Source organism: Mixophyes fleayi, chromosome 1 (assembly GCF_038048845.1).
Source record: "Mixophyes fleayi isolate aMixFle1 chromosome 1, aMixFle1.hap1, whole genome shotgun sequence".
NCBI lineage: Eukaryota > Metazoa > Chordata > Amphibia > Anura > Limnodynastidae > Mixophyes > Mixophyes fleayi.
Window position 1 is genome coordinate 31,577,155 of NC_134402.1, and position 144,179 is coordinate 31,721,333.

The 144,179-nt window shown below is 40.5% G+C and overlaps 2 protein-coding genes and 1 long non-coding RNA gene across 5 annotated transcripts; 1 reads left to right on the forward strand and 2 right to left on the reverse strand.

Annotated features, from left to right (window-relative positions):
* Positions 1 to 11,738: 11,738 nt before the first annotated feature.
* Positions 11,739 to 30,008, reverse strand: LOC142121392 (uncharacterized). Its single transcript, XR_012683942.1, has 3 exons — positions 29,802 to 30,008; positions 18,096 to 18,230; positions 11,739 to 12,430 (listed from the first exon to the last, which is right to left on the reverse strand). It is a non-coding gene; the product is annotated as an uncharacterized LOC142121392 (long non-coding RNA).
* On the forward strand, positions 29,811 to 88,760 carry NSD2 (nuclear receptor binding SET domain protein 2). 3 transcript variants are annotated; one of them, XM_075194188.1, is made up of 24 exons: positions 29,811 to 30,341; positions 31,731 to 31,809; positions 51,683 to 52,269; positions 61,765 to 61,924; positions 64,216 to 64,382; positions 64,758 to 65,210; positions 65,932 to 66,076; positions 67,407 to 67,484; positions 68,540 to 68,640; positions 70,819 to 70,894; positions 71,841 to 71,962; positions 73,156 to 73,236; positions 73,326 to 73,449; positions 73,722 to 73,919; positions 74,909 to 75,088; positions 75,473 to 75,629; positions 76,218 to 76,423; positions 76,513 to 76,616; positions 76,694 to 76,963; positions 79,007 to 79,123; positions 83,937 to 84,078; positions 84,715 to 84,821; positions 85,698 to 85,908; positions 86,454 to 88,760. In XM_075194188.1, the coding sequence occupies exons 3-24, from the start codon at positions 51,742 to 51,744 to the stop codon at positions 86,696 to 86,698; spliced, it is 3,972 nt and encodes a 1,323-aa protein (XP_075050289.1). In that variant the 5' UTR covers positions 29,811 to 30,341; positions 31,731 to 31,809; positions 51,683 to 51,741; the 3' UTR covers positions 86,699 to 88,760. The 3 variants fall into 3 exon arrangements, with proteins under 3 accessions (XP_075050289.1, XP_075050288.1, XP_075050290.1); XM_075194187.1 differs by lacking the exons at positions 29,811 to 30,341; positions 31,731 to 31,809 and adding an exon at positions 38,538 to 38,796; XM_075194189.1 differs by lacking the exons at positions 29,811 to 30,341; positions 31,731 to 31,809; positions 84,715 to 84,821; positions 85,698 to 85,908; positions 86,454 to 88,760 and adding an exon at positions 38,540 to 38,796 and having other exon boundaries at positions 83,923 to 84,072.
* Positions 88,761 to 94,767: 6,007 nt separating this feature from the next.
* On the reverse strand, positions 94,768 to 124,364 carry LOC142121503 (uncharacterized). The gene is made up of 9 exons (XM_075194194.1): positions 124,111 to 124,364; positions 123,043 to 123,168; positions 106,140 to 106,275; positions 105,462 to 105,550; positions 99,361 to 99,424; positions 98,600 to 98,688; positions 97,760 to 97,872; positions 96,438 to 96,594; positions 94,768 to 96,358 (listed from the first exon to the last, which is right to left on the reverse strand). Exons 1-9 carry the CDS (start codon positions 124,157 to 124,159, stop codon positions 96,192 to 96,194), a joined length of 990 nt encoding a protein of 329 aa, XP_075050295.1. The 5' UTR covers positions 124,160 to 124,364; the 3' UTR covers positions 94,768 to 96,191.
* Between the last annotated feature and the right edge of the window lie 19,815 nt (positions 124,365 to 144,179).

Below are 144,179 nucleotides of genomic sequence, written 5' to 3' on the forward strand. Positions count from 1 at the left end.
ACGCCCTCTGCATGTGCTGGAAGGATCACCCACAGTCCAGTTACAGATTTGGCTAATAAAGGTGTGAATGTTGTACACTGGGAGGAGGATATTGATGTAGCTGGCGCTGAGGAGGATGTTGATGATTATGATGCAGACAGATACCAAATTGCCTTTCTCAATTTCTATTTATATTCTAGATTATATAACGGCTGAAAAGTTTTCTGTTTTACTCCTAGTGGAGAGGGGATCTGATGCAGACAGATACCAAACTGCCTTTGTCCATTTCTTTGTATATTTGAATTTCTAGTTCTACAGTCTATGCAGGCTGCTTTATTTATATTCAACTACAAGTGTAGGGCGGGGGGGGGGGGGGCATAGATAGGCACCAAAGTAACGTGGTCCATTTAATTTCACTTTCTAGCTCCACAGTCTGTGCAGCCTGCTTTTTTTTATCTTCAAAGTATTTATATTTACAAGCCTTGCAATCTAAATTAACTAGAGGTAGTGACGTGGTAGAACTCCAAAAGGCAGTTTGGAAACCCCTGTACAAACTGGCTCTATTTTTTAACTGAGGTGTCCCCCCTCCAGTGTGTACTCGGAAAGAGTTTTTAGTGCAGCGGGGAACCTGGTCAGTGAGCGGCGAAGGAGGTTGCTTCCTCACAACGTTGAAAAAATGATATTTATAAAAATGAATAATCAATTCCTCAATCAAGTACAGCACTGCCCTCCAGACAGTACAGAGGGACTGTGGTTGTGGAGTCCAGCGGGGACGAATTGATAATGTGTGAGGAGGAGGAAGTACACACTGTAGGGGGAAAGGAATCAGAGGTTGAGGATGAGGACGACATCTTTCCTCAGTAGAGCCTGTTTAGTTTGTACAGGGAGAGATGAATTGTTTTATTGGTGTGGGGGCCCAAACAAACCAATCATTTCAGCCACAGTTGTTTGGTAGCTCTGTCGCTGAAATGATTGGTTTGTTAAAGTGTGCATGTCCTATTTCAACAACATAAGGGTGGGTGTGAGGGCCCAAGGACAATTCCATCTTGCAACTTTTTTTTTTGCATTATATGACCAATCAACAGTCGTTTGCCATGTTCAAAAAGTAAAACCAAATTTAAACAAATTCAAGAAATTAAACCAAAAGTAAAATGCCCTGTCATAATTTAAAACAAGAGGTATTGACGTGCTCTAAAACTACTGTATTGTTGTTTATATTTTATAAACACTACACTTGAAAGCTTGAGTCTTTCAATAAAAAAGTAAATGTCCATTGCACGAATATTTGCAACAGGGACAATTTTAGGGTTAGGAAAGTCAACTAATAACACTTCGACGCTGTCTGTCTTTATAAACACTACACTTGGAAGTTGGAGGCGGTATTGTGGCCCCGGCACCAAATTTACTACCGGGGCCACTCCACTGTGCAGTCCATATTTAGGTGTATCAGATATTAAACAACAGTGACAGTTGATGCCCAATTTTTTAATTATATTGTGGCCTCGGTACCAAATTGTGTACCGGGGCCACCACACTACGCAGTCCATACCCTTTTTTGGTGGAATTCTGACCCGTGGAGGGTTTTTTAATTATATTGTGGCCTCGGTACCAAATTGTGTACCGGGGCCACCACACTACGCAGTCCATACCCTTTTTTGGTGGAATTCTGACCCGTGGAGGGTTTTTTTATATATATTGTGGCCTCGGTACCAAATTGTGTACCGGGGCCACCACACTACGCAGTCAAGATAGATAGATGTGTATCATAGATAAAGTACATTCAGTGGTGTGGGGCAAATTGAAAAATATTCAAAATGCACTGACATTATCAAAAACAAGAGGTTTTCACACGCTGAAACTCCAACATGTATATGATGGAGAGGATGGAGGAGCAGCCGTATGTGCAGTGTAATGCAGACCTGTTGAAGGTTTTTTATATATTTTATTGTGGTGCCCAGTGCCCACTACTCTACGCAGTCCAGATACTATTTTTGGGTGTAATTCTGACCTGTTGAAGGTTTTCTATATATTATATTGTGGTGGCCAGTGGCCAGTCCTCTATGCAGTCCAGATACTATTTTTGGGTGTAATTCTGACCTGTTGAAGGTTTTCTATATATTTTTTATTGTGGTGCCCAGTGCCCACTACTCTACGCAGTCCAGATACTATTTTTGGGTGTAATTCTGACCTGTTGAAGGTTTTCTATATATTATATTGTGGTGGCCAGTGGCCAGTCCTCTATGCAGTCCAGATACTATTTTTGGGTGTAATTCTGACCTGTTGAAGGTTTTCTATATATTTTTTATTGTGGTGCCCAGTGCCCACTACTCTTCGCAGTCCAGGTACATTTATTGGTGTGAATCATACAAGTTCAGGGTTTTTAATATATATTGTGGTGACCCACTCCTCTACGCAGTCCAGGTACATTTATTGGTGCGAATCATACAAGTTCAGGGTTTTTAATATATATTGTGGTGACCCACTCCTCTACGCAGTCCAGGTACATTTATTGGTGCGAATCATACAAGTTCAGGGTTTTTAATATATATTGTGGTGACCCACTCCTCTACGCAGTCCAGGTACATTTATTGGTGCGAATCATACAAGTTGATGGTTTTCTTATTATATATATTGTGGTGACCCACTCCTCTACGCAGTCCAGGTACATTTATTGGTGCGAATCATACAAGTTGATGGTTTTCTTATTATATATATTGTGGTGACCCACTCCTCTACGCAGTCCAGGTACATTTATTGGTGCGAATCATACAAGTTGATGGTTTTCTTATTATATATATTGTGGTGACCCACTCCTCTACGCAGTCCAGAAAGATACCTCGTTGCAACGTTTTGGACTAATAACTATATTGTGAGGTGTTCAGAATACACTGTAAATTAGTGGAAATGCTTGTTATTGAATGTTATTGAGGTTAATAATAGCGTAGGAGTGAAAATAAGCCCAAAAACTTGATTTTTAAACTTTTTATGTTTTTTTTAAAAAAAATCCGAATCCAAAACCTTAAATCCGAACCGAGACCTTTCGTCAAGTGTTTTGCGAGACAAATCCGAACCCCAAAAATAATGAAAATCCGGATCCAAAACACGAGACCTCAAAAGTCGCCGGTGCACATCCCTACTTCAAAGTAGAAGATTGTCGAGTCTGTTCTATTCTGCTAATAAGTGGCTTCAGCTGGGAATGCATACAGCTGCCAGATTCTGTAGATTGAAATTCTAGAGCACTTCCCTAACAGACTTTCGTCATTTTTTGTGTTATGGGTGTCAAGTCCCGTTCTAGCTCACTTACACTGCGGTTGGTTCACAAGTCTCACTTGCTCTGAGATCATTGCCTCTGTGCAATGAGCCACAGATTCAGTTAATACCTGCTGCATCCTTTTCATCCCATCTGTGTAAACCAGTATCAGAGAATGGTCTAATGACCTGCTGCTAATAATTATTTGCCGGCAATTGAGGCTTATTTCAGGCCTATATCAGCAGCTTCTTGGGTACAACAAATTGGCAGTTTATTGAGCTTCACTGCTTGAACCAGCATTTCGGATCATTTTGTTAACTGTGTTTGATCTTCGACTCTCGGAAGAGTACCCTTTCATGCTTTGACCTCTGCTTCTAAGGCTACTACCCTTACTGGCTTTGACCACCGGCTCTTGGATGAATATCTTCTCTGGCTTTGACCCCTGACTCACTGACTACTACCTTCTCTGGCTCTGGATTCCAGAGTCTTCTCTTTCTGTATGTTCCTGCTACTGGAATCCAACAACCCAATATTTCCATATATAAATACTAAAAACCTGACAAAATAAACTGGCCACAAAAATGTATTCTATAGAGGCCAATATCCTGGAACCTTCATTAACTCAAATTATACAACAGATGTAGACGCAGGTTAATCTGATGCCAGATAACTTGGATGATCTTCGGCCAACTAGTTTTGGAACAGTTCCTGCAGTGCCTCTGCCAGTGGGATCTCCTATTCAAATAAAACTGAAGGCTGAACCCCAAATGGTTATATCGGAAACGTTTGGGGGTGAGCATGGACAATTTATGGCTCAATTGTCATGATCGTACTTGGAGATGCCGCTGACTGGTATTGACTCTACTAGACAGGAAGGCGCGGAGTCTAACGTAACATATTCACCAGGGACCCCCGCAAGGGGGTATGGGCTTGGCTGTGTGGGGTACGCAGGTTGCGTCCCTTCAAGCTATTTAACAGTGTAGCGGGAGATAGCAGGAATAGTCGTACGGTCCGGGTAGTAGCCAAACGATAGCGCAGTACACAAGGGAGATCCAGAGGAAAGGTCGGGAGGCATGCCAAAGGTCAGAATCCGAGAAATGAAGAAACCAAATCGCTGGACAAAGAATGGTCAAGAACAAGCCAGGAGTCAAACACCAAAGGACACTAAATATGGGAGCAGGATACAAGCGCTGGAGAAAGGTGAAACCAATACTCTGGCACCAGGGGAGGAAAAGGATGAGCCTTATATAGTAGGGCACTGGCCCTGATAGGTAGCCTGCAGCGGTCAGGTGCTCCTGACCACCGATATAGCGGTGCAGAGGCACCCCATTGCCTAGCAACGGCACGCTGCTACTGTGCATGTGCGCCTAGCGGAACCCAGAAGTACGTCCAACGGGGGTCCGTCGGAGAACCCAGGTGTCCGTTCCCAGCATGGTGCGGGAGAGGCGCCTGACATCAATGCTGTCTGCTATTGATTATGAAGCCATTCCAAAGATTTGCTTAAGGTGTGTATGATGCTCACCTTGCTAAGCGGAAATACACCTAGCTTGTGAAACTCCCTATCAAGAACAAGGGGATTCTATATAGGTAGTTTCTCAAGCTAGGTGTATCGTTGCTTATGAAGGTGAATATCACCCCCACCTTTAGCTTTATGCAAGCTATTGCAGCAGCCTTCAATGACTCTCAATGTAGTGGCATCATTTTCTTTTTTTCTCTATGTCACGATAGGGTTAAGTGGCAAAGACTTCACACCAAAGTAGCACTTACTCGGCTTCCTTCAGCCCACCCTATGTACCTGGGAACACACTTTTCACATCCAGTAAAATAACACTTAGGGCTAGATTTACTAAGCTGCGGGTTTGAAAAAGTGGGGATGTTGCCTATAGCAACCAATCAGATTCTAGCTTTCATTTATTTAGTACCTTCTACAAAATGACAGCTAGAATCTGATTGGTTGCTATAGGCAACATCCCCACTTTTTCAAACCCGCAGCTTAGTAAATCTAGCCCTTAGTTTTATTAACATAAAGCACACCAGCAGTAAATATAGCATAACTAGGAATAGTTTAAATATACCAAGAGCAAATATAGCACTTTCAATAAAGGGTTAACAATGTTATACGGCAGTGAATGTAACAATAACGCAGAAGGCACTATACCAAACATGGGTATCTACTTCGGGCTCAATCCTATGTTGCAGATTCTTTTCTCCTGCTGTTGCCACCACGGCAAGAGTCCTGCTTCACTATCACCCTGCTGTTGGGGGACACAGAGATTCACAAGACCTGCAAGGATCTCCAAAGGAAGGTAGAAGACGAGCTAATTAATTCAGTCCTTCAGTAGTGCTATGACCTTCAGTTGGCCAGCGGGAGCCACTACCTCCATCAGTCCTGACATTCAGCTCACGGACGTCTGGTCTTCAGGCACCACCTTTTCTCCATCCTTTGGTCCCCATCCTTCAGGGCAGTATGTTCTTCTTACACAATTGGATAATCCCATCTACTGGAGCTGTATTATGAGTCAGGCACTGCCCATCTCCATCTCTGACGTCCTACCTCAGGTGGCCCCATGATGTCTGTAGGTAGTATGTTTCTACAAAGGATCTCAAAAGGAGTCTAATCCCTGCAGAGGAAATTAACTATGGCATTCTCCTTGGATTAACCCTGGGAACATGGCTCAGGCACTGCCCATCATTGTGTTAGAACGCCTGACAGCTGCGGCTCCATGCTGTTTACAGATTCTAGGTTCAAAGAAAGTAACTCCTGAAAGGAGCCTAATTTCTACTGATGAAGTTAGCAAAGTTATTGTTCCTGGTTTAACTCATTCGTTGATTGTCTGCAGATGATTGTTCTGTAGCTGATCGTCACTCCCAACAGACTTTAGAGACTCTTCTGGGAACATATCCTACCACTATCACCTGGAGTATGAGCTAACACTTAGTGTACCTATGGAGCAAACTGCACTAGACTTCATCTCAGCAGGATTGTTTTTCCCCAGGGTGGCTATTGCTCTTTTGCAGACCTGGTACCATTGCAAACATAAAACATGGTTAAAATATACATTATACAAAATGCATACATTGGGATCCACATTACCAGCAATATCTCAAGGAGAGCGAGACCCAGCACAATTATTATTTATTGACCAAGTCAGTATTCACCTTTACTGCACCTTGGAGGTGTGGGGAACAAAAGGGCTAAAAAGTAAATAATCACAGTCCAAACTTTGAGACATGAAGTGCAGCAATGGTGGTATCAAATTAACCCCTCATTTGGAAGATGATGATACCAGGAACACAGTAAAAAATGATGGTACCAGAAACACATTGGAAGATGATGAGCCCAGGGGCACACTGGAAGATGATGAGCCCAGAAGCACACTGGAAGATGATGAGCACAGGGGCACACTGGAAGATGATGAGCCCAGGAGCACACTGGAAGATGATGAGCCCAGGAGCACACTGGAAGATGATGAGCACAGGGGCACACTGGAAGATGATGAGCACAGGGGCACACTGGAAGATGATGAGCCCAGGAGCACACTGGAAGATGATGAGCCCAGGAGCACACTGGAAGATGATGAGCCCAGGAGCACACTGGAAGATGATGAGCCCAGGAGCACACTGAAAGATGATGAGCCCAGGAGCACACTTAAAGATGATGAGCCCAGGGGCACACTGGAAGATGATGAGCCCAGGGGCACACTGGAAAATGATGAGCCCAGGGGCACACTGGAAAATGATGATCCCAGGGGCACACTGGAAGATGATGAGCCCAGGGGCACACCGGAAGATGATGAGCCCAGGGCACACCGGAAGATGATGAGCCCAGGGGCACACCGGAAGATGATCCCGGAAACACATACACATTGGAAGATGATCCCGGAAACACATTGGAAGATGATCCCGGAAACACAATGGAAGATGATGGTCCCATGAACAGAGTGGAGTATGATGTTCTAAAAACTTGGAGGTTAATTGGCGGCTATCAAATTGATAGTGTGTATTAAGGAATTTAGACTGTAAGCTCTATTGGGGCAGGGACAGATGTGAGGGAGTTCTCTGTTTAGTGCTGCAGAATTAGTGGCCCTATATAAATAGCTGATGATGATCCCAGGAACACCTTGAAAGATGATGATCCCAGGAACACACTGGAAGATGATGATACCATGTATGTTCTCCCCGTGTTTGCGTGGGTTTCCTCCGGGTGCTCCGGTTTCCTCCCACACTCCAATAACATACTGGTAGGTTAATTGGCTGCTAACAAATTGACCCTAGTCTGTGTGTGTTAGGGAATTTAGACTATAAGCCCCAATGGGGCAGGGACTAATGTGAGTGAGTTCTCTGTACAGCACTGCGGAATTAGTGGCGCTATATAAATAAATGGTAATAAAAATCATACCAGCAACATAATGGAAGATGCTAGAGTGATAACAGGAAAGCACTAGAACAAGAGTCAAATAGGGTAGCAAGAGCTATCTTGACATGAAGATCTTGTACCATATTGCAAACACAATTGCTTTAAATAGCCCAGGGAAAATGAGAGGCAGAAAGTCAGCAGCCAGTGAGTTCATAAATAGCCGTCGTACGTCCGGAGAGCGACATGGCAGCTGCCAGGACGCAGAGAGATCAGTGGCGCCGGAGAAGGACCAGCATGTCAGCTCCACCAGGGAGAGCAGGGACCGAACACAGGTCCCTGGTTAGTAGACTGGAAGGTCCAGCGTGTGACCCTTCCAATCCTCTAAAAATGTACTTTTTTTCACAAGAAAGTTTGGAATCAAGAATTTGTCAAAATTAAAACTCGTCATCAAGATTGTGGGATAAGAGGACACAGGTGAGAAATGATTGATAAGCAGAGGCTTCAGCAAAGAAACATGGAATGAATTGTGAATGTGTAAAAAAGCATCTTCAACCTAAAGGCCACCGGATTGATGACTTGAAGAATTTGGAATGGACCAATGTACATAGGAGTTTCTAGGTCCTGATACAACCACTCAGTTTCACTATTTGACTGGGGATATTAGGCTGTGAAACACATTGAGGCTGATGTGCAAAATTTTACACAAGAACCTAACTAATTGCACCCAACTGTCTGACACAATTTCTTGAGGACATCCGTGAAGTCAAATTATTTCCTCAATGAATAACACAGCCAGATTAGAGGCAAAAAGGTAAATCAATCAATGGAATGAAGTGAAAAACAGTCTACCACTACCGATACAGTGTTATATTTTTGCATAAAAGAAAATAGGTAATAAAATCCAAGACAATATGCGACACAGGAATAGCTTGGGAGTGTAGTGGACCCAAGGGTGCTTGCCCGTTAACTTTATGTTGTGCACAGGTTGAGCAGGCAGAAGAAAATAATGTTACATCCTGAAGTAGGGTCAGCCACCAATAGTCCAGATAAATGGGCTCCAGAGTTTGTGGAGAACAAGCGCTTCTAGAGAAGTGAGGGGAGTGGGCCTATTGTAATAGCTTTCTTCAGAGCTTGTGAAGAGAAAAAGGTTTTGCCATGGGCGGAGTGGTCGAAGGAACTGTTGAAGTGGAAAAAGGACATTTAGGATCTACTATGGGATGATTCTCCAGAACCTCAGAATGTAGGTTATTTTCAAAAGAATGAGATTGTGAGGATTCACAACACTAGCTCCAGATGGCAACTGGCAGAAAAACAGTTCACATTGACAACACCTTCTCTCAATTCCTGTAATCAGCACTCTAAAAACAATGATCTAGATATCTACCTCATGGACTACTAACACAGCTTTCTTTACTCTGCAATCAACCCTTCAGTGAAATGGTTGAATCAATTAGAACAATTTGTCTCACCTGTTTATAGCCTATATTCCCTCAGTTCTACCAAACCTTTACAGGAGCAAAGTTTTGTTTTGGATTTCTATGCTTGTGCTTTGAAGACTTGTTTTGTTTGGCTGTACACCATGACTCTACCTTTTCCAATATTACAATACTCTGCTTCGTCCCCCACTAATTCTTCCTTCTAAAATTTCTTGACTTTGGCTTCATCCATCACTATTTTACCTTCTACAATCCTTTGATTCAGTTTGCACCTCACTAGGTTTTTGCCAGGGACCCCACAAGGAAGTATGGTTTTTGCTGTAAGCGACACACAGGTAGTGGCCCTCCATGCATGTACCAGGTTTAATCGGCAGGTAGGTATAATCAAGGAAAGGAGTCTCTATCCAGAGATGCCAGAACTGTGGCAAAATGAGACATGTATATACTGGATAGAAGATACCAGAAATACACCGGGCAGGTGAAGATACCAGGAACACACTGATAGAAGATAATACTAGGAATAAACTGGATAGATTACGATACCAGAAATACACTGGAAGATGATGATACCATAAACACACTGGAAGATTCTGGAGCAATACCAGGAACACACTAGGACAGGAGCCAAATAGTACTAAGAGCTATCTTGACATGAAGATGAGACACCATATGCAGACACAGATTTAAATTGCCTAAGGGGGATGAGGGGGAGCCAGCAGCCAGTGTAAGGAGGACTGAGTTCATATATAACAGGTGTGCATGACTGTGAACAATCAGCTGCACCGGGGAAGGAACTGTCTAATGGTGTAGCCAAGTAGAGCAGGGAACGTTTGCTGGATCCTGGTAAGCACACAAAATTATAGAATCGGGAATAAAGAACTTCTTACTATGAAAGTCGCTTTCAAAGAATGGTCACACTTGTTGGAAGTAGCTTGAGTTCCCTTAATGGTCTTCAGAGACCACAAAAATTTTGAATATCTCAAGGTACTAAGAGACTGAATTCTTATCAGGTATGATGGACTGTGTTCTTTGCCTGCTTTCTGTCATGAATCAGGGTCTTAACCCTGTTTACGTCACTCGGCGGTATATCACTGTGCATCGCTCTCCTGTCACAATGCAGCATTCTAAATCCTGGGACAAAGCGTGACTTCATCCTGCTTATTCTGACTTCATCCATCAATTAGCTTCCTTTGCACATTATAAAAGTCACCTCCTACAGATAGCTAATTGCTAGTGCAATACATTCCTAGTTCCTGGTTCCAGCTTACCACTGTTGCTGTTTGTTTGCTGCTTCAATCTACCTGCTGCTGTACAGGCTTCCGTTATAAGTCATAAACTCTTCATGTGAATTTAGCTTCATTCTGCCTGCTGCTGTACAGATTTCAGCCATTAACTCTTTGTGTGAATTCAACGTCATTCTGCCAGCTGTAATATAAGCTATGCTATTAACCCCTCATTTGTATTCAGATTCATTCTATCTGCTGCTGTACAGATTCCAGCTGTCATCCCTAGTGTGGATCCAGCTCTCTTCAGCCTATTCCTGTCTTCTACTGACTATCTGGGGTAGTAGGTTGTTGTTCTGCGTCATCCACTTTCCGGAGCCATCTCTGTGTCTCAGAGTACCGACTTCCAGTTCCAGGCCTACCTCAGGTTCTGAGTTGTCCAGAGCCAGTTCCAGGCTTATTCTGTTCAGGAGGTTTCCACCCCTGTATATTCACTGCCTGAGTCTGAGTCTTCCCAGTCCCAGTTGTGGTTTTATATTCGTCTGAATTTCTGTGTTCTTGGAGGTACCGAGTCTCCAGTCGTGTGTTCAGGTCCTCCTTGTTCCCATGTCTATGTTCCAGTCCATCAGGTCCAGATTCCAGCCGATTATTTCTGTACGGAGTCCAATCCAGCATTCCGCCTAACACCCGGTACACAGGAATAGAGTAACCTCTATGAGCAAGACATTTATCCGGCCTCCCAGTTTCCACTACATTCCTGCCACAGCAAGTCCCAAGGGTCCCAAGATGGATCTCAGAAACCCTATTGCCGTGACACTTTCAGATTCATGTTACATGCCTGCCTGGATCTTGCACTACAAAGGCAGAATAAAAATCCTCAAATTCTTCCAGCAAGGTCATTACTGCTTCTACAAAGTAAGAAATTCACGTCAATTAGGACTAGGAGACCACACCTGTATGGAGCCTTTATAGGTATGGCTTGCCACAAAAAACTTTGGGATAGCCTATGCACAAGGTAGCAGATTGCTATAATGGTGATATTCAGATTGTTTCCACTTGAAATTTAATTGCCAAATTCCATGCAAAAAAATGCAGTGTTCCATGTGTCCTGTACATCAATCCCTTAATCCTCCACCACCTATTCAAGTTCAGTTTCATCTGGAGTATATTGTGGAGGACAACCTTGACTTCCGTAACTTCAAAGGCCAGCTCCAATATCTTCATTTATATAGCGTCACCAAGTCCCCAGCGCTGTACAGAGAATATTTGTCACATCAGTCCCTTCCCCATTGGAGCTTACAGTCCCTAACATTTTCCTAACCCAATTCCCTAACACACACAGACTAGTGTTAATTTTGTCAGCAGCCAATTAACCTACGTTTGTGGATTATCTGGTCAAGTGGAAAGACTACGCACAGTGGAAGCAGCCATTTTATGGGCAGAGACAATATCATTTCATTAATAGGAATAAACATACAACATAATGTCTTCACTTTAGTAGTTTATTTTAGCAGCTTTCAACTGCAGGAACATACAGGAACGTATGCTCTATTAGTATGGGTAATTAGCATGGGCGATGAGCCTATGCAGCTAGGGCACTCTCGACTCTTGTCCGAGGAACGTCAGAGACGGATCAGGAACCATCTTTACATTAATTGTGGCGAAACTGGTTACATTGTTTCTTGCTGTCCCAAAAGTCTGGGAAACACCAAACCCTAACTCGCTCTGGGGAGGTTAGGTTGGTCATCTAAATCCTCTTCAAATAAAACAAGAATCTACCTTTCCTTCATGTTTCGTTATCCTGGTCCTTGGAGCAAATCTCCTTATCCGCCTTAGTGGATTTAGGTTCTGCAGGAAACCTTGTGTCCGCTGCTCTGATTCAACAATCGGCAGTCCCAAAATCTACCCTGCCTATGCCTCTCTCTATCCTTCCAAAAATGGAAGGCAAATTTCCCAATCCGTCACCACGACTGTTCATCTCTCTTTGCAAATTGGAGCTTTACACACTGAGCAGATATGCTTCTTTGTTCATCCACAAGCCTCCAATCTCATCATTCTAGGATTCCCGTGACTCCAGAAACATTCTCCTCAACTGGATTGATCTCATTCTCAAATCCTAGCCTGGGGTCCTGACTGGCAGTCTCGTTGCCTTGCTCAGGTTAAACCTGTCTGTTCTGTATTCTTTCTGGAAGTCAGATAATTGGATATGGTCATTTCAAATTAATATCTATCAATTAGATTGTCTATGTCTGAAATTATGCGAATAGCACGCTACGGCATGGAGGAGCGTAATCAACCACAACACGTGCAAACACTTATATACACGCATTTATACAAACACATACACTTGTAATTAGCTCATATTAAAATTAGTTGCAACACATAGTTATTTGTAATGAAATGTAGCAGAGTTTATGTTGAATTATTATAATATTATGTACACGTTAGTGAGATCTAAGGTTCAGGTCACAGGAAACATATCATGTCTGGTATCATTCTAATCCCCTATTTACCTGCAAACGTCCGGTTCAATCGCCTAAAGGATCACACCTTGCGTATGCTAGATATGGAGTATAGGGAATAAATGATCATGAATGGTATTGCGTGTGTAATGTAAATGGACCACTTTGAACTAGTTTTTGGCGGGAAGATCAGTATGCATCTCCTGGAGAGCTGACCCCCACCCTTTGAGGGCATCGTTTGAAGTGGCCAATGACCTGCATTACACTGGACCTTCCTGAAGCTTGAACCTATGGAAACATGCCAAATCATCTGTATTGTTTTCACTGTATCACTGACTGTATATAAGCAGGGGTTCTGGGACCAGCAGACAGTCTCTTTGACCACAGACTTCAGGACTGAATGACTCTATTCTATTCCATTCTATTGGTGACAGAACTATTTGATCGCATCAAGGGTGCCGAGATCTTTTCTAAGTTGGAATTACGAGTGGACTACAATTTAATTTGAATTCGCAGAGAAGATGAGTGGAAAATGGGCTTTAATACGAAAGATGGTCATTACAAATATCTCGTTATGCCCTTCGGGCTATGTAATGCTCCAGCAGTATTTCAGAGCTTTGTTAATGAAATATTTCGGGACCTCCTCTATACCTGTGTGGTCGTTTACCTTGATGACATATTAATATTCTCCCAAGATGTCGGTACCCATAGTCGTCAAGTATCTGAAGTATTTTCCAGGTTACTAAGAAATCATCTATTCTGCAAACTGGAAGATTTTCCTTGAGTTTCCTCAGATGCCTTTCCTGGGGTGCATAGTTTATGGCTCTGGTCTCTAAATAGACCCTGAGAAAGTACGGACCATCCTTGAATGGCCTCAACCTTCTGGACTCAAACCCACTCAATGATTTTAGGGTTTACTAATTATTATATACAATTTGTGGGTGGCTATTCCACTTTGGTTGCTCCCATTGTGGCTCTTACCAGGAAGGGAGCCAATTCCAAATTTTGGCCCCCAGACGCTCTTGAAGCCTCAATCAACTGAAAATAGCCTTTCTTCCGCCCCAGTCTTTCGACAACCAGAATCTAACTTGCCGTTTTTTCTAGAAGTTGACACTTCAAATATAAGTACTGGTGCAGTCCTGTCTCAGAAATCCTCATCTGCTAAGTGTCACGATCTGCCTCCGTCTGCTTTGCAACATCTCCCTTTAGAATGCTGCTTGACTTCTGCAGCCCGTTTGTTTTGAACTGTTAGTCTTGCCATGTTTGTGTTCCTGAATGCAGTATCTCCATGCCACCAGAGGTGCTGCTCTTTCACTATGGACATTTTTACTCACTAGTAGGAGTTAATCTCTGCTCCTCGTTAATGGAACACCTGTGTCTGTCAGTATTTATGTCTGTTATTTCCCATGTACCATGCTGGTTATTGTTGCTGCTACATGTTCCTTGTTGTGCTCCTGGTGCACCTGTTCTCGGGGATTTCTACTAACTACCTATTCACTTGCATCAGCCTTGTTCCTGTTACCTTCAGCATCTCCTTGCAATCCATGTGCTATATCTACACCATCCGGATTGTACCTTGCTGCATTTTCTGGAAACGTATCTGCTATATTGTGTATTTCACCATATTCTGGGCTCCGTAGCTGTGATTTTTTTTGCATTGAAATGTGACACTAAGAAGTTACATCCATGTGCTTATTTTTATCGCAAATTTCTCCCCGCGGAGAAGAACTATACAATTAGCGAGAAGGAATTACTAGCTATTAAGTTAGCCCTGTTTGAGTGGAGGTACCTTTTGGAGGGATCAAGACATCCTGTTATGACTTTCACAGATCATAAGAATTTGTTGTATCTTAAAAAGGCCCAATGTCTAAATCCTTGCCAAGCTTGATGGTCTCTTTTTTTCCTTCTCTCTCTTCCTTTCTAACAAGATTCTGAGGAGATTGTTGACCATCCTATTCTGGATCCCAAGTGTTTACCATCCACCTCTTTGATGGCAATCTCCACACCACCTCCAGGTAAAACCTTCGTACCTTTAAACCTTCGCAAAATACTTTTCCTGTGGCTTCACGCCTCCCACTTTTCAGGTCACATTGGAGTCCTTAAGACCACCGAAATCATCTCAAGTAGTTATTGGTGGCCTACTCCCCGCTCTGATGTCAGACAATTTGTAACTGCTTGAAGTACCTGTGCTCAACATAAGATGCCACATCAATCTCCTGGTGTCTTGCTTTGTCCATTACCATTTCCAACCAGGGCTTGGTTCCACATATCTATGGATTTTGTCAAGGACTTACCTCCTAGTAATAAGTTCAACACAATATGGGTAATTGTGGACCATTTCTCAAAAATGGCCCATTTTGTCCCTCTCACCAGACTATCGTCTGCTCTGGGTCCTGGCTCAGTTGTTTATCAAAGAAATATTCCGTCTCCATGGGTTCCCCACCGAGATTGTCTCCGACTGAGAAGTTCAGTTTACTTCCAGGTTCTGGCGTGCTATATGCAAACTCTGCAATATTCAACTCAACTTTTCTTCCTCATATCATCCACAGTCGAATGGTCAAACAGAGAAAGTCAATCAAGACTTGGAAACTTTTATCAGACTATATGCCGCTAGTTCTTTAGACAATTAATCGGACCTGCTTCCCTGGCAGAGTTTGCTCACAACAATTTGTTCCATGAAACCACCTCTGCTACTCCCTTTTTTGTGGTCTATGAGTTCCATCCAGTGTTCCCTAAATTCTCTTCCCTTCCTCCCACCCAAGTTCCTGACGTTGATAATCTGGCATGAGACTTCTCTTGTATTTGGTCCAAACCATAAAGTGCCTCAAGAAATCATCAGCCCGGTATAAGAGGTTTGCGGATAGGAAAAGGCAAGCAGTTCCTCCTGTGAAGATAGGAGACAGTGTGGTTATTTACCAAAAATATCCACTTAAAGATGCCCTGCATGAAGTTCGCTCCTCGTTTTATTGGACCATTCAAGATTTTACAGGTCATCAATCCTGTCTCCGTCAGGCTGAAGCTTCCTACTGCATTTCGAATCTCCAACATGTTCCATATTTCCCTTCTCACACCGCTAGTCATTAACCGTTTCTCCCTATCTTCCTTTTCCTCCACTCATCCAGAGACTCTTCAAGGAGAACAGTTTGAAATCAACCAAATCTTGGATTCTAAGAATTCTAGAAGTGGAATTAAGTATCTGGTAGATTGTAGTGGTTTAAGCCCAGAGGAACGATCCTGGGTCAAAGCATCTGATGTCAATGCTCTTAATGTTGTAAAGAAATTTAATTCCAAATGTCCAAATAAACCTATATGTTCAGTGCCCACCTTTAAAAAGGGGAGTACTATTATACGCCAGGCCCGCCGATTCTGCAGTGGGGTTCCAGCTTACCTGGCCAGACTTGCTCCTTGCTGGTCTCTGGAGTGTAGCACCGCGGTTCCTGGTTGACGCCATCTTGAAATCGGGTCTGCGCATGCGCAGACACGTCTTTTGAAGCCTTCCATCCACGTCCATTGGTAGACGACCCCCAGTGGCCACAGTATTTAATGCAGCCTTCATACATATACCTACTAAAATATTTTTCTGCAACCGCCTGCACTTTTAGATTTTGGAGACAGAAACAGTATATCAAGGGGTGGAAATGGCGATAACCCTGTCTGGACTATTTGCATGGGCAATACAAATACTACCGAGACCTGTTCTGTTAATGCTATCTCAGGATGGCATTAACAGAAAGAGAGAACTGAAAAAAATTTTGATTAAATTATTTTAAATCTTTTGTTTTAAAATGAAAGGTGTTTCTGTCCCACCCCACAATTTTGCAATTTTAAGCATATACATTTTTGTTATAATAGCGGTGAAAGCGAAAGCTGAGCTTCCAGCTCAAAGCATGCCGAGTAGAGCAGAATGAGGGCTCTGGAGCTATAAGTTAAGCCTATTGCTCTAAATATTTTCTGCAATGGTGATAAACTATTACATTGGACTATAAGGGGGGAAATTCAATTGCCAGCGATGTGGCGCTTTGATATCACTCCGCACACATTACCAGCAATTATGGTAGAAATCTCCGCTCATTTTTTACTCGTCTATGGGGTGGGAGGAAAAATGAGCAGAGATTTCTGTCAAATCTCTGCCGCAAAGTGTTTTACGGACGTTCAGAAACACTTCAAGGCAAATTAAATTTTCCCCTATGCATGCTAGAATGGTGAAAAGGAGACATAAGAGAACTGCACTGTGGGCCTGACGCTGAGTTAAAAAGCAAAGCAAAAAAATAAGGAGTGACTTTGTTCCTGGACAAACCATGTTACAATCATCATCATCATTTATTTATATAGCGCCACTGATTCCGCAACGCTGTACAGAGAACTCATTTTACAATCCAAGGGGTGTGAATTAATTTTGTTTTTTTTTGCACTCAAGGAAAAGATTGGCAGCTTTTTTCATGTAGCGCACAAATACTTGAGAGCATTATTTTTACACTGAAATTTAAAGTTGATCTAGGAAATTCCCTATCACAAATATAAATTTCTGCTCACATTTTAAATTTACCTCCTTCTCTAAAGTAACATGGTTTTGCCAAGGTGCAAATTTACTCCTTTTTTTTTTACTTTGCTCCTAACTCAGGCCCAGTGTCTACATTTTTTGACATAAAGGCTTGGCTGTGGGCACTTAAGCGGCCAAAGGGGGGTATTCAATTGTTAGCGAGACGGGTGAAAATCCCGCGCTCTAAAAATATTACCGTTTATACGGTAATTACTCGCTGAATTTCAGCTCGCTGAGCTGCGAGCTGAAATCCAGCGAGTAAATTACCGTATTAACGGTATTTACGTGCAAATTACCGTATTAACGGTAATATTTTTTCGAGCGCGGGATTTTCACTCGTCTCGCTAACAATTGAATACCCCCCAAAGAATTTTCCCTGAGAACCACTATGTAGACAACCTCCATTACTCACTGCATTGTTATAGTTTTTGTTGTACTTCCTTATAAATAGGTTTTACATAGTTTAAGTGCAGATTTTCCCGACAGGAAAAATTATGAAAAATGGTTTTCTCATTGTTGAGATTGTCTACTATAAGGGCTTGATCACACTTGCATTTGCTATGCAATTATTTTTTATATACAGAAGATTAAGTAAACAAAATAATAAAAAAACAGATACATTTTTTAATTAGTGTTTATGTGGATTTCATGCAGATTTCTATTCTCTATGGGAGAAGACTTTAATGTTTCTGCATCAAATATGCTTGACGGAAAAGGTCCAACTGACTGTAATTTGCTTTACCTTTGATAAGTTTTTTCCCCCACAGACAGACTGCATAACATATGTGTGAATGAGTGATAAATAAATTGTTTGGGATTCTATGGTTTGGTACCATCCCCCACCTTACTATTATGTACAGCTGACCCACTGATCTTTGTGCTTCTGCTCAATTCTTCTTAAAGACAAAGCACAGCGGGAGGTAGTGGAGCCTTGGAATGGAAGGACATGAACAGGAGGGTTTCTTTCATAGAGTAAAATGGTACTTGGAAATAAAAAAAAAAAGACTTACAAATGATGCATTGCAATGTACAGTGTATCTTTGTCATGTCTAGGGAAATTCTAGGTCCACATCAACCCACTATATTTAAACATGATAGGGAGTATGAACTTGACTGAATTGTTCAATAGATAAAAACATCTAGAAAATGTATACATAGACAGCACTTTTACATCACAAAACAGTTTTGTCCAGTCTAGTGCAAATTAGGCTAATGACAACAATAATTGATGTGATTACAGAAGCAGAACATATCTCCTATTTTGATATATTAAGTAAGTAACCTGATTACACCATTATTTCATAACTTGGTACAAACAGCAGAAAGTTACAAATTACAACTAAATTACATCAGTGATTTATGGGGGGTATTCAATTGACGGCATGATCGCAGTAAATCCCGCTACGGTAATAATGCGCGAGAAAACCGTTAATACGGTAATTTACTCGCTGAATTTCAGCTCGCGGCTTAGGGAGCTGCAAGCTGAAATTCAGCGAGATATTACTGTATTAACGGTAATATTTTTGGAGCGTGGGATTTTCAGCAATCCCGCCGTCAATTGAATATGCCCCGTAGAGTGTGGCGGAAGGGGTTAAAGATTAAAGTGCCATAAATTCAGTACTTTGTTACCAGAAGGTCACACAGAAAAAAATACACCCTTTCCAACTTTCCTAGACACTTGTGTTTTTTAAACCATTTCAAGGTTAGCAGAGTATACACTATATGGACAAAAGTATTTGGCCACACCTGTTAATTATTGAATTGAGGTGTTTCAATCTGACCCATTGCCAGAGGTGTATAAAATCAAGCACATATGCATGCAGTCTCCATTTTTAAATATTTGTGATACAAAATGGGTCATCATGAAGAGCTCAGTGACTTCAAACGTGCTACTGTGATAGGATGCCACCTTTGCAATAAGACAGTTCCTGGAATTCCATCCCTGCTGGATATTCCACGCTCAACTGTAAGTGATATTATTAGAAAGTGGAAGCGTTTAGGAACAGCAGCAACTCAGCCACAAAGCGGAAGTCCACGTAAAATCAGAGCGTAATCAACGACTGCTAAGGCGCATGAAAGTCGCCAACGCTCTCCTAATTCCATAGCTGAAGAGTTCCAAACGTCCACTGGCATTAATGTAAGCACCAAAACTGTGCGGCGGACGCTTAATGGAATGTTTCCATGGCAGAGCAGCTGCATGCAAGCCTCACATCACCAATGTCAAGAGTCGGATGGAGTGGTGTAAAGCACACCAACACTGGACTGTGGAGTAGTGGAAACGTGTTGTGTGGAGTGACGAATCACACTCCTGTTTGGCAGCCAGATGGGCGAGTCTGGGTTTGGTGGATGAAGAGGAGAACATTACCTGCCTGACTGCATTATGCCAACTGCGACATTTGGTGGAAGAGGGATAATGGTGTGGGGCTGTTTTTCAGGGTTTGGCTTAGGCCCCTTATCTCCAGTGAAGTGCAATTTTAATGCTTCAGCATACCAAGCAATTTTGGACAATGCTGTGCTTCTAACTTTGTGGCAACAGTTTGGGGAAGGCCCTTTTCTATCCAACATGACTGTGCCCCAGTGCACAAAGCAAGGACTACAAAAGTATGTTTTGATGAGTTTGGTGTTGAAAAACTTGACTGGCCCGCACAGAGCCCTGACCGCAACCCCATCGAACACCGTTGGTATGAACTGGAACGAAGATTACGAGCCAGACCTTCTCGTCCAACATCAGTGCCTGACCTCACAAATGCTCTACAGAATGAATAGCCACAAATTCCCACAGAAACACTCCAATTTGTGGAAAGCCTTCAAAGAAGAGTGGAAGCTGTTATCGCTGCAAAAGAGGGACTAAATCCATATAAGAGTATATGTATTTGAATACAATGTCATTACAGTCCCTGTTGGTCGGTGTAATGGTCAAGAGTCCGAAATTTTTTGTCCGTATAGTGTACATTGTATATAATTACTATAGGGGGCATTTATGATAGTAACGTGGAAATGAATTGCAATAATGGCACCCAGTAGAGGGTCATACCTATAAAGCAGGATTTGCAGGAAGTTTTAGTTTCCTGAGCTGCCTGCTCTCGGCACAAAATCGAAAAGGAGATGGGGATTGTTGGTGGGACAACAGTATGACAATGAGGAAAGGTAATAGGGCCCTTCTTGGCTATACCTGAATTGTATGCTATAAGTGTGTCCATAATGCTGGAGTGATGAGATTGTACATTTTAAATTGTTATTATACAGGTATAGTTCTAACATTTTAACCATAAACTAAGCAATAACACTACTTTTTTTTTTTACATATATTTTTATTGCGTTTATCTGAATATTACATAGCATTCTAAAATCCTTTTACTAATAGGGCACTTGACCTACCCACTCCAGACCTTGCATAGTGCAAGCACAGGGAGTTATTTGGGTGTCTTTTATTTAAATAGTTAGTACAACTAAATTTCTGCTGCACTGTGTTTTCACAGTATGTGTGTGCATCTGATTGTATAAGTGTCCCCTATGTGTAATGGGCATTTACTGGTGTGTATAATATTCCCAGTGTAATCTGCATATTTATTGTTGTCACTATACAATATTTACAAGGTACCACAACTTTTAGGCTAGGTACACATTGAAGAATTTTCCTACCGACCCGTTATCTCAAACAATTGTACCTACGACTGAAGGTCCGATCAGTCTAGTGATTCATGTATACACATCGACACTATTTACCTTCAGATCTGTGCTCTTCATCTGGTCCTCTAGTCTTCAGAGAATGACAGTACAATATTCATTCATTCTTGTCACATTGTCACACTGATTAAAACGGCTTGTTATAGCTATACATATGTCTTAACGAAATTCGTTAGCTTCTACTACTCTGAAATTAAACATTCTGTCTCAGAACGAACAAATGAATTATTCCTTCTACAGCACTCTACATTTATTCCTGGGTTCTTTTTGAAGGGTGTTTGGGGTCCTAGTCCTCCTGGAAGACCCATGACCTTTGATGGAGACCCAGCTTTCTGACACTAGGTACAAAATTGCGTTCCACAATAGCCCGGTAATCTCCAAATTTCATGATGCCATGCATACGTTTAAGGCACCTAGTGAAAGATGCAGCACAGCAATCCCAAAATGTCACTGAAATTCCTCCATGTTTAAATTGAAAATTTAATTTTGCCTTCTGTAAACACAGGGATGGTGTTAGGTGTGTTTTGGCAAACTCCAGTTAGGATTTATGTCTCTCTCTCAGCAAATTGACACTCCTGGGCCTACTACCATGTAAACTCCTTTAATTGAATTGGCGACAGTTGATACTGTTGTACCTTATGTCTGAAGATCAGCTTGAATCTGTTTACAGCTGACCGAGGTGGTTTCACCACTATTATAACAATCCAATGCAGCAATCTTCGATCCAAGTTTTCTCTTGCAACTACACGGATGTCGGCTACAGTGCCATGGTCCCAAAACTTCCTAATAACATTACATACAGTGAAAATGGGAACATCAAGTTCTCTGGAGATTGACTTGTAATCTTGAAATTGTTCATGCTTGGCTATAATGTTCTGTATAATGTTCCTCAGACTATTCTCTGGGTGTCACAACTACTGGTTACAGTCATAAGCTTGTAGAACAGGTGGTAGAGGTCTTCGCCTTTAGCAGCCGACTTTCCCGTAGAGCTTGATGTGCTCACAGGTACTCAGATGCCCCCAGGTCTTATGCTCTGCATAGTACAAGCTTATGGTTTAAACTGTAGTGCGGCATGGAAATGGCAGCACGAGGCAAACAAAGTCAGGGACAGGCCAAAGTCAAAGGGCACGGGCAGTCAGCGAAGTGGGGTCCAGGCAAAGGGTCAGCTCCGACAGAAAGACAGGATATCTGAGTCACAGGCAGTAGTGTCAGGGTCACCAGCAGAGAATCACAATCCAATAAACAAGACAAAGGTCATACACAGAAAGGTCAATCCAGAGGTACAGCAGTACAGAAACACAAAACAATCAGCAGGTCAGCAGCCAGGAAACTGAACGCTATTAATGGTAAGGAGGCTAAGCCCTCCCTGCCTTAAATACAGATAATGACCAATCAGGAGCAAGAGCCATAAACGGACAATGAGCACCAGCTGATATGTGTAAACTGTGCATGCACCCGAGCAACAGCTTGCCGGGTCACAGCGCTAACTACATAAATTACTGGCACTCACGCAAGGCTGTGTTTGCCTGCCAGGACGCGTCAGTTGCTGAGAAAGCGGATCGGGTAGAGGCGGAAGTGACGTCGGGACGAGGGGCAGTGAGAAGAAACGAGCCGCGGCTCGCGACACTGGGTTTTTATCTTTACTCCATGCTTATCGTACAACACACAGTGACACAAAACAGGAGAATGAGTCAATTTCTCTATTCAAGATCGTTTAATGAGTGATTTTTATATTGCAGGCTCCTGTAACTCAACACAGATGAAAGAGAATACTCTTCTTGAAATCTACTTCTAACTACGTCTTAAAAGTGCCAATAATTTTTACCGCAACATTTAATGATTTCTGTGAGGAGTAAGCTTCTTTTTTTCACTGCAAACCAAAGAAATACATACCAATACAATACAGGTTTCTAAAAGAAGTGGTGCTCAGACAGTAAAAAAATCCAATGCATGCAACAAGCATGTTGTTCATAAAAGAGACTGTTTATTAAAGGATGAAAAGCCTTACTTACAATAGGGCTTTTTCTTACTTTGACTTATACAGGAAGAATTACTGCTGCCATAATACTGCTATCGTCACAAGGTAATCCCTGTTGGTGGTAAGATTTGCTGGCTCTTTCCAGGGATAGATTCCCTATATCTTTGCATGGGAAAGCCTATTTAAGTATTGTAGCCATACTTGTATCACTGTAGTACCTTATCTGTTATTACCATCTCACAAGTTACACATAACTCATCTATTTGTAAACTCTCGCCTTAAGAAACATGTACAGCACATGGGAGAAGCCCCTTGATTACCAGTAGATAACTATGAGAAAGATCTTTGAAGTTGAAAGTATTATTAAATTGCCGAGTACTAGAGGAAATGAGTAGTTTTACCACAGGAAAACCGAAATGGCCAATCTGAATCTCTTGGGCTTCATATCACCTCTGGAAAATAATCACCTACATTGTCTGAAAGTATATGCAAATCTATAATGGACTCAGTCAAACTTAATGAATGCTAATTCTGTAAATTAAGAAAGCAGCTGCTGCCTTTTAGAAGACTGTTGTAAAAAAGTTCTGTAGGAAGTATGCTTTTTAAATGAGCAAACTTTGTTTCTTGCAGCATTCACGGTCGTTAGAACTTGTTATTTAGTACAATATATTGCAGGGAATATAATAGAACACACTTGGAGTGCTCTGTTAAAAGCGAGATTAAAGTATAAAATGTTGTATTTTTCTTAAACCGTTGTTTTTCTAATGTCCGTTTATATAGGGCACTTGCGACAGTAAATTTAAGATATGCTATACAACTGCTGATGTAATGAAACTGTGTAGTTTCTATGCTTTAACAAATGTAAATATTGGCCTTTATATGTGAGGAAAGTATTATTTACTCCCATTATTTGTAACATTTTTTTTTTCCATTTCCCCATACCTGACACATTACATTATAGGTGACCTTTGTCACCAACTGGTGCCATTTTTCATGACTCGCCTGAGGACATGAAGTCAGCAGGATGATGTTGAAAGAGGCTTATGATGACATTGCCTGTAATGTGTTAGGGCCTAAAGTGGACTGTAATTGAGGAATCCGACAGAAGGAATCTCTACCTTGAAGTACCATGTTGGAGTACATTTCTTAGAACAGCTCAGTTGTTTTAAGGGACTTTAAATTAAAGCTGCCTTCTATTAAAGATTTACTAATAACATTTACTATATCTTTCAAGAGCTCCCTCAAGACTCACCTTTTCACGATTGCCTACCAATCAAAATCCAAAACAGTTCCTTCTCCCACTCCAGCTGTCCCATCAACTAATCATCATCAGCAGTTATTTTTATAGCACCACTAATTCTGCAGCGCTGTACAGAGAACTCACCCACATCATTCCCTGCCTCATTGGAAGTTAGTCGAAATTCCCTCAAATTGAAAGGATTTTATCACAGATTACTAGGAGTCTACCCTTTATTTAACTCTTTACAAGTCTCCTCAAATTAGAGATGTAAGGGGTGCAAGCAAACGACAACTGAGAACAGCATACTAAAATAAAAAAACTAGAAAAGTTGTATCTAAATAGGTGCACTTGAACTCCTATAAGCAATGGATTGTAGTCAATCGGGTACCATATATAAGATTTATTAAAACATAACTTATATTCATAAATAAAAAAGGGTAATAAAATTAGCGAAATGTCAAAGGTGAATATAGTGAAATTAAAATAACGCTGTAAGCACTATCTGTCCAAGATGATAATCAACTAGCAGGTAAATAGATCTATGTGAGTGAAGCCAATTTGGGGTACCTATATAATAGTAGGTCCCAAGCAGCAATCTGTCAGTGATGCAAACTAATCATGCGCATAAAGGTAGCCAGCTAACAGTTTCTCTATGTCAAATAGAAACTGAGAAATCCACAGTATACCTAAATATAAATGCAGGCAGATCTCTCCCTAAATGAACACATATGTCAGACAGTTGATGATTATCTGCTAGTTGATTATCATCTTGGACAGATAGTGCTTACAGCGTTATTTTAATTTCACTATATTCACCTTTGACATTTCGCTAATTTTATTACCCTTTTTTATTTATGAATAAAAGTTATGTTTTAATAAATCTTATATATGGTACCAGATTGACTACAATCCATTGCTTATAGGAGTTCAAGTGCACCTATTTAGATACAACTTTTCTAGTTTTTTTATTTTGGTCTAAATTCCCTAACATACACATACACACACACTATGGTCAATTTTGAGAGCAGCCAATTAATCTACTAATATGTTTTTGCACTGTGGGAGGAAACCGGAGCACCTGGAGGAAACCCACGCAAACACAGAGAGAACATACAAACTCCAAACAGATAAGGCCATGGTCGGGAATTGACCTCATGACTCCAGTGCTTTGAGGCAGAAGTGCTAACTACTATGTCACCTTCCACCCCTATTGTTTCTATTTGCTACCTGCCCCATCCTAAACAACTCCCTCCTCTCACTCCACCTATTTCTTCTATTCCCTTCGTCCCATCCCTATCATCTAGATTTGCTTCTCTGTCCCTCTCCCAAGCTTGGCTACCTCCTCGTCCTATATGTAAGGTTTCCTTTGTTCTAGTTCTGCCTTCTAATGTAACTGATTCCTCTATTGTCTCTTCTTGTATTGCTTTTTACTGAATGTATAGTCTCTCTTGCTTATTTGTATATTGTTCTGTTTATATTTAGGTGATTGTGCGGATTCTGTGGCACCTCATCAACTATAATGATATATATAAGTTTTAGAAAATTATGAGATAAAGCGATTGCGGTGAAGAAGACGTTTTCCTGTGCAAGGACTTCTTTTCAGTTAACCTATTGAATGACATGGCAGTCACTTTTTTTCCCTTCAAGATTTAAATCACACGGCCTCATATTGCTAGACATCTGTCTGTGACTGTGACATAACGTCAACCACTGAGCTATGAGAAAAATACATAAGCTGCAGTGCTGTGTAACCAATAACAGCGCTAAGATTGTTTCCTGGTTAGTTCCAGGGCCCATCTGTTGTGTAGCAAACTGAGGACTTGGAAGTACCCTGAGCATTGTATTATATGGAGGCATTATACAGCAAGCAGGATGCATTTTTATTAAAATGAATTCAACTATGGTCAGAGAATTTTTTTTATTATCATTCTTCGTGTCCGCTCATTTGTTTGTCCTAGTTTTAAAGTGGATAAAGGGTAGAGCAAATTGTAGCCAATCAAATTTTAAGAAAGCTCACAGCACTAGAGCAATGTTTCTCAAACCCAGTCCTCAGGTAACCCTAACAGTGCATGTTTTCCAGGTGACAAAGGAAATAATTGTACCACCTGTGGATCTGTTAAAATGTGTCAGTCAGTAGTGAATATACCTGTGCTAAAGCAAGGAGATATGAAAAACATGCACTGTTAGGGGTCCTGAGGAACAGATTTAAAAAGCACTGCATTAGAGTACTTGCAGGAGCCAAAGGACTAAGAAGTTGGAGGATCAAGTTACTCCAGTGTTAGGCTGCTGGCCCTGATCACCAACCCACAGAACTAGATGATGGAGATCTTCGCCTATAGCAACCGCCTTTCCCTTAGGAGTTTGACATGCTCACTGGTACTCTGATGCCCCACAGGACTTAGCTCCGAGTGTAGTGTGGGTTGGTAATACAGGACAACAGCGGCGGTCCAGGAGACTGGTAGAAGGCGGCGGTTAATCAAAACAATAGCCAAGGGTCACAGGCAAGCAGGGTAATTGATAAACACGCCAGAGGTCGGGGTCACAGGCATGGTAGCAAGGTCCAAGGTACATGCAAGAAGTGTCAGGGTCACGAGCAAAACAGGCAGAGTCCAATAATCCAAGCAGGGGTCATACACAGGGAATCAAACAGAGTATCCACAGGACAGGGAGTAGCAGGTCAGCAAGACTGGGGCAGCAAAGCTATAACCGGCAGGGAGGCTAAGCCCTTCCTGCCTTAAATACTCAGAGCAGCCAATGGGAACCTGTCACCAAAACCCATTCAGGTGCAGGCTAATACTATTAAAGGAACCTATTTAATCAGCCCACAGCTGTGGAAAATAACTGAGCATGCGCCCGGCTACACAGCTTGCCAGAGCGCATAGGTATTATTTTCGGCGTCCGGCCGTTGCCCCTAATCCCAGAAGTGATGTCCCGGTCATCATAGCGACAGCCGGGACGGCAGGAGGAGCTACAGTGAGTCGCGGCGGTGCTCGGGGCCGCCACCACTGTCTAACATCAAGTAGAAAAGATTATTGATGCGTGACTCGTCAAACTGCTGTTTAAGAAAATTTTTATAAAACTTATATATTATATCTACAGCTATATTTTTTATGTATAAGTTTTATAATATCTACCATTCCTTTTATCTAAATATTTAAAATGTGGGGGGCAGGGCAATATTCATGTAGTTTTTTGTTCAGGGCTTCCCTTTGGTTAGCACCATTCTGCAAATGCATGGGGGAGGTTTTACTAACTAAAGACTATATTAGAGCCAGTGGGGCTACATCTGGTGGCAATAGGTTATTGCTGGTGGCAACCTCATTATTATTATTATATGTAGGATCATTAGTATATGTGGTGCAGCAAAAACAAGCCCTTCTTGCTGGACAGTAAAAAAAAAAAAACCTCTTTGCTCTTTGATAAATGGGCTTCAGTGTCTAACTATAATACAAAAAAAAACACAATTCAAAACTTCTGTCAAGAATGTTTCTTATACATATAATTAAAGAGGTTCTCCACTCAAAATCAATTAGTAACAGGCTAAAAAAAAGGTGGTTTGCCAGGTAACAAGTCAACTAAAAAAGAAACCATGCAGAATTTAATCAACAGGAGGAAACAATAAATTGACATTGCTGAGCTCTTTGCATCACTGTCCTGTGGGGACATCCCGAGTGCCTGCACCATCATTTTTCCCTTAAAAGCTTGCAAGTAGCAGACGCACAAGTAATCCTGGGCCACAAATCACTGTGGGACAATGAACAAAGGAGATTTTTCAATCTTTCCCAACTCTGCTTGAAGTGCCAGCAGTCACTGCTGAAAACAGCAACATCTCTATTAATGGCTGCTGGCAAAGGAAAAATGAGTAGGCATCTGTTGTATATGCGCTGATCACGTCAGGCACACACCGGTCATTGGAGGTACAAGTGGATCACTGCAGGCTCACGTTGGGCAATAGTTCTGGACTTTGCAGGCATAAACCTGGACTGAAATATATTGGGGACAGTTCCAGGGCCAACCCACTGATGAATTGGTTTGAGCATTACAGATTAATTCTGGACATGCTAGGTCGATGCATTTGGCATTGTTTACACATGATGGGAACAGCTTGGTGAATATTTAGCACTAATCATATCACAGTTGCCATGTAGAGATTTCCATGTTGGTATTAAGAACTTATTGCCCGAGCTGTTTTACTGTGAGAAATGTGATTTTGCCAAGCTGACGCCATTTTGTTCTGTTATAGCTTAAATACAAATTAGATGCACCTGTTTTGTAGGAGTAATTCATTATTTGCAAAGCTATGCATATAACCTTGGACATACCAGACAGGAGATAAGCCAGCACCCCCCCCCCCCCCCCCTTGGGGAGTTCTCCTATTGATAATGAGAAAATATACTAACATCTGTGTGAAGGGAACATGAGTGGTTAAAACCTTTTGGGGTGTAGTTTTCTGTAATACGTGATTTTTGCTATATAGATAGGGACTTGTAACTAATAAAGCAGAGTTTATTGTACACTCAAACCATGCAGTGTATTTAATTCTCTCCAGCTGATGAGCTCATAACTGATAATCTGACACTTAGGGGCATATTCAATTAGCTTTTGGATTCGCGGTAACGCGCCGGAACAGCCGCGAAACGTAATACACGGTACCGCAATAACGTGGATTGTCATTCGCAGCCCATAGGGTTGCGAACGAAAATCCGCGTTAATGCGGTACCGTAATACCCGCAAGAACGCGCACTTTTTGCGGTAACGCGCGTTACCGCGAATCCAAAAGCTAATTGAATATGCCCCTTAGAGGTGAACAATCTGATATAGATTCAACAACTGCTAACAGAAATGCGCTCAAGTGACACCACTGTGAGAAACTGTACAAGCTGTAAAAAGCATAATAGCAAGGCACTATTATGTTGTTAGCACTATATAGAACACAACTTTCTAGCTAACATGGCAAGGACTGCTCTTCCTGATGCTGCAAATACAACCCCCACCAGTATAGTCCATCCTAATCATGGTTCTTGTGGGCGACACTTAAAAACCCCTGAACATCATCATCACCATTTATTTATATAGCACCACTGATTCCACAGCGCTGTACAGAGAACTCATTCACACTAGTTCCTGCCCCATTGAGCTTACAGTCTAAATTCCCTAACACACACATATACAGAGACCTATGGTCAATTTTAATAGTAGCCAATTAACCTACTAGTGTGGGGTTTGTTTTGTGTGGTAGGAAACTAGAGCACCCGGAGGAAACCCACACAAACACAGGGAGAACATACAAACTCCACAGATAAGGCCATGGTTGGGGATCGAGCTCATGACCCCAGAGCTGTGAGGCAGAAGTGCTAACCACTGAGCTGCATAAAATTCACCAAGGTCGACAATTATCGTCCATTTCGGTCATCAAATCCAGTTATAATGAATTAGTTCCTGCAGAAACCAAATAGTCATTAGCATTTTTCAAAAAATATATATAAATATACACCCATGAGCGATGGCTGAGGCCAGTAACTACAGCCAGGTTACCAGTGAGTCATTCATGTTCCGCCATCACACTCCCCATTGGCCGCCCGCCAGCGGATTACCGGCTATAATACTACACAGCCCCGCCCACCAGTTTGACATTCCCGCCAAAATTACTTGACAGAAGCCGGCCTCCCCGAGGACGGCGCCGCCTTACTGCGTGTGTGGGCACCTAATGACGGCGAGCCTCCGTGCGGGGTGTGCGCTGCCGGTGACACCTCTCCCTGGCTGAGGTAAAGAGCGGACTGTTCGCTGGCAGCCTCCCGGTCACACGCCGCAGCCAATCAGAGACGGGTAACGTCATCGGAATTCCACCGGCTAAGGGGCGGGGCCCTGTGGAATTGCGCGCTTTTTGTGTGTGTGACGTCACGGCGATCCCTAGGTGCCCCTGAGCTGTCAATCTTTCTTAACGCATGCGCAGTTGAAGAACGCAGCCACAGTCAGTCACTGCTGTTTTGTTGTGTGCACAAGGGAACTGGGGATTCTCCTTCCAGCAACGCTGTACATGAAATGCATTTGTAGAATACGACCTGCTTAATACTTTGCATGTCCATTTATAGTTTCCAGGGATACTTTGCTGCTGAGGCTTGTACATCTTAGTTACAAGTGACATTGTTTCACTGGACCTTGGAGCACAGCAATTGCCATCTTGCAGTGGTTAGTGAATTTAATTACAGTGTGCCTTTTTATGTGTTGTAAATATTGTTTAATATTCAAGCCTGTATGTAAAATAAGAATAGCTGGTAAGAATTGCATCAAACATGCAGACTGATATGGACATTTTCAGGGAAAAATATATTACACTAGATAGATAGATATAGATATATATTAGGATGATTCCCTAAGAAGTAACGGTGACCCCCATGTGTTGTTAAATGAAATAATTACTCATGTTCTGTTAAAAGGGAAACATTGTGATGAAGCGGTACAGTATAGTTAAGTTTTATATAAAGTCCAAGAAATATTTCAGATCCTACACAGTTAACTCTAAGGGCTCATTCAGATGAGAATTTGCTAATGCTGTGTCCCTGATGGGATGTGCACAGGCGTCTGGGTGATGGACCCCAGTGTTTACATGCCTCAGTTGTTGATAGGAACAGCAATGGAAACATTGGTTTTTATAGGAGCCCACTTGAGGCTTACACTGATCAGCAAAACAGTTGAAGCATCGAAATCTAGAATTCAGAAAGCGGCACGATATTCGGTGCCGTTTGTTCATATTCTATTTGGAAAACGGTGTGAAGAAATTATGTAAACACACTTAGCTGAACTCCACATAAGGCTGGATACACACTACAGGGTTTTCAGCCGATTATCGGGCCAATCACCCGATAAACTACTTCGGCCAGATATTGCATTACTGTGTACACTGCAATAATGAATAACTATCGTTCCAGATCATATAGATTCATTTGATTTTTAAACCAAACTAAAAATCTTGTTCAACGATGGAACAATGTCGTTCCAGTTCTGCAGTCGATCAGGAACTCAAAGTTTACAGAATCTTCGGGGTAAATTTATTAAACTGCAGGTTTGAAAAAGTTGAGATGTTGCCCATAGCAACCAATCAGAGTCTAGCGGTCACTTTGTAGCATGTACTAAAGAAATGATAACTAGAATCTGATTTGTTGCTATAGGCAACATCTCAAGTTTACCAAAACCTGCAGTTTGATAAATTTAACCTATGATCTTTTCAGATGATTGTTATGACAGATGAATAGCACAGATCTGAAGGTATCTTGTACCTTTTTATAAGTCGTTGGTAAAATCGTTATAGATAACACATCAGGAGAACATTTCTGTAGTGGGTACCCAGCCTAAGTCTGTCATTCCACATTTGAAAAAAGAAAACACAACGAACAAACTTATTTTGTTTTGTATCCCTTATGTGCATTCTCACAACCTGTTCTTATTCCATATGTTGCATATTTATCATATGCATAATATCCTTTAAAGACCGCCACCCAAAACTAAATTTGTTTTGGGTGGAGTTGAATGAGAAAAAAAAAAATATGACCTTCCTTTCTTCCACACCCTGTTTACCAGATCCTCCAGGGTCCCCGATGAGTCTAAAGGCCCCACTCAAGTGGAAATCCCAGCAGATGTGGGGAACATAGCACTGAATGTAAGTTAAAAAAAAAAAAAATAATAATTTATTTTATGTCAAATGTCACAATACTGAGTTTATATGGTATACTGGAGTAGAGATGCCAGGTTTACGATGGGCTTTATGGATCATTGATCCCTATTAGACTCAGTGCGGCCCCTGCATATGGCTTCTTCACATAACACAGGGCATAACGCTTGCATGCACAAGCTGCACGTTGTAGCATAAGGTTCAAGGATTCCAATTGTTTAGGGGACTCTTTTCCATCTAATGGAAGAAAAATTAGAAGTGGTGTGGGTTGAAGTGGGAGAAAGTTATTACCCAGCCCAAGAGCCGGACAATTTAAAGAATTCCAACCAAACAAGTAGTAGAATGGTAACAGTTTGCTGTTCGGAACTTCTGCCGCTCCTGAGATGTTTATTCGGTATTGGTTCTATAATTTTGAATTTCAGTGCTCTTGAGATTGTATTGAAAGCTCTGTAGCACTCCTAATCAGTGTTCAAACTTGAGCACAGTGAGGCTTCAGGAATACTGGAATTCAAAATACAAGTGATCACAGCATCTTTATTTTCCATTTACTGGAAGACAGATGGGAGACAGCACTGATTAAAACAGTATAACATGATTACTACAATGAGATTATCCTCTCACTACGGAATGTGAGTGTGTCACACCAATTGCACAGGGGTTGTGATCACACAGGAGACTTCTCTGATGGCCATGTCCACTTTTCATCCACACTCTACTAATTTTACTTATTACTGTCCCTAATCCTGCTATCTCTCACACTTTCTCTTATTTGCTTAACAGCTCTGCACAGTAACCACCTAAGTCATAAGAATAGATAGAGAACCGAATTAAATAACACACAAAAGGATGTATACTTTTTCATTCTTTTATTGATCAAAATGTTCCAAAATTACATTTCTATGTGTTACACTTGACCATTTGCAATACATATGTCATAATATCCCAGTTCTTGGGAGACGCAGTGGAATGTATTTAGGGGTAGGGGGTTCTCCCGTTGCATATGTCATGAAGAAAACTAAAACAAATATCAAATAGAGCAGTACGTTACATATAGCCAGAAAGCCATATCTGTGATAAAAATCTCCAATTCTTTTAGGTACACAAATAAATAAGCGCAATTGCCAATTAAACCTACAAATTGGCTCGTTTATGAAAGGAGGAGGTAAACTGCTGGTCATGAAGCGGTTAATCTCTAACCATTTCAAGGACCAAGGGTTTCAGACCAACTTTTATTTTGGGTTATTGTGTTTTAATTTGAATAAGTTTTCAGGGTTTTTTTTTTTAGTCCATGAAAGCATATTTTATAGCATTTTGTTTTTGGACCACTACTTTATTTTGTTTGCTTGTTGGAATAAATATCCTTTTATTTTATCCACTTTATATATGGAAAAATAGGCAAAAGTAAAGAAATAGCAGTATATTATCTATGTATATGTCTGGCTGTCTATATGCTTGCTCTGTCTGTACTGTCTTCAGGTCGAGACAAGTGTTCATCATCTAGATTATATAAAAGGTCTATATTGTGTGAATTTCTCACATTTGTTTATTTATTAAATTATTTATATAGCATGTATATATTTCGTAGTGCTTTACAGAGAATGTTATCTTTCATAAGGCGCCACAAGGTTTTTCAGCTCCGTACATGAAGTTTAGTTTTATACAGTACACAGACAGCAATGATCCATAACACATTTTATTGTACATTATTAAACTAAACATAATTAACTAATTAACAGATTACATACAGATCACTTGGTAATGCAGATCAAGTTATTTTCAGGACAGTGAGTGATAGTAATGTTAACGTGAAGTAGGCCTGGGCTCAAGAAAACTGTGCTAGGAAAGCAGCCAAGAGGTACAAAGGGTGATGGGATAGTAGAAGGAGAACATGAGGAAAGAGGGGCCTGCTCGTGAGACCTTAATGGAATATATAAACATATCACATCAGTCCTGCCCTAGTGGAGCTTGCTATCTTTTCCCTGACGCACGTTAATTTCATGAGAAGCCAATTAACCTATCAGCATGTATTTGGAATGTGGGAGGGAACACGAACACCTGGACGGAACCCACAGAAACACGGGGAGAACATACAAAACTCCACACAGATAGCGCTCTGGTTGGAATTGAACCCATGACCCCAGTGCTGTAACCTAACCACTGTGGCAGCATGCGCATATAAAATGTATTGGGTGACTTCATAAATAATTACCTATAAAGCTTTTATTCAGTGATGTTAAATGTCTCCTAATTTAATTTTTTTTCTAAATGATTCCCTGGGTGAGTTGTTATATCTTGAACAAGCACTTTAATAACATAAGTGAGATAAAAGCATTCTTCTTTATTATGGACAAATCACCGCTCCCAGAGCAAGGCAGGTTGTGTGGCCAAGTGTGCTGGGCCGTTTCTCTTTAAAATGTGAGCAAATAATAAATGTCACAATTTACTGAATGTGGAAACTCCCATCAATGAAATGGCCATTATTACTTTCCCTGTTTACATAAAAAATACTGTATCTGCCAGAATGATAGAGGTGTCCACAACTGAAACCTACCCTGCATAAAAATAATTACAGATTTTGGCATGTGAATTTGCTTAGTAAATTTAAGGCTTCTACCATGTTGCGTCTGGCAATCTTTCATTCATTTTGGTAAGCATGATGTGACTTAACAGCCATTGAAAACTGAGGGAAATTCAGCTGTGGGTTTAAATTATGAGATATCATCTTGCTTCTAAATATACAGCAGATAATTTTTGTGAGACAGAAATCTAGGCCAGTTTAGACCTAATTGGCCACGAATTACAATTTGGGAAAGAAATAAAATGCTGATTGTGATTAGCATCTCATTGGAGACGTTCAGCTGTCAATCAGGAAAGGATGGTGAATGCAGTCGGACAATCGCCACTGTCTCACCATGAGTGAGTCTGTTTCTGACCAGACTAGTGTCCCTTTGGTTATATGAGTATTATCAGATTGGACATAGATTAGCTCCTTATGGTAGTTTCAATTGTGTGCTTGGAAGGTTTCCAGTGGTCTTAATTTGGTGATTCTGCACTGCAACTGGAGTCTCGTTCACTAGTTTAGGTGGCTACGGAAATCTTTTATGGTTTTTAATCTTCTGGGATCACAAATATATTTTGTTAAAAGTTAAGAAATATGATGATACATTCCACATGTAGAGTGAGTGCTGGTTGGCTCGTCACTAGTGTGTTAGGAACCCCTCCAGCCGGCACAACACAACCCGGAGTCTACTCTGCCAGTCAGGTGTTCACTGGAGCCCCTGAAGGTGGGGACAGACTGGGCCGCAGACTGACAGAGGGTCGTGAAGTGTGTACCGGCTGGGGAGAACCCAGGCAAGAAGAGTCAGGTCCACGCAGAGGTCAAAGGCCGGCAGCAGGTAACAGTAATGATGAACAAGCTGAGGTCAGAGGTCACAGGCAAAGTAGCAGAACGGGTAAACAGGCCAAGGATCAGGGTCACAGGAAACACAAGCGAAGTCCAATACGAAGCCAAGGGTCATACACGGGAAGTCAAACGTAGATACAGGATACAGGGACTGGAACAAGCAGGTCAGCAGACTGGAGCACAGAAGCTATAACCGGCAATGAGGCAGCAGACCTCATTGCCTTAAGTACAGACACAGACCAATCAGCAGTTGAACACACTCCTGCAGGCTAATTTACTAGTATCCAGCAGGGCCAATCAGGGCTTGCCCCTGACCTACACAGTTGCAGGCTAATGCCTGTTAATAAGCCTAATCAGCCCACAGGCTGCCTGCTATGCGCATGCGCCCGGCTACCAGCACCGCCGGGACGCAGCGCTAGTGTACTAGCGTCTGGCCGTTGCCCTGGTAACGGCCGGACAGGAAGAGGAAATGACGTCCCGGTCGTCAAGGTGACGGCCGGGACGCTGGGGCACATGAGAAGCGAGCCGCGGCGGCTGTGAGTACCGCCGCGGCTCGTGACATAGTGCAGCCAGAATAAGATGTAGTAGTCCTGATTTCAACTCAGTGCTCTTTGCATCCTGTTGTTGTCCCAAGGTTGACTCCTAGGACTAGTGTACCAGGCTTCTGCTCTTTCCAGGTAGTGGTCTAATAGTCCAGAGTGATCCTGGTTTTCAATGTGTAACTGTGTTTCGCTGCTAAACTGCAATGAAATTCAGAGTGGTATAAGGGATAGACTAATACAATAGTCCTAGATTTTGCAAAGATTTTTGACATTAGATCACACTCCACTGCCATGTGTGTGTGTCATGTAGAGGAACTTCTGCACTAAATCTGTTTTACTTCTATCTGTCAGGTAGATCCCAATTTTTATCTCTCCATGCCTCTAACTTTACACACTTTTTGATGTTACCTGTGTGTAATCCTACACGTATTTCTCCACTGTTACGTGGCTTCCTCAGTGGGTTCTTCTGCACGGTGGACCACGGACTTTGTGTTGTGGCGCATACACATATTCTCACACAATAGCCAAGCACATACCTTCCAACAGTGGGAAGGGGTGAGGGTCAAACTGGGCGACTGCTCCAAAAAACTGACCCTAAAATTTACAGACCTGTGGTTACTATACAGTAATAAATAGTTCACAATTGTTTTGTCAAATCTACAGTGTTTTATCTGTATATTGGGTAGTAAAATGGGGACATCCACACCTTTCAGGCACTTGGGCCATGAGAAGATGGTCTAAAAACAGAGAAGAAATACGCTTGTGCTCGGTATATCCCATAATTAATATGGTACCAGCTGCAAGAAGATGGTCTGTGAACCCATATACTGGTGGATCTAGTTGCTCTAGCTAAGTGCCAAACATACTGATAAATAGGCCTAAATAGTGCGGTGGCACAGTATATTAACGAACATGCAGATTGACGATGTCGGCCAACAAGATTTGCAGGCAGCTCCAATTGAATCTGGAGTGAGATCTTGATGTTCATCAGATTGCTGGTTATTTTTCGACCCACGCATAATACAACGTTGGTCTCTTTTGGTAATGCATATCTCTTTTCATCATCACCATTTATTTATAAAGCGCCACTAATTCCGCAGGGCTGTACAGAGAATTCACTCGCATCAGTCCCTGCCCCATTGGAGCTTACAGTCTAAATTCCCTAATATACATACATACACACACAGACAGAGGCAGACAGACACAGACTAGGGTCAATTTGTTAGCAGCCATGGCCTTATCTGGGTGGAGTTTGTATGTTCTCTCTGTGTTTGCGTGGGTTTCCTCCAGTTTTCTCCCACACTCCAAAAACATACTGGTAGGTTAATTGGCTGCGACCTTAGCACAGGCAAACCCGGGGGTGGGGTTATTAGTGCCTGGAAACCCCCCTCCAAACCTGGGGCAATGTATAATTGAGGTGGCTGGACCCTGCTCCTGCTTCACACAGCTCTGCTTGAAAAGGGAGAGCTGTGTGTACCTAACAGTAGTGCACGCAGCATTGCCCTTGTATATAATGGGGATAGGAAGAGTTGGAGAGCAGCCAAGCACGGTCTAAAATTATAGCCACGCCCCCATGCATGTTGGTCACGCCCACTGGTGGCGTGGTGTGGAAACCCCCAAATCTTGCGTTTGCCCCTGCTTATCCTTTCTGTGTGTGTATGTTAGGGAATTTGGACTGTAAGCTCCAATGGGACAGAGACTGATGGGAGTTCTGTGTACAGAATTAGTGGCACTATGTAAATAGCTAAAGCTGATAATGTAGAGGGCAGACATTGTACACCCTCTGCTAGTGAAATGGCTTCAAGATAAATGTGTGCCCATCTCCCAGTCAAAAGAAATCTGGAATAAAATGCAGGTAGCCCAGTGACCCAGCCAAAGTTAGCCCACTATGGGTCAGATCCCCCCCTTCCCCCAACCCAGCCCCTGGGGTGGGAGTGAAAAGTCAGGAAACTTGACAGGCCTGTAGCTATCATACATTAGTGGCGTACGCAGGGGGGGTTCTGGGTCTTTAGAACCCCCCCTCCGCTGTCCACCATAGTGGCGCTGTCCTATACAGCAGCGGCGGTGCTGTCAAAGAAGCGTCCGCGGCGGTGCTGTATTGCAGCAGCTTTCTCGCGTGTTGTTTTTTTGGTCATGGCCCCCCCCCCCCTTGACAATCCTGCGTGCTCCCCTGCATTAGTGTCACTTACACACTGCTTTGTGAAATGTATTTCACCCGAGTCCCTAATCTATCACTGTACATGCACATCACTGCCTCTGTTAAGGTCATGACAACTTGAGCTGTGCCACATACACAGGGGCATGCATGATGTACTGCCACCTCCTGTCTGCTTCCCTAAAATAATCCCCAAAAAACTATTACAAATATACTGCCGTTCTGACAGTGGGTGGATCAGCATGTGAGTGATATCATTCAGGGGGCGGGGCTTATATAGTCCCGATTTTTTTCTAAGTAAATGTTGAGTTATGCAAATTGATGTTTTATGTACATTTGGCCTGTAATAGATATAGCCACACTTTGGGAACAATATGATAAATGGCTCCATATTCCTAACGGGTACAATTCAGAGGTGGGTTGAATTAAAGGACCTCCTTCTACAATGGGGACATTTAGGAAGTGGGTCACTAAAGTGATGGATTATTTAAACATTTCCTTATGTGTCCTTGTATGCTCAGAACAGGCGGCTTGTACTCATTGGACACCCTGTTGCAGGGCTGACGTGAGGAGGAGACGGACCGCCGACACACTCGACTGCGTCACATCCCACCCACCAACGTTATCATTTTGAATGCACCGGTCGCGCCGCCGTCTCGCGCCCTCCCAGCCAATGGGCGTCCGTGGATTTTCCCGCGGGCGACTGAGAAGAGAAGGCGTGGCTGACTGGAGAGAGAGCTGGTGGAGAGGTGGGGGCGTGTCCTGCTGGATGGCGGGGGGAGGGGCTTAATCCGCCGTGTGCCTGTCTCTCTCCATTGATTGCCAGCCAGGAGCAGCTCTTACCTCAGCGCGCACTATAAGGATGCGACAAACAGGTCACTTCTTGTTTTATTTCCCCACCAGCTCCTTATCTCTTCCCTGGGTGTATGTATGTGTACCCGGCCAGGGGAGCCCGGGCCCCCCCCTCTCCCCGGCGGCATCATGTTCCACAGGGGGGGGGGGGGCAGTAGGAGGAGGGGGGTACGTAGGCGGCTGGGCCTGAAACTTGGCGGGATCGGCTTTCTGCGTCTATTCCCAGTGTAATAAGGGCCTTGTGTGCTATTACTCCTATAAATAGAGGGTGTGCATGCACAGCCCCTGCTCCTGTTACTGTGAGAGGTGGGGAGTGGGTGATGGTTTCTGTGTCTAATAAGAATAATAATAATGCTGATTATTTTTTCAGTTCATCCTCCTTAACATTGTGCAGCTTCTTTGCACTTTGCCATATGCTATATTAGTTTTATCCTATCACTGTAATTGCCCCATTTATTTACCTCCCTCCATCCCTAGGACAGGCTCCATGTCATGGATGGGGCAGATGTAATGTTATGGTTTTATATCAGCCACCCCCCTTTAATAATGCCTCCTCATATGCACTCCTAGGATTATATATCGTGTAGTTTTGCATTCTTGGTGTGCTGCTGTAGGACATACATATTTGTTGCATGTGAAAGTAAAATAGCTTCTTTTTTTTTATTATTATTAATGTTCAAAATTTTAAATCTAAGTATCACCATATGCTACTTTTACATTGCCTGAAACAATGCACAGGTGTATTGCATGCCATAAGTGGTATATGGTAAAAAAAAGAAATATCCTTCATACTGCTTGATTTGTTTTGACTGTTGGGTACCAAGTACAGGGGATGGGAGGATAGTTGTAGTATTGTTGAAGACCACTACATAGCATTCAGATGCCGACAGCATCACTTGTTTTGCTCACTAAGAAGTTGAGCTTAGGGATGTTTAGAAGTATTCTGTGATCTATTGTTGTTCATCCGGCATCTATTCATTTTAAATGTTATGTAGTTATAATTTCTATGGCTGGTTCTCTGATGCACTTGCTGGTTCTGGAATACTTTTTATGTTTACATGCTACTAAGTCATGGTGTTTATGGTTAGAGAACAGCATTCAGTACATCACCATCCCCTTTCTAGTTGTCATTTTGGTAGTGTCTGTAGAGGACGCCATATTAGATCACACATTTCTCTCAGCACTGCAGGCACTGTGCAAAGGATAGTTGAATAATAATTTGTGGCTCAATAGACATGCTAATGTAAAGATCTGCTCCTAACCGTGTATTATCCTTTCAGTGAGTGAATAGCGGTTTTAGTTTGATTTCCTAGGAGAGTCTTTATTCTTTAAAAAAAACAAAAGACAAATCTGGGCACTTTGCACACACAGTAGAAGGTGAGTGCTGTAAACAGTGTAAAGTAGTGCTGGCTTTGATATCTTTTTAAGTATCTTCAACTCCTTCGTAATGGTTTTAATAACTATCTCATGTGGTGTATTGATAAGAATGCCGACAGGCTTAGGTTTAACAAACCGGTTTCAGAGGTTATGGGGTCTCTTACTCCGATCATGTATGTGATCTGGTGGATTTTGTTTGCTGCAAATGTTGCAGTACAGTCAGGCTTCTTACTTTTAAATCTGGTTTATTAAGGATGGATGCTAGCACATCCATGTGTGGGTATAACTTATATTTCTAGAGCCATTCATCCAAATTTAGGAGTCGGCTGCATCTTTTAAGGACCCAGAAAAAAAAAATGTTCATCCATTGACCTAAATAGTAATGACTCCCTGTAGTTGGGAAACAGCAGCAATTTTGAATGTGCATTGCCTACCTGATTCCTAACATTTGTTATGTTCTCAACACTGTATGAAGAACAGGAAATCCGTGGTATCAAATGACTTCTGAGCCATATTGAGTCATATGTTTGTCAAGGGGTTTCTGTTCACAAGTAATTTTTTTTTTTTTTTTTTCTTTTCATTTTCTGTTTTCCCCATGGACTTTTCCAAGTGCCCGGGCTATGACTAGTGCATTTAGCATGATTATTAAAGCAATCCCTATTTAAGTGATTGCGCCATAATTTACCTACTCAAAAGTAGCTACGTTTTATTATGTTGGGCTACTTGTTTGAATTAATTGTTTATGCTAAATTGGAGATAGTAACAACTATGCAGTCAGTTAGACATACTTAAGTCCCAGAAGGTGATTCATCCATTGATATCTTTAGAAATGGGCCAATCAAGGTGCCAGCTCCAAGTGACTCCTGGAATTTTTGCAACTCAGTTACAACTAACTTTTCTCCTATTACTACTAAACCAGGGTTTCCCAAACCCAGTCCTCGGGGCTCCCCAACAGTGCAGGTTTTCTGGATCACATGTGACATAATTAGGACCACCTGTGGATCTGTTACAATGTGTCAGTCAGTAATGAATACACCTGTGCTCCAGCAAGGAGATATGGAAAACCTGCACTGTTGGGGAGCCCTGAGGACTGGATTTGGGAAACCCTGTACTAAACTGAACTACATTTGCCCATAGTATATATTTAGTCTTCTAAGTTTCATTTCGGAGTTTATGTGGACCTGTCATCGTAGCATAACTGCTGTCCCTGCTTTGTTTAAATCATTAGTGTCCCTTTTTGTTTTTTAACCAAGATATTCAAACTTGTACAATCTACAGAGCTTCAAAATTGCGCTCGTAGAGGTGTTATGCATTATTACATACTTTGCTGTTACAAGACCCATATTGGGCTGCTATTCACAGCCTGTTTCTCCAGCTCTGCTTTAACCCTTCCTATACTGTCACCTACTAAATATTTATCCCTTGGTAGTAAACTTCCTGATCCAGCAACAGACAACCAACTACAGAAACTGTCTAATTGGCTAACATGAATGTCATCCTGCATACAGCACTAATGTTGTTCCTACAAGATGAGTTTGATTGCAAATTAAGCAATTTAGAGCTAATAAATGGGGACAGACAATGACTACATCGATCTACGTATGCAGCCATTGTCTGAGTTGACAAATGTTTCCCTGTCGGGTGCGGTCAGAGCATTGACCAACTATTTCAGATTTGGCCACATGTATAGCAAAATCTGACTCCGATCTGAATCTAAATATTTGGGTCAAGAAAAACATTGACCAATTCCTCTTGTTACCTCCAGTTTTCCACTCTGCATTTACAGACATCCTTCATACACACCCCAATATTTTTGTATGCTTCCACATTTTAAATTTCAGATTGGCTGGTAATTCCCAGGCACTGCTTACCCTTATGGCAGCGGTGGGCAACAGGCAGCCCTCTGAGCCTTAACCCCAGCTCCTTCCTGCTTCCTCAGATTTGTTTGTAAAAGCTTGCAACACTGGTTTAAAATACTTTCGGATATGTTATTACTACGAAGTTTTTCTTTTGATTAAATGCATTATTTTAACTTACTACCATGTGGCCCCTCCATTCTCTCATATTGCCTATCACTACCTTATGGTATACATTAGTTGATCCCAAACTTTTCCAGTTTAAGACACCCATAGGGTCTCCATAATTTTTTCAAGGCACCCCTAAGTCAAAATTATTACTAAGTAGTCCCCTGCTTTGCTTACCACTGGTCCTGGCCGAGGCAGCCCTGTGAGATTGCAGAGGCACCCCAGGGAGCCTAGGCGCACAGTTTGGGAACCACTGGTCTACATGTCAATTCTCTGCATCTATTACAACATTGACCCCTAATTGCCATTTTTTTTCTCTCACTTGCTGAATGTTGTGAGGAGATTATTGCAGAAGTCCTGTCATGGTCATTGGTGACACTTGACAGTTCCATGAGAATTGATTGGTTGTTTAACAACTGGAACACAATTTTATCTTCTATAATCTGTCTATGGTCTTCCTGATACCTTGCTATTGACTAGGAAAGAGAAGATGGCTTTGGGCATGCCTTCTCAGTCCTTATCCATTTTGTATCTTTTTGTATAAGTTTTCTTATATACAAGGATTCTACAAAACAATTTTCGTGAGAAATACACCATGTGTGCATCTCTTGTATGGTACGACTGTCTTTACAAAGTCCTGTAAAGCCCTCTTGCATACAGAAGGGAAATTCAGTGAAGCTTCCTGATTGTGAGCCCTTAACAACCAAACAGATGCCATTTGCTGGCAGTGGTCTCCCCTCCCCCCAATTGCCCATTTCTGGAACCTTACAAGAGGAGGTTGCAGATATATTCACTGCTTTTCTTAGTTGATGTACCCCATATTAGACTATGGCATCCTCTTCAGGGGAGCTTAGATCCCAATGCCAGTGATATTTAGAGCAGCTTGCTCATGTCATGTTCTGCTTGGAACGCTGCATGAGCATACGCTGACTAAACGTACATCTAAATGATGACCTGTGGTTGTACACCCCATGAGGACTGGCTGGTGTCTGTCGGTACCATGAATATTGATGGTGTTTGCACTCATAGTGCTCTATTGGGGAAAAAGAAAGGGAAAAAATTGAATGATTTCTATTAGTGTCAATGAAAGCAAATAATATGTTATACCCACTGCCCTGCGCATTTTGACTTTTTGTTATCTCAAATAATGATGAATTAATATCTTCACTTGCTTCTAGATTCTAATTTAGTTTGTCCACTCCTAGTTTAAGCAGCATGACATAATGGATGTGCTGTCTGTTATGAAGTGGATTCATTTTCTCCATGCATCTAAAAAAAAATAAAAAAAAAATGCGGCTTTCCAATTGTCCGTTACAAATTGGCTTCTAACTTTTGAAGGCATTTGCCCAGTCACAATATAGCTTAAAGTAAGCTACAACTTCTAAAGCTTTCACCATCACGCTTACATGTCTTACACCCATGTATTTTTACTTCCAGTAAGCCATGGTCTTATAATATATTCCTTATAGGGTCCTCACTTTTCCTCCAATCAGATTATGCCCTGCCCCTATTTCTTTGGGACTGATGGCTATGCGGCTTTGTTCAAGTTGGTGCCTTTGTTACTCACAACTTCCTCCCGGTGACATGGGGAGGCAGTGTGAATCATGTTCATCTTATAGGAATAAGAAGACAACTGGATGATCTCTGTTCTCGGCCTGTTTGCACTTGGAAAGCAGGTGCTACTAAAGGTTAAATTAACACTGCTGTCTTAAAAGGGTGAATTTGATTGCAAGCAGTGCCCTACCTTCATGCTTGCGTGGGTTTCTGCCGTGTGCGTAATATGTTGGTGCTATATAAATAACTGTTAATGGTCGTCATCAGCATTTATTTATTTAGCGCCAGCACATTCCGAAGTGTTTTACAATTGTTAATAAAGAAAACAATTTCCAATAGTTCTCAAGAAAAGTTAAATACATGCAGACATACTAATTTACACTATAACTTTATTATGGTCCAAACACATGCACCCAACCTCTAAATAACCACTTATTCACTAGATGGATTTCCTGCCTCCATAACCAGACCAATTTTCCCATTTTGGTGATGTGCTTGTTGGTACACATGGGCCAATCCTACGCTGCATTTTTCAAGTCGCATGTATTTCATGGGCAAATTGTAGTCAAAAACAGGGAAATGTGTTATTGTAATCTGTATAACAGAGCCTAACATAGAGCAAGGAGGGCAAATATTGGGATCTTGAACCATATGAGAAGTTTTGGGGGTGACCATAATCATGTGTGACTGTTTTTTTATGAGCAATTGACACTTCTGCATAATGTGTCACAAGGATTGATGTGATTATAGCATACAGGGGAGGGGGTTATAGAAGGGGAAACTTGTTTTATTAAATTTTTTGTTTTTAGAGCACAGTGGATTTTGATCATATCCTTCTTTTTTACTCTTATGTTCTGTCATTCAAGGAGCCATCTGCACAGACTTTGCTTTTCTTTGTAAAGATAAATGATCCGTTTGTGTGTAGCCTCCATTCCTCATTCACCAAAAAAAGGCACCATAGTCTGATCAAAACTACCAGCATACTTCACCTTTTAGGAACACTTGTGTTATATACATGTATTCTAAACTGTAAGAACACACAAAGTCATCTTCAATTTCCAGGCCATGCATAGACGCCAGCAACCTTGTGCCTGTTATATGGTCATGGAGCACTTCATTTGATTTCTAATATCCTGACACTCATTCATCAATGTTTTGTGTGCATCAGCTATTCTTAATTGATAGTTTACTTTTTTGCATTATTATTTTTTTTATAGGGCGCCACTAGGTGTCCGTAGCGCCGTACAGGGACAAACGAAATTACAATACGAGGTGAGACAGTACAGTAAACAATAAGCACAGTAACTCAGTGAGCTCAAAGCACAGCTAGAGGGCGGGGGAGGGGAGAGGGGAAGGTCCGCCAACGACTGAGTCCAAGAGGGAAGGCACGGATGACAGGGAGACCCCCAAGGGGAGAGGGGGGGGAAGAGGGTCTTCAAGGAGGAGGGCTAAGTAGCTGGAGAGCAGAGTTAACAGTGGTGAAGACAGGAAGAGAGAATACCCTCAAAGGAGCGTACAATCTAAGTGGTGGGGTAGACATAGAGACACGGGGAGGAGATGGAGGATAAGGGAAGGGGAAAGCGGGGAAGAGGCAGAAGAAAAGGTAGGAAATTAAGTGGGAGACTGGAAGGCTTTAAGAAAAAGCCGTGTTTTTAAAGCCCGTTTGAAACTGGACAGATTAGGGGAAGTTCTGATGGAGGGAGGGAGCTTGTTCCAGTGGAGGGGGGCAGAGCGGGCAAAGTCTTGAATACGCGCGTGGGAGGAGGTGATCAGGGGGGAAGAGAGGCGACGGTCATTGGCGGGATGGAACATGAATAGAGAGGAGGATGGAGATGTAGGGTGCAGTGGAGTTGGCGAGGGCCTTGTATGTAAGTGTGAGGAGCTTGAACAGGATTCTGTAGGGGAAGGGGAGCCAGTGAAGGGATTGGTAGAGGGGGGGGGGAGACAGAAGAGGAGTGGCGAGAAAGGAAGATGAGCCTAGCGGCTGCATTAAGTACAGATCGAAGGGGAGCGAGATGGGAGTGGGGGAGGCCAGTGAGGAGGATGTTGCAGTAGTCCAAGCGGGAGATGATCAGAGAGTGAATAAGACATTTGGTGGCATCTTGGGAGAGGAAGGGCCGGATGCGAGCGATATTACGCAGCTGGAAGCAGCAGGATTTAGCAAGAGAGAGAATGTGGGGGCCAAAGGAGAGAGAGGAGTCGAGGATGACACCAAGGCAGCGAAGTTGGGGGACAGGGGAGATAGAGGTGTTGTCGACAGTGATAGAGAGGTCAGAAGGGGGCGAGGTGTGAGAGGGAGGAAAGACTATGAGTTCAGTTTTGGCGAGGTTAAGTTTGAGGAATCGAGAGGACATCCAGGAGGAGATGGCAGAGAGGCAGGCGGACACTCTAGAGAGGAGGGAGGGAGAGAGATCAGGAGAGGTAAAGTTGAGTGTCGTCAGCGTAGAGGTGGTAATTGAGGCAGTAGGAGCTGATGAGTTCACCCAGGGAAGAGCTGTATAAAGAGAAGAGTAAGGGTCCTAAAACAGAACCCTGAGGGACCCCGACTGGAAGGGTGGACGGGGGGGAGAGAGACCCAGAGGTGGTGACGGAGAAGGAACGGTCAGCAAGGTAAGAGATGAACCAGGACAGGACAGGGCCGAGAGACTGGAGGGTGTGGAGGAGGAGGGGGTGGTCAACAGTGTCGAAGGCTGCTGAGAGATCCATTGCATGGAAGTTTGTTAAAATAAATATTCTTGTATTCGGCGATTTAAAAGGAAATGTATAATATTGGTTTAACAACTGATCTATTGGTTCTAAAAAAGGCAGCATATCAACTGAACCTATACGGCCCGATTCTTAAAGGGATGTAAATGGCTATTTTGTGTGTGCAATCCACAAAATCACTCTGCGCATGCCCAGAACATGGACACAGCAAAGTTCAATTCAGCTTTGAGCACAATACACTGACTACAGCCTACGATTTGAGGGAGGTAGCGGGGCACGGAAGGGGCGTTTACCTGTAGTTGATGTATTTTAAGGATGTTGCCAAACTTTAGCACACGCAGCAGTGTCCAATTCAAGCTCTGGGGATCTCTAAAGTACTTTGTTTTCAGTCGTATCTTTTGCTCCAGATACAGGTCTAGTCTTGGTGCCAATTACTAGTGATGACAGCTATGTATGTATGACCTTGTCTAGTAGTGCAAATCTACAGCCGTATTCATCACTGCATGTATTTTCACATCCATTTCTTGTTGAATTTGAGTGTGTATATACATGATTTATGTGCGTTAAAAATAAATTGCGCTCATTATGCATCCCTCTATGAATGGGACCCATAATGTTTTATATGTAGAGTCCTTTAAGCTATCTTAAGGTCTTGTTCAGGAAAGCCATTTTAGTTTCACTTACCAATGTGCTTTTCACATGTCAGTTACTAAAAACATGGTGCTGGCGAAATTATTTAAAAAATTGGCCATGTTTGATGTCCAGAATGCAACGTACATAAGCGTTGGTTAAATGTTCAAAAACATCTTTGTTGACTGAGATCTGACTGCAACTTGGCAACTACCTGGATGCTTTATAAAATCCAACACCGCATCTCTAACCACAGCAGAAATCATGGAGTTAATTAATGCAAAATTTTGACAATAAAAAAATATTACAAATTTAATATGCAAAGCATGCTACTGTCTTGTTTTTGCTTGTCCTTATGATGGCTAGGTGACATGGGCATAGGTATTGGTAGTAATATTCAAACAGTTTCAAAACTTTAAACAGTAACTCATGTGATATTTATAGTGTGTGTGTGTGTGTATGTAATATATATTTGCACGTGTTCTGAGACAAATTGTATAGGTCATAGGAAAAGCACATGCACTGCACATGTTTTCGGTCACTATTCTTCTTTAGGAAATGTTTTCCAGAACGACAGACGTCACACGTGCAGGTTGCAGTAGGGAATGATGACTTCTGTGTACTCTGCTATTAAAAATATCCATTTCTTAAGAGAATTAAAACCATTGCTCTACAGGAATACAAATGTGTCTCTGTGTAATTACATACATTAATATGGTCTGTGTGCATTCTTTTGTTCGGCTTGATGTTTTAAAGCTAAATTTGAATGGCATACCTAACCCCCCCTCCCCCTTTAGTAAAATGGACAGTACATTACAGCCGTGTTCAGTGGTTAGCAGTTTCATTATATTTATATTGTATGCTGCTCTGTAATTCAGTAATTTTATTGGCTCGTAACGGTCTTTTTATATGCAATGACTTGCTATGCTCATGTTTAGCCTTTCCTTTTTTTTTTTTTTTTTTTGAATTAATAAAAAGTAAGCTTTGGTATGCCTTTGGGAAACTTGCATTTGTGCAAATTGACCCTTACAGTTGGGCAGGATAAATCCTGGTCGCAATGGCGCCTAAAAATTGTCTGTCCCTGTAGGATGTCTCCCTTTTATGTGCTGTAGCTAGCTAGAAATTATTAGCTAGTTCCCAGTGTATAGACCTTCTAGATACTGCCCTATTGCATGGATCAGACGCACACTTCTACATTCACCAGAACCCCCCTGTGACCTTATAACTAGGTTTACTGTGTAGATATGAGCTCATAAGCAGGTTTACGGTATAAATATCTGGATCTTGCTTCAGCAACTGCACAAAAGCCTCACCAGAGTTTACTGCAAGTGTTGAAATGTGCCTCTGACCAATTTAATGGCACAGTCATAAAACTATTGTGTAGGTAAGGAGGCTACTGCTTGTGTAATATATGTAAGTTTGTGGGTAACTCATATTGTTTATGTGGGGGGGGGGTGCTCTGGCAGGTGTATTATGCGTTTTGTTTGGGAGGGGCTCGGGCAGGTGTCATATGTGTAGGTTGGGGGGGAAGGGCTCAGGCGCTGTAATATGTAGGTAGCTGGTGCCATATTTGAAGGGGTACAGGCTCGTTTGATTGGGGCACAACTCAAGTATATTGTGCTCAGGGAGCATGGCTGGTGTAATGTATAATTGGTTGAAAATAAACATTGATATGTGATATAAATGTGTTTTGCATAGCCCTGCTGCTAAATATTTTTTGTTCCCAGGTCGCACATTTCATGTTTGCAAATTGCGTGCATTTGAAGAAATGTATCCAGGCTGCTTCAAGTCATATTAGGTCAAACTGTATTAACACTTGGTTTTCATACTTTTAAAATACAAATATACATCTTTTGAAAGTTAAACCTAAAATACGTTAACTTCTAAGAGGTGATTTAGAACATTCAGAGAAATTGAAATATTTTTCACTGTAACGTTGGTTTGCGGAGTGCAAACTATTCTACGTTCTCAGCCATTTCAGGCTGGGCATCGATTGGCTGCAATGTCCTTCAATGGAATAATTGACAGGAAGTTCGCTGTGGTAGGAAATATCCCGCCACAATCATAACTTTTACCCAAATCTTCATCTTTGTTTCTGATAAGCTCCTGAAATTCTTACATATACCTATGTGAATGTTGTTTGCAGCTTTTTTCCTATAAGTCTACTTTTATTTTAAGTATAGTGGGGGGTTTTATAGCGATACTGAGGATTAGTGATGAGATCGAAAGAAAACATTGGTTCAATGTTTAGGACTAAACAATGTTTTGTAACCAATGTTTAAAACATCGGTACAACCAATGTTTCTATATTTTACGTAAACTGGCTACTTAAACATATAATACACTAATAAACTTCTGAACTCATCCTTGTGTATGTATATGTAGGCCTACAGTGTGTGTGTGTGTGTGTATATAGATAGATATATTACATACACACCCAGTGCAAAAAAATTAGAAAGATGTCTGCATTTTTTAGCAGTAAAACATGTTCTTGGATAAAGCAAACTTGTTGTTGAAGAAAAAGAAACAAAGAATTAACAATAGCTAGAAAAACTTTAATGAAACCGCTCACTGGCAATACTGCTCACATAGTGCTATTTATTTTTTAAACTTGATTTGTAACGGTAGCAAAAGGTAAATTGAATATATACTGTATGTATAGTTTTTATTTTATAACATACATCCCATACACTGGGAGTTTTTTTTTTTTTTTTTGCAGCATAGGCATATACTATTGAGGTAGATTAATTATGAATCTCACAACACAGAATAGAAAAAACAATAGAACATGGGAGAATATTGGAAAAATTATCTGAAAATGGGGGTTGTGGGGAATTCTAGTCCAGTGCACTTTTAAATTGGCCCCTAAATTCTCTTATCCGCACTCTGCAAAAATAGGATAAAGGAGAAGCGATTTTCAAATTTACTATTTGTGCTTTTACTTTTAATTTCACCAGCCTTAGAGAATAAGTATTCTGAAGGAACCGAAGTGCCCACAGTTGTCAAATATTGCCTCGCTTAATATACACTATCAGTAAGCATCTGAGGAGAAATCTAGCGATGGTGAGGAAACATATTCTCACCATTGCAGGGTTGAGCATCGGAGGGGGGGGGGGGGGTATCACGGGTGTAGATTAGGCGCCTGGCTTGGCAGGGGGGGCACGGGTGTAGATAAGGCGCTTGGCAGGGGGGGGGGGGCACGGGTGTAGGTTAGGTGCCTGGCTTGGCAGGGGGGGGGGGGGGGGCGCCACAGGTGTAGATAAGGCATCTTATGGCTTTCTCTCATGCCCTGTCCAATAAACTGTTGTATGTGGTCCATGACTACTCATTCATTCCTGGGAAGCTTGGCTTATTCTTTAGCTGAGGTTCATACATGCTGCCCCATTAAGTAGTCTTAGACCTATGTAATCACCAGAAATTGTAGTGTTTGTCCTGAAAAGACTGCGTATCCTGATCGATGAGATGTCGGGATAGCTAATACATACTATTGGAGTATATCCTTGCTAAATGGTGCCACTTTAGATTTAGCCACACTTCTGTATCCCAATCAGAAATCCTGCTGGTTGGTGGTCAGGCTGAGAGGTCGCATGCATATAGGGCCTTCTATTTTATCTACCATCTTCCTTTCTCTGGGCACAGTGCACTGTCTTTTCTGTACTAATTCAACTGTTATCCTTAAAATACTCTTATCAGTGTTTATTCAGTAATCACTAATTTGGTCGCCCATCCAGTACTCCTAAGCAACACACATTAACTTGTATAGATTGGAATCCATACAAGTTAATGTGTGGTGGGTTAAGTGCTCATACCATGCATTGTATCACTTGCTCTTGTGCTTATTTCATTGTGAGCTCATGGCCCAGCCTTCACTCTGTTTCAATTTATGTTCATATATAGTAACCCAATCACACATCATTGTAGACAGTGATAATGTCTATAAAGTATGTTTCCCCTTTTGTGGTGCAGAAAACGGCATTTTTCTCTAGGCATAAGTTTTCCAGTAGTTCATATAACATGGCTCTTGCTCACACACGTATCTTATTCAGTACTTAAACACAGATGTCAATGAGCCCCAGTTCTAACATTCCTGATCCTCATTGTCTTGTCTCTACTATGTATGTAGCACACTCATGTGTATCTATTATATAAACTGTATAATTCAAATATTCAATTCACTAATAGATGTAAAAACTAAATGCATAGACAAAAGTTCAGATTGCCCCCTATCGCATATTTTGTAAATGTTGAAGGACCTTTTTCATCTCATGTGGTTCTTTATATGCGCTTGTCTTTTGTTTTGTTTGGGGGTGTTCCCCCCCCCCCCCCCCCAAACTTGAGTGGATATAATATGTATTAAAATAACTTTTTGTTAAATGTTGACAGCCGGAAGATGCATGCTTTAAATTCTAATGATCTAAAAATAAATGTCATATATTATTTAGCTGCCAATATGAAACATTGACTATTAAGAGGTCCTTTGCGGCTGACAAGGCTGCAGGCAAAATATTTTGATGAATTGATTTGTAGAGACTTGTTTCATAGATTTGCAGTGTACCTGCACTTGTGCAGTGTACCACATGATCATATTTGTAAGCTTCTTCCCTCCTTTCTTTTACAGAAGTGTGAGACTGGACTAGCACTTCAATTTCCCTACAGAATTTGCAGCAATTTGACAAAATGAAGCAAGTTCCTCATATAATTGCAAATCCAGCTGTGAAGCCCTCTAACCCAGAAGTGAGCCGCGAGTGTTCTGTATTCCTGGGCAGAACACCAATTTCTGCCTCTATACAAGAGGGGGTCATACAGAAGCTAAACGGCCACGATGCACTACCTTTTCTTCCAGCTGACAAACTAAAAGATCTGACTTCTCGCGTGTTTAATGGCGAGTCTGGTGCTCAAGAAGCTAAAGTGCGCATCGACGCCCAAGAAATTCAAGGCATTGGGACACCGCCCAACACGACTCCCACTAAGAACGGCTCCCCTGAAATAAAGCTGAAAATCACCAAGACTTATATGAATGGTAAACCTCTGTTTGAGTCTTCGATATGTGGTGAACAAGGGGAAGAAGTTCCTAAAGCCGAGGAATCGGAGAACAAAAGCAAGAAAGGAAGGAAAAGAAAAAATATCAAGTTTGAGTCTAATGAGGATAAACTTGGCGATGAAACCCCAACAAATTCATGTTCTGTTGAATCCCCTGAAGTTAAGGTAATTATTATCTTTTTAAATATATATTATTGCTCAAAGGAAAATGATGCAGCCAAACCCAACATACAAGTTGTCTAATAATAGAGCTATTAATGACCTTCACAAATACCTGGACAGAACACGCAATATTGATCATTGTATTTACATTTGCTACACAGCTGATTGCAAGCTGTTCTGTCATCAGCAATTTCAGGCAGTACGAATTCTCCTCATGTCTTCCATTCAGATAATCCTATGAAACTGTGTTAGTACCCTGCAGAGGTTTTCTTATCACTTCACTTCAGTGAAATATGCACTTTGACCAGGGATGCCCTAAATGTTTTCATACAATCTCTCTATATATAAGTAGGCATATTATAAATGTAAGGAGAGCAGTGAGTGGATGATGTTGTATTTGACTAGTTTGTAAGCTGGTTATTTGTGAATGAGTGTTGTATAGCCGTGCCCTGCAGGATTGAGTATGGTGGTCGTTTTCTGTATGTTCAGACTCTTCATCTTCATGGCCCAATACATCTGAAGCACCTTTTATATTGCTTCCTTCACCTACGGCCCCCAGCTCCTTCTGCTTATTGACCCCTCTGTCTTTTTTTTATGGTATGTGCCCCAATGACCTCGGCTCATAATAACTTAGTGGTAGGGGAGGCTAAGTGGTGTTTTAGGGTTCTACAGGGTATATGTTTTTGGTGAGTGGGCATTGTGTCCAGTCTGACGAGTGATTGCTGAATATGAACTGTATATGGGATCTCAAAAACAAGATATGGCTAAGTCCCTGGTGCAAAAGATATAACAAACTGAGAGGCAGCTTGCAGCAAAACAATAGGTAACACTAAAACCTATACAGTAGTACAGAACCAATAGAGATGATTTGCAGGCAAGCGCCAGTCAGGAGATACAATAAACAGTTTAAGAAAATAATAACTACTCAGGAAGTTCAAATAATCCTATATTCAAGGAACGAGTGGATCTTCTGATACAGTCCAAAAAGCTTCATAGATCCTTGTAGATCAAACATACAAAAGAAAAAAGACAAAACGTAGTGCAAACTGCAAATATAAACAAGAATCGAAGGGACAAAAGACCCTTATAATCTCTGTGTATTCAATAGCAGAACTGGATCACCACGTGGATTAGAGGGTTGAAACTTAACCCCTATGGGGTACGCACTCACCAAAAAGTATAGAACATCAACCCTATAATATGAATGTCGCTCCTTCCACAGAGAGATCTTCTAATATGGAATCCCACTCATTCATAGAGAAATCCAAAAAGAAAGGAAGATTACATAGTGTAAAACCATACATGAAAAAATTTATTACAAATGGCAATAAAACAAAAAAAACTGCAGTGTCAGGCGGACCCTGAAAACGGGGAGTAGATGGACCCTTATCGTCCTCAGGATGGCTAGAAGCGTGTCAAAAGTGGAGCAATATCCCGGGAACCTCTCACTAGCGATCACTGTTCTGCCAGCAAAAGTAAACCAGAGTCCGATAACGGAAGAAGTTCCCGCTGTTCAGTATCAAAACGTCTGACGTCACGCGTATCCCATCAGCCAACGCGTTTCGGCTCATCAAGAGCCTTTCTCAAGGCATCATTGCTGGCAGAACAGTGATCGCCGTTTTTTGGTTTTATTGCTATTTGTAATTTTTTTTTATGTATGGTTTTACACTATGTAGTCTTCCTTTCTTTTTGGATTTCTCTATGAATGAGTGGGATTCCATATTAGAAGATCTCTCTGTGGAAGGAGCGACATTCATATTATAGGCTTGATGTTCTATACTTTTTGGTGAGTGCGTACCCCATAGGGGTTAAGTTTCAACCCTCTAATCCACTTGGTGATCCAGTTCTGCTATTAAATACACCGAGATTATAAGGGTCTTTTGTCCCTTCGATTCTTGTTTATATTTGCAGTTTGCACTACGTTTTGTCTTTTTTCTTTTGTATGTTTGATCTACAAGGATCTATGAAGCTTTTTGGACTGTATCAGATGATCCACTCGTTCCTTGAATATAGGATTATTTGAACTTCCTGAGTAGTTGTTATTTTCTTAAACTGTTGTATCTCCTGACTGGCGCTTGCCTGCAAATCATCTCTATTGGTTCTGTATATGGGATCTATTCTAAGGGCACGTGGTGTCCCTCTCTTTGATTAAATGTATTGTTGTAGCATTACTGAGATTAAGGGTGTTGTGCGGCCATTCTTCAGGTGAGGGGGCCACATGTGGCTCTTAGTATATCAGGTTGCCTATCCCAGATCTAGAGGCTGTCTAATGTTTATATTTCTATATTTCTCTGAAAGACTTTCATTTTGCATGTTACAAACTTGTATCACAAAATAAATTGCTAGACTGCCTCCACCTGTGTGTGTGTGTGTGTGTATATAATATATATAGGTTAGAGAGAGATGATCTCTGTCCTGTAAAAAAAAATAATAAAAAAAAAAAAATTAAATAATGCATTTGTTTTAAAATCTTCTTTACCCCCAACATTTAAAGTGTATCGGTCATGAAATCGGAAGAAAACTCTAATAGAAAAAGATTTGATTTTGGTAATTTTATCTAACTATACTATTTTATTCAGGTATCCTGAAGAGGCTGGTGTTTCCGTAGTTCCCACTGAATGATGTATAATTCATTCATTCTAGCAGCAGCTGTGGGAACAGATTTTATACAGACTGGTATTTATGCGAAGCATAAGAATGTATAGTAAATTTTTATTTACCCATCGGTTCTATTCTATATCAAGTAATTATACATAAAATAATTTGCTGTTATAGATCTGTTAAATTCATGATTATCCCTATTTACCCCCTCCCCCCCCCTACAGAGCCACAGGTTTTTTCAGCAGGACCGGGGCAGTTTACAAGACCGTACACAAGTTTAGGTGTCATTCACATGAACTATTTCCTCAACACACTAAGGGGGGGAATTCAGTTAGCTGTGCTTTTTAAAGGAACATTTTCTGGTACTACGGTACCACAACGTCGCAGATTTCTCTTCGCTCCCCTGGGGGCAGGGAATTTACTTATATTTTTAAGGAGTATTTGTATCCAAAGAGGACTATAGCATTATTCAGTAATTTAACATAATAGTAAATTGGATTATGATAATCAAAAGTCAACATAGAAGCATAGCAGCTTCATAATGACAAATACATGTTTTACATTTATAAAAGCTTATCTAATCTTATCTTAAAAAGAAATCCGTCAGGGCCGTGGGCAGTAACGATGCATTGCAGCTTATACCTAGAAATTCAAGTTCACACAAGAACGGATAAAGAGGTACTTGGAACAGTAGCGGAAACACCAGTGATTTATTTGCTTAATGAAGAAAATTACAGATTGAGTCTGTTCTATTCTTCCAAAGTACAACTGCTGCTCTGTATTCATAACTGATCTACTAATGGACACAAGACAGGAGGGCGGAGGGGTTGGTGGGTATTAGGGAGTCGTCAGAGAGGAATGAAGGTTAGATGGGTGCCACCGTTTCATAGTGTAAGCGAGGCTCCTTTTAAATGGATGCACAAAGATTGTGGTGTCAAATTCTATGAATCAATTTGCAAGTTCATCAAAGTGTGTTTGTTTTAGGGGAATTTTGCTCCATTTTTAGATTGACAGGATTTGCCTGTGGTTGGGCGATGTATCTTTTTGCTTGTCGTGAAGAAAAATAAATCAGTCTTGGTGTCTGAACAGTATGAATGCACGCCGCTACAATAGCAGCATTTACACTGACACAAGTACTCTTCACATGGTATGTCGAAGGTCAAATACAGCCTGTTGGTGGAACCAGCTATGGGTATTGTCCTCTGGCTGCACTTCATTTCTGTCCACCATCCTGTGGGTAGTTGTGGGAAAAATTAACCAGCCACTGAAGTTTAAATACACCACCTCGGTTCATCACGTTAATACACCTGCTGGACAGCAATGGCATCTGTTCATTCAAATTTCTTTAGACGTGCCTACTAATGGTGCAGAGTCCTGCCAAGGAGGGAGGGGGGGGGGGGGTAAATAACTTTGGTTGGATGTCTTGAACCTTCTAACCTCCTAAGGTGCTGCTTATAGTTTATATTTCTAAGAGGGTGCACAAAGCATTGGTGGTGGTGGTGACTTGATACTGTGGCAGCAAGTCTGTTTAGCAGCTTGCTGCATGCTTTAATCTAAAATATCATGGATTTTTAACTGCAAAAAGGAGTATATCTATTTTTAGACATGTACCAGTTGCAATATGTGTGAGTCCACCATTTAATTAGACTATTGTACAAACTTGGTCTGCATATATTTCTTTGATGTAGTTGCACAGTCAAGTACTGGCTAAGCTTACAATTTGCACTAGAGTCCTGGCCACAGAGAATGAATATGCTATTTCTGAAATGTGCAATGCAGAGAGAAATTTGCACACAAAAAAAGGTTGTGTTTTGTAAATAGAGAGGGCTTGCAAAATTATCACCCCAAGATATGTTATCCTTATGAGATCATGATGTTACAAATACTTACAGAAGGGGATGTTATAACGGACTGCATGATCCTTGGCTATGGTAGATAATGGATCAGCCTACGTATTTATTGTTCAATATTCTCTGAATGAGGCTGGAAATTTGAAAGCTAAAGAGAATGTGACTAATAACATTAGCATTAATGCTATGTAGAAAGCCCCTAAACATGTAGCTTCTCATGCCCAAGTACCAACAGTTATATCTGCCTTACCTGTCAGTTTCACAAATGCTTAAAAATAGTAATGTTTTATTATAAAACAAAACTTAGTGTGTGTTGAGTGCATTCGCTATCTCTGTACTCTCCCACAAATCTGTGGTTTCCTTGTATGGCTAAACACAGTATTGCACAATATTAGTGTGTGTGTATGTATGTGTATATCTCCACAATCAGCCATGAGAGAAACTTGAGATGCAATCCTATGCCACCTAAACCTATATATTTCAGAAGCCACATGCCCAGAATACAAGTGATTTTATTTGAAATATTGCAAGGGAGGGAGGGGGTGAACCTGCAAATTCCTTTAATTTATTTTGTTGTTTTTTTGTGTGTGCATTTGACTGATTTACTACCAGTCCACTGATGTATATTCATTGTAAATAAAGAATAAAACCCATACTATTTTTTGGTCTCTGTTGTAATGACTTGTAAAGCTGTCACACTTTGACCATACAGAAGAAAATGATGAGATGCGATTGCACCCTTAATCTTCATTTGTCTGGTCAAATATCTGTCCCAAAGAATTTTGGGAAAAGTATAATGTAATTACAGTACTGTAACTGTTCTGAATTTAGCAAATGTTTGCAGACTATGCTAGGTAGAAGTGCTGCGTAATGTTTAAGTCCAAAATTAATTGTAAATAGCAATTGTGGCACATGTCATATCTCTCAAGACAGTCATTCCCCATTTTAATTGGATTTGAAGGATGGTACTGGCCAGTTGGCACAACGTAGTGATTGCACGAAGGGACACCACAGAACAGGTGCAAAGTGTGTGTTGGCCCTTTACCTTCTGTACATTGGTCTCTAAGTGCCATCTTTGTTCCTCTCATTTGTATTCATGCACTGTGCTGCAGTTTTTCCCTAAACTGACATCAATAAACTGTTATGGCAGTTTATGGGTTGTACCCCAATATTTCGCTTGAGGACCAACTTAGACGTCTACTGACAACTTATATGTAGTGTTTACATGCGTTGGCGATTACCACCATTCGGACATACAGAAAATTCTGCAAAAAAAATGAAAGCGTGAAAAAACTAAAACTGAAACAGACTTGCCTTGAATCCGACGCTGGAGATGACCAATGGAAACGGCATGCTGACAGTAAGCCATTCCGATGAAAGAACTGTGTGGCACTGCAATTTGACATCATCACAACGCCTGTCAATCTAAATTTAAAGCGTCAAGTCTTTAAACACTTAACCTTAGGGGTCCCCCACATTGCCACTTTAAATTTAGATTGACAGGCGTCGCGATGTGCTTTGATCCACTCCTCTCCCCTGTTTCGGTGGGGTTAAGAGGGTTTCTACAATAGTGAGGTTCCATTTAAGAACAAGTACTTTTCTTGCTTTTTTTTTTTTTTTTACATATTGAATGAAAGACAATTCCTCTATTTCATTGTATAGGGGGTGATTGCTTTGTTCCATCAAAAATATCTGATCAGTGACTGCTGTTGACTTTCAGGGTCACTTTTGTATGGGGAACCCCTTTCACTCTCCCCATTATTTTACAAACAAAACACGCAGAGTCTGATATCTGGGTAACCATTGAGTGAAAGAAGTGAAAAGCAAATCCGTGTCAGACAAAATCTAATCTCTTTCACTTCAGGTAGTGGTCACACAAATAGGAGACTTGTCTGTCTGCTGTGGAGCAAAATTTTTAGAGTTGTAGATAATCTGGAAATTCTCTCATTGTATAAAAATGTCACCAAAGGGCATATTTTAAGTGTATCCTCTGAACAGTTTTTAAGGCTTGTAGAAGATCATAGAAATACAGTGCTTTTTTGAAAAGCGTAGACAAAACCTTGTACTTTGCTCTGGCTTTACTTGGTGCATTAGATGTATGTTCAGTAACACATCTGAAAGCCTCCATGCAGCATTATGTACTGTGTACTTCCAAAAGAATTATGGTGTACTCTACAGAGCGCTGACACTTATGAACACTGCCGTGAAACAAGCGCTGTCCGTGTGCGTACAGGTCCATCTGTGTACACTTTGGTGGTTTTTCTCACTGCATCAAAATTCCTTTTTTTCATAGGCTTTAAAAACATAACATGTGGCTAATACTTGTGTTCAAGGCCTTACTGTTTCCTGGTAACTTACACCCAGTACGTTTCTCTAGTACCTTTTACACAAAAGAACTCACCAACTTGATATTTAACTTTCCCAGTGTTTATCTTTTGACCTTGAATTCTCTTGGGTCACGAAATGTTTCCCCATCCCCAATGTATATCACAAAATGGCCCTTAATTTGAGCACAAATGCTTAATTGAATCACTGTACTAGAGGAAGTATAGCTGTTAATTCAGCATTTTTTACCCTATATAGTTATAATGTAGTAATCCTATAATTACACAGGCGGCAATCTGGGAGCACTGTAACACATTAAATATTAAGGTCATCCTTTGTAAGAATTTTATTGTTTGTTAGATACCAATATTTTATCTGTGAGTGATCTGCACCATTCAGTCTTTTCCCTTTGGTCTAGAACATAAAACCTGCTTTTACCCTGACTTTATATGGCTACATTTACCTGCTGGTAAATTGTACCATCTTGTTTTACCATGTTCTGAAATATTAAATGTTCTAATAATACAATGGCTTCAAATGATTTATTTGTGTAAACAATTAATGATAAATACTTGGTTTCCAATGCCAATTCATTCAATGCCTGTCATTCTGTGTGTGCTCTAGAAACCGACCCATCATGTGAGCTGCAATGTGTCATGACGTAGTCTGTTTGTTTTACATAAACCCTAGAACCACGTTTCCAATCCACCACATTTCCATACATACATGCATTGCATATAAATGTGAGCATTGTTTAAATGTGCCGCACAGCACTGCAATCCCTATCCTGCAAACCGTATGGTGATTGGCCAAATTGCCCAACCACAGGCTCCCTGTCGACACTGAAGATTATTTAAGTATATACATTTTTGGATCTAAAAATTAACCCTTTAAATCTGTAGTGTGCATCCTTTTTAATAACCTGAGCAATTTTTATACTTTGGTAATCTGACTGTTTCATCGGGAATAAATGTTATAACCTAGTCCGTGCAAGCACATTTTGTGTTGTGGTTTGGGCCTGCTTTTGGTATCATATTAGAATACATAATATAGCATGTTTTGGTGTATTATTTTTTTTGTTATTGTAATACACTTAGTTCAACCTCAAATATTCTACCAGAATGTAACTACCTTGTTCTTCAGAGTATAGCAGTACATAATGCCAATGCTGTTCGTTTTCTCCTGAATATATTAAGTTTACATGCAAGTGCAGTGCACCCATATGTATAATTTCTAATCTTTGAGTGAAAGATAGGGCCAAGGCTGGGGAGACAAGTTTTTGTGACTAGGTCTGGTCATTAAGGAATTAATAGAATAAACCTTGACAAGAAATCCATACTCTTTAGGTCTGATTCTTTTCTGCTTATTGACGATTGAATGTTTGCCTGCAGATTGCACACAGGTTCGATATGGGGACGTTTTGTGTTGGTGATGAGTTATGTGGTTCTTGTAGGCACTGAACCTACTGCTTGTCACTTGACAGAACAGAAAGTTGATTCCTTTCATTAAGGTACATTCTAGTTTGAGTGATCAAGGTCATTAGTTTCTAAAGGACCTCTTAATTATTGTGGCCTCCTAAATCAGATTTTTATTTTCCCCATATGCTTTCTGTAATGATGTTATAAAAAAATACATGTATCTCACAACCTTTTAATCCCCATCTTCTTACAGCTTATTTCAGGAAACTGAAATTTCATAAGTCAGCAAGAGGAGATCAGGGACCTGAAAAATGTCTGAAATTAATGTAAAGATAAACCATGCCTCACCCCCTATATGCTGCTGTCCCACACCTAGATAGCTGTAATACATTGAACCGGTCACACACACTCTGAATGCCCAGTGATGGGATTGCTGTACACTTTGCCTGTACATGTAAGTGGCCAGGTTGGATGCACCTTAATCATTTCAGGCTTAAACTGGGTTCTGTTGTTGCTACAGAAAGATTTACCTTATAAGCAGGCCAATAGTGGTCATCTTCCACCCACGTTTCTAACATAGCAGACATTGTGTTTAGTGTTGGAGATCACCGATGCTGGCCATATTGCAGTTTGTTGCCAGTTTAAAGCATGAAAGAATTATTAAACGTAATTGTGATTTGTGAGTCTTAAATAAGACTCTTCCCTTTTGGGTTTGTAGTTACTCAAAAGATTCAGAACATCAACACTGCTTTCCGTACCATAGTGGAGTGTTGCTGGGAAAAAGCAACAGATGGTGGATGGAAAAGGATCTGAAGGAAACATCCTGCTGTTCTAAGCAGGGATATACACACAGAATGACTTGTGTCTATATGACATTTCCAAAGACTATCTGAGTAATAGGTAGACTTGAAAATTTGATGGGGACGACCTCTAGGGGTGTGGTGATGCTAGACCTACTTAATATGTTCTACATTATACCTCCCAAATGACCGTCTAATGAAACTTGCCTGTGCCTCCTATTTGTCCTAGTGCTCCTCCTGTGCAGAGTGGAGCTCCCAGGCACGTCATGCCCTTCCTTTATTAGTCTTAACATTGCTGAGCCCATGTACAAGGTTTTCCCCCCCTTAGACTAATGGTTTACTATAACAAACTACTAAGTCTTTGATGTGACTGGAACACTGACATTTGAAGGTTAGAGAGTATAATCACATTGTAGGATAATGACATTACTGTTGAGCATGATTATTCTTAATTTAGATGGGTTTTTTTTCACTCAAATAAATCTGTTTTCCCCTTTTCCAAAGTCTCTTTCAGATTTAGATACATCTGAACTCAAAGAGCACGATGAAACGTCCTACAAATTCGCAGTTGGAGATCTAGTATGGTCAAAAGTCTCCGGTTATCCATGGTGGCCATGTATGGTGACGTCTGATCCCGTTCTGCACAGTCACACTAAGATGAAGGGTATGTTCTGCTCCATTATGTAACACACAAAATTTTATAAAAGGTGATGTCTATGTAGGTGTGAGCAACTGTAAGAAGTTAAGGAGACCCTAAATGTTATCCTGAATAATTTTGTGTCCGTCAATGTCCTCTACTGGTATATATGTATGGTATAGAAAGCTTATCCTGCTACCTGAAGCTGAGACAGCTAGCCATGTATTGCAGGAAAACCCAAAAATATTACTGTCCTGAGCTCTTTTAGAGCTCTATGGCACAGCTAAGGAGAGATGAAGTCTCTCTGGTTTGCTACATTTGGCATGTTTGGTTAAGGACACGTTGTTTAGGTGGAAGACACCTTTTACATGGTATGTCCACTGTTATGGTTTTTGTCCAGTGTTGTGGTGTTTAGAACTTGTTACAGTTGTGAAATTAGGCATTCCTTATTCATAGATATGTCACTAGGGACTGTGTGGCATACTCTGTCAGCAGTTATTCTCCCCTTCCACAGATTTTCCCTGTAATACCTGTGTGTAAAACACTGACCCCCTGACATGCTTGTATGGTAAGGGTCATAAGAATGTTTTTCTGATCCTACAGCTCAACCCAAATGCAGGTAGGTGGCCAAACTGGCTGAATTTCTGCCGTCATGAGCACGGACCAAGCAGCCAGATCTCTTCTGGCATCGTTTGTTCCAGTTATTGTGGTCAGAAGTTGACCTCACATACAGGCCAATAAAGGTTGTGACCATAATTGCCAACCGGTAATCTAGTTGTTTTCAATCAGATTGTTTTTAGGGTCACATATGCTGCGAAATTAGCAATGGCAGCGAGATCAAACAATGAATTTAAGGCATATTTCAGCTTTAGAAGGTGGAAGTGCATAATCTCTGTCTGCTGTACTGAACAGCCTCTCTATATTATTGTTTCTTTGCTGTCATACAGTGCGAGGTAAACAGCAGACATAGAACATGGACCTACAAGGTAGACCAGATAAATACAGAAAGGAAAACAAAGGGCAGTGAGGTTCCTGCTCATGAGATCTTACAATCTAATTCAGTTTTATACAAATTACCTGTTTAGAGCTGATCCATAATCTAAAAGTTGTTTTTTTTCCATTATTGCAACTAATGCTATAGTTCACAAAACAATAAAACCATGTGCTGTGTACTATTATAAATACAGAGTAAGAAAATAACACTTTAGTGTTGAAAATAAACTGAAGCCACGTATATTCAGCTGTTGGAGAATACCTATTCTAATCTCGTCCTAGACTGAGGAGATCTATCAAAAATGAATTTCGTCCAGAAGTTAAAATTGCCATAAATAAAACATTTCTTCATTTCAAACTCTCCACTCTATTGAAAATGTGATTTCTTTTCGGTTCTGTCGATATTACTGTGCCCTGCATTTAAACAGGCGGTGCATTTCAATGGGTGTATAAAGCCTTTTACAGTAAATGACCCATAGACATGATGATTGAAAATCTCAGCCATTCACAAGCAGTGTTTACTATTGGCCACTTGTGATTGGATGAATATGTGGATCCATATGTCAACAATGGGGCTAGCGACAAAGCAATTTAATACTATTGTGGAACTGTTCCAGCGTCCTTTACTGACAGCGCACAATGACCCTTGTAGTTCCACAAGCACAAACATGTCCAATTTTTAATAAATTTTACATGGTTGCTTGCAAGATTTGCAAGAAAATGGGGTCGACAAGTAAACTGCATTGTACTGTGTGCACATGTGACCTTTCAGCACTGGACTTGAAGAAGTCACTGGCAAATTACTGCCGATGTGACTTTGAGTGGTTTTTTTTTTTTACATATTGAATCTACTGTTACAGAATTTGTCTAGGAAACAGTGATTTAAATGGTATTTCAATTACAAAAATATAGCCTAATTTAAATCATTATGCTGGATACTGCAATTTACTAGAATAAATTTTCTTTAATTTAAAATAGAACTTCTTCCTGAAATTGCCTGTTGAAAACGGTGTTCCTGCCTTTTCCTTAGCAGCAACTGTAACTATGGAAACAAAGTGGGGACTGTACCTTTAAGTAATAAAAACAAATTTCTGCCGATGGATCCACATTTAAGATGTAAAATCATTTTAATTTCAACAAATGATTCTAAAAGTGAGAAGTGTCATAAACAGAATAAGTTTAGTTTAATTGAGAAAATCCAGATGCATTGTCCCATATATGGACACTGCGTGGTAATTCCGGTTATATATACAGTGTGGCCAATTAGATGAAAGTTCTGCAACATTTTACCTGTAAAACTATTGTATATGTTCTGTTTGTTTTAGGGCAGAAAAAGAGCATTCGTCAATATCATGTACAATTTTTTGGGAATGCACCTGAAAGAGCTTGGATATTTGAGAAGAGTATGGTGCCCTTCAAGGGAGAACATGAATATGATCATCTCTGCCAGGAAAGTGCCAAACAGGCACCCAACAAAGCGGAAAAACTCAAGGTGCTCCTCTTTTATTGCCTTCCTTTCGTTAGTGCCAGTCTTGCAAGTGCCCTGTTTGTTTTACTTTTTTGGTTTTTTTACATCACAGAAAACAAAGAATTACATACACTAAACTGGCTTGTTTCCAAATATATGTATTCACACACTAGGGCACAGTTTATTTTGGATTTGAGTTAATTTATGCAGCAATTTGGAAATCATTACTTCATAGCTTACAAAAAGGAATGGGCCCTCTTTGCTTTCTTTTTAGTACATGTTTCTATTGTTTCATTAAATTGCTGTCTTATTTTTATTTATTTTTGTAAAAAAAATTGTCCCAGAGTGGTTCAAAGATTCTCTTATTGATGATGTTTTTTTCTTTATCTTACTTTGCAGCTTTTAAAACCAATAACTGGTAAAATTAGAGCACAATGGGACATAGGTATGGAACAAGCTAAAGAAGCCATTCTGATGACCATAGATGAGAGAAAAGACAAATTTACTTTCATGTACATCAAAGACCGTCCCCATCTTAATCCTAAAGTAGCTAGGGAAGCCGGTATTCCCGTGGAGTCGTGTGTGGAGGAAGATTTGGAAGAGCCACCAGAGAGCCTCAAAAAGGATGACAGCGTGCCCAACAAGAGAAGGAGGGTGTCCAGGCTTTCTGCTATTGGCTGTAAAGAGACTGAGCCTGATGTGAAAACCACTACAAAGCTTCCAGAAAGCCCAGACGCCAAAAGCGGGATGTCACCACAGCCGCAGAAAAGGAAGTCGGGAGCCTATGGAAGAGGCAGGAAGGGAGATGCTGTGACCCAGTTCCTAGTATTCTGTCAGAAGCACAAAGACGAGGTTTGTCTTCCACATCTGTCCGTTTTTCACATTTATTTTATAGTACTAGGCACTTGTGAATACAGGTGATTAGCGTGTTTGCGTTCTTTCAAATGTATGTCCCCAAAACAATCTCTGACCTGCTACTTAGGTTATACATCATCGCCCAGGTCTGGCTGCTCCTGGTGAAGTGAGAGAAATTTCACTTTGTTTTCAGGTGGATAATGGGAGGGGATCACTGAGAGAAACAGAAGCCATTGACTACATAGAGCAGTCTGGCTTTTCATTTTAGTAATCTAACACATGGGGGATACTCCCTGTATTGGGAAAATTAAAAAAAAAAATCACATTCAATGACTTAAATACTATAAAAATGTAGGGGATGGTTCTTGTGAGTGACTTTTACACATCCAAAAAATAGATTTTGCTTAAACTGACACAGAACTTATTTGCGTCAATTTAATTTAAAACTTTCACCTGTAGTGTGTGTATTGTTTGGATAGAATTAATTATTTGATAAATCTCCAATGAACGGTGGAAAACGGTATACCAGTTGTTTGCTCAAGTGCCCATAAATACATTGTGTGATAGACAGTGTTACTTGAATTTAGGTTGATATGGGAAAAGGGAAGTGCATCTGTCTTACAAGCTGAAAAACACTGTAGCGTATTTGAGAACAGTGTTCCTGTAGAAAGTGCAGCTGTGAATCTGAGACGAGTTCCTTTTTTTTCCCCCCTATTAGGTAATAAGCGAACACCCTGATGCTTCGAGCGAAGAGATTGAAGAGTTACTTGAGTCACAGTGGAACATGCTCAGCGATAAACAAAAAGCCCGCTATAATACAAAGTTTGCCATTCTCACCTCTCCCAAACCTGAAGAAGACTCTGGTAAACATGATACCAAACTGTACTCTAAGGCATTTTAATATCATGATGGTTTTAAATGGAAAAAAGAGCAGAGTTTCTACTAATCCTTTTGATTAGTTAGCCCATCTTTATACATGTTTATTTAACGTCCAGCCTGCGATAGCTGCGTTTACACGTCCTTTTTTCTTTTACTGCGAAAAACTTTTTTTTTTTTTTTATGGCAGTTGAACAATTCATCCTCAAAAACAAACCTTGTGTAACCTCCGTTTTGTAGTCTCCATTCGCAAATAAGAGTTGCTATATCAGACGTACTAGTTGAAGCTTTTTCCATATGTGGTCTTTTCTCAGACAGCCAATTTATTGTTAAATGCTGTTTGTAGTTTTAATTGTTGGGAGTTCTATACAACAATTTTAATATAATCTTGTTAGTAATTGGTTTTTCTATTGATGTAATAATGGTGGTATTGTAAGAGGTACACCTGCTGGCACTGGCTAAATAGTTACTGAACATCCCCCACCAGTGTGTTTCATAGTGTGCTGCCCAGTAGTGCTTCATATGTGCAGTACAGAACAGTATACATTAATACACGGTGTAGTCACATTATCTTAATATGTAAGGAAGACTGTATACTGAAATTAATAAGGCAACTTTTATAAGTGCGCTATCCCCAAAACATGCGGCAGGAGTAGTTATGTTAATGCACCATCAGTTCAAATATGACCATTGCCCAACTTCTGAGCTTGTTCATGTGGATGTTAGTCCATGTGCCCAGTGTTCCATTCAAAGCGATGCTGTGTCAGCCGTCTAGCGGGGATTCTGGTCATCACTTCCCTTTATTGGTCTGTTCACATTCACTTGTAGAGTATAATACGGTTCACTGGAGTGTAGAACTCTGGTGTGAACGAGCCACAGAGACTTTCAACATGTTTCTATAGTGCAGCATCCCTGTCATTAATAGAATAGCAGTACAGGTCTCTAGTCCATGCTGCTTTTAGCCAACCACTAGTGACCATTTACATTACTACCCTCCCTTCTTTTCTTCTTTTTCTTAAATTAAAATGGTTAGAAAACATAAGTTAATTTCTGTATTAAACAGATGTGTCCTTGATTGGCTACATTCTCAGTACAGCTCTGCTAACCAGAGTTAAACATTTTGTCTTATTTTAATATGCTTCAACTGCACATAAAGCCATGATGTGTACCCTGAATATCACGCCATTGTACAGGCAGCTGTCTCTCCACTGGCGCAGCGACTTACCTTTTTTAGATCAGAAAATGTCATGGAATAATTGGATACCGGTTAGATGGGGAACAGTCAAACAAAACAAAAACCCTTCTGTATCTCTCAAGGTACACCGCCGAGGAACACTGGGGAAGTCAAGAGGAACGTATTTCAGGAGTTACCAAAGAGGAGATCGCGATCAAGAAGTAATTGAAATTCGTGTTCCCCACTAATTACTGATAATTGGTCCAGAATAACTTCATGAAAACGAAGCCTCTTTCTAAGATATTAATGGATTCTTATAGGTGTAGTGATAATACTTTTTTGTCTCTTTCTGGAGAAGAAAAATGCACTGCATGTAATGTTCATCAAACAATTACTGTGTTCAGTTACATGTGCTTTGTTGTGCAACCTCTATATCAATATCTCTTTCCTGCCAGTTAAAACTAGACTTGCTCTCGTCTCTTGTCCAGCTTAGATGTAAAGCATCCTAATGTGCCAAGGAGTTTGTAATCTCAAAGGTACAGGCCCCTGGCACAAGTGATTACAAGAGGGTAATAACATTTGCTCTTTTTAGTACATATTGCTTTATTTTCCCCATGGAGAGATCTGTTTGCAAGACAGCTTTGTAAATACCTTTTTATTGTGACATTTCTCCCTCCCCCTTAATTGTGCGGTCACATATGTTGTAATCACCCATAAGTAACAGCACAGTGATTATCTTAACACTTAATGGTATATGTACGGGCAAATCTTTGCAGCAATTGCATCACTTCATCCTAATAAACAAATCATTTTCATCTGTTTTGTACATGGAGTAAATACAGTGGTGTGCAGATCGCTAGCTTGTTGGATACAAATTATTTTGCATTCACCTCTGTGAAACGCATACAGCCAGGGCACCCACTTCCGGTGTATACTGAAATGACATGTTGTTAAATCATGCTTACACAGTGGTGGTGGAAGGACAAGTGTGGTTAATTTTATGCTGTGCATCCTATGCTGACAAAGGTTATGGTTTTGTAAAGTAAATGGGTAACATTAGCCAGCAATAAATAAAACAATGGACCTTTTTATTCTGTGTTTTGTTAAAGTCCTGTCTTCATGCATACTACACAAACATGCAAATGAGGGTCATGACCTATTGCACTAGACCTATAATAGGATTGGGTGGAATGTGTGGCCACATTTAAATACCGAGTGGGTAGTAGATAATATTCCTGGGTTTTTTTCACACGCGTTTCACACCCTCCCCCTAAAGGTAGATTGCATGGAAATACACAAGACCACATAAAGACGGACAGCAAGTTGCCTGAAGATGACGAAGCTCCTAGGAAGAGGCTCAGGACCCATAGTCAGAAGGTAAAGTTATTTCCATGTGTCTTATTCCTGTACTAACAATGTAGCAAAGACTAACCTTCAGCTAGCTTGTCAATTAGTCACTTGGGTAGCGCATTTTGGTGCCAGGAGATGTAAAGACATGCCTATATATAATATTATTGCTGCAGAAACCTCTGTTCCTGTTTTCAGCCTAAATTGACAATATTTGTCTTACACACTAAAGCTAGTGTCTGTTAGCCTGAATAAAGATGGAGAATCTCACTGTTTTAATTCCCCCGTCCCCCCCCTTAGACAATGAAATGCTTGGCACACCCTTGAGTATTCTGGGAAACTTCATTCCCTTACAGGTCCTGCACACACATATAGCTGAAATGTCCTAAATGAAAACAATCTTGTGTGTAGGATGAGCTTGGTTGTTTGTATTCAGAGCAGTCTGGAGAAGTGGTAAGTAAGCCGCACCTAATACTGTTCATTGTTACCCCTTTGTGGTTGCTCCCATGCTCTACATGAACAGAACTCCCTATTTTTCTGATTATTTTAGGGTTTTTAATTTTATATACATCCCAATCAAGTGGCTGTATTAGCGAACACGCAACCTAATGACCGCCTAGGTTCAAGCTCCTTTTCCCAGGTTTCCGATATAGATCAAATTATATAAACTCTGAGAATAAACGCAATCTCTAAAAAGTCTTCTAAGCGCTTCTCCATTTAAGGAACATTGAGTTTGTCTATTTATTCAACGGGGAGATTATGCTTTCATTTTTCCCATGATGAGTCTACAACTGAATTGCTGAGGATTTTCTCTCCCAGTAAAAGGTTTTATTTTACAGCTGTAAAGCCAAAAGCTTCCTGTAGGCAACAATTTTAATGGTCACCTTTTCATGTGAAAGTCTGTCCCTTTAAAGTACACCTGGAGGCAGCGATCTTATGCATTCATGTGAATGCAGCCTATCCATTCTCTTGGAACCAATGACATCATCTAGTTAGGTGATGGGCTGCACGCTCTGCTGTAGGTTTAATCCACAATATGGCCGCCTCCACAGTGTAGACAACAGGGATGTTGCGGGTAAACCTGATGGTGTGACACCCTGGATGATGTAACACTGATCTTGAAACCACTTTTTTGTTGTGAGCGGCTTGTATCGGAGCACATCAGATTAAAACCTGAAGTGTAAACCATAAATGAGTGAGTGTGCAATAATGATTGATATGGGTGTCTATATTTCAACTACAGTAACATTTATAATCAATCACTTACACAGTAAGATTTTATTCAAACTAATGATCACATACAGGGAGTATCGGATGAAGCTCGTCTCACGCAATATATCTGGACCACGTGAACAAATGACAGCTTTATGTCACTGCCCAGACAGTACAGTAATAACATATTAGCCTATTTGCTTCACACTTTTGGGATTTAAAGTCAAAATTCATAGGACGGGTGCAGCAGATTCATACACCAATCCCAAATAATTACAAGGAAGGTTGCTATTATACAGAGGGGTGTGCAAGCAGTTTCCATACATGGGCTGAAGTTCTTTCAGTTTTGCTATAATTCTGTGTCTCGATCAATAATCCTCCACAAACATTTAATTAATGTCTATAAAAATGTGCAGTGGTTAGGATGCCCTTATTTAGCAAGTGACTGTACATTAGATCTGAATAAAGCAATCTACGTCTGCCTAGTAGTATGAGGATTATATTGTCACTGCTCTGACAGACCATTTAAATACAGACTGACAATTTATCACCATTTTCTCTTGTATGTCTGTAGACACCTGCATTGGATTTTTTTCTTCCTCTCCCCACCATCCCCCTCTCTCATCATCCTACAGACGTACAACGTCCTATCACTTCCTGGTTTGAGGTGGCATGCGTTGCATTTAGAAATATACTGCCATGCAGATCTTCCACTAGATGGCAGCCAAGGATGTGTTATGTAAAGAGACAGATTCTGTTCATAATATCTGAATTACCATGGATATATAATATCATTCATGACATCGTGGACTCCTGTTTACACAGATTTTGCTTTGTGCCTAGGCTTTAAGCAATGGAATGTGCTTTTATTTGTTTGTACCGTTTGGCTGTCATTTAAGACTTGGATAAAATATTTCTAGGTTTCACTAGTGGATGCTTTTCATCTGATCAATTAAAAGCAACCGTTTGGTGTGTCATTTTTTTTCCCCCCTGTAGCAAGTGGAAACCAGTATTGAAAAGTCTTCAAAATCCTGTAGAGGCAGAGAAACCATCCCTATAAAGCCCCAACCAGGTAATGTGAATCCATGTAATTGTTTACACTGATTCATGAGGTTTCCCTAGACCGTATATTTTCTGGAAGGCACAAAGTACGTCTAATGTTTAGTCTGTGTATCTATTTGTTTCCTTGGGTGAATGTCACGGGAACTGCTAGCACTCTCTAGTCTCCTTCATCCTCAATTGTTTTCTATAAGGTAAATACACACTTGAGGGTGACATTTATGAAAACCAGTGTACAACTAATAGCTATGTAACCCATAGCAACCAATCATGCTGCATTGTTTACTTATTTGCACCAGTTTTCATAAATATCCCCATTACCTCTTTCATTCTATGATCTCCTTGTGCCACAGTCCTAGAGCTTTGTGTCTGCAGCATTGTGGCAGTAAATCCACGTTCAGGTGACAAATAACTGACCTCCAATAATAAAAAAAAAGGGTGCAACACAGAAAAAAGTGTGCTTTAGGCTATCCATGTGTGACCATACCATATACAGCAATAACACACGGGATAAGCAGCACTACACAATACTAGAACTCTTGCATGTTATAAAACACTGAAGTTTCAAGTCACAGACGGACCCTTTTCTACATTTACCCAGCCAGGGTCTGTCTGTCTGACCTGAAGTGTCAGTGATTTACGAGATGCACTCCTGAATAAAAGGCAAATACAAACCAGCATCAGCTTCTCTGTTATCACTTTGTGCTGCCTATCCCTTGTGTTTTTGCTAGATACATGACCCCGCCAAATATTCATCATGGCTTAGCAGTAATGTTTTCATGCTACGCTCTAGTGCCAATATGACCTCTGTCCCTGAAATTAGACACCAAGCACAAGCCAGTATTGCCTGGCATCACTCTATAACTAATATGCTCATAGTATCTGAGAAAGCTGGTACACTGAGTGTTTACTGAAAGGGTGTGCTGATAATATATACCAACTGAGTATTTGTTTTACAGCAATGCACAACCTCGCTGATACTTGTAAGCCATTAAAGAAGAGGAATCGCAATTCAGATTTGGGCTCAGTCACACTTGCTGTGAGCAAAAGTTCATCTCCTGTTTCCCTGACTGAGAATGAGGTAGAAATCCAAATTGGGTTTTTTTCTTCCTAAGTTTGTGTAAATCCGAGTGATGCTAATAATGCTAGGAAGTGTGTTTTGTCTATTTCATGAATATTGTTTCCATATCTTATTAACCATTAGCTGTATCTATCCTAAACTTTACTAGTATAACCTTTTATTATGTACAAGACCTGATGATCTCCGTATAAACCTAATGTTTGGTAGCCAAAAGGGTTGTATGTCTTCACATTAAATGGGACGGTTTGCATAGGTCAGAAGCATGCCTATTTTTTCCTAATTGTTTTACATCTGGAATGTTGGCAGGTACAGTTACATTATTCAAACTGAAGGAATTGTCAGTCTTGTTACAAACGGCATGAAAAAGTGTAGGGTACAGATTACATAGATCCTTCATTTCTACCCCATTAAGTAAGATATCTATAAAATAATGTCTGTATGCAGTTGAAGTTCTATGATTTTAGAGAAATGTAAAGCTTAAAAAGGCCCATTTTGGCCATGTAGAGCTTAACAAGGCACAATTCTAGGACATGATGGCTTTCTATGAACACAGTATATAGTAATTATTGAATCTCCTTCCACAACATGTAAAACATTTACTTATGTTGACCGGTACCATTTACAGGAAATCTAGACGTATTCTAAATATTGCCGTATCTGCCGAGTGTAATGACTATCCTGGAAGCTCATCAGTAAATGTGGAATCCTGAAACCCTTACAATACTATTGAGACTTAAATTTGTGTATAAACGCCTAAAAATTGTATTAACACTTGTTTATTTTAGAATTTCAGAAAATTACTTGATAAACACAATGACATTATATTGACATTAAGCTAGTTCTATTAAAAGTACTCCGAAGTATTAAGAACCTACAGCTTATAACACAACCTGTACACTGGTCAGGGCTTTCTGTCAAATAGGGGACATTTATGGAAGTAACCTTCACCGTATAGGCCACATGAATGCTTCTTGTGAATGACTAGTAGAGTAAATACTGTGACTGACTACCCAGGAAGGAAAAAATAATTTGTTCCTTCTGAGCATTTGAGGCCACATGACCGGCAACTTGATGTATTTCCACCTAATTAAATTGTTGGTTGTAGAATGGAGGGTTGGTAGTGTGCCAGGCTTGATCCAACAGCCACATTTAATGTCTGATTACTGCCGAGGTTGAACGTGCTTTTATTGTAGGTATCTGATAGATCGGAATCGCCCTCTGAAAGTGCAGATAAATCAGAGAGAGGACCTGCCAGAAAGGAACTCGTCTGCCAGGTAACGCAGATTCGTTTTTGCAGCATACATTTCCTGAATGGTGTTCTGGAGACTAGGTTTACGTTTTTATCTGTACTAATATTTTCTAGGTTTGCGAAAAACCAGGGGAGCTCTTACATTGTGAAGGCCTGTGCTTTGCTGCATTCCATGTGTCTTGTCTTGGGCTCTCTAGAAGGCCCACTGGCCAATTTCTGTGCCAAGAATGTACCTCAGGTGGGTGCCCTTAACTCTTCTCATTATCAGAAAGTTTAGGCACAATGTTAAAATATTATCTTGTGCATATCTGTCATAAAATTAGTTTTGTTTCCTCACGGGAACTGGTATATCACTTCTGTTTATTTTATAGATTGATAGACCACTTTTTGTTTCACATTTTAGTTTATTAATCTGATCAGTTTTGCTTTTGATCTGTTCCGCTTTAATGGCAATTTTATTGCGTTGCATCCTTGTCCCTCACACTCCTGCACTTGGTTTTTCCTGTGTAGGTATCCATACGTGCTTTATGTGCAAAGAGAAAAATGCAGATGTTAAACGTTGTAATGTATCAAATTGTGGCAAATTTTATCACGAGTCTTGTCTAAGAAAGTGCCCTCATGCAATATTTGACAAAGGAATCCGTTGCCCTCTTCATCGTTGTATCAGCTGCCTTGTTTCTAACCCTTCAAATACCAGGAGTATCAAAGGTGAGCGATTACTTATCTTTTCTATGCCTGGTTTTCATATAGGTATGTTCCCTAAAATATATAAATATAGTTGGTTGCGGAGCTTGTTCCACTTATTGTACTTAATCGTCTTTGCCGCCACTAAAAGCAATCCCGGTCTTGCTCCAACCTTCATTGACACACCAGCCCCTGTTTATGATAGAAGTAGTGCAAGACATTGAAGAGACTATCTGTTTGCCTTTTTGGTTTATAATGAACCAATAAGTAGCTTTGCCAAATGTTAGTCTGATAAATAATAAATAAAAATCCCACTTAAATATATAGTTACTGTGGTAGTTATACTGAAAGCTGGAAAGCACATGACATTCACTTGCTCTGCTAACCCCAAATCTTTTGGAGATACATCCACACACACGTATGTGTTTTATACTTCTCTGTAACCTGTTTGTTTTGCATTAGCAGATATTGAATTGAGCCCTCTGTTTAAATTCAAACTTACACCTTAAATTGACGTATCCTGAAAGCTTCATGCTTTACTTTTTTAGCTTTCATTATGTTTTGGGGGTGTATGCACATTCTATTTATCGATATTAGCAATCGCTGCAGTCTCTGGTTAGAGCTCTAATTATCTTCCTTTATTTCATTCACATTCTCATGTACTTCAGTGTTTCTAAGTATTCATGTTATACATGCGGCAGGATAAAGCACTCTCTGCCAGTTGTAGTTCTGTACATAGTGTATCTGTAGCATTACATCGATGGTATGATTTAGGACCATTACTCTGCACAGGGCTGACTTTATATTGTTAGTGATATTAGATGAAGGAAAGGCTTGAGCGACATAAACAATAACTCCAGTTCATGCAGCATTGGCTTAATACATAGGTTGTATTGTATATGACAGAGTAGAAAACCATAGCTGATATTATATTGCTTGTGTAGTGCCCATTGTGCATTCATGTCACTGAGGCACCTGATGACTAAGTCTAAGCAGTGGTTCATGTTAAACAGGTAAATTGACACGCTGTGTCCGCTGCCCTGTTGCTTACCACGGTGGGGAGTCTTGTATAGCTGCCGGATGCACGGTGCTATCTCCTTCCAGTATCATCTGTTCTGGACACTTTGCTGCAAAGAAATCCAACAACCACCATGCCCATGTCAATGTGAGCTGGTGTTTTGTGTGCTCCAAAGGTACGTCTTCTATTTTATTTAGTTTTAATTAGGTTTTTTTGCTGTCTCCATTATTTTTAGAATACTAATTGAATAGTGTAATGTTTTAAACAATTGTACGGGAATTCAAAAACCTTTTTTAAAATGATCGGATCTATTTTAACATTTACAGTTTAATTTTTAATGTTTAGAAAAGTACATAATTCCAGTGGAATAATGTCACAAGCAAATGTAATATGAACAGTGGGGTATATGCCAAACTTCTGAAGGAACAGATAGTGACTGTACACACAGATTCAAATCTGAGACTATGGATCCAGTCTGCTTCCCTGTATTCACCATGTCACAAACCTTTAACCATTTGAGAATGTCCTGTGTATGAAACGTAATCGCTCTTGTCTGCAGGTGGCAGCCTGTTGTGCTGCGAGTCCTGCCCTGCTGCTTTCCACCCTGATTGCTTGAATATTGAAATGCCAGATGGCAGCTGGTTTTGCAATGACTGCAGACTGGGGAAGAAGCCACGGTATCAGGACATCATTTGGGTGAAATTGGGAAACTACAGGTATTGTATATTACTGTAATTTGACACTTCACTATGCATATTGGGTATATGTAGGGAGTTTCAACAGCCCTTGGATAAAAAGTGGTGATTGGTGCAAAATTTGTGGGTATAAATAAAAATAAAATATGGCAAATAATGATTACAATTTCCTGTACAGGAATAATGCACCACTGATCCCATCGGTGCTGCATAGGGTACAAACAGATCCTCATTATTTGTCACAGATTCACAATAAATGTGAGTGCGATGGAGGTGTCCATAACTTATTCATTCTAAAAAGATCAGTAAATCCGTATACTTTTATCACAGCTCCAGGATAACTGCGATGTGCTAGCGCTGCCGCCCGGGCTGTGGGGAATGAGATTTGTAGTTTCACCCGTTTGCAAATTTTGCCATGTGTACACACTGCACAATGGGCACAAGAAACTGACGAGGGGTGGAGGAAGAGAGGGGGAGTTGATTCCCTGTACTTATCCACACCTTCATCTTGTTCCGAGCATATAAATTATTGCTTTTTTTGTTTTGTTTTTTGTACCAGATATATCATATCGCTTCAATAGTGTTAATTGCTTCCTATTTTGGTTTTAGATGGTGGCCTGCAGAAGTATGTCACCCAAAAAACATTCCTCCAAATATCCAAAAGCTGAAGCATGAAATTGGAGAGTTTCCAGTTTTCTTTTTTGGTTCCAAAGACTATTATTGGACGCACCATGCCCGGGTATTCCCATACATGGAGGGGGATCGTGGGAGCAGACATCATGGAGTTAAAAGCATCGGCAGAGTCTTCAAAAATGGTACTTTGTTCCCCTCTGCCTTGGAGCACCTGCCAATGCTGGCTTCCTGGAAGTAGCATATCGTACTTTAATGTTTCCTTTCCTTTTAGCTTTGCAAGAAGCAGAAGATCGATTCAGTGAGATCAAGTTGCAGAGGAAAGCTAAAGAAACTCAGGAAAATGAAAAAAAACCACCGCCTTATAAGCACATAAAGGTATGGTCTGTAAAATTGCATTCATGTAAAGTTTTCCCTTTTGCAAATGTATTCATTTTCAATGTTTTTATCATTAGGTGAATAAGCCTTATGGCAAAGTTCAAGTTTACACTGCTGATATATCGGAAATTCCTAAGTGCAATTGCAAGCCATCAAGTGACAAACCCTGTGGATTTGACTCTGAATGTCTCAATCGTATGCTAATGTACGAATGCCACCCCCAAGTATGCCCTGCTGGGGTGAGGTGTCAGAATCGGGGCTTCACAAAGCGTCAGTATCCAGAGACCAAGATAGTGAAGACTGAAGGCAAAGGATGGGGTCTGATTGCTACAAGAGATATTAAAAAGGTATACAAAAATATCATTACTGTGCATACAAGTCCAAGGTGTAGATTTACTAAACTGTGTGTTTGAAAAAGTGGAGATGTTGCCTATAGCAACCAATTGGATTCTAGCTGTCATTTAATTAGTGCATTCTACAAAGTGACAGCTAGAATCTGGTTGCTATAGGCAACATCTCCACTTTTTAAAACTCGCAGTTTAGTAAATACACCCCCCAAATGTTGTCTCCAAGCCAAACAATAGATGGGCTTGAAGACCAGATGAACTTGAACTAAGATTAACTTGAATTCTTGTTTTTAAAAGAGTTGTAAATTTTCCAAGATACAACCTAATGTTCCGCTTACCTTGGCGACTGGAGTGGCAAGAACCAGACCCCGCACACCTAATTGGAATGGCAGTCACTGTAGTTCCATAGAGTTCAGTTTTATTCTCAGATGTTTGAATGAATTGAGTCATGCACTGTGAGCTGCTGAGGCTGACTTCAGATACGTTGTGTGGTCCAGTCATGAATTCACAAAATTAAATGCAGCTTCTATATCCTGACAAATTGAGTTTTCTGGATGACATTCATCTTGTTCTTTGTATAGACAAAGTGTGATACTTAATATCAGAGAGCAAGTATTTCTGTGCAAAATGAGAAAACGGGGGCATTTGGGTAGATACATGTAAATGACCAATTCCTGCCCTTGTCTCTTATAAGCTACTTAATTTGTGTGTATGTAATAACAGATGAAAACTATTGTAACCTAGCAGTTCCACTCCCCGCAACCATCTGAACTGCTAGCGATCCTCAGGACTTGTGAGAACTCTTCTTGCCAGGTTTGTAACAGCTGAAGGGCTCTGTGCCACTTTTCAACAACGCCACTTTACACAGAACTGCAGCTGGGTTATTAATGTGTATTGCTCTGGTTGAACCTCCCCTTCTGAGGTTTGTAGATGTTTCAGCAATAATTGTTTCAGAGTGTGTAATACCCTTACAGCGCTACATAAACCACTTCTGCAAATCAGTGAATTGCAACCTAACACCTAGGTATAAATAACAGATAGAAAAAAATGTATAAGTCACTTTTTTGCGCTGTGGTTTCCCAAACAAGACAAAAATGAGTGATATTAAAAAACCCAGAAATGAATATACTTATTGTTGTTGATATGAAATTCGATTCCTTTCGGACGATCATAAACAAGTTTTCTCGTTGACAATCAGACCATATGAAAAGAAAAAGAATATACAATAGTGTAATACTGTAAAATACAACGGTGTATATTTCTGATTACAAATGATATATATGAAAGTTAAAAATATCCAATCCCAATGTTGGTGCTTTCAATCAATATTTCACCATAGGTAACAAAATTGTTATTCCAGGTTGATATATGATGTGGGATACCCCACAATTCAATCTACTTACAATGTAGATTCTTTTAAAATTGGCACTTCAGAGTATTGATCTCCGCTCCTCCTTTCTTCTCCAAAGTTTCTCAGTAAATATAGGGAAGAAAGAGGTATACCTTTTAGGTTGTAGCTAAAAACATTTATTAAATAAAAACATACATGTTCCTACCGCAGAGTAATTAGTGATCAGCATATCACATGTAAGCCATCCCAGCGGGTAGATCGTGTACACAGAGAATTATCCACAGGAGAACAGAAACGTCCCAATTTGGGACCAGGTGGGCGCTCGTTGAGTGCCCACCTGACTATAATCCTACAAAATTCCTGACTTTGTGCAAGTATACCTAGAAAATTGATGCTGTTTTGAAGGTAAAGGGTGGTCACGCCAAATTTTGATTTGGATTTCTCTTGTGTTCATGCACTTTATTTTTATTAATTAACAAAATGCAAACTATTAGCACTTCTATTTTTGAAAGCATTCTTACTTTGCAGCATTTTTCCCACACCTGCCTAATACTTGCAGAGTATTGTGTATATCTATCCAGCGTGCCCATACTACAGACCAGTACACACTAGTCTGAGTCACAGGATTTGCACTGTAATATTTGCACAGATTGGGAATAAAATGTAATATCTTGAAGTGTCTTTAATTTCAGGGAGAGTTTGTGAATGAGTATGTTGGAGAACTAATAGACGAAGAGGAATGCATGGCAAGAATACGCCATGCACAGGACAATGACATCACGCACTTTTACATGCTGACTATTGATAAGGTACCTATAACTGAACGGCTGTGCTCAACATACTCTGCCCTGTCTGCTTTCTGTGCCGGCAGCCACTGGAGTATGTGAGCTACATTATTTCTGTACTGGTTTGGGAGTGTTATATGCAGTTTTATATGACATTTGAGTTGCCAGTACAACAGCAGATGGGTTTTGCAGCACTTAAAGAAGACCCCTCTATTATTCCCTGTAAATAGGTTGCATCTCAAAATGCTGCTGTCAGTTTTGTTGCCAATAATAAAGGTTCAGGTGCTTTTCACCAATAGCATAGGCATGTGCGGGGCTCTAGAATTGTCTGTGCATTGTATTAGTGATCTTATGATTCCAGACAGCAGTCAATAGAGGTGTAGAGGGGGGATATGTCCATTTATTATCTCTATTACCTTCATATGTTTGAGTAGAGGTTTTTTCCTTTCTTCTCTCCTTTCCTATGGAAACACTGACACTGGGCCCTTCCAGGAGTTTGGCATTCTAAGAATCTGTAATATTGAAATAGTCTGTAACATCTCTATTTTCTGTATGCCCCTCCCTGCAGGGACCAGAGTGCCCACAGGACTAGGCTACTTTCTTCTGAGCTGCTCGAGCAGTTTTATACTTTGAAATTCTTTCACATTTGGCTCCATTTTAAATTTTCAACCGTGGTAACAATTAGCAGCATCAATACAGCCTCAAGGGTCTGTACAGTACTTCTTCTTTGTACTGCTTCCAGGGAACTCCTTGCTGCTACTGTGCCATAGAGGGTTCCGTAATTGAATCGCTTTGCTGGCATTAGACACGGATAAATGATGTGTAAGCCAACTTTCATTTAATAGTCCAATAGGGTCTGAAACCGGCAACTCCTGCTCTCCTCTTGTGCATCTCTTCTGTAGGGACGGATTACAGTGGTGGGAGGGCCTGTGGCCTTTTTTATTTTTTTTATTTGTGTGCTGCAGCTGTCCCTTTTTATCTAAATCCGGATTAGTATTGTCTGATAATTGAGAGTAATTCCAGACCAAAGCCTGCTGAGTTCTGCCGTTTTTTTTACACAAATGTACCTCAAAATGACCTAATGTACATTTAGGTGTGTCTGCCTTATGTGCACCTTACAAGGCTGAGGAACAGGTACCCTGCATGCCTGCTGGTGGTACCACTGATATGTCAAAACCAGCCTGGGCTAGAGCACTGGCCCAGTCTATCTAGGTTTTAGTAAGACTTCTGACACTGTCCCACATTGCAGACTGTTAAATAAACTCAAAAGCTTGGGATTGCATACGAAGATGGTTGAATGGGTAAGATCTTGGTTGCAGGATAGAAAACAGAGTTGGAGTAAATAGAGTGCATTCACAGGAGGAAAGGGTTACCAGTGGAGTACCACAGTTTAATGCCAAAAAAATGCAAAATCATGTGCTTGTTTCTCAAAAACCCAAAGGCCAAATATAGTATTAATGGCACTTTAATGGAAACTACTGAGGAGGAACGCTATCTAGGAGACACTATTTCAGGTGACTTAAAAGCTGGTAAGCAATGTAACAAAGCAATGAGAAAGTCAAGCTTGCTGCATAGGGAGAGGAATCTAGCAAAAAGAAAGTAATAATGCCACTGTGTAGGTCACTGGTACGACTTCATCTAGAATCCTGTGTTCAGGCCATATCTCCAGAAGGCTATAAATACATTAGAGACTGTACAAAGAAGGGCAACTAGAATGGTGCATGGTCTTCAGACATGCACTAAAACTGGAGGGAAGTAGGTTCAGAGGAAACGTGAGGAAATACTTCACAGAAAGGGTAGTGGATAAGTGAATAGCCTCCCATCAGAGGTGGTAGAGACCAATACAGTAGAGTAATTTTAAACATGCTTGGGATAGACATAAGGAAATCCTTACAAAGAATACAGGATCAAATAGAGTTTGAGGTTAGCATGGGTTAAAAATTGGGCAGACTAGATGGGCCAAGCGGTTCTTATCTGCTTTCAAATTCTAAGCTTCAGGAACAAGTACAGCTGAGGGGTTTGGGCTCAGTGACGGATCCTCCCGTGAAGCCTGTTTGGACTTAAAGCCCTGCAATGGCAGTCCAAGGCCTCGTTAAGATTTTTTCATCCTTAGAATAGAGTTCTGGAGCCCGCCTCTCCAGAATCCGAGACTCTGAAATACCATGGTCCAGTGTGGCCCTTCATTTGAGACTTCTGGGGCTCCGATCCGCTCAGGAGTCCTCTCTCCCCATCAACATACTGGAAGTGAACGCAATGTTTAAAGGCCTTACAGGGCGCCCAGTCCATCCTACAGGGCCATCCGGTCCGTCTACAGTCTGATAACGCCACGGCAGTGTTCGTCAACAGAATGGGTCGCCAAAAGTGCAAGAGCAATGGAGTTGGCGACTCGGATCTTGACCTGGACCAAAAATCACGTTCCCTCCATCTCCGCAGTCTTTGTTCTGGGCATTCAGAACTTGGCGGTAGGTCCAGGTCTTCGGGTTACCTCTTCGAGAAGACCACCTTCTACAGGGACCATTTCAACATCAGGACTTGCCTCGGTTGAATTAACGGCATGGCTGTTGAAGCCAGACTTTGGAGGTCAAGAGAGTTCTCTTCACGAGTAGTGGACACCCCCCTTTAAGGCTAGAAAACCAGTCTCTGCTCGTATTTACCACCGCATCTGGTTTACCTACATTAGATGGTGTGCGAGCCGGACCTACCACATGGCTTAGTTCCACGTTTCAAGGTTTCATGCCTTTCTCTAGGATTGCCTGGGTGGGGGGGGGGGGGCCTTTCGCCTGGGGTCCTTTTTAAAAGTACAGATTTCTGCTTTTTCTGTGTTTTGCCACAGTCACCTGGCGGGCGTACAAGGAGCCTTGCATATCCAACCTCGTTATTTCCCGACCACGGCACCCTGGGATCTTAACTTGGACCTTAATATGCTTCAAGGACCTCCCTTTAAACCCTTAGTTATGTTTTTTTTACATGGAAAGTTGCTTTTCTACTAGCTATTGCGTCAGCTCTTGGAGTGTCCAAGCTGGGAGCTCTCCTGTCGCAAACCATAACTTGTGTTTCACAATGATAGGGTGGTTCTCAGAACAGTTCCTACTTTTCTGCCAAAAGTAGTTTCTGGTTTTCATGTTAACCAAGAAATAGTGGTTCTGATGTTCACAGAGGTATCACAAGCGTCTGGAACAGGATGTAGCATTTATGGATGTGGTGAGAGCTCTCCAAATCCATGTCCATAGGACATCAAAGATTCGCTGCACAGATTCTATTTTATTTGACTTTTCAAAACGAGTATGGCCGGCCTCCAAGCCATCTACTGCTAGATGGCTTGCGTTGACTATTAAGCAGCCTTGTATAAATGCTAACCGACCTGTGCCAGATAGTATTTTTGCCCATTCTACCCGTTCGGTGGGTGCATCTTGGGCTGCGCGAAATGGGGCCTCAGCGGACCAATTATGCAGAGCAGCCACCTGGTTCTTGGTCCATACCTTTACAAAATTTCACCAATTCAATGTCTTTGCGTCGGCAGACGCAAAGAGTGGTCCCTCCCTTAGTGGAGCTGCTTTAGAAAGTCCCCATGGTAGCAGTGGACCCCCAGATAGGATGAAAGAGAAAAGAGGATTTTTATACTCCCGATAAATCATTTTCTCTGATTCCATCTGGTGGACACTTTTTCCCTCCCTTCTGCTGGATGTTCTTTGGTTGTTAGGCCTATCTTCCTTTGGGCTTTATAATTAAAATGAGGAGCTACAGCGGGTTGCAGACGGGAAGGGTCTGTCAGTATGACACATTAACAAGTTAACTAGTTAAGTGCCAAACTCCACTCCCCTCACACAACACCATGGTAGCAGTGCCCCCCAGATGGAATCAGAGAAAGGGATTTATCGTGCGTATAAAAATCTCTCCTTTTTTTTTTTTGGGCTATCATTTATTTAGTACATCCTACAAAATGATAGCTAGAATCTGATTGGTTGCTATAGGCAACGTCTACACTTTTCAAACTCTCCGCTTGATCAATTTACCCCCTTGGAGTCAGTGGGGTTGAGGTTTCGTATAGGCAAAACAGTTTTTGTTTTTTGTTTTCCTGACTCTCTCCTCGCCTCAGAGGGTTTTGGATCTTGGGTTCTGTCTTGTAAATCTCCATACCTGGATTTTCATGAGGAATGGCCAGCTCTTAGGGCAAAACCCTCCTTTTCAATCTAAGGCGGTTTCCAAATTAAATTTAAACCAGGACATTGTGCCAGGATTAGAAGTAAGAGGAATCTCCATTTGTTTGAAGCTGTTACTGCTCTGAAGACCTATGTAGGTTGGCTTGTGTTAAAACATACAATTGCAATGCGACATCAGAAAAGCTTACATTGGGGCAGGAAAACCCGCTGTAATCATCTATAAATGCACATTGTACCAAATTGGTGGTTCTCTGAAACAATTGGGAGACTCTGGCTCTCTCACGTTTACTTAGAGGAAGAGAGAGAACATTCTCCTAAACATCTGTTTCTTTTTTCTTGATTCGCTCTTGTGGAGCTTGGATAGAAAAATAATAGTTCCCTATAGGGAGTGTAGAATGGGGAGGGATTAGAGTAAGAACAGATACCTTTAAGATGCCAAACTTCTGGAAGGACCCTCTGTATCCCAACATCCGTGTCACCCAATGGGTTTAGGTAGGGGAGTACCTGTCTGTTCCCCAACAAGTATGTAAGTAATGGTAATCTGAAGATGGCACGGTAGAAGAATACGTCCAACCTCTTAAAGTTGTTGCTTAAAAAAAAAGCAATTTTCTAGTAGGTAGAGAAAAAACAATCTGCTCTTTGTGAGTCCATTTCTTCTGACAGGTCTTAATTTACAGGACAGAATTATTGATGCGGGGCCAAAAGGGAACTATTCTCGTTTTATGAATCACAGCTGTCATCCAAACTGTGAGACTCAGAAATGGACTGTAAATGGAGACACACGTGTAGGCCTCTTTGCAGTGCGGGACATACCTGCAGGTAATAACAATAGTTCACCTACTGTTACTATTTATGATTTGCACTAGGCTTCCAGGTTTGACTGTTCTTGAACCCTACTGTGAATACTTCTTTAAAAAAAAAAAAAAAAAATGAATTACAAAGCATTCTCTCCTGCTTCACTTGATGTACGTTTAGTTTCCGTGTGGGGCTCTTCCAGTACTAAAGTGGACAGATACCTCTGGCCATGTCATAATATTTATCACAGGAGGATTTTCAGCAGGAGAGAATGTCTCAGGAATGGGTGTGTGCCGACCACGTGAAATCTAATCCCAAAACACCCTCCTAGGCCAAGTACCCCTCCCCAAAGCCAGTCATAACTATTACAATTAGGTTTGGGGTGAAGGGGCTTTATGGAAAAGTAATACTACATCCCACTAATTAATTTAGAAGGATTAATTGTTTTATCTAGAAAATAAAATTTTGCTACAGCTTCAATGTTCAGTATGTGTTTTCAGTTTTCACCTCTACCAAGTATACTGACAATTTGTTAATATATTTCAAATTCAAATCATGGCAATGTGTATCCATATTAGGCGATCGAGAGTAAGACAATTTGTACTTGTGTTTCAGTAATATATTTTGTAAAAACAACCATATTTTATTTTTTGTCCCCAGGTGTGGAACTAACATTCAACTATAATTTAGATTGCCTTGGAAATGAGAAAACTGTCTGCAGATGTGGAGCGCCTAATTGTAGCGGATTCCTTGGTGACCGACCAAAGGTTTGTCTTGAGGCTCTTATTGTTTCTGAATGTAAAGGATTCCGGCTGCACAGCATCTTATCTCGAGTGGTGCCCTGAAGAATATGAATAGCACATTCCTTTAATCGTGAGCAATAAATATCAGCCCACTTGTTTCTCTCCAACATACTCTCCAGCACAGAAGAGATGTAGCATAAAGTACGAGTACTTAGTTTTTAAAAAGGAGGTGACCATGTTCCCCTGTAGGGGTGAGAGCTAGTTGTTTTGGTATGTTATGGCCTGGTTCTATTTCCATACTTTATATATTAGATCAACAAACGTTGACCTGTCAGAAAAGTTGTCCTCTTACTTTTCCTGCACTGATGCTGTATGAAGCACGAGCACACTGCAAGCCATCCATAACTTCTCTGTGATTAAAGCTTGCTAACTCTTGGTCTGATATTTGAGTCCTGTAAATATCAAACACACACACAAAGCACAACCATGGTTCCCTGCACAGTACAAGTTACACTTTTTGGGAGCTGTAGACAGGAAAGGCAACGAGGTGAATTCATTCAGTGGTTTGTTTATGGGAATGTGTGACGTTACTAATAATTTAGCCATTTACCTGCTAAAGACATAACCTAGCTGCAGGACAAACATTGTGCCTATGATAGATTGTATACAAACTACTGTCAGATCTGATAGACAGGTCAGATCTTATGGGCTTTAGTTATATTTTGCTCTCCCTATTTCCCTTCCGTGACTTGTTCTTATGTTGTCTTAATACACATTGTTATGTATATCACATGTAGTGAAGCTTTTTATAACCATTCTGATAACACTTTTTTGTTTTTAGTTGAAGGACCTTTAATGTGGAGTAATGTAAGATATTGCTTTGGTTCTGTGGTATTTTAGAATTCCTCTACAGCTTCCCATGAAGAAAAATCCAAAAAACAAAAAAAGCCCAAGAAGAAATCGAGGAGGAGGACAAGGGAGGAGGGGATAAAGGAGTCTGAAGATTACTGTTTCCGCTGTAACGACGGGGGCGAGCTCATTTTATGTGACAAGAAATTGTGTACGAAGACTTACCACCTTTCTTGTCTAGACCTCGACAAAAGACCTTTTGGTGAGTTTTCCTATCCAAGGACGGCTTTTATCGGACAGAACCTAAATATAATAGATGTAGTCTTATAACACTGTCACCATTATTGATTTGGGTGTTTGTTCTCTACTGGGCATCAGTGCGGTGCGAGGAAAAATATCTAAGGTGTATAATCACCATTTAGTGCCTTAAAAACTGGTATAGTCACTTTTTATGCAATTGTCTTGTTTGAAATGATCATATAGAGGTAGGAAGTGTTGCACTAAACACATTGAAACACATGTGGTTCCTTCTGGGCAGACTGTCAGGAGGGGGGGGGGTAGTGTTTTAGTTGAACTATAGGAAGCACCTTTCTTTCATAGTTTTACTATTCTTTCCTTCACATATACCAGTTTTGGACCCCATAGATGAATGGTTGTGTGAATGTCATATTTTGTCCTTTGTACATGTTAACGAGTTATTTTGTTAATAGTACAGTTATTTGAATGGAAGACATTCGGGGGGCGTGTAATCCTTACGCCACATATATTTCCATGCCTTTGTGACACATTCCTTGATCTCATATGTAGGAAAGTGGGAGTGCCCGTGGCATCATTGTGACGTATGTGGAAAGGCATCGGGGACGTTCTGCTGCCTGTGCCCAAATTCCTTCTGCAAAAATCACCATGATGAGAAACAGTTCAGGCGGACTGTGGGCGGCAAGCTGTGCTGCCTGGAACACGACCAGGAAGAGTTCAATGAAGTACAGGCTGCTGAAACTATACCTAAAGAGCACTCAAAAGCCAAGTATAGGAAGAACCAGAAATCCAGATAACCAGCGGACTGCAACACTATTGTAAATATATGCCTATTTGTGAATAAGGTCGAAAAAATACCCTTTTCCATATAATGCTGTACAGCTTTCTTACATATTTTTTGATTCAGGACAAAATGTACCCACTGAGCCATCTGCAGCCAATGCTGCATCTGCACTGATACTGAGCCGTGCTTATCACGCTCTCTGTACTGTCCTGATAAACCACATTACACAGCATTACCCTTACACCTGGTTTATGGGTTAAGAATGGAAAGGCTGGTGTTTTGGTTTAAGACTGGAGCTGCATGCAGATTTATAAGTACACCCATTCAGCAGATGTTTACCTTTCTAAAACTAGACACTATTGGCTCCATCTTGGAAATACTTATATATTTTTAGTTTTTGTTTTTTTTTGTTTTTTTTATAGTTCAGACAAGTCTTTGTGTAACCCTTTCTTAACAGAATATAGGTACATTTAACACCATATTATTTTAATAGTTTTTAATTGAGGCTTTTGCTGCAAGTGTGGAACAGTGCTGTTCACACAGCCAAGTGACCTGTTGTATGAACAGTGTTAATGATGTGGCCAATTTTTATTTTTATTTTACTTTTTTTTGTTTTTGTTTTTTTTGTTACCTAAGCATATGTTTCAAAAATTTTAAGTATTACCACTTTTTTTTGTTCACTGTGGGAGCGACTTGCTATGTTTTTTTATTTTTTGTTTTTTTTTTCTTCGTTATTCCTGCTTTCAGTCCAGGCAGTGTGATCGTTTTACAAATGTACAGTTGCTACCTCACCTGGTTAAAAAGTGTGGCCCACCTTTAACATTTTGTTTGTCTTATGACATGGGTCTGCAAAACCTTCCAAAGCAACGTGGGGCTTTCCCATGTGAAATCAGTCTGCCCGACTACAGGCTGTATCATCTCAAGGATGGAGAACAGGTCGGCTCTCATCGGTAGAGGCTTCTTTCAGTTGGCGTATGCTTTTGTTTTGTGTCACATACCTCCATACGTTCAGGCTGGAATTCCACACGGTTCTGTTGAGCACCAGGCATTATGTTCTTCTGTAAGGGGATAATCAATGTGTTCTGTTTTCTTTACTCACAACGTGGAGTTGCAGTGTCAGGGAGAATATGCAATGTACACCCATCTTGGATTCTGTGTAATTAAAATACAACTGTTAAAAAGTAAATGGTGTGCCAAAGGGGGAACACCATGCACTGTTTCTTTTGCTTTGGGTTTGTTTTTTTTGTTTGTTTTTTTCCCCTTTGAGCCCTTCAGGGCTCAAAGAATTCAATAAGATCGGCATTGCCTGGGATTGTTAGTTGAAAGCTGATTGGACACTGAGGGTTAGCCAATCGGAACCAGTATGACACTTCTTGTAATTAGACTTTTACCAGTCATCAGCCAAAAATAAAATTGCCTGGAGCAGACTGTTTAAACTTCTTATTTAACCCTTTATTTGGCAATGTTGCTCTCAAGCAACATGAAATTTAAATTACTTTTATGTAATAACGTTTACATTTTTATACTTTCCTTGGCAGTGGTATTCTCAAGTAACATCTACACGTGTGTTTACAGTAGTCACTTGTTTCAGAAGTTTCTATATTGATCACCAGTTGGTGTATGAATAAAGTGCTGCCAAAAAAATGTGTTCCTTGAAGTTTATAATGCTTGCCAAATAAAGGGTTAACTTCAGATTTTACCTCAATCTTTAGTCTGTGTCCACCAATCTTATTGTGATTGCTTCCTACAAAGTGTTCTGAAATGTTGTGTAGACCTTTGAATTTCAATTGTATTTGGCCAGGCAGAAATATAACTGCAAACGGGTGTCTGGTTTGCTAAAACAAAGTTAGTTAAACTACGTTGTACAATAGTCTAAACAATAAATCCTTATTTTGACATACAGATATAAACGCAATACAAACGTGCTACAGACATATGGAAAATTGTGGTCTAATTTCCCGCAACGTTTTTATATTATTATTTTTGTTCAATTTTGTTGTTTGTTGCAAAATGTTCTCTAAAGTGGTGGTTCTACATTGAACAGTGATATAAAAGACGCACTTTATTACTTCTAATGCTCTTGTTGTTTTATCATTGCTCTAACTTGAACATCTTACAAAGTTTGTTATCTTTATCACAAGCTGTCTGAATAGAATGTTTTTTTGTTACTTAAATTGTATCAAGTGATTTTTTTTTGGTTCCATAGACACCTAAGAAATATATAATTTTAAGACATTTCTGACGTTTCCACAGATTAGCAGGATGCTTCCCTTAAGTATGTGATAAAAAATATATTAAATTTTTTTGTTTCATAGCTGCTTATTACCATCATCTCAGTTGCCAGTGACAAAATAAGGTTAGAGGGATTCTATTGTATGTTTGTTTTTTCTTAAAGTTTAGTATTTAAGATGCATGTCGTCTGGTTGAAGCATTGTTCTTCCCATACATCCTCTAGGGCACTGCTAATAGCCTATATAGAAATGATGAGATAATGTGCTACTTGCACAATTAGCACTGTTCTATCTACAGTACAAATACAGGCAAAACATTTTTTTTTAGTGTAAAGTCAGTCTTACTGGAGGCATCGGTAGGGTATTTCTTGTGATGAACTACTTTCTACCCACCCCAAGGATTTGAGAGCTTACAGTCTAAAATGACAGTCACAAAATAATGAATTCAAAAGTTAAGGTTTGGCAAGTACTGATAGGACATACTTTATACAGTGGATTTGTCAGTCCTTTAACCTTTTATTGCAACTTTGCAACCAATGAAATTCAAGTGAAAAACAGACAAATTGTAGAAAAAAAAAAGTAAGAAATGGTTGCATAAGTGTGCACACCCTTTCATAACAGGTTAACTCGGGAACACAGCTACAGCCCGATCACATTCAAAGGTAATTCGCATATACTTGCTAGCAAGTAAAGGGATTCACTCAATGTGGCAAGACAAGCAATTTCTCACAAAGTTTTGCAAAAAAAAAATTCAAGTACCCCAAATCATGTGGGAAAATGTTTTCAGGTTTGGTGAGACTAAGGTTGAGCTTTTTTATCCTTTTAAAAGTTTTATGTTTGGTGCAAAGACAACAGCGCTGATCATCTGAAGACCATCTACCAGGGAATGTGGTGGTGGCAGCATCTAGCTTTGGAGCTGCCTGTCTTCAGTGCGACCTCTAGTCAGGATCGAGGAGTTAACAAATAACTTCACTTAACAAAATATTTTAATAAGACGTGTGTTGGTCTCTGGCCGAGGTCCATGTCAAGAAAGGAATGGCTTCAGAAAAGAAACTTCTGTCTTGAAATGGCCTAGTCCTCAATACCTGAGGAATGACCCAATTAGGGCTGTGCGCAAGAGATCGCCTCAGTTTGATGGACCCTGTACTTTGCAATTCTATCCCACGCTTCCCTGCAGAAAAGTCCAGCAGTGCAATGTTGATGGATTTAGTCAAAAATACTTGCTGCTTTAATAAATGCAAAAGGTGCTTCCACCATTGGTTAGGTTTTTTGTTTACACAAATATGCAGCCCCAGGCTATTGGAGGTTTTTTATTTTATCTTAACAATTGTCTCTTGCCATCACAAGTACATGCAATTTCTATAAGATGTGTAGACTTTTTATATTCATGGAAACAGGTGGAACACAAGTTATGATGTTTTGAAATATGTGCTAACATATATTCAAATATACTGTACCATAGCTGCTTATTGTCACCCTCAAACTTATCAATTACAAAAGTAGGGTTAGAGAGGGTCTATTTTGTTTGGTTTTAACAATTACATCATTGACTGAAACTACTTGTACCATAATATTTCTAGACTTCAACCACCCATTTATGAAAATGGGGTTGTTTAGCACAAGAATAATGAAACCACACAAATACCAGATAGGAAAATTGTCAGACAATGTGATGGAATACAATTAGTGGAGTATGACTGAGGAATACAAGTAGGCAGCTGAAAGCAACGTTCCGTGTTTGGTGGTCACTGCTAAAGCAAATAAGATCCCTGGGATGCATAAAAAGGAGAAAAATGCACATTGTATTATTAATGTATAGGTCAATTAGTTAGATCACATCTTAAATAGTGGGTACATTTTTGGGTATCTGCAAGAAGGATGGAGGTGAGCCTTATTAAGGGATTAAATGAGTTACAGTATGAAGAAAGCTTGAACAAATGGGATTTGTTAAATTGCACCTTTTGTTTGTATTGCCTGTTTACATGCAGTTAACTCATCTCAGTTGTTAAATCTGCTTTTCATACCCAGGATTGTGTAGGTGGAAGGAGCCACCACATTTTCTAAGAGACTGTTTCATCATCCGCATAGCAAAAGGTTCTTCACTAGTCAGAGAGAGAGAGAGAGAGCGTTCAATAGGTTGTACTCGTTCTTTTCTTCGCATTATATGTTCTGTACTTTTTTCCTTTTTCCAAAATGAGCCCTCAATCGGAGGGTATAGAAGCGAGAAAAGTAGGGGTGGGGGAAGCACATGGATACAGTACATTAGTCAATCACAAATAACATGTTATATACATAGCATGTATCTTGGGGGGAAAAAACCCCCAAAATGTTTGTTTGAGATTAGGGTGAGCAAGTAGTTAGTGTAGCCTAAAGTGGGATTGTGTTGCGTCTCAATGAGGGATGCAGAATGGAGGGGATATAGTTGGTAACTGGTAACTTTGTCAGTGTGCGGGAATCTTAAAAGCGGAACTTTGCTGGCAACCATAACTGACCATCATCTATCCCTAGTGAACCGCCTTCTTCCTCTGTTTTTACAAAAAGGTTTTGGCTTTCGTGTTGCACAGGTACTATTCTAGTTCTCCAGTAAGAGGTGTCTGTTCCATGTGTGGGGTTTGTTTGCTTTTTTTGCTATTAATCTCGCTACTAGAAACAGCCAGGAATGTTTCCTCCCTATGATGTATGGCGGCAGCCGTGGTTCCCAAGGAAGCAGGGAAGAGCATCAAAGGAGGAACGGAGATGGCAATGACACTTGTTCTTACTGGGTCCAGCAGCTGAACTAAGTTGATGTGCAGTGGATCTCCAAAACAATGCTCTATAAGACATATGAGTTGTGATGATTTAAGAGCCTATGGTGTTTAAATACCCATTTTAATACACACAGGACTATTGAAACTACACTATTGCCATTTTAGGGATGGGATTTATATTTCTCTGTGTAGTCAATATAATGTGACATAAGTGGTGAGTGTGTGTGTGTTGTGAATATTTAAAGTGTTTTATGGTATTGAAGTTTAGGCACAATTTTATTATGTTTTATATAAAAAAAAAAAGCACAGGGGGCTTTTTTTGTTAGATTTTAAAAATAACTGTCCTTGGTGTAATACCACTCCTCTTGTCTAAAGTGTCATTACGGTACGCATCATTGCGGATTTCTGCGCATGGAAATTAGCGATGTTGTGGTGCTGAGATCCGTGCTTCTGCGCATCGTAATTGAATAGGTCCCCTAAATTCTAAGTCTGCAAGGTCTAATGGAAATGAAGGCAATTTCTGAACAGCAAGGCCTATCTGCAAAGGGTACTTTAGGATGTTCATAGATCTCCAGGTTGCCTACTGTTATGTTCCTGATGTAGTGCAGCACAGTATATTTCTCAGAGTCTGCCTCATGAGGGGCTATTTTCAATTTACTTGCCTGCCATCAAGTTAGCGACATATCCATGGACTTTTACCAAAGTGTTAGGGACATTGTTATCAGAATTCGGAAAAGAGAGTCCAGATATGGCCATACCTGAACAATATTCTAATAGTGGGCAAGTCAGAAGAAATGGTAGACTGCGGAGCAACCCAGGTGGTACATTTCTTGTTAAAACATGGATGGGTTATGAACAAGAAAATAGCCATCTTGTACCAACACAACGGCTGTACCATGCGTGAAGTTTCTTTCCTCGTCTTCTGCACCGACTCCCCATGTCCAATTGTACGTTGGTCGATGCTCTTCATTCTGCTATTTTCGTCTCTTCAGTTGAAACTTCTCTAGCCACCCAGGCCTTCCCCAACCAAGCAGCCTCCATATACAACCACACCCTCACCATCGCTCTTCTGTTCACATTCGACACTAAACGCCAACCTTGGCAGTTCAAATTAATCCGATTTCTTCAAGAATGCACAGGTAATGCAAAACGCTAATGAAGAAAATCCTGTTCCTTCAAGTTCATCCTACATATCCGCTAGCCTATATAGCTTTGAACGGTCATTGAAAACACACCTGTCTAAAAAAAGCCTATCAGTCCTCCACTTAACCATGTAATATACCTCACCCTCCATATCTTGCTTCTTGCCCTTAGATCACCTTACATTGGCTCATCCCCATTTGGCAACTGTTTGTCTGCCCCTTTCCCTTTGGCTTGTAAGCTCTTGTGAGCAGGGCCCTCTTCCCTCCTGTTCTCATTACCAATAACAGTTCTATACCAGCTACACTGTGCACCTCCTTGGGTTCTTTGCCCATGGATTCCATGTCTTCACAGCGGCCCTAAACCTGTTAGTTGCACCCAAACTAATGGGCACAGGATTGAGCCTGCGCTAAATATATCCCTTCCACCCCAGTAGCTGTGTTTGAGAGGTGTAGTGTTATACCATGTACTGTCTTGTTGTTTTTGCTCTGTTCGTCACTGCGGACTGCATGTGGCAACTTATAAATAAAGGTTAATAGTAATAATCTCTGTCACAGCAATTCAATGTCATCAGACAACGGCAGCAATTTAGTTTCTGGCGCAAAGTTCCAGGAACAAAGAATATATGCTTTAGTGCTTCCATGGATGTTCCAGTTGGAATATATCCTCCCTCCATTTCCACTCATTCCTTGTGTCCTGGAGGAAAAGCAAGAAGCAGAACTAATGGCCATTTTCCCTTTCTGGCCAAAACGTCTTTGGTTTCCAAGAGCCTGAGCCATAGAGAAAGACCATGTACCTTGGCACTTACAGCTCAGTGTTGGTGAACAACTGACCCCTTCCCAGTTCTGTCAGATAAGACTGCTCTGTTTCACTTCTTTTTGTTTGTTGTATAGAGCTCTTTGCAATGTGCATCAGATAGAATACAGATATTAGAGGGCTCACCGCACAGGACCTGAGTGACAAAGAGGCCAAGTGTTTGTTTTACATAGAGGACGGCACTGTCTTCAATGCTGATCAGCGCTTGGTGACAGATCTTCAGAGCTGCACAAATTTCGGCCAAGCTTCAGGAGTAAAGGCAGTCAGAGGCAATGCTCTGGCATCCCCCACTTCATTCCCCTTCACAATCAAATCAAGATTCTGTGAGTCTGGTTTGGTGGTGACAAGGCAGCCCTGAAGTGTTGGGAGGAAAGACCATCTTAAAATAGAGTATTGGACTGTGGAGCCACCATGGGCACCTGTTGCACATGCAACCATTGTCTGTCCAGCCTGAGCTGGGTTGGACCATGCTATAAACAGCTTAGAAAAAGAAAAAAAAAGTATACAGCATTTACAGTGAATGCTTGATGGCTCACAAGTGCAGCACCAAGAGATCATTGCCTGTTCACTAAGGAACTGCAAGGCTATTACTCTGGCCTCAGTACCCCGTGAGTGTAAGGTACTGACACTTCCACCAACATATCTGCTTCTTATGGCAATGTCAGAAATGAACCAGGATAAAGCACACTTTCTCGTTAAAGTGGAACACTCAAAAATAAAAACATCACAGCAACAACAAAAAATTTTTTTATCATCATCAGGTCATATCAAAAACAAAGCAGCAGCAGGGAGAAGGATTTAACCATAATAATAAAAACAAAATTTAGGAACATTTACACCATTGTAAATAGATAAATGTTGCTATATCTGGATCTGCAGCTAGTATTCCGCCTAGTTAGCTAGAATTCTAAAACAAAGGTATGTTATGTCTTATGTTGTGTGATATTAAGCAAATTCAAAATGCTTATTTTGCAATAATAAATCTAATTTTTTTTTTTAAATTTTGAGATATCTTCCATGTAGGATCGCTGCCAACAAGGTTTTTCAGCAGTGTTTTATTGTTCCTCCAGGCTATGCTTTTGTGAAATCAGTATATTCTGCATTTAAATGTAATTCTGGAACTTTATTTAGGTCAGTAAATCTGAGGCCTGAGTATATACACATCTTTATTAAACAAAGACCCAATGAGGTGTTTAAATTGCAGCTATCAATTTTAAGTGTGAAACATCTTTTATTACAATTAAACAAACACTAGGTATAGTTTATGAATGTGTAATACTGTAAATAAACAGCACCAATACCATATCTTCCATGTTTGTGAGGTCCTGAGCCAATTTTATTTATTTTTTTTAGTATTTTTTTTTTTCACTTTTGCTATAGTTATATGGATATATGGTTGGTGTGGAAAGTCAAGATTTCATCTCTTGCAAGATACCTCTGATACGCAGCAATTCAGGAGAATAAGAAGAGAAAGTGGTAATAATGGGGTAGACAAAAAATTAGAGCAGGCAACTGTTTGAGTGACCTTTTACTCTTGACAATGAAATGAGGGTCATGACACAATGTGCAAAGCATCGGCACCGATACAGTTTAGAACAGAATGCATCCAAGATTGCTGCAGAAAACAATATAAATCAATCCATAATTAACCCGTTTTCCCATAAGCTACCTCTTAAGTTTTGGACATTCACATACTGAGTTTGAGAACAGTGTATATTGCTTTGCAGCAGCACGCATTGGAGATAGATGTTCGTTTAGAACAGGCCTGTCCAACCTGCGGCCCTCCAGGTGTTGTGAAAATACAAGCCCCAGCATGCTTTGCCAGTAGACAACCTGTTGATATCTGGAGGGCCGCAGGTTGGACAGGCCTGGTTTAGAAAGTATTAGAAGCAAATATAGTTGATAAGTCATGGTTTTGCCCAAATAAATGACACCTGTTCATTTTATAGTTCCTTCTTGCTGCAACATACTGTCTGTTTGGATGGATGTAAACAAGCAAATAGTGTTTTACTTGTTGGCCAAAAGTGAGTAATTCAATTCTCTTAGGAGCAATACCATAATTCTTTTTGGGAACATTTAAAATGCCCATTCAATTAATAGAAGACGACCCAGGTGTGCAGATTTCAGTTTATGATCTATAAATAAAGGTTGACTTGGCGATTGCCTTTACCCATCTTATGTAATTTACATACAAAATTGCAACGCCAAGCACATAAGTAATGTTTCTATTTGAAAATGGAGACTTAACATCTCAAATATGATTTGGAAAACCCAAAAAAATTTGATTGAAGTTCAGTTTTGTAAAATGACATTATAGACTACTTTACACAACCTAAAAACATGTACAAAATAATTCAACACTCGCTCACATGTACAGATATATTTTACATTTTTAGATAGAACTATTTATAGTAGACTACATAGGTAACCAACTGTCTGTACACAACCGCTAAGAGCTGAAAGTCTAGTAGAAACATTAAATACAGGTTATTGACAGGCTGTACAGTGAAATGGTGTTTTCAAATTGAAAAAAATGTTTCAAGATGGCGTATATACATTGAGCCCCCACATATCACCAGCCAGCATACATAGGCTCTGAGTCACGAGCGATCCCATAGACAGGGCTGGAAGACTGTCGTCTTTGTAGTAGGGGAGACTTCGAACTGAAACCCATTACATCTCGTTGCTCACTTCTCCGTCTTAGCTTTCGGACTACACAGCCCACACCAACAACAAACGCTGTACAGGAAAAGAGAAATATGGACAGGTCACCGTATACTTTAACCAAAACCACACGCGCACAATGTAACAAACTTACCAACTGCACAAATGACTAGTAGCGCAATGGTGAGAGGGGCCAGTGTACAGGCATCTCCAGCCTTACGTAAGAAGGTCTCCATGCAGTACCTCGGTTCTGTGCTTCCAGGGGGACAGAATGCATCTTCAGGGCAACTTATTGGACTAATGTCTGGTGTCTGCACACATGGGAAGACATTAATTACCGGTCTTATGAATAATGATTAAGGTCATTGAGGAACTATACCAGGCTCGGCCAACCTGTGGCTCTCCAAGTGTTATGAAACTACACGTTGCAGCATGCTTTATCGGCTGGCAAAGCGTGATCCGGCTTGTCGTTTCACAACACCTGGAGATCCACAGGTTGGCCAGGCCTGAACTATACATTCATTATTATATTATTGCACCAGCTTGGGTTTGTAGATGGGTTAATTACACCTTTAAAGCAAACATTTTGAAAAGTAATTTACCAAACCATCCTGGTTTCCTTTAACGAATTATGGGGTCCCATCTCCTGATATCCCCTCCTCTGCACTGTTGGCGGTATCTTTGTTGACATCAGACGCCTGCCACAGGGGTCTTATTTTGCAAGTAGGCCAAAAGCAGAACCCTATGTCAGTAGCGCCTCATGCTTTAGGAAGCTAGTGGTCAAAGACACGGCTCCAATAGTTATCACTGGAATCAACACAAATAGCTTGAAGAGTCGCAGTGCGTAGAAGGTGGGTCTGACGTAGGACTGTGCATTATGGACCCCAAGGGAGAGCTACAGCCTTCAATATATGAACACTTAAATGTCTGCAGATTGACGACATCCTATTCATATCAATAACAATGAATGGGGATCAACTGGTGGCTGTTATAACCGATAATGCACCAAAAAAAACCAAGATGCACCATGACATCTGGTCCGTCCATTCATTCCTTGCCTGCAGAAATATGTAAAACCCCTGGTGGGCCGAGGCATTGATGTTTACGGCCAGACGCGAGGAGTATATGCATCCATTACAGCACTTTCCCCAAATATTTCACTCGCAGTGCTTACTTTTGCCAATATGTAGCCTATCGACCCACAATTAAAAAAAAATAGAGATGTGTTTAATGGTCAGTTCATTTGGAACCAAAAAAAAAGGTGGATTTTAGGTTGCGTACAAACTTCATATCCCACATGGCTTTTCCAATTTTTCCCTTTTAAAATTACGGAATGCACAGTTCCCAGTAGTCCAAGATAAGATCTTGAAGCCCAAAATGTACAGTATATCACGGAAAACACAAGCTTTCTATCTTCTGGGAGCTTCTCTAGATTAAACTACGAAAACAAATAAACTGGATCTTCGATCTACTTACAGGACAATAGTGGTCAACAGGACACACGTCGCAGCGGTCCCCTCCCCAGTTCAGCTGGTATTCACCATCACGGCAATAAAAGCATTTGTCATCGTCTGGTCCTTTATACATGCCTAAACAAGCAATGTAGATACAGACGTTACTAATGGCACAGCAGAAAATGACAATATACCTTTTTTAAACTACATTCCACAAGTGAAACCTCAATGTTAGACTTGAAAAGAACACAATTACATGTTAACTAGGTTCCAGATATTCAGCAAAAACTTCATAGTTATCGCTACTACAGGTACCCTATTTTGGGAACTCTCCGGAGCTAGCTACTGGCGCTCGTGTTTGAGTTACAACATTTTTAAACAATAAATAAATGACACGCATAAAAGGTTTTCTTTGCCAATGAAAGTTACCCAACACAGATTTTACATTTAAAACAAAAAACAACAGCCCTGTATAGATCTGATCAATCAATCGAGTAGTAAGTGACTGACATCAAAGTCTAAAATTATGCTTTGTTGAAGCATAACCTTACAGTTTGTATAGAAAACAAATATTTTTCAAACGATACTTAGATTAGTGTTCTGGTCCATCTAATTATACATTGTTTATTAGACACATCGAACCCTGTGAGATTACACACCACTATTACATGTGTATCTGAAAACTGACCTTGTGTCCATACAGGTCAGCAGGTCTGAACAGACTTTTAATTGTAACAGAACTCACAATAAATTACTGCAGTGTTGTGACAGCACCATCGATATAATCTACTTATGGCCACAAAATTGTTACCCACATAAAGTTAATACATTAGTAGCATAATAACCTAATGATTTATTTTACCAGGACGACACGGGGTGCACTCCAGGGAGCCGACTGTCAAAGATTCCTCTCCCTTAGGGCAGACAACACAGCTGCTGCAACTGGTAATACTGTGGAAATACAGATATATCTATTATAGGGTTTGTGCTGGACAGGATTAACTTACTCTATAAAAATACAATTACAATAAGGTAGCGTATTTTCACCCATATACATCTGGAGATGCTTCAGTCTCTACATGAGCAGCAGCGCATACTTGCAACCTGCTTTATAACAGGTGCATATTTCTGCTGGAGAAGCGTTGGCCCTTTAATCCTGTCCAGGCACAACCGGGTTAAAGTCTGTATATGCCGTACATGTGCAGATAAATTTTGCGTAAAATACACTATGCAAACCAGCGTATATACTACTCTGCATCAGCCCCAATAACAATATTTGTAGAATAGGATTAGAAACACATTTCAATGTATTTGGAGGGCCGCATGTCTGTTATAAGCACATATGCTTATTGGTAGAATATTTTTTACATAAGATAATAGAGCACAATAAGACTTGGGAATTTGAATGCCACAAGCAGCTTTGTAGAAGGAATAATCTATCCATCTTATTGAAATTAAATAATAACAGAGGTCACCTTGGAGCTCGGTGCCTGCTCTATATAAAAGCACTGTTTGTAGTCATGTAAAAAAATCTTATTTACACTAGGTGCTACATTATGTCATATTACTGTGGTGCAACTACGGTACAGACATAAAAAGCTAGGAGTAAAAGAGGCAGTTTACTTGCAAAATGACCCCAGCGGACAAGGCTCACACTGAGTGGCATTCTGGCTGGATGCAAAGAAACCTGTAATTGGAAATCATAAGAGTTAGAATTTGTATCAACTTCTTGCACAACAGCTACCGCTGGAAGCTTAGATTAGGACAATCACAAAGTTAAACATAAATGCAAAATATTACTGACTAGGGTTCTGTCGATCCAATATTAAAGGCTATTTTCCGTAATTCAATGCACAACATGCTGCCTGCATGACTGAAGCAGACTCTAGAAAAGCATCGGTGGACATTAGGAGACTTTGCTATGCAAAATGTTTTTCCCATATAGGCTGCATATTGTCCATTGAATTAATTTTGGGCAACACCCTGCTTTCCCTACAAGATCAGCCAAGCCCTATTTTGTGGTCATAGTCTACAAAAAGGAGCTTACTGCCAGACAATCACAAGTTTGCGTTCATATTAAATAGGTTGCTGATAGAAGAGTAAAAAAACAGTTTAAAATCTGCACATTGTGTGTTTATAAATGGTTATGGCTGACAACTGCTTGGATTGTCCACGGGATATTTCAATAGGCCCTTGGGTGGAGTCTCACCGAGTCGTACATCGCTCCCGGGTAAAGTGAAACGGGAGGCCGTTCTATGCAGCCATTTTTCTCAGTGCTCCATGGTTTGCCTCTCCAGGGTAGTGTGGACTGCATGGACCAATGAGAAGCCGCAATCAACGAGACTCCAGCTTCTGATTGGCCTCCCTCTCACTTCTCTCTCAGCAGCCATTTTAGAGTGTGTAACAGAACTAACTCCCATGGTTATCTGTGGGTGCAGCTTTAAAGAGACTCCTCTTCCACAACCTGTAGAGCCGCAGGTTTCTTATTTATAGAAACAAACCTCCGCACCCCAGTTTTGCAATGTAAACCTGTGGTGAAACGAGGTATTAATATCACCTCAACCAGCCTGCAACTGGTTTCTCACAAACTGTGGACTATAAAACATATACTGTTTCTAGCCCTCTCTAGTTCCCCATATTTGTCAGTCATATTTAAACTTGTATATATTCTATTTGTAAGTAGTTAAAATGTCTGCCAGCGTGTTTTTCTTATCTTGCAACCTAGTCCATTGTCTCAGCTTAGGCAAAAGGATTATTGTCCACCAGTCCTGTAAGAATGTACAACTTGTCTTTGTTTAGCTGTGTGTCTGTGTGTGCTAGCATAGGGACAAGGTCAACAGATAGAGGACTACGATGTGTCTTCTTTGGGGCACTCTCAGGACATAGTAAATATAAAACAAACATACTTCAAGTTTATTAGTATACATTAAAAGATATGTTGTTACATTATGTTGAGCAGTGAAATATTAAAAGATGAAAATGTAGAATATGACCGAAGAAGTGAATTTTATGTAAACTGTTAAGACTAGCAAAAACTGCTAGTACGCGCTGCCCTCTCAATTATCCTAAACATCAAATTGTAAATAGGTGTAAAGATATGCCAGATATCGTTGCAGTTACATCGCACTACTAAAGTGCAAAGTTAATGGGAGTGAATCCAAAAACAGTGTTCATATCGTATTTAGGATAATATACCTTAAAGGTATCTATAGATCGGACAAATGACAAGAGTTCTGTATATCTGAAAACCTTAAATGAAACCAATTCTGTATATTACTAAAAACAGTATGTCTTTATTATTGATGTTTTCCCCACAACATATAGTCTCAAATACCACCTATAGCGTAAGCCTCATATTATGTTAATGTAGGTGAGTTTCCCCTACTATAAAGAATTGGATCTAATCAATTATGCATACTGTTAAAAACATGTCCTCATGACTTGATATCTTCCGTATAACACAAAGTTTTAATTATATCACTCATAGTGGAAGTCTCACATTACGTCATTGAAGGGGAGGTTCCCCTACTATAAAGGATTGGTCACCGGGCCAACTCAGGTTTGCCTTGAGAAAGCTCAGTGTAGTGAAACGCGCGTCGGCATCTCACGCGCTGCTCCTCTCTCCTCATTATCATTTTGCTATACAAATCTATTAGGAGGTGTAATAGATAGGCAGGGAGTGGGGCCGAATGGAAGGGTTAATATCAACTTGCTGTAACATATGACCAGTTATTAGCTCATGGAATAGGTTTATCAGGATTCCGGTCCATTGAAAGCCTAATGGATACATGCAGCACAGCTAGATATTGCTGAGATAATTCAACCTTTCACTCGGCTCCGTTTCATTCTAATTTAGGGGCACAATTTGTGCCAACACGACTCATAAGACAGTGCATTCAAACGTACTGTATTTAAACATACAATTATCAAGAAACATAAGGGCAACACCTTGATTATGCACTTCTTAAACTAAGAGTCGCTAAGAGAATTCAGCTGATCTCCCGTAATACAATTCAGCTACATTTTATATATGCTGACATTGACTGTGGTATCAGCTAAACCCACAGTTTTCGTTGAATGTTTGTATACTCTCACCTTGAGAAAGGGAGATTGCTAACAGCAAAGTCTCTTTACGATATGAACACTGTTTTTGGATTCACTCCCATTAACTTTGCACTTTTGTAGTGCGATGTAACTGCAACGATATCTGGCATATCTTTACACCTATTTACAATTTGATGTTTAGGATAATTGAGAGGGCAGCGCGTACTAGCAGTTTTTGCTAGTCTTAACAGTTTACATAAAATTCACTTCTTCGGTTATAGGCTACATTTTCAACTTTTAATATTTCACTGGTCTACATAATGTAACAACATATCTTTTAATGTATACTAATAAACTTTAAGTATGTTTTATATTTACTATGTCCTGAGAGTGCCCCAATGAAGACACATCGTTTTTTTGTTCATTTGAATATCTGGTTTATTGTGTGGGTGCATCATCTCTAGGTTTAATGGCTGCCTAATAATAAATATAGACAGATATAGCAGCGCAACAACCAGATCCTAGAGAAAGATTTTTCCTGGTGCGATAAAGATGTGTTTTGTTAATCTTTAGATAGAGGACTACGTTATATATTTAAATGTAATGTCTCTGGATTGTAACCTTACTTGTTTAAACAACTTCTGCTGTAAGGCCACAGAACAAAATACCTGTCCCTAATTGTATTAAAAGCAAATCATCTGCTATCTGTGAAAAAGGTAAACACAGAAAAGGACCAATCAGGCAGGTCCTGGAACTCCAAGAAAGGTCATTTCTGCCTTTAAATACCAACTTCAGAGAACAGCAAATGGGCATTCACTACCCCGTAGTAGCTGAAGTCAGGCTGGCGTTAGATTCAGATCTCTGCCAGTAGACAGGGCAGGGACAATCAGTCCCTGGAGTACTGCCTTTGCCCTGATCTACCTCTTCAGGACTTGTGGCGCGGAGTGTCCTCCAGAAGTGGAGTTACAGTGACTCAGGTTCGCTGCCTTGCTGGTAGCCTCAAAGGATAGAGGAGGAGAAGCTTGGATGGATAGACAGCAGTCCCTGAGAGTGACTAGGATACTGGTGAGGTGTTCATTATACCATCTATGTTGTCTGTGCCAGACTGTAGTGTTATTTGTTGCAGCTTATTATTTAAACATGTTCATTGCTGTCTGGTGCTACCATTTTGTTAAATAATCTTCTTTATTTAATTTTGGATATTTGCATGGTTGATTTTGAACCTTGGATAGGTACCAGGTAGACCAGCTGTGTGGCACAGAGGGTTACATTAAACCTGGTATCTTCATAGAGCCCCAATGCATTACAAGACTGGTGATGTTGGAGAGTTTCCGCACACATCCAGGAGGTCCCTGTTCTGTTGGCTGGGAGCAGGGATTATTGCTAAATTAAAAAGAAAATTGTAACATACATTCATTTTTGCTTTAAGAAATGCAAACAAAATAACCATTTGAAACTACAGTCCGTTTATGCAGCTACAGGGAGAATATCAACTTTTAGCCAAAATTCATTTAAAAATAGACCTATATAGCTTGGCTTGTATACCCCTTTATGTAAGAGAGAAAACATCACATGCTATTTCTATGTCAGCCAAAAAAAAAAAAAAGCGCTTCCATTAACACTACATTCCACATTTTATTGCCCTTATTGTTAGACTTCAAAAGTTTTGTTTTGTTCTTTTTTGTACATTTATTTCTACTCTCAAAACACCAATATGAAATTGCTGCAACAAAACATAATCACCACAGAGACATCTGTTTACTGGTGGGGAAACACATTAACTTTCAACGAGAACTAAAAAAAAGTAAATTATGTTACTCATATAACTTATTTTTAGCCTCAAATTTTCATTTTCTGTTTTTAATCACTCCTAGATCAAATGCAAACTAGATCTAATAGTGACTGAAATAGCAGCCACTATTAGATTTATGGGAGCGTGGTAGAGGATATCCAATTCATCTACTCAAGGTCCAGACATAACTACTAGGGGGAATGACCTTACTTGCATCACTAGGGGGACTTCCCACCACAATTACTGTAACACAATTGCATGTCATTGATTGGACAGTCAACATGTTTTGTTCAGCCAAACATAGGTCTCTATGCGTTCTGGTGATTTTTCCTGACCAAAGAACTACTGTAGCTGTACATTTTAACCTTCCACATGTCCTAGCTTTGTATCATTAGACTGAACAGGTAATTTGAGAACATGATCTAGACTTTCAAAATGTATTGGAACACTGAAGCAATACGTTTAGTGTGATGGTCTCTTAGGGAGACTGGAGTTTGGAAGGAATGCACCCTCAAACTCTATAAACAAAGTTACCGCCACACAGTATACTCTTTGTTTTAATCTTATCAGATGTAAAAAACGCCAGTGTCTAGACAAACAAAACAAAAAATAAGCCTTTGTATGTATGTGTATATCGGTCCTGTCTGATACCTAAAGTTTGCCATATTGTAGGATTTACACTGCTTTACATAACACAAAAATCTTATTCTAAAAACCATAGCCTATGTATGACCAAATTATGTAATCCCTTACCCCCTTTGCAGAAAATACAAGCTCTAATTTTAAAAGGGAACGTGCATGCATGGTTTTTTTTTATATCTATATCCCACAATTAGTAAACAGAAGGTGTAGACAGATACTCATTTTTTCTCAGGCTTAAACAAACCCTTGTATCTTTTTAACAGGAAGTGTTCACAACAATTCCCTAAATGAGTGCTCCCAAAGAACTGAATTATTTTGTACTAAGCATTAACACTCATGAATGCTGCAGACATTGCCAAAATTGACACCGCAAAGCTAGCCAGTGTCAAAAAGCGTATTTCCTGCACCATCAGTGATCCAGAATGTTTCCCATACTTCACGAAAAAGCATTGAATGTGTGAGATTTATCCCATATGTATACAGCACCGGCATACACTGCAATCAAAAACTACAATGATAACACAAGACTTGATCTTAGCAAACAAGTAAAAATGGCTCCTCTGGCAAGCTTACAATCTGTAGGACAAATGGCAGTTTGGTTCAGGAGGCCAAGTGCTCATATTGGTCCAGCCAGATTACAATGGGAAAAATTGCTTAGTGGGGGCTACATGTTGGTCTGGAAGTCCGAAGGATGTTGGAGTATAGAAAGAGAATTAATGGTTTGTGTTATTTTTGTACAAAAGTGGTATTCAGGAGCAGCATAAGGAGGTTAGGAAATTGATAAGCTGGTGTGAAGCAAAGCCGTACGAGTGAGCGAGTTCCACAGAGCGAGTGCAGCCTGAAGATGTCCCGCAAGCAGATGATGAGTGCTAGAGAGACAAAGGAACCAATGTATGCTGGTCCAGTTTTATTAATGCCTTTATGTGTTATCCCTGGCTGTCCTCCAGATGTTATAGTGAATAGTAAAGAAATGGGCAAGCGAGAGTCCACATTTATCTTTTCATACTTACCCTTAACACATTGGCTGACTTTTCAATATACACAACTAGGTTGGTCAGAAATAAACAAATATGCTTCGCTTGCCCAATAAAATACAGCTGAAACGTTTGTAACAATTTACAAAGCACCTTATTAATTAGGGGAGGATTATAAAAACAGTGAGGAGCTCACACAAAGTTCAAAGTTGTGCATACATGGTGCTTGGGTGCAAGTGAAAAACTACACACGTGTACACGTATGATCATACCTTTTCCACAGGGTGGACAAAACTTGGAAGCCGTCTCGTTAGAGAAATAGCCAGGTTGGCAGGACTGGCACGTCACACTTCCTGTTGTGCTGCATGATAAATGGTAGAAACACATTGATTACAATTATTTCGTAGTTTGCAGTATCACATCCACATAAACAAGGGTTCTAAAACAGCTAGTGGGTTAGGCTGAGCCCCATAATATATACAGAATATACTGTGCACAGCCTGTAACAAACAGTAAAGCATTATAACAAGAAATCCAATAAGAATTCAAAACTGAACCATGCGCGCCAAAGCGAACTCTCAAACCTAATCTGGGCCCCCAAAAAAGTTATAAGCACCCATAAACAGACAAGTTTTTAAGATGAAGACGGATCTGGTAAAATAATAAATTTTAAAAAGCAACTGGACTAACTTATGTAAAGAATGTTAATTGAAGGCAAGACAATCTAAGTTCTAAAATGTAACTTGCTTTATGCAAAGGAATTATAAAGAATTGTAATTTTTACGTGGAGTATTGCAACAATTTATGTTCACTGTATGTGAATTTTTGTTGGCTTTTGCCATCATCAGTGTTTAACTATGAAACTGAATTGTTCATCTTAACATGAATAGTAATAATAAAGCCACACCAAAAAGTTAAATTGTATACATAACAATTAACATGTTCCTTACTTAGCATAAAACCCACGTGGACACGGCAGGCATGTCACCTGACTGGTTTGGGGCTGGTAAAAACCAGACGCACAAGACAAGCAATCCAATGTGTTTGTGCAGAAGCCACTGGAACAGCAGTAACAGGACTCTGTATCTGTAGGGAAAGAGAGAATTAGTTTATGAGTATACTGTGTGTACACCACACACACACACACACACACACACCTACTACATATGGGACAAGCAGAACACATCTGCTTAGAACTAGGAAGACTGCAATAGGCAGAGCTTGCTCTATGTGGCACAAGATCCACTCTTCTAAATCAGCTTTCACAACCCTACACAAACTCAACATCCCTGCTCTTGCCAATTTTTTGGGTCTTGACTTGTACTCGTGGGTTAAAAAAAAATAACATTTATATACAATTTTTAGACCTGGTATGCCGGCAGCGGTAACCACAAGCACCGGACCCTCCTAAAAGGTAGGCGGGTTTCAGATATATAATTGGACAAATCAAATATAAAATTATTCTACTAACATACAAGGCCGTCAACAAAATTGCACAGACATACATTTCCTCATTTGTCTCAAAATATCTCCCAAATCGACACCCCCGTTCTGCACAAGATCTGCGTCTCTCTTCCACTCTCATCACATTCTCCCATTCCCGGTTACAGGACTTTTTCCGGGCTGCACCCACTTTGTGGAATTCCCTCCCTCGCACAGTTAGACTTTCCTCTAGTCTTCCAAACCTTTAAGCGTTCACTGAAAACCCACCTCTTCAGGCAAGCTTATAATATTCCTCAACCACCACCTTAATCTCCCTAGATTACCCTATTAAAACCCTCTACACAGCTAACACATGACAACAACCCTCTGATCAACATTGCTACACACACAGCCCATTCAATACTTTTACGTTCTAGCTGGTCCATTGTGCAATATGATGTAGCACATGCCCTTGTGTTTCTAACTCCCATTGTCCTATAGATTGTAAGCAGGATTCTCTTACCTCTCTGTCTGTATGTATTACCCAGTATTGTTTTATTTATGTTTGTTCCCAATTGTAAAGCGCTATGGAATCTGCTGGCGCTATATAAATAAATGATGATGATGATGCGTCTGGAGAATGAGGTTTCAGTCTTTATGTTGATGACGTCTATTATCCATTGAACCTTCCTGCTCAAGGAATCAGTGGGTGGATCCCTGTTGCTTTGGTTGAAGTCTTCCTTTCGGCCCATTTGTTATAGTTGTGGCCAACCCACTATCTTTATTCTTATGGTCCCAAATTTGTTGTGACGGTAAAGCACTGTGTGTGGGTGTTCTGGATTTGTGCGAGTGTGAGCTCTACACCGATAAGTGTGCTGCTTACTGCACAATGAAGGAATAAGTGTGCAATACAACCAGTTATCACAAACAGTGATAGAACCCAGTATTTTATCCAGCCACACCATGGTATGGTGTTTTGTACGTCCTCCAGGCTGAAACATGTCAGACAGAGCATATACAGTATAAGATGTATTTGGGTGGTTTTTGAGATTTTCCAATTTCCTAGAATGAGCCAGACATTTATAAACAATAGGCATAACGGAAAATGTTCTCACTAATGTCCTTCAACCACAGAGTTTGTTTTTCTAGCGAGCAAAAATCTGATGAAGGATAACTTGTGTGCGATGTAGAGAGACTATATCGGCTCATTGTTATACAAATCCATTTACTGCACAGCATAGCAACACAGGCCCAGTGGTGGAAGTGGGGGTGTATACGGTGGTATGTCATTCCGTCACTTCTCCTACTGCCTTCATTGTAACACTATCACATTCCAGTCACTTACATTATATATACAGTATATACAGTGGTAGAAGTGGAGGTGTATACGGTGGTATGTCATACCGTCACTTCTCCTACTGCCTTCATTGTAACACTATCACATTCCAGTCACTTACATTATATATACAGTATATACAGTGGTAGAAGTGGGGGTGTATACAGTGGTATGTCATTCCGTCACTTCTCTTACTGCCTTCATTGTAACACTATCACATTCCAGTCACTTACATTATATATACAGTATATACAGTGGTAGAAGTGGAGGTGTATACGGTGGTATGTCATACCATCACTTCTCCTACTGCCTTCATTGTAACACTATCACATTCCAGTCACTTACATTATATATACAGTATATACAGTGGTAGAAGTGGGGTGTATACGGTGGTATGTCATACCGCCACTTCTCCTACTGCCTTCATTGTAACACTATCACATTCCAGTCACTTACATTATATATACAGTATATACAGTGGGGGTGTATACGGTGATATGTCATACCATCACTTCTCCTACTGCCTTCATTGTAACACTATCACATTCCAGTCACTTACATTATATATACAGTATATACAGTGGTAGAAGTGGGGTGTATACGGTGGTATGTCATACCATCACTTCTCCTACTGCCTTCATTGTAACACTATCACATTCCAGTCACTTACATTATATATACAGTATATACAGTGGTAGAAGTGGGGTGTATACGGTGGTATGTCATTCCGTCACTTCTCCTACTGCCTTCATTGTAACACTATCACATTCCAGTCACTTACATTATATATACAGTATATACAGTGGTAGAAGTGGAGGTGTATACGGTGGTATGTCATACCGTCACTTCTCCTACTGCCTTCATTGTAACACTATCACATTCCAGTCACTTACATTATATATACAGTATATACAGTGGTAGAAGTGGGGGTGTATACAGTGGTATGTCATTCCGTCACTTCTCTTACTGCCTTCATTGTAACACTATCACATTCCAGTCACTTACATTATATATACAGTATATACAGTGGTAGAAGTGGAGGTGTATACGGTGGTATGTCATACCATCACTTCTCCTACTGCCTTCATTGTAACACTATCACATTCCAGTCACTTACATTATATATACAGTATATACAGTGGTAGAAGTGGAGGTGTATACGGTGCTATGTCATTCCGTCACTTCTCCTACTGCCTTCATTGTAACACTATCACATTCCAGTCACTTACAATATATATACAGTATATACAGTGGTAGAAGTGGGGTGTATACGGTGGTATGTCATACCGTCACTTCTCCTACTGTCTTCATTGTAACACTATCACATTCCAGTCACTTACATTATATATACAGTATATACAGTGGTAGAAGTGGGGGTGTATACGGGGGTATGTCATACCGCTACTTCTCCTACTGCCTTCATTGTAACACTATCACATTCCAGTCACTTACATTATATATACAGTATATACAGTGGTAGAAGTGGAGGTGTATACAGTGGTATGTCATACCGCCACTTCTCCTACTGCCTTCATTGTAACACTATCACATTCCAGTCACTTACATTATATATACAGTATATACAGTGGTAGAAGTGGGGGTGTATACGGTGATATGTCATACCATCACTTCTCCTACTGCCTTCATTGTAACACTATCACATTCCAGTCACTTACATTATATATACAGTATATACAGTGGTAGAAGTGGGGTGTATACGGTGGTATGTCATACCATCACTTCTCCTACTGCCTTCATTGTAACACTATCACATTCCAGTCACTTACATTATATATACAGTATATACAGTGGTAGAAGTGGGGTGTATACGGTGGTATGTCATTCCGTCACTTCTCCTACTGCCTTCATTGTAACACTATCACATTCCAGTCACTTACATTATATATACAGTATATACAGTGGTAGAAGTGGAGGTGTATACAGTGGTATGTCATACCGTCACTTCTCCTACTGCCTTCATTGTAACACTATCACATTCCAGTCACTTACATTATATATACAGTATATACAGTGGTAGAAGTGGGGTGTATACAGTGGTATGTCATACCGTCACTTCTCCTACTGCCTTCATTGTAACACTATCACATTCCAGTCACTTACATTATATATACAGTATATACAGTGGTAGAAGTGGGGTGTATACGGTGGTATGTCATACCGTCACTTCTCCTACTGCCTTCATTGTAACACTATCACATTCCAGTCACTTACATTATATATACAGTATATACAGTGGTAGAAGTGGGGTGTATACGGTGGTATGTCATACCATCACTTCTCCTACTGCCTTCATTGTAACACTATCACATTCCAGTCACTTACATTATATATACAGTATATACAGTGGTAGAAGTGGGGTGTATACGGTGGTATGTCATACCATCACTTCTCCTACTGCCTTCATTGTAACACTATCACATTCCAGTCACTTACATTATATATACAGTATATACAGTGGTAGAAGTGGGGTGTATACGGTGGTATGTCATACCGCCACTTCTCCTACTGCCTTCATTGTAACACTATCACATTCCAGTCACTTACATTATATATACAGTATATACAGTGGTAGAAGTGGGGTGTATACGGTGGTATGTCATACCGCCACTTCTCCTACTGCCTTCATTGTAACACTATCACATTCCAGTCACTTACATTATATATACAGTATATACAGTGGTAGAAGTGGGGGTGTATACGGTGGTATGTCATACCGCCACTTCTCCTACTGCCTTCATTGTAACACTATCACATTCCAGTCACTTACATTATATATACAGTATATACAGTGGTAGAAGTGGGGTGTATACGGTGGTATGTCATACCGCCACTTCTCCTACTGCCGTCATTGTAACACTATCACATTCCAGTCACTTACATTATATATACAGTATATACAGTGGTAGAAGTGGGGTGTATACAGTGGTATGTCATACCGTCACTTCTCCTACTGCCTTCATTGTAACACTATCACATTCCAGTCACTTACATTATATATACAGTATATACAGTGGTAGAAGTGGGGTGTATACGGTGGTATGTCATACCGCCACTTCTCCTACTGCCGTCATTGTAACACTATCACATTCCAGTCACTTACATTATATATACAGTATATACAGTGGTAGAAGTGGGGGTGTATACAGTGGTATGTCATACCGCCACTTCTCCTACTGCCTTCATTGTAACACTATCACATTCCAGTCACTTACATTATATATACAGTATATACAGTGGTAGAAGTGGGGTGTATACAGTGGTATGTCATACCGCCACTTCTCCTACTGCCTTCATTGTAACACTATCACATTCCAGTCACTTACATTATATATACAGTATATACAGTGGTAGAAGTGGGGGTGTATACGGTGGTATGTCATACCGCCACTTCTCCTACTGCCGTCATTGTAACACTATCACATTCCAGTCACTTACATTATATATACAGTATATACAGTGGTAGAAGTGGGGGTGTATACGGTGGTATGTCATACTGCCACTTCTCCTACTGCCTTCATTGTAACACTATCACATTCCAGTCACTTACATTATATATACAGTATATACAGTGGTAGAAGTGGGGTGTATAGGGTGGTATGTCATACCGTCACTTCTCCTACTGCCTTCATTGTAACACTATCACATTCCAGTCACTTACATTATATACACAGTATATACAGTGGTAGAAGTGGGGTGTATACAGTGGTATGTCATACCGCCACTTCTCCTACTGCCGTCATTGTAACACTATCACATTCCAGTCACTTACATTATATATACAGTATATACAGTGGTAGAAGTGGGGGTGTATACAGTGGTATGTCATACCGCCACTTCTCCTACTGCCTTCATTGTAACACTATCACATTCCAGTCACTTACATTATATATACAGTATATACAGTGGTAGAAGTGGGGTGTATACAGTGGTATGTCATACCGCCACTTCTCCTACTGCCTTCATTGTAACACTATCACATTCCAGTCACTTACATTATATATACAGTATATACAGTGGTAGAAGTGGGGTGTATACGGTGGTATGTCATACCGCCACTTCTCCTACTGCCGTCATTGTAACACTATCACATTCCAGTCACTTACATTATATATACAGTATATACAGTGGTAGAAGTGGGGGTGTATACGGTGGTATGTCATACCATCACTTCTCCTACTGCCTTCATTGTAACACTATCACATTCCAGTCACTTACATTATATATACAGTATATACAGTGGTAGAAGTGGGGTGTATAGGGTGGTATGTCATACCGTCACTTCTCCTACTGCCTTCATTGTAACACTATCACATTCCAGTCACTTACATTATATACACAGTATATACAGTGGTAGAAGTGGGGTGTATACAGTGGTATGTCATACCGCCACTTCTCCTACTGCCGTCATTGTAACACTATCACATTCCAGTCACTTACATTATATATACAGTATATACAGTGGTAGAAGTGGGGTGTATAGGGTGGTATGTCATACCGCCACTTCTCCTACTGCCGTCATTGTAACACTATCACATTCCAGTCACTTACATTATACATACAGTATATACAGTGGTAGAAGTGGGGTGTATACGGTGGTATGTCATACCATCACTTCTCCTACTGCCTTCATTGTAACACTATCACATTCCAGTCACTTACATTATATACACAGTATATACAGTGGTAGAAGTGGGGTGTATACAGTGGTATGTCATACCGCCACTTCTCCTACTGCCGTCATTGTAACACTATCACATTCCAGTCACTTACATTATATATACAGTATATACAGTGGTAGAAGTGGGGGTGTATACGGTGGTATGTCATACCGTCACTTCTCCTACTGCCTTCATTGTAACACTATCACATTCCAGTCACTTACATTATATATACAGTATATACAGTGGTAGAAGTGAGGTGTATACAGTGGTGTGTCATCCCGTCACTTCTCATACTGCCTTCATTGTAACACTATCACATTCCAGTCACTTACATTATATATACAGTATATACAGTGGTAGAAGTGGGGTGTATACAGTGGTATGTCATACCGCCACTTCTCCTACTGCCGTCATTGTAACACTATCACATTCCAGTCACTTACATTATATATACAGTATATACAGTGGTAGAAGTGGGGGTGTATACGGTGGTATGTCATACCGCCACTTCTCCTACTGCCTTCATTGTAACACTATCACATTCCAGTCACTTACATTATATATACAGTATATACAGTGGTAGAAGTGGGGTGTATACGGTGGTATGTCATACCGCCACTTCTCCTACTGCCGTCATTGTAACACTATCACATTCCAGTCACTTACATTATATATACAGTATATACAGTGGTAGAAGTGGGGTGTATACGGTGGTATGTCATACCGTCACTTCTCCTACTGCCTTCATTGTAACACTATCACATTCCAGTCACTTACATTATATATACAGTATATACAGTGGTAGAAGTGGGGTGTATACGGTGGTATGTCATACCGTCACTTCTCCTACTGCCTTCATTGTAACACTATCACATTCCAGTCACTTACATTATATATACAGTATATACAGTGGTAGAAGTGGAGGTGTATACAGTAGTATGTCATACCGCCACTTCTCCTACTGCATTCATTGTAACACTATCACATTCCAGTCACTTACATTATATATACAGTATATACAGTGGTAGAAGTGGGGTGTATACAGTGGTATGTCATACCATCACTTCTCCTACTGCCTTCATTGTAACACTATCACATTCCAGTCACATACATTATATATACAGTATATACAGTGGTAGAAGTGGAGGTGTATACAGTAGTATGTCATACCGTCACTTCTCCTACTGCCTTCATTGTAACACTATCACATTCCAGTCACTTACATTATATATACAGTATATACAGTGGTAGAAGTGGGGGTGTATACGGTGGTATGTCATACCGCCACTTCTCCTACTGCCTTCATTGTAACACTATCACATTCCAGTCACTTACATTATATATACAGTATATACAGTGGTAGAAGTGGGGGTGTATACAGTGGTATGTCATACCGTCACTTCTCCTACTGCCTTCATTGTAACACTATCACATTCCAGTCACTTACATTATATATACCATACTTGCCAACTCTCCCGGAATGTCCGGGAGACTCCCGCATTTTGTGAGAGTCTCCCGGGACTCCCGGGCGAGTGTGGCAATCTCCCGAATTCTGCCCACTTCACTAGGAAGTGCCCCACTTCCTAGTGAAGTGGGCAGAATTAGATCCCAAACGCCGCGATTCCCGGTGAATCGCGGCGTTTGGCCCCGCCCCCGCTGTCAAATGACGCAATTTGCGTCATGACGTCACAGGGGGCGGGGCCGAAATGACGCGATTTCGGCCACCCCGCCCCTTCACGCCCCCCCTCCACTGGCTGGCTCCCGGAAGGGAGCTGAAGAAAGTAGGTAAGTATGATATATACAGTATATACAGTGGTAGAAGTGGGGGTGTATACAGTGGTATGTCATACCGTCACTTCTCCTACTGCCTTCATTGTAACACTATCACATTCCAGTCACTTACATTATATATACAGTATATACAGTGGTAGAAGTGGGGGTGTATACAGTGGTATGTCATACCGTCACTTCTCCTACTGCCTTCATTGTAACACTATCACATTCCAGTCACTTACATTATATATACAGTATATACAGTGGTAGAAGTGGGGGTGTATACGGTGGTATGTCATACCGTCACTTCTCCTACTGCCTTCATTGTAACACTATCACATTCCAGTCACTTACATTATATATACAGTATATACAGTGGTAGAAGTGGGGGTGTATACGGTGGTATGTCATACCGCCACTTCTCCTACTGCCTTCATTGTAACACTATCACATTCCAGTCACTTACATTATATATACAGTATATACAGTGGTAGAAGTGGGGGTGTATACAGTGGTATGTCATACCGTCACTTCTCCTACTGCCTTCATTGTAACACTATCACATTCCAGTCACTTACATTATATATACAGTATATACAGTGGTAGAAGTGGGGGTGTATACAGTGGTATGTCATACCGTCACTTCTCCTACTGCCTTCATTGTAACACTATCACATTCCAGTCACTTACATTATATATACAGTATATACAGTGGTAGAAGTGGGGGTGTATACGGTGGTATGTCATACCGTCACTTCTCCTACTGCCTTCATTGTAACACTATCACATGACATTTCTTCACACTGTATATGCCCTTAAATAGTAATTAGACGATGAAGCCTCATGTAGACATGTGCTGCCAGTTATCAGTCTGTATTTTCTTACACAGGATGTCCATTCCTTTTGGGGGGACAATTGAGCAATCACTCGGGGGAGATAATTAGGTAGCCAAGCAGGGACCTCATGCCCAACTTGAAACCACATTTGTGCTTTAGTTGCTAGAGCAGCTTGCAGGTAGCTAGTACTACCGTGTCTGAACTCCTCGCCTCAATTGCTGCTGGTAATACCCCTTTTCTGTAAAGCACGTCTTTATTGAAGGTCAAGGCAGCAAAATAATAGGCATACAGGGCACGAATCTAAATAGTGTCTTTAAAACGTATACTACACTTTACTGCATTAAAATGGCTGCTGTAAATGTGAAAGTTTAATTTTTTTATCTCTTAATAGTGCACACAACCATGGACCAATTAAATAGAGTAGATCACAGGCTTACAATCGAGCAACCCCAGTATGCTTATAACAGCTGGAGAGCCATATCATCATCATCATCCCCATATGTGGTTCAAGTCTGGATTACATGGCCGTATAAAAGTAGATATGAAGTCAGAGCTAGGTAGAAGAGGAGTTAGTTCAATCAATTTAAATGTACATTATAAAAGCTCAACTAGAACAGCAGACCGGGCATGGAGGTGCTAATGGGTACAACATGTACACAAAGTCACCACAGGCAGACTGTCTCCAGTAGTAGCTCTGTGTTTGCTTCAACTGTATGAAGCTCGTAGAGTTTGATAAAGAAACAAGCTGGAGACAAAACAATGGTGCCATATTTTCTAGCCATTTGCCACGAGTTTAGTGTCAACTTAATAGGATTTACTATAATATAAAATTATTAGAGTATATTCAGTCATATCATTATCTTGAAAATGGTAGATATAGCCCTATAGAGTGGAGCGCTTTTGAAAATTAGGAGAGGGGACCAAATTAACAAAAAGGGCAGCCCCTCTAGAAGCAAATGTCAACTATTCCATCAGTCTTGTCCTGCTCAATCTTAGTGATCAATTACATCAACAAGGGCACTGTACCTTCTAATATATTGGCATGATAGATTTGGAGGGGGGGGGGGGGGGAAATTCCTTCTGTAATGACTGGCAATGTGCGCAGCCGGACATGGCGGTCAATGTTCGCGCGCCACACGGCCAGTAATGGAATCTCCCACATAGGTGCTGATGCAGAGTTGGCAGCAAAATGGGAGTAAATTATTCTTAAACAAAAATCTGTAAGCATTTTTCCACCAATATGCAGAGCCGTTGGCATTCCCGATGCCTCTGCATCAGCTGCATATATGCACCTTGATTACAATAAATCATAATCATCGAGTATTTGCAACTGCCTTCTAGTAGGTGCAAAAAAAAAAGTCACCCACGTGTGTATATATATATATATATATATATATATATGCTCTGTCAGATCTGCATAAGCCACATTTGCATCAGCACAACTTTACTGTAACTGTCCAACAATAGAAGTATGGCACAAAGCTTAAGATAGACTCCTAAAACGGCTAGATGAAGGATCATGCCCACCAGCTGTGGGCCATACAGCACATCCCCACCATACCATCACCAGCAAACCCTAGATAAAGCCAGGTACATTATGTTCAATGTCACTTATAGGGGTTTTGCTGCGGAGATATTTTTAAAGATGTAGTCCTATTTTGTCATGGGACATGCACAGGTAAAATTCTTTCCCCAAACATCCGTAAAGTACAGAAGGGAGCGGTCATGGTCCAAAAGCAAATTATGGGTCTGCTGGATAATATAAAATATAATTGCACTGAGGTAGTTGCAAATTTGACACAAACCTTAGTACATTATTTACAATCCAATTTATCTTAAACATGGTGTTTGTGACTGGATTAGTGTATGATGCCAGGTATATTTCACCTAGGTTCCTAACATTTATTTTAACCCCCCCCCCCCCCCCCCCGCTCCCCCCCCCAAAAAAGTGTGTACTGTATGTAAGCTGCTGAAGGGCTATAGGCCTGTTGAAAAGCCAGAAAAGGTCCCTGGGGTTATGGATGGAGAGTGAGGGCAGGCTCCATCCATTGGGCCCACTAACCGGATCTTCCAAGTTATCAATTAATCTGATGGTAATCAGGAGTTGCAGTCTCTCACTGCCTGGGGACAGGGGCTGCAGAGTCTCTGTGAGAGAAAGCCTGATATTTGCCTGTAAGTAACTATGCTGAAACATTTTTGTTTTGTCTTAGTCAGGAGTGAACAGTGTTTAGAGGTGTTTGGAGTTTTCTTTTTGCTGAATTAGACTGCGGCCAGTTGCACAAAATCTTTGGACTTGTATGAACTCTCTCGGCTGCTCTAAACACCATTACTCCAGGATATGGTACCGGGCCCCCCCCTAGCCGGTCACAACTTATGTACACTGTAATTACCAGGCAGTGTTTGTTTGAAACGTAGTTGAAGTTGACATTTGCAGACTGATGAAGAATTATTTACAATGGATATACATCCTGCTCTCCTGCTGGCTGGGTGTGGCTTCTATTCTTCATTGGATCCTTTGTCAACTGAAAGGTGTAAATATGTCAAAGTGTAAAGTGTTGCACAATCAGCTTTTCTGGACACTCCTATCCTAAACATGAGAAGGGAAGCGCTGGATAAACATGGAACCCTGGGGCAGAGTAAACACTGAGCGTTGTCATCGAGAAGAATGCAACATTGTGAAGGCTTAGTAGTGACTCAGCGCACACAACGGTACATTTCTTGCTCATTCATCTCAAAATAGAGGAAAACAAAACAAATAGATACAAAATGGATCTCCGATCTACCCGGTCACATCTGAACCACATGCAGTCCTGCAAAACGCGAGCTAGGCCGACTTCAATGCACTTGGTGAACCTTGTGTCACATGAATCAGTCACATTTCTGTTTCAAAACATGAAATATACTAAGATAATGGATAAAGAAAAAAATATATAATAAAATCACAACAGCTTTAACTCATGGATGCAAATTCTAGACTCATCTCTGAAATTAAATTATGTAATCAAATGTATTGGCTTCATCAATGGAAACAAACGGGTGTTAACCTGGGTAACCAGCCACCTGGTGCATGTCTAGCAAGGGCGGGAATAGAGGTATAGGCGGAGGGAAACATTGCATTTGTTTTTCAAAAGCGGCAGTGATCAGGCTGGTGGACATTTGCAGAGATATAGAGCAAACCCTCCGTGTAGTAGACGTCCTGGTCACATGACACTGCTGCTCCCTTGCCTGACCTCATCGCTTTGCAAAGGCGATATCCCCAGTTTGTCTGGGATGTCAACTCCCACCATATCTCCTCTCAAGAGCATGTCCCATACTCACTACTTACAGACTTATTAGCTATCCCAAACCTTGTGCTAGTTTCATATTTTTTCTTTGGAATATCAGGGGGTAAATGTATCAAGCTGCGATTTTCCAGTAGGTTTTGAAAAGTGGAGATGTTGCCTATAGCAACCAATCAGATTCTAACTATCATTTAGTAGAATGTACTAAATAAATGAGAGCTAGGATCTGATTGGTTGCCTATAGCCTAACATCTCCACTTTTTCAAACCTGCTGGAAAATCGCAGCTTGATACATTTACCCCTCTCCCCCCCCCCCCCCCCCCCGATATTCAAAAGAAAAATTGATAACCTTGCTGTAACACTTTAGGGTTTTGATACTTTCTAATATGAAACTAGCACAAGGTTTGAAACTTGTACATTGATTCATTTATCCCCCGGACTTTATAAAATGGAGTACTGTAGTTTCTAATATTTTCCCCAACGGGAGTGGTGTGTCCTTTATGTTGCGATAGAAATGTACTTCTCCAATACAAAATTTCCAATCAAAATATCCCACTTTTGAAGGGACACATCCAAATATAGAAAGCTTACAAGTTTTCCAGCCATTTGTACTTTCAAATCGTTCCACTATGGTATCTTATGTATACAGCTTTAATTAGGAGTGTTTTGTTGTTTTTTTTGTCTGTTTGTTTAAAAAGGAGAAGTCCCTATAATTAGATATTGAGATAATTTTGCATTTCATCTTTAGTTGAATCATCCAGCTACGATGATCGTCAAAAGCCCACTTACACACACAATGTTTACCATCATGGAATGCTACCAAAAATAGATACTGACTTCTCACCATTAACACATCAATCACCATTTAACCGACTGTCTAATTAAAATACATTTAAAATTGAAGCTGAAGAGGCTTAAAAGACATGTGATAATAACCTAACACACGTGGGAGTGACACACAGACATGTCTGGACTGGTACGAGCCATGTCCTTGCCCTGCACACTCCATACAAGCAGCCAGGTATAATGTCTAACTATTCCAACACTAGATCAAATGTAGCAAAAATAAATGCCAAAACCTCTTCCACAGATCTAGATCACCTTTTTTACAATGCCGTTATATTATCTCACCCCCACCAGCTACTATGCAGTATGTACAGTTGGATAGATGCAATCATTTTAAAGAGTTTCGAAAGGACACTGTGTGCTGCGGAGACTATGCCTTCCCGGGGTTATAGGAGACCCGGGGGTAAATGTATCAAGCTGAGAGTTTTCTGGCGGGTTTGAAAAACCAATCAGATTCTAGCTATCATTTATTTAGTACATTCTACAAAGTGACAGCTAGACTCTGATTGGTTGCTATAGGCAACATATCCACTTTTCAAACCCGCTGGAAAACTCTCAGCTTCATACATTTACCCCCCCAGTGTCACTGGGCCTTAGAGTACTACAATCCCCATCATGCCATGTTTACTGAAAGGGATTAAAAAATATTTATGGCATTGTCAATACTCCTCTTCAATGTACATTAAACTTCTAAACCCCAGAAAATAAGACTAGATCATAAGAATTACGTCCAACAAGCAGAATAGGGTTTTTATAGTGATGCTGTGCAATACTTAAAAATAGGGATATCTACAAGGACAAATCTTTAAACTTGTGTTGCCCCTGCAAATTAGGGACAAATTGGCAACTCTGTAGTTGCCATGGGGCAAGGTCGTTGCAGATATCAGTGGGGGAATCAAGGGAATAATCTGTCACTTTCATGTGTCCCCGGCAGGGCCGGATTAAGGGAAAGGAGGCCCCTGGGCTAAGGGGGCCTCCATTCCCCCGTGATCCGAGCTCCCCCCCCCCCCCACATGCCTCCTTCTCCGTTGCGCTGTACTCTCTTTACTGAGGAGATCTCGTGAGAGTGAGACTCACAAGATCTCCTCAGTAAGAAGACTACAGCGCGCCGGGGAAGGACCGCAGTGAAAGTGCTCAGCAGCACTGATCAAGCCGGGGGCGCCCCCGACCGATCAATACTGCTGCTGAGCACTTTCAAGGGCCCCCTGGATGCCATAGGCCCCTGGGCTGTAAGCCCAGTTAGCCCTATGGTTAATCCGGCCCTGTTCCCCGTATGTGTTGTATGTCACCAATTGATTTGGTTTCACCAATAATCCCAAATAAATAAACTAACAATAACCTTCACTATCACATAGCTGTATCAAGAACGTATCAGAACTAAACATATTTAAGATAACGCTGGGATATTGGGTTTTTCCCCTATATACAGCAGGCTTACGGAATCCAGTAAGGGACATATATACAATGAGTCTCTTTAGCCTCGTGTAAAACGCAGAGAACAAACAATACCATGAACAGAACTCCATATCAAACACAAAGAGAATGTCAGACATCTCAAGTTCTGTAAAAGGTATGTGATCATTTACATAGAAATCTATGAATGCCATAAGTAGTTCATTTATATAAGGAAACTTGTAGTTTTGGTTTCCTTGAAGAGGGGACCAAACTATTAGGAAACCAGGCAAACAGTTTTATTCACTATGTTGCACAAATGGATCTGAATTACAGATAAATTTACCAGCAAATTGAGGAGTGTTGGAAAAGGCTTAATAAGATATGAGGTCTGGGGATAATTTACAACGTACTATTATCATTTACCCTAATCTACTTAACGGGTGTGCGGTTTTACCACTAAGTGCGATATGTTGCCCTGCATTCACTGGAGCGATCTACGAATCACTAATACCCCTGAAAGCAGAAAGATGCATTTTGTGTTTGAAGTCAGTAACACAAGTACGGAGAGTTCTCATAATAGTCACTGACAGGTGTATAGAAATCCCATAGGTTTCCCATTCACAAGCACACATAAACCTTGCATATTATGGTACTGATCGCTAATTTAACAAAACTGCAGCCATAAAATTGGGTCAATTAATGGTCTACTACAACCCAAAATTGTAATATATAAGTCCTATCCTGACATTCCACCTATAACAATTTAACATCAGGATGATTGTTAAGAACGTACCATAAAATGTAACCAAACCAGGAACAATATATTTTTAGGTACTGCATTGAAAGGTGATTGGTTCTGTGTTCTATAAAAGGATAACTCCATACAACTGAAAAATGTGGTTATGAGTCGAGTTCAGGGATAGATAGATAGATATATATAAGAAAAAAAATTGTACTTGACATGATGCGCCTCACCAGGGTTTCTGATGGCTGCAAAGTCCTTATCGCTCGGTCTGTTTGACACATTCACCCAAGTTGAAAGTGAACAGAAGGTGGTCAACTGCTTGAAACAGGTTGAGCAGTAAGGGTATGGTGCGGAAAGCAACCTTTACGAACACCGGTCCAGACAAGGGGTGTATCCCTGGTACGTTCATTGAACGCCACCCAAAACTACACTTTGTTTTGGCTGGTTTTGTCATTCAAATGGCAAAACAACTCTGTTAAGTCAGAAAATCATTGGTCATTGCACGCTACCATATTGGAATATAAATCTGTGCCACATAACATATGTAATGGATAACAACAATTTGTACTACAGTAGACTCTACGTTTATTAGGCCTTGGGCACTGGGGCTTTTTTATTTTATTTTAAAAAGCCCGTCTACTCACAAAGTTATTTATTATGGCTTAAAAAAAAAAAATGGATAAGTATGTAAGCTTTCACATTTCTTTTACTCTAAGCATATATAGCAACTGATATAACTCACTAGAATACATGAGTTGCAGGAATCCTTGTACAAACAGCTGTAAAATATATTCTTATCTCCAACAAACTCGGACCTCAACAATCATCAAAATAAGCATCTTTCACTTTGGTGGTCATGTCAGGATAATCCTTATCCATACAAAAGTGCGATGAAGACTAGATACCTCCCATTTGTTCATGCAAACAATACTTACATCTTCTCTCCTTCAAATTCACCTCAGTTAGACATTACAGTGCAACTGCTAAAAATGGCCACACCTCAACCCCTCTCCCCTGTAATATCCTGTCGCAGATGGAATCACCTCCTAAAACAAGGCTTTGTTGTCCTTTGTCTCATAACAAAACAAAAAAAAAAATACATACGCTGACAAACAAACTATACCAAAAGATAATAACTGTGTTATTAACAATAAAAATGGCTTATTTTGTTTCTGTCATAAAACTATTCATGTTTATTATAAGCAACAAGGCACGGCCCCTTTGTAAAATCTAAAAATAGTTCAGTTACCTGTATAGAAGAGCTTGTTTTTTTTATAGGGTTACATTACAACTTGCTGACCATTCTTATATTTTACAGAAGGGGTGCATTCTACTATATATGTTAATCATTCGATACTTTAAACCATATGAACAGATGCTTCTTAAATGGAGTTTTAAAATAAGGGTTGTGAGTTTGTGACTTTGCATTATAATTATAACTCACTTTTAAGTATGTTTTGCCCACAATAACGGAGCGGAGACTGGTAGCCAGCACGGTAGAATCAGTTTCAGTGTGTTGTGTTGTGTCTAGACTTACCATTGTTGGAATAAGTTCCAGGAGAGCAAGCGGTGCATTCAGTGATGTTTATGGAGCTGCAGTTGACATCGGGGATAGATGTTAAGGGGATATTAGTAGTGGACAGCTGACTACCAACCAGACATGCTGCAAGTAATCAGTAGAACAAGGCAATTAGAAGAATTCTGCATCCAGTGGCTCAGTAAAGTAACTCATACTGGTCATAAAGGGATTTGTTATCTCAAAGTAAGAAACAAATAACTTTTACAAGAGCAATTAGCAGCATATACATAAAGGGAGACATGGAATTAGTGTTTTGACTATGTTTATTGCCAAAACAAAACCATAAAAATGTGGCAGAATATTGCAATCACAACAGTGTTTATTTCATGGCTACAAAAATATACTTTAGCAAACAACATGAGCCAGCATAAATGAACATTGTTTGAAAGTAGATATTAAAAAGGGTTTGTTTAAAGACAATAATTGATAACCCAAGCTGTAGTTACAAGCAGTTCCTGTAATGGAAATGTAGATAAAGCATATTTATTATACAATTCATTTGGAGCAACAACAACCAACATTACTCATAGGATTAAAAAAAAAAATTGAACTAAATCATAGAGAGCAGACATTTGCTGGCATTGCCCATCTTGCATTTCACAGCTAAAAGCTAATTCCTGATCAGTTGCTATGGGCTACTGAACATTTGAGGAATGTTATATATAAACCCACTCCCTCCAATTTCAGTATAATGTACAATAGGTAAAAGTAGCATACAATATATTAGCATATGCATAGTAGACATACATATAATATATATATATATATATATATATATATATATATATATATAAATAAAATAAATAAATAAAAACAGCCACTTCACTGGCATGTTTGCCAAAATAACAAAGATACCAGGCTGAAATATCAGTCTCAGTAAGGAGAGATAGATAGATATATATATATATATATATATATATATATATTTATTTTTTTTGCACAATAATGATTTGCAATAAACAAAACTGCGTCTGCTGATTGAATGGACAAGCCTGTTGCTAGCTTGGAAGCTAGACCATAACTCACCTATGAGGCAGACACCACTGACACCCCACCAGAGTCTGCGGGAACTCATGTTCACAGAGACATGTCCTTAGCCGGCACACCGATCTTTATACAACAAACATCAAGACAATCCCAGCTAGCACACACTCCAAACTTCCTGCTTCTCTGCCTGCAACTTCTCTGCTTCTGAATCTGAGTCATCACCTGACTCACATCATGTGCTTGACTCAATCTCAGCCGGACTGGAAAACTGTCACTTAGTTCCCTCCCTAATAGTATTTACCAATATCTGTGTTCTTATCTGTGTTTATCTATCTTAAAATCAGATATGGGTGTTGGAAAAAGTCCCATTATAGTTTTACTTTCAATTTCACTGATACATTTTGTTTTGTCAGCTCTGCTATGTAAAACCACATTTGGCAGCAGTTTAAAAATTAGTTTCAGGGACACTTTGCTGATGAGCATCCACGCAGGTTACACATGATATTGTCTGTACAGTACTTGGGGCATTACAAGCCCCATCATGTCAGGTTTACTGAATGTGATAGTAGAGTACTTTTTGCATTTTAAGTATGACAACAAAAAAAGGAATTTTTATTGTGCAGTTTGCAAATATTAAAAAAAAAAAAATAAGGGCATTTTAAAAACCAAAATGTGTCCGGGACACATCTTTAAATCTTTGCACTGTCCCTGGGAATTAGGGACCATGAAAAACTTTGCGCCCCCCTAATAGAAATGCTGCATTATCCTGGAAGGGAACTTCTAAGAGGCCAACTATTATTATTATTATTATCGTTTATTTTGTACAGCACCACAAAAATCTGCAGCACCATACAGTGGGGAAGTAGAGCATATTACAAGGGCAAAGCAGGCAAAATACAGGGCATGCCAGAAGCTTAAATGCAAGGATAGCCGAGAAACTGATCATAATATTGTATATAATGCAACACTTCTGAAGTTTTTGTAATTACTGTATGGCTGGCGTTACTACATGAAATAGGGTCATTTTAACCCAGATTCTTCATCCTTCCCAACTAGTATAGCTGTGGGTTCTATAGCCAGGGATCTTGTGTGTGCTGTATCCACACATGACAATGTATAAAACGGATGATTCCCCAGGCAAGACTGCCTGGAGAATTTTGATTAAAAATTAGTGTTATTCAGGGTTATCAGACAGAAGCTGTTTTTTTACAAGCCACATCCTTGTCTGTGTTACTACCAGGCAAAGTATGGGGCACATATTGCCCTCCAAACTCACCAGATTGGTGACCTGGGTAGTGAGCACTCCCTGATTACCATTATGTTCCATAAGGTACAGCCTGTTTTTCTTGAGACTTCTGCTAAAGATTCTAGTAATTCCTCCATATCTAAGTTGTTCCAGAGGGAAGATAACAGACTGTGGAGCACATATACGTGAATGAATTGTGATATAAGTTATAGGTAAGGAAGGAGAGCAAGCAGTTTATTTCCAAGTGCCCAGATTTTTCAGCCTACCACCATTGGAGCTTACAGTCTAAATTCTCTAACACACACACACACACACAGACTAGGGTCAATTTGTCAGCAGCCAGTTAACCTACCAGTATGTTTTTGGAGTGTGAGAGGAAACCAGAGCACCCAGAGGAAACCCACGCAAACACGGGGAGAACATACAAACTCCCCACAGATAAGGCCATTGTTGGGAATCGAACTCATGACCCCAGTGCTGTAAGGCAGAAGTGCTAACCACTTAGCCACCGTGCTGCCCATATAGCATTTACATGGACTACTGGATGAGAGACGTTATCCATAGCCTCTGTTAAACAAATAACAAAAAACGTTTCGTTTGTTATGGTATAGAGTAAATTTAGCTAGCATGACGTAATAACAAAATAACAGTAATAATAATACTAATTGTAAAATTGTAGAGTTAGTAACTGGTGACACTTCCTTTTAGCAGTAATGTCTTCAGTCCAATGTTTCCTGTTGATGAATCCTATACATCAGTTTGGAGAGATGATGCCTCCTTACAGCTTAATCTCAGTGGTTGTGTAGGTTGGCTGACATGGATTCCTGGGGGTACATTTACTAAACTGCGGGTTTGAAAATGTGGAGATGTTGCCCATAGCAACCAATCAGATTCTAGCTGTCATTGTGTAGAATGTACTAAATAAATGATAACTAGAATCTGATTGGTTGCTATAGGCAACATCTCCACTTTTTCAAACCCACAGTTTAGTAAATAATCCCCCTTAGTTTCAGGACATGGCACAGCATATCAGAGTGGTTAATGTCAGGACGTGTATGTGTAGAGTTATTTGTCATACTGAATAACACATTCTCTTTTATGTTTCAATAAATTTCAGAATCTTTTGTTCCTTATTGTGAGTCATCTAAGCCTTGAGACTGAAAAGCAGCCCCAAGACATAATACATCCACCACCACTCACCACATTGTGATATAGCTCTTTTCTTAGGATACTGTGTTTAATTTTCTCCAAATAACAGTTCCCATTTATACATTTTGTTTAATTTCTCAGCAGAACATTATTCCAAGTTGCCTGTGGGTTCTTATATGGTATCCTGTTATGTACACCAGTCTTGTTCTTATGGTGGACTAATTAACACTGACAATACAAGAAAAGCCTCAGATCTTTAGCCGTTACGCTGTGGTTCTTTGTAATCTTTCGTAGTGTTGTACATCTTATCTGCCTGACTCTGGGCTGATGGACGCCAGTTTTATTGAGCAATAATTTTGTAGCTCTCTCCAGCTTTGTACGCATGCTCTCTTCAATTGGAACAATTGACTTAAATTTCCACCATTCACAGAGCTGAGTATGCTGGAGGTGTATATATTTTCTCTTACAGACAGTGAATGTTGGATCATAGACATACAAATTCATTATGTGTTATTTGTTTAATAACATTCTCTTTATAATAAAAAAACTATATAATATTTTAGACAAATGTAATGCACGTTGACAAACTTTCCCTAAACTGTATGGATTATAGGTAGGGGCAGATTCAGTATCTAATCTGCCTTATATGACTTTCTCTCCTAGCCTCTAGTATTAAAGCAGTAACCCTTGTTTTCTTCAAATAACAAATTTAACTACCTTTTAAGCATGCACCTTTTTTTTTAGCTGACACTCTACAAATCATTATCTTCTTTCCAAAGCCCCTTATGTAAGTATGGCTGCCAGCCACACACACAGACTTGTAGCACTCAACAAGTCATGTGATGGCCGAGGGGGGGGGGGGGGGGGGATTTTACAGTGCACAGGGCAAGCAGAGCTTAGAGGGGTGTTCCAAAGCCTCTCTGTTACTAAATCATATGTCGTGTGACTGTGGTTGCCATGGTAGTCACATGACACTGTGAGAACCCTGCCCATTTATAAATCATTAATAGCATCCTGAAGAAACAAACCAAGGAAAATGGTAATTTTTGTTTTAAAATTACCATTTTTAGTTTCCATAAACTGGCATATAGATATAAATGATCTTTATCCCACATTATTCTTAGCCCTTATATAACTCTGTATACCTATTCGCTTACACCTCTGCTGACACCAGGTGAAACGAGGAGTTCTGGTCTGCACTACAAACCTTCACCTTCACCAGGAAATCTTGTCTTTGCATGTGAGTACGGAATCAAGCGCGTTACTGTGGTTATGCTGCATTCAGTGTGGCGTTCCCCAATCTGCTCACCTCCCCCCAAGAAAGGGACATTTTTTTGCCACACAGGTGCTGCCATGTGCACTAAACTCTGCGTTTACCTGTGAACACAGGTGCTTAGAAATAGGTGCATAAATCTGCAAATAGTAATAGTGTCAACCTTATTATATGTGTTAGGAATCCCTCCAGCCGGCACAACACAACCTGGAGTCTACTCTGCCAATCAGGTGTTCACTGGAGCCCCTGATGGTGGGGACAGACTGGGCTGCAGACTGACAGAGGGTGGTGAAGTGTGTACCGGCTGGGGAGAACCCAGGCCAGCGGAGTGAGGTCCACGCAGAGGTCAAGGCCCGGCAGCAAGTTACAATTCCAGTTAACAAGCCGGGGTCAAGGGTCACAGGCAAACAGGAGAAACGGTAAACAGGCCAAAGGTCAGGGTCACGGGATACACGAGCGAAGTCCAAATCCAAGCCAAGGGTCATACACGAGAGTTCAGCAGAATACAATACACAGGAACAGGAACAAGCAGGTCAGCAGACTGGGAGTCAGAAGCTATAACCGGCAATGAGGTAGCAGACCTCATTGCCTTAAATACTGACCCCAACCAATCAGAGCCTAGCTCTGCAAGAATACAGCCCATTGTATTAATTAGCCCGCAGGCTATCTAGATGCGCACGCGCCCAGCAGTTCCCCTTGCTGGGACGCGGCGCCCTCACACTCAGCGTCCTGACCGTTGCCTAGGCAACGGCCGGGCCGAGCCCCCGGAAGTGATGTCCCGGTTGTCATAGCGGCGGCCGGGACGGAGGTAAGGGAGTCGCGGCGGCTGGGCACCGCCGCGGCTCGTAACAATATGTGTCTGTTTTCCTCTTCTACCACGACTATAAGCTCTTCAGGACAGCAACCTATAACCAGCTGTATCATGTGGTCTTAGCAACTGTTGTATTCTACTATATTTATTCAAGCTCCTACATTTATATGCAATTATTATTATTATCTATACCCTTACGGCACTATATCAGCATACATTAAATCAAACATACATGAAGTATATGCTGTAAATAATAAAACAAATACCTCATTATTAATGTAGGTGATATAGATATAATTTCAAGAAATGGACCAAGGAAAGAGACAACTAGATAATTAGTGTCTATAACAATGGACACAATGAAGTCATTGCACTTTTGTTTTATATGAAAGGTGATTGCTTAAACTACTGGTCACTTAAATGTCTTCTGATGTATAATGACAGTTATTATCCCAAAATACAGGTCTTTTGTATTTGTTCATGAGGTATAAGATATAATGAGAGTTTACACCCATTGAACCACAATGATTAGTAGCAGCAATAAGGATGGAATGCTGAGAAGTCCTCTCATGTCTGTTCAGTTGATACAATGAAACAATTATTAAATATTTCTTTAAGACAAGTTGCCTTATTTATAAGATTTAATAACAATATCCATAAAAATGTAAAGGTTCCAGGAACTGAGGCTATTTTAGTTACAGTTTGACTATGGGGAATATTTGGATGTTACAGAAGACAATAGCTTATATTTGTAATACAGAACAGAATTTTGTTTGTTTTGAAATGGTCATTATTTTATTTTTAATTTTACTTTCAAACAAACGGCCATAGAAAATAAGAAAGCGCAACACAAGCGGAAAAGTTCAGTAAACATAGAATGAGACAATGTTGCTCAGGACATAGTGAATGTAGCTTAATGGCTACGGTAGCATCACACGTGATAGACATTTAAAAGACAGGTAAATAAATAAGCACATCCCTGACTTTGTGGTGGTGAAGTTCTGTGAGTATGTATGTAGTATGTATAGGTTAAGAATAGAAAAGAAGGGAAAGGAGAAAATAAGAAGAGAGGGGATAGGGGTGTGTAAGGGAGTACAGGCGGTAGGGATCCCACACCTTGTGGAAGTTTGTCTAGAGATTTGTCAATGTGCATCCGGAGGGCTCAGAGAATAAGTTTGGCAGGTGGCAGCTCAAGGGACGGTCCTGTCTTTGACAACAAGTGACTTTATTGTGTTCCAAGACCACCAGAGATGAACAAAGGTGTCTACCTGGCCACATTCTCTCCAACATTTATTGGATGTGTTTGGGCAGAGTTTGTGGAGGCGTTCTGGACCCAAGTACCACCTACAGTCATTGGAGTCATGTCACATGGTCGGTATTTTCGTCTTTGCTTGTCTTTTATTTTGGCCTCAGGGCCCAAGCTTAACAGCCTATGTGAATAATAGGGACACATATTAAAAATGTGCAACAACATTGTGGAAGGAATGGTGGAAATGACAGCTCTATCCTACATGCGGAAGCTTGGACGGGTGTTTAACGCAATGATCTGGTGACACTCTGGTTTCTTACAGACGAGCTTTGTTCACAGTTTGTTTGGAACCAGGAACGGGAAATCTGCTCAGAAAATGCTGCAGATACAGTGCACGTCTGCTGTTCACATGGCATCACTGTAAAGCATACCCATTGGCACTTTACAGGTGGTTTTTAACGTTCGTAAAAACTAATATATGCCTTTACTTTCCAATGCATTAAAGCACAGAAAAGCCCTGAGATGAAACAAGTAGACGTCCAAAACAACTATTCTGTGCTGTAGGTAAAAATACCAATGAGTACAGTACTACCTGTAGCCTGATGTTACTAGACCTGTTTACATGCGTTTTACAAACGTTATAAACTCATTTAAAATGCATTTCAATAAGAAGAGCACAGTGGGTATGAAGTCTTAGGGGTATATTTACTAAACTGCGGGTTTGAAAAAGTGAAGATGTTCCCTACAGCAACCAATCAGATTCTAGCTGTCATTTTGTAGAATGTACTAAATAGATGATATTTAGAATCTGATTGGTTGCTATAGGCAACATCTCCACTTTTTCAAACCTGCAGTTAAGTAAATTTACCTTTTAGACTTGGTAATCGCCAATGATTTTCTTGGATGCGCAGAATCAATAGAGCCGGTAGTAGCATCAAAGATCATGCTGACATTATTCTCCACACTGTATTACTTTACAACGACCACTGCACACCCAGAAAAAGGCTAATGTGGCTATAGTTTTATAACACAATATAGATCAAAGAAAACAGCGGAAAATCATATAGCCCAAGTCAGTGAGTTCAACAGTATAAATAGATGTAATTTTAAAAAGTATTTACATTAAATGCACGTTACTGGATTCATATTCACATAGAGCCTGAAAGTGGTATTCATAATTACTGGTATATTGCTCAAATTATCTTGCTTGTGTTTTTTATACTTATTTCCTCAATCGGCCCATTTGTATTGGTGAATTATATAATGGCAGCCACATAGCAGTCACATGCTTCCTCCTGTGCAAATTAAATTGTAGGGGAATAAAGGTAGCGGATTTAGAGCTGCCTTTTGGTATGAACAGTACGGTGTCTTGTGTTTTCATTACATGTGCATGTGATCATCATTAGCTGAGTGATTAGTGATTAAACTGTAACATTGGCATGAAAATGTCTGTTTGTGTCCTCTGTGAAATGAATTGGTGCTGTATTCATTTTATGACTGTACATATAGCAATGCATCGTCTGAACCCCAACGCTATATAAAAACCCACAAATTGGTCTCTGGTAATTCTAATCAACCAAGCCAAATTTAATAGGGGCATTTTCAAATTTGTGTATAATTTATCTTCATGTCATTATAGCTTTAAGGGGTAGTTCTTATCTGTTTAGAGCCGATAAAATGTTGCACTAAATCTAAGTTGCAGGTTGTTTTATTGATGAAATAAAATTCCCTGTCTCTTACCTCAGTCTCAGTGGTTTGTCACTGCTTCCTGTGTTATAAATGCTCTGCTCTCTCCTGCAGAGCTTCCCTTATGCTTTCTGACAGTCAATGTACTAGTCCCCGACTCCGTTTGACCCTCCATCTGCTTTCTGATTTGGCACCTCATTGACCCCTTGTGTACCAGTTCCCGGCTCCGTTTGATGCTTTATCTGCTTTCTGAATTACGTCTCATTTGACTTCGCTATTGTGTTCAGTATTATGCATGTTACACCCAGTGGCAGGCCAGGGGACCGTAACCTGCGACTTTTCAGCAGCTAAGCCCATCCCGCATTGCGGCGGTTCTTGGTAAAAACTGGGGAATCCATTAGACTCCGCATCCCTGGTCTACCATCGCCAATCTAGGATAACACAAGGAATCCTAACACCTCTGTTCCATTACAGCAGCGGAATGCTGGCCCATGTCCACTACAATGTGTCCCATAAATATTGACACATGAAGGGTTAATTCAAAATGATGAGGGTGAAGGGAAGGGTCTACTGTTGGTAGGCTACAACTCACCTGTCTTCACCACATTATTTCATATTACATATGCCCTGTGTTGTACCCAGAAAGAGCTCTATACTATACACATTTCATATATAATGAATATAGTTCTCTTTATTATTCTGGGTGAGATGGATCATCGTGCAGTGATCTTCCGACAGTGCTAATAGGCCCTGTTGACGCCAGAAGAGATTGCATAGTTTCCCCAATGCGCAGAACTGCGAGACACTGATCCTGTCACATGGTGCCGGAACCCTGTGGCCCTCTAGTAGCATGCCTACTGCCTCCGACATGCTAGACAACTCCCAAACTCCTTCCCTGTCTCAAAAACATCCTTGCACCACCTGCAGAGGAAAGGCGGCGGGAGCTCGCCATAAATTGTATTATCTGGAGGTGTGATTCATATCATCAAACAGAATTGTTTACTTTCTATGCCCCTGGATTTTGCACAGGTCTACTGTGTCCTCGGAATTGGATACGATTGTTGAAAAACACAGAATGATAAAGCAGAGTACTTAGTAAACATTGCAAGAGAGCTTGTACAATTCAGTAAATTAAAGTCACCTGCAGATGGGGATCTCCTTAATTACAATTTTATTTTTTTACTGGTGCACAGTTTTTTTTTTTTAATTCCAGTGATCCAGTGTTTCTTCTGTTTCAAAAAAGATCTCTGACCAATCACGCTAGGATTTAGTGCTGTTAAATAAGACCATTGTCGATGGTACTTTTTCTAGTCCTGGTAAACAATAAGCACGTTGGTAAAGAGCAAATGTTAGTCATGTCAACAGAGGAAATCAGGTTGCTCCGATTTATACTAATTTAAAGGTTCCTTGTTAAGATTCGTAGCCACTGATTTAATATACAGAGTAAATGTGCTGAAAAGATAGATTCACATCAGACTGCATTGAATTGGCCTTTGAGACAAGGATCAGAGAATCTCAGCCGAGAGAAAGAGAATGTTGCAAAGGAACGTTGTGAAATAGACTTTAGTGTCATAGTAATAGGGCACATACAGTGCCACTGCTACAAGCCATGTGAACCAACACATTTTATCGTCTTATTGCCTACACAACGATCATGCTTTGACTGCTGCTGCGGACAAAAAAAATCCCCAAATGCGATTAGTAAATTAAGTTAACCATAACTTATATTGAATTAGCCAGTGGTGAGCCACTATTCCCAAGATGACTCTTACAATTACTTGTGAGCGTGGAAATGGAAGATGGGCTCTGCAGTCACAGAGAGGAACAGGTGTGAGGAGACACTACAAGTGTCAGCATGCACATGAGCACTTGTAGTGTCACAAATCTGTACGTTTATTGGTGTCCCCATCAGGAAATAGAAGCCACTGTTATAAAGAAAAAAAAAAACAAGAAAAAAAAACCTACTTACATTTATTTGATAATTACATTTGGCCCACTAACTTATTAGTAAAAGAAATTGTCCCCCGTAAGAAAATTCATAATCATTTTTGCCCCTCTACAAAAATAGATGCTTTATTTAAACTTCCATTGTGCCTCCTGTTATATTAACATTACCCTGCAGTGTAACAGTGATGTGTTTGCCAATCTCGCCTATAAAAAAGCATCATGTTGTATCTGGCGATTTTGAATTCAAACTCGGGCGAGTTTGCAAAATCACAGCTTCATACATTTCGTGATTTGCGTATCGAGAGAGAGAAAAAGTAGGGGCCGCGGTTTGTACCAATTTTGAAAACTGCTACTTTTAAAGAAACACATCTCTGGCGATTTTCCATCAAATCGACGGTTAATAAATTGGCGATTTTAAACTCGCCCGAGAAAATCGCTGGAAATTCAGAATCGAAGCTTGGTACATTTACCACCCTACCCCCCTGCATTTTGCCTTTTTTTTTTTTTTTTTTTTTTTTTTAAGAGAGAAGCTCTACCATATATTCTGCATGGACTGGATTGAAACTACTCTACAGAAGGAATCTAGGGTGGAACAATTATTTGACATTTGGGAGTGCCTGATAGATATCCTCCCCCTTGCTCTTAGAACACAACTTTGGAAAAACGTTCATCGTACGTCTTGGCATGATCTGAGAATGTTTGTTAGTGACCTCCCGATAACACTCCTCTCTCTTCAGTGTACGGATTGAGACACCCCTTCTCTCTACACATTCCCCTCTGTACTGCACCCTCTGATTGCCATTTCCTCTATATGATTTTTATCAGGTCCTATTATTATACTGTTTGATTGCTGTAGACCTTTACCCTCAACGTGTGTTTGTCAAATATACATACACAAATACAAATATACATACTTTATATACTAAACATGTTTTCTATTTCTTATGGATATGTTGGTCTTTGTATTTATTGACTACTATGTTATTTTGCAAATACATCCTCAATGAATATTATTTGAAAAAAATTCTCCAAAGTGTAGATTGAATATTTTATAAATCCACCTCATCCTACATTGCCGTTTTGTATTATGTTGAGTCTTGTTTTGTGATAAACAGCATCATAATACTAATATACAACACTTTGTTTGTTCTTTTTATATTTAGTGATTTTATATGTATACATCCTTGTTCATTTCAATAAAAATGTATTACAAAAAACATTTTTTTTTTAAATGAATAAAGTAGACTAAAATAAGGAGAAACTATTTCTACGCTGGCCTTTGAGTGCCGCTGGAAACATGTGCATAGTAAGACTATTGTATAAATACAGTCCTGTATATTCAAAATACCTAGAGAAGTGTCCAGGGAAAAAAAAAGATCAATTGTCTTTACCAGTCCAAATCATGAACATTGCGCAATAGAAATATGACCTATTGATTCATATGCTGATCAAAATATTTAAGCCCGACACACAACGTTGAGGAGCTTTATTTTTGTCCCTACACTCACATCTAGTGTATGCCTCAGACATTCCTGAAATGCAGCTAAAGTCATGTGCCCTCAGTCAGAGGAGGGCCGGCAAATTTTAGCCCGGGAGGGGGTGGGGGGGTGCAAGATTCAACTATTAGGCACATTTTAATGGGAAACAATTGAAGGTGGCCCAGTGACCCAGCCTAAGGTAGCCCACTATGGGACCGTCCAGGGGACCAGATGCCCCTCTGCTCCTAGCCCAGCCCAGCCTGCCCTCAGTGCCCTGTTGCCCTTCATGAGGAGTCTGGATGTGCCTCTGCATTATTTGTTCCAATGTTTCGAAACCGCAGCGTTAGTTTATCAAATACAATTCGAGTCTGATCCTCCTCAGGTACCTTGTGCATCTCACACTTAATCTAAATTACCTACGCATTTCGCCTGAAGACTCCTCCTGGCAAAATATGTAGAGGATTTGGATTATGATTACTGTGTGAGATATGTCCCACATCGGTTATTATACAGAGACACCTGGAGAAAGCTCATTAATTGATTGTGGCACGCTTATAATTATATGAATTTTGGTACATGTTTATTTAGTGAAACTTTTAATAAAACTGCTTTTAAATGATAATGCACCATGAAAGGGCCCCGATCTGTTTCATCTTTCAGATTTGATTTTTGCCTGTGGAGGAGATCAGGTATGTGAAGGGGAGCATGCTCGGACTAAAGTCTGCTTGGTTTGGAAAGTACAAGCGTCGTGATCGAAGTGGACTTGTCGTGGATTTTGTAAATTATTCAGACTTTTAAATACTCTGAACTACGTAAGAGGTGCTATAGAGGTACCATTTATATCGCGCACTGTGAACATTGTGTATTTATGTGCTTGTGTTTATACTTCATTTACCTTCCTTGAACAGAAAAAAATCCACCAATGCATCAGGGGTTTTATGATGTTTCTCTCAACTGCAACTGACAACGTCTATCAAGAATGCTACCTGTCCATCCAACCGTTGGATTCCAGCGGAAACTTCTCACTGGTCAACTTCATTGGTTCTGTATTCTCTGCAATTGGCATCCCATGCCCCAGTGTGTCTATTCTCCTTTTATACAATTCCATAAGATCTATTGTAGAATCTGATCTGTTGAGGGTGCTCCCATTGGTCACATTTACATGATACCTGCATCTTACCCATGCCCAGCCATCCATTGAGCTATATCTATCTATCTACCCACTATATGGACGAAAGGGATGAAGAGTACATAAATAATCTATTATTTATATTTCACTTTACAACATATATCAGAATTTAGCTATAGTTGAATGAGCACACTGATTAGGAACAAAACCTTCCTTTCCTCACTGGAAAACATGAGGCTTGTAAATACCAGATAAACAGGTTTTGGAGCAGTTGGTCAGTAATTAGCATATGAATGCTGTGAGCAGTTCCAGTGGAAAAGGTAAACTCCGCCCACAAGAAAGTTTTTTTCATACACTTACACATGGAGACATTTTCCTTTTGGTGAGCTGCTGCCAGCCTGTTTAGTCATGCAAACAGCTCCTAGATGGACATGCAGGGAAGTGAGTTACTTCATGGCATACAAAGGCCCTGACTAGTAGGAATGATGGAGTTTTTGATTGGAATGAATGAAAGGTGAGTGAGTCTGGATACATAAATGTTATAAATGTTGTACTCTGTTGTTGAATGGAAGATGGCCAAATCTGGACGCATATGTGTAGAGTATATGAGAATCAATGATCATTTGTCATAAGTGATATGAAAGTTTGAATACAGTTGGTAAATGTGATCGGAATTGCCTGAGTTTAGTACAAGAGTTATTTGGAGCTTGAGTTGGTTTTAATAGTGAAGACTTTGGTTTGGTATGGACAGTGTTACATAACTGCATGCCTTGTAATAATGTTACAATGCTGTGTAGATATAACAGGTATGGTGTTAGTCTTATTTGTATGTGATTGTGTAGTCTAATAAGACTGCATTGGCAGTAAATTAGGCCATTGCGAGCACATGTATTAAGATGGCTGACACTGTGTTTGACTGTGGTTTCCAGTTCCTCCTTCCTCCATACTATGGTCCATGTGTGTCATTAAACAGACCCTCTACTCAGAGGAGCAGCTAACTGTCTTCACTTACATCTATTCTACATCTATCTACATCTACATGTTTCATCAGCCCACTCTTAACTTCTGTCTCCCCCCTATCTATTGTGTGTGAGTGTGAGTGGAACCAGTATCTATTGTGTGTGAGTGTGAGTGGAACCAGTATCTATTGTGTGTGAGTGTGAGGGGAACCAGTATCTATTGTGTGTGAGTGTGAGGGGAACCAGTATCTATTGTGTGTGAGTGTGTGTGATCAGTATCTATTGTGTGAGTGGGATCAGTATCTAGTGTGTGTGTGTGTGTGAGGGGAACCAGTATCTATTGTGCGTGTGTGTGTGTGTGCTCAGTATCTAGTGTGTGTGTGTGAGGGGAACCAGTATCTATTGTGCGTGTGTGAGGGGGGTCAGTATCTATTGTGTGTGTGAGGGGGGTCAGTATCTGTTGCGTGCGTGTGTGTGTGTGTGTGTGAGGGGGGTCAGTATCTGTTGCGTGCGTGTGTGTGTGTGTGAGGGGGGTCAGTATCTGTTGCGTGCGTGTGTGTGTGTGTGTGTGTGTGTGTGAGGGGGATCAGTATCGTGTGTGCGTGCGTGTGCGTGTGCGTGTGTGTGTGTAGGGGGGGGGGGGCGACCAGTATCTATTGTGTGATTGTGTGTGACAGGGGCCAGTGCATTAATATAATGTGTGTGTGTGTGTGTGAGAGAGAGGGCCAGTATATTAATATGTGTGTTAGTGGGGGGGGGCGGGCAGTATATTTGTGTCTACTATGTGCCCCCCCCAGTGTATCTGTCTCTATTTGCTTCCTCTGTTTGTATTGCATCTCTTTATCCAATTTTGCATGTGTATCCCCGTATGTGCCCCCTTTTTTTATGTGTGCATAGCTCTCTCCTCTTTGTGTGTTTATGTCCATTTCTATCTTCCCATTTGTGTGCCTAAAAAATATAAAATGTAAAAACATCTAAATTGTATTCCCCCCTAGTACTGACAAGTGAATTAGAAGTTCTATCACAGATTAGACAAATTATAAGATTATTAACACACCATGGCAAATTAAGGATTACATCATTGGTGCAGCAGTTATAGAGCTAAAGTCTTGTGTATAAATTATAGTTTTGCTTCATGTTATCAAGAGCTGTTTCACAAGACTCAGCTGATGCAATTGAACAGCAATTGCTGAATATAATTTATGCAACATCCTAAGACTATAAATAACCAGCGTTTCATCTCAATCAGTGAAAACCCATCGCTATTAACATAATACCTGTCTGGCAGCTGGTCACGTTTATGGATCCAGCGTTCTCGCTGCAGAGAAACTAACACAATACAGCTTGTATAGAAAATAAAAATAGGAGACAAGTCACAGCCAATGTGATTGTAATTTATTAAACATTTGCTGTAAACCCCTCACCTGTCCCAAGTCTGCAACTATCACGATTAGGTAAATACTCACCCCAGGCGGGGCAAGCACAGTATACTGAAAGTGTGATTCCAAAATGTAAAAGTTATAGTAGAATGGAAATTAGCATATGGTTACACACAGGATTTTCACAGGCGGCAGTCCACCCTCCCTTTTTAGATGTTTACCTTTTTGATGTAATCTACAAATAAGTATGCTATGCAGTGTTCCTAATATAGTCTGCAAGCAGCACTGTAAAATAAATATAATTTGAATGAAAGGACTGTATGTCCACCTGACGGTCATAAATGTTACTATGGCTTTTTAATTTTACGCTCCCTTACCAATTTTGAAAATATTTTTGGATTTGGATGAACGACTAGCACCAGGAATACCCCATCTCCTAAACAAGCAATGGGTTAGCCTCCTACAACAGCTACCAGGACTCCACTCTTTCCGTCACCTTGTGTAGAGCGCTGGTTAGACAGCTGCTGCAGTAAACAGACAGTTGCTTTAGCAACAAAAGGTTGAAAATGATTCTGCCTTCTGTGGAAAGAGAACTAACTATTCAAGAAGTGTCAAAGGTGCAAAGACTCAGGAGTCCCATTGGGACCTTTAACTTTCTGCTACTTGGGATGAACTATTTAGCATGGATGGGCATCACCTTTAACCCCTGTACTACAGTAGTGTACGATGTGGAAGTACTTCAACCATGCTGAGAGATCGGTCTGGGTTCTGAGGAGTGGACAGGTACAGTTAGTAAATGGGCTTTTGTCCAGAGCTCATCATGCCATGGGTACCACCATTAGACTTCCAAGTCATTGAGCAGTGGACAAGGCAACTCTAACAGAGCCTCTCTCGCTACCCCTAATCTTGGCTTATCCTGAGAACTCTGCCCTTACATACAGAATCCAATAATGTGAATTAAAAAAAAAAAAAAGCCTTAGACTATGTTGTTTATACTAGTGGAAAATTCAACTCTATAGGTGTTGTAATGCTACACATATCTTGTGTTCTTCCTAGTTTTGGAATATACAGGTATGGGGTATTTTACTTTGAGAGTTCCAAACACTTGCAATAAAAAAAAAGAGGATTTTTGGTACTTACCGTTAAATCCATTTCCTTGATTTAATTTGGGAACTTGGGAATATAGATGCCAATTTTTGAGCTGGGCACGTATTAGTTAAAAACTCAGAGACAAAAACTCCCTCCTTCTAAAACGCCCTATTAACCGTTGTTTAGTTAAAACTAGCAAAATCCAAATGATAGGGCAAAAGGAAGGAACAAGAGAAACTCAATGTCCATAAACATAACAAAGTATCCATAAAAATTAGTGTATAGGGTGCGAGTGCAGTGTGTCTCAAATGGAATTAGAGAAATGGATTTATTGGCAAGTATCAAAAATCATCTTTACATTTACATCCAATTTGGGGGGAAACTGCAACCATAGGGACAGTTCATAGCTAGTGAAAGGCATAGCTGTGCACAAAACCTTTTGTCCAGAGGAAGCATCCTTGGATGCACGTTAAAACAGAACAATTTTGTTAAGTTTCCATGTCACGCTGCCCATGAGGCATGAGACTGGTGCAGTGAGAGGAGATATTTTCTGGCACCCGCTTACCTGAACTGATGTAAGCTCGATGATTACCTGTTTTAAATCACCTAGCAATTGTTTGCTTTGTTGCTGTCCAACCTCTACTCTACGCATCATTAAGGACTAGAAGAGAATCCATCATCTGTAATTTAGAAGTCCTGTCTAGATAGATCTTTAGTGATCTAACCAAATGAAGCTAGAAAATTGGGATCCCAGCCATCCAAGGATCCTGGCTGTTTTAAAGGAATAACAATATCCTAGTTAAGGTAGAACCTCAACCCATCCATCAGCTGGAATGATGGCTTGGGGCATAGCACAGCTCTGTCATTATGAAAAACCAAAAAGGGTGACTTACAGGGAAGAGCCCCCAACTCAGAGACCCTCCTGGCCGAGACCACTAGCAAGACCATCCTATATCAAAGAGAGTAGGCAAGATAGAAAAAAGATTGTGAGGATTACGGGTTTTTAGAAGCTCACTAGGTTACCCGGCCTCCCTTAGGTTCAGAAATCCCACAGACAAGGTGGAGAACAAAATATACAAAGCTATCTTTTTTCTTACAGTAAAACAACAGAATATAAAACTGCACACTTTAAACAATAGATCCGCAGATCACTAGTGTCATTAGGAGTCCTAGCAAGGCTCCCAACTCTACCTAGCTAAGCAAAAGTTCCAAAGGCAAAAGAGTCAGTCAACAGAAGGTCCAGGAAGTCTTGGTATTTTGCGGTTTCTGGCTGCTTGGCCAACTCTCAGCGTGGTGGGGCTCTAGGTATCAGTCTCTCCACTACTGTGGGCACACCAATTTACCCAGAACCTGGCGAGTATCTCCCAATGAAGGAAGATGATGACAGGTCCCAAGATCGAGCAACAGCCTGCTTCTCCAAGTACAGTACAGTGATGATCACCGGGTCTGCTGGTGGAGAACAGAAACTCAATACCAGTCAGTCTCACACCATCGCTCCTAACATACCACCTCCCAGCCCCCCGTCGACACTTACCTTATTCCAGCCGTGCCACGCTCTGGATGTTCCTCTTCACACATGGGATGGCACCTGTCACATGGTGTGCATCCCATGTGACATCAAGGCCACACTCTTTGAAGGGAAGGAGGGGGGTCGGCTCCTAAGGATCCACGGCCAATAAGAGAAGGTGGCTGGTCCTGGAGAAGGGGTCAGCCACCAAATAATAAAAAGACTAGGGACCAGCCCAAAATAGATTTTTTTGGTCCAGCCCACAGACATACAACAAATATCTTTAAATAACATCTATTATTCATTGGATCTGCTGTAAAATCCCCACCTCAAATTGCTGCCTCGTCACTTCCATCTTGTGGAGCTGAGTATAATAGTGATGTTTGTAAGTGGATTAGTAATTTAGAAAAATAATTTTATATTAAAAATTCCTGACACTAGTACTTTAGGCTAAAAGTTGCAGTTTATTAGTTCCCATAAAGCTCATGACATTTTTGCAGATTCATTTCCTATTAAGACAACAAACTTAAATACACATTCGGAGTCTGCAGTGGTTCATACCACAGTACACACAATCACAAAGATTAGAGCCAATGACTATCTTTGGTGAACACTGTCCACAGAGAGTCTCACTGTCAACTTACAGCTGTCTTAAGATGCGAAAAAAAGATTGCTCTGTATTCTGTGATTGCCTGTGCAGACAGAGTTCACCAGAGAGATTAATGACTCCCTACTCATTTGTGCTTTCACATACACCTATGAACACAACTTGTATGCCTTAAAAGTGCCCATAGGTACACATGACCACAAACACGATGATGGCTGGGTTATGGCATAACTTCAATATTCAAAATAACAACCCATGTGCTCTGTGTGCACAAGATTACTGGAGACTGCAGGTCAGATGAGCAGAACAGAGATGGGTGCAATTGGTCAAAAATACATTAGTAATTTCCATAAAACATTCAGATTGTATGGACAAACCACACTGGAGGACCCAGTACCTGGGGATGGCTAAACAGAAAAAAAATATAATAAATAAAAACATTTAGGTTTATACAGACACTTCTCAGTGTATTTTATTACAGCCGAGAGACCTATCACACATTAAATCTTTATAATGGAATTGGACATTCAACCTGAAAATAAAAAGAAAGATTTTTGTACTTGTGTTAAATCCTTTTCTCAAAATCAATAGGTGGACACTGAAACAATGAGGTATAAAGACAAGTGCAGGAGTTTGGGCACTTTAAGCAACGGCCTAATGGGAGGGGCTACTCTGAAGCTGCCAAATGCAAACTTTACATTCAAGCGTTCATCCTTGGAATTGAGAATAAGGAACCTATAGAGCATTTGGACAGATGACCAGGTGGCCATCTGATCTGCCGAGGCCCCATGCTGTAATGCCCAAGTGGCAACCTCAGACCTGGTGGAGGGTGCTCTCACATTTCCCAGAATCTATTTACCTGCTCCAAATTATGTCTGTCAAATGACTGTGGTCGTCAATCTGGCAACCGTTTATTTAGTTGCAGGCCAACGTCTCTTAAGAGCATCATAGAGGACCAGGTCGTCTCCTGTCTTAAGTAAATTAGAAGTTCTCTCAAGGTAAATTTTTAGAGGCCTAACATGATCTAGAGACAGAGCTGAATAGTCTACATCAGAGGAACGACAGACTGACTTTAGGAAGAACTATATTTAGGTGGGAGAGAGCTCCTATCTCAGACTCTTCTTACTATAGAGATGGCGAAAAGAAAAAAACATCCCAAGTAAGTTGCTTAATTTCCAGAGCCCAAGGGTTCAAATGGAGGCTGTTCTAAAGCAAATAAGTCAGTTTACACCCCCAAAGAGCATCCCCAGGAATATATGGAGGCTGAACATTAGATCTCCCTGTATAAAAAAAACAAAACAAAAAACCAGTAGACCAGTGCCAGTCTCCTGTGAAAGACGACTGACAAGGCTGCGACCTGAAAATTTGAGGCGCAAAGTCTTAAACCACTGTCCAAACCTTCCTGGAAGAAGTGAAGTAATCCAGATAATCTAAAAGGAAGACGTAGAAAATCCTTTTTTCTTCACACCAAGATATATAGATCTTTCCTACTTTATGGTAGTTTTTAGCTAAAGTTAGTTTTCTATTAAGCATAGTCTCCACCTCACTGCTAGAAAACCCTTTTGCGTTAAGAATCATGGCTTCAACATGCACTTGTTAAACCCACCTAGAATTGCTTGTACCTTTTCCCTTTAAAATTTAGAATTTTTACTAGTATTGCCACCACAGGAAACCGGTAAATCAGTCAAACATTCAATGGCACCAACATGGAGTCTACTAGAGCCACCTTTGAGTCTCATTTTTGAACACTGGTCTACTTTTCGGCTCAACCGAGATGCTATCGTGTTAAAATCTGGTTGACCCAACCTTTTGACCATCTGTATGAATACTTCTGGATGAAAGGACTAATCTCCGGGATGTACAGCACTAGGCTATGTGCACAATGGAGAATTTTCTGACCTATGTGTTATCTACGATTGTACCTGTGACCGACGTTCCGATTGGTCAAGCGATTCATATACACACACACTAGACATGTTTTGAATTTGTGGAAGACCAACCATTCAGGCAGCGACATTTGAAAGCCATACTGTCGTCTTAAAAGCTTTTGCTGTAGTACAAACTGAAACATATTAGGTCCCTGCAGCGATACGGCCAAGAAATTTAAATAAAAGGTAGAACAATGCTGGCAAAAATGTGTGGTTTTGTTGGTGCATTTGCAGTAAATATATATTTACTTACAATAAGGTCACAAATATGAAACACGTTGAATGCACATGTATGGTCTTATCAAAAACACTGCTTTGTGCTATTCTTGTAGACTAGATATACACAGGTGTTTAATAATGTAAGCAAACATAACAAATACACAGTCAATATCTTCGTAATATTGAGTTCCATCCAGTGCATGATCTCCTCTGACTTTTCATCAGAAAGCTCTTAGTTTCCTCTTGGTGATTGATGTACACCACTGCTGTGGATTTGCACTTCCCCTTAGAATAGGCTGGCACCCAACAAAAACGTTTGAGACTGCTCTCATTTCCAGAACATCCCTTGGTAATCTTGACTCCTGCTGGAACTATAGCCCCTGTAAACGGTACTGAAGCGCCACTGCCCACACACCAGCCCTGTAGTGGCATCTATTGTAACTGTCCAGTCC

Bases quoted from the DNA above. Each gene is read 5' to 3' on its own strand.
- NSD2 (XM_075194188.1), top strand. From the start codon at position 51,742: ATGAAGCAAGTTCCTCATATAATTGCAAATCCAGCTGTGAAGCCCTCT. The intron at 61,925-64,215 runs GTATGTTCTGCT...TGTTTGTTTTAG, and splicing joins CAGTCACACTAAGATGAAGG to GGCAGAAAAAGAGCATTCGT. The intron at 84,822-85,697 runs GTTTGTCTTGAG...GTGGTATTTTAG, and splicing joins TCCTTGGTGACCGACCAAAG to AATTCCTCTACAGCTTCCCA.
- LOC142121503 (XM_075194194.1), bottom strand. From the start codon at position 124,159: ATGAGTTCCCGCAGACTCTGGTGGGGTGTCAGTGGTGTCTGCCTCATA. The intron at 106,276-123,042 runs GTAAGTCTAGAC...CTTTCCCTACAG, and splicing joins TGGAACTTATTCCAACAATG to ATACAGAGTCCTGTTACTGC. The intron at 105,551-106,139 runs GTAAGGAACATG...TTTATCATGCAG, and splicing joins CCACGTGGGTTTTATGCTAA to CACAACAGGAAGTGTGACGT.